The following is a 144,179-nucleotide window of genomic DNA, read 5'->3' on the forward strand; positions in this document are numbered from 1 at the left end:
AATGTTTTTTCAATGATTTGTATTGGTTCATTTATACATATAAACAGTTGTTACTATCTGTAAATTTACCAGCAGTTAGGTAGATAGATAGATAGATAGATAGATAGATAGATAGATAGATAGATAGATAGATAGATAGATTCAACAAAAATAAAATTATACCTCAGCACATAGATGTAAGAGAGCAATGTGTGATAGCTTTGATTAGATTAAGCACTAAGGATGAAAATAGGATATCTAAATTAGCAGCGTAGTCCGGGTGATGCATAACAGGTCGCACGCAATGCGGAATGAAGCATGCATCCTCAATCTTCCATTTATAGATTCTATATTCAGAAATTCAATTGTTCCAGAGGATGAAGCTTCATGTGAAGAACACACTGGTGATTGTTTTATTTCAATACCATTTAGACACAGATGAAAGTTCAATGATTATATAAAGTAGATGTTTTAGACACAACTTTAGCAGATAATTACAGGAAGCCCATCTTGTAACTAAGCAGATGAGAATAGTTTAATTCAAGTTTTAAATATCCTAGCAACCAAAGGTAGTATCTGCAATACCTATGATTTATTTAATCTCAATCCAATGTGAAGTTTAGTCACACATAAATCAGTGGACAATTAGCAAAGATAATGTGATATAATATTTTAATGAGCACAACTTGCTGTGAATTGGGTTTTTTGATTCAATAATTAGGGGAAATGTTGTTTGAGAATTTTCACAGAATGCACTCAGTGACCTTTATGTGCAGACAGTTTGAGAAGGTCATAATGCTTCAAATAATACAGTAATACATGTTTCCGAGAGATGTGCACACATTTATTGTAATATTTATTTAACAATAGACATTTTTATGTTTGTATAAATTAATCTATTTATTGTACTTATCGCTAGTTTAACAATAAAAAAAGAAGGATTCTCCGGCGCTGGAAGAGGGTAAGATACAAATATTTTACGTTAAATGAATCGTGTCTATTGACACTATACTGTGATTAGACATACCCTTATTTACCCATATAGGGATAGCTAACCATTAATAAAGGATTTCATTCAATAATGGAGGCTATCCAAAAAATAAAACATACAATTAATGAAATAGCTAAAAGCTATTTTATTCATTTTATGCTTTATTTTTTTGGGATTATTTGGATTTTATGCCTGGTATAATTTTACTGATGCTGTCTTTTTTAAATATTAGTCTTATATATTATAAATTTACTGCCTGTAAATAGCAAAATCATTTTATATATTTTAATATTATGTATATCCATAACAGAGATTGTTTTGTACTTTTAATGCCACTTATAAATTTAGAATAAATGTTATTTGAACCTAAGGGATATCCTCCATTATTGAATTAGGTCCTGGTCCTTAATGGTTCTAAGGTGTTAACCAATTGTATAATAGCTGTGATAATTACTTTGACCTTTCCCAATCTACACATTAGCTCTCCCTATATGGGTGAGTAAGGGTAGGTCTAATCACAGTATCGTGGCATACACACAACTCAATGATTCACTTAAAGTAAAATAATTATATCTAACATTTTTCCAGCATCGGAGAATCCTTCTTTATATATCTATCTACCCTTAAAGCCCTGGGAAACCCTGCAATTATAGTGTGACCTCTGGTGCCATTTATACCTATTTATATTATATAGATTAACAATATGTTATTAGTAGTTGTTTTATGATAGAAAAATTCATACATGCCTACCATCCCGGAATTCTTGGGAAGCTCACGATTTTTCGGGTAACCCCCCGCAACCCCAGAAGGGTAGGCACTTCTCCCACATTCTGCCCACTTCCTAGTGAAGTGGGCTGAATGGGGAGAATTTCAGTGGCGATCGTGGGTCCCTGTGTAGGGGGAGGGCTTAATGACGCAATTCACCATGAATTTAAATTAAATTTAAATTAGCATCAATCGCAGTAAGTAACCATGAAGGGGGCATGATTTAATGAGGCAACCTGTCAGGCCCCGCCCCCATCGCAACCCACCTGCCTCTCCTCCCCAGGCATCTCCTGGGGAAGAGACAACAAAGTTAGGCAAGTATGACACAAATTGAGTTACATTTGCTCAGTGTCACACTGGGACATGAAGGGCCCACTGAGGGAATGCAGTGGTAGGGGCCCATGCTTAAGGGCAGTGGTTATCCACCAAGGGGGTGTGGCCAGCCACTACATATGCTTGGCTAATGTTTGGCAAATGTTGATGTAGTTTCTATAGAAGGGAACCAAGCATCCATGCTGATCAGTGGTCCTTCTACACCAGGTAACAGACCATCTAATTGAGTAAAAATCCATCATTTGAGGTCTGGAACCTGGCACCTAAAGGAAGGCCCACAGGCAGTGGGGCCCACCAGGGATTTCCCCTGTACCCCTGTGGACCAGTCCAACACTGCATCTGCTTAATAGTGTGTTTCCAAGTGCTGGGGATTTCTTTGTATTAATATTATTATTAACATTTATTTATACAGTGCAGCACTTTACAGAGCCATAATGGTGTAATTATAGAGATAACACCAGTAGTGACCAGACTGCTCATATGAGAATTCACAACTACAAAATTTCTAACAATCACTAAACAGGACATTCTCATGTTGTCTCTGAGAATCCTGAGTCTCTCAGGACTCTCTGATGTTTAACAGTCATCCCAGTTTTTCCCAACTCCAGTCCTGAGAGAACCCTAAAAGTGCATATTTTACAGATCTCCTAGTTGGTGCACGGGTGTATTCATTACTGGCTGACAATTTTAAAAGATTCACAGGTGGAGCTAATTATTTCAAATGTGATACTCAGGGGATCTGTGAAACACGCACTGTTAATGGTCCGGGTGACCCCACCTCTACAGCTCCTGTTGACTCAGAAGATAACTGACTGTAGTCACACATTAGTTGCAATTTAAGGGATTGATTCTAAGAGGTAGGACCAATAACTTTTTAATTCTGGAACAAAGGTTCATAAATGGGAAACTCCCTTATGAGTGGAGATCTTTCCAAGCTTGCTCACCAATGCAAATTGTTCAACCAACTGAGTACCTTGACCAAGTTAGCTGGTGATTGCACCATGCATGTAGCCATCAACAGATCAAATTGGACTAGGATTGATGTATCAGGATGGAATACCATGAAGCCACCAGAGGAGTACTGCAACCAGGTCATGCAACTTAGCATTTGACTAGTATACAGTAATAGGGGCATCAATGTGTGTGGCCTAATTTCCTTCAGCTCATGTCACTGAGTTGTGCCATGATGTTGTCAGCTTTGGGATTTAGCACATATCTAAAATTAACCCCTCCCAAAAAAATACAAAAAATACAACATTTTCTCATTGCATTCAAAACTATATGTATACAATCTTCTTCACATTGACTCTCAGACCATGGAATGTAATTACTTAGATGTAAATAGAACCCACAAGTATTAGCAATTCAGGTATTTACATATGCAGAAACTAATTAGCAAATAGTAATATCAAGCAATCATTGGAGACTGCAGTGAGTATAAATATATACTGTAGGAGTGCATACTAGTATTAGACTTAGTGCCTATATTATACACATTTTATTGATTTACTTGTACTGAATCAAAATAAATATATTCAGAAATATATAGAAATCTGCACAAAATAATTTCGCAAATTAGAGAAAGATGTTGTAAACAAGCAGTAGATTATTTAAAAAAAAACATTTGGTTTAAAGTTCAAACTTGCATCCACTGCTTACCTACAATAGGTTCCTGAAAGAAAAACAAAAACATTTATTTGGCTTTAAATCTTTATGAATGTCAAAGTTCATTTAGAAATAATCACATTATTTTATACTGTACATATATTTGTTAATATAGGAGACATAACTGTGCTTACTTTAAGTGACCAATAAATGCTTGCATAAAGTGTATGTACAGTATGTGAGATGGATCAAATCAATTAATTTGTAGTAGCCTATAAATTTTATGACCCTTTTTATTAATAAGAATCAAAGCAAGATTGCCCAAGCAGTATAGTCATTTGTACTATTTATATAATGGTTACAGGAGTGGTGTGACTACACAGACCCTGTATTTAAGATGGAAATTAACTGGCAACTGCATCTTTTAGGGAATGAAGTGTCTTAGTCACAATGGCTGTTCCATTGTTTGACTGAATTGTGAGCGTATATAAGAGCCAGGAAGGAATTACCTGTTCACAAATTGGGCAGAGGACTATCTCTGTATCTGAGGAGGTGGAATCATAAGATAATAAAAGTAACAAGACCCTGGTATTCCAATTCCATGTAAGTATTATAAATTATTTGAGCTATTGTCTATTTTAATTATAGTTAATTCATAATAGTGAAAAGACCAAAAAATAGTAGATGAAAATACTAAAATGTAGATGATATGAATGACTGAGAAATGCCCACTGAAAGGCAATAAATGTTTGTTTGTTTATTTGCAATTTGCATGTGTGACATTGAGAGAGAAAACATATATGCTGCACATTAGTAAAAAGCTATAAGTAATATTAAGAAATACATAAAATCCATTTATAAAGATGACTTTTCTAACCAGTTTTTAAAAACAATAACATTTTAAATAACATTTTAGACTGCATTTTAGGCAGGGTAAATATATTTTAGATATACAGTACAATGTTTGAAGTAAAAAAAAAACTTAATAGTGACAACTTTATTCAGGCACACTCAACAACAACATAATGCCCTGTAGACATGTTTAATTTTGCATTTTACTGGTTATAGCCCAAATATTTTACAGATCACCTCACACAATTTTTAATATTTCTCTCTGAATTATTCCTGATTTTTAGCATTACATATCTGCAACATTTTTTATTTTATAACATATATATAAATATATATATATATATATATATATATATTATTACTAAATGCAAATACAGATTTTGTATATCCTAACCAAAAGCCTTGAGTCCCTTTGGAGAAAGGCACTATAAATATAAAATTATTATAATTATAATTATTCTGCATTACTGGTTACAGACCAAATATTTTACAGATCACCTCACACAATTTTTATTACTTCATTCAGAATTATTTCTGATTTTTAGCACTGCCTATCTGCAATATTTTATATATATATATATATCACTAAATGCAAATGCAGATTTTGTATATCCTGACTAAAAGCCTTGAGTCCTTTTGGAAAAAGGTGCTATAAAAATAAAATTATTATTATAATTATTTGTTAGAGCCCACATAATTTACAGATCACCTCACACAATTTTTATTAATTCTCTCTCAATTATTTCAGATTTTTAGCACTGCCTATCTGCAATATTGCAATATTTTTTATTTTATATATATATATATATATATATATTAAATGCAAATGTAGATTTTGTATATCTTGACTAAAAGCCTTGAGTCCCTTTGGAGAAAAATGCTATAAAAATAAAATTATTACTATTATTATTATTACATTAAATAATTTAGGGATTTGCATGATACCACTGTGAATATATTTGTTCAGTTAGAACTGTTTTTGCAATTAATATTGTGTGTCTTTAGTTTTCTGGTGGAATAATAAGTGGTTTATTGACTACTTACTGTATATTGATTGGTTTTTTTGGATAGTTTAAATAACCCTATATTACAGTACTATGAATTTAACAGTATAATGTAGTGGCAAAAGGAACATATATATGAAGATGTGTGTACATGTAGTAAGTGTTGATTATACAACTATGCTATGATTTAGACCTTGGCAATTGAACAAATGTGTCTACTAGGAAATTGCTTCTTTACAAATAGTATTAACTGTTCATACAAGTACTGGTGAAAAACAAATGAAAGTTATCACAGGATAAATTAGCATTTCCATCTGGAAAGCTAATAACCATTTTTCTAAGCAGTAATCTATACCTCTAACATTAAGAAGCTAAAAGCATCTTTCTGCATGTAGCATGATTTAATTCATTACAGAATTATACGATGATGAGATGCTATAAAATTTTAGTTATACTTCTACATTATTTATCATCGCATGGAATAGAATGGGACACTGACAACTCCATTCAGTTTTAAGAAAAAGGCAAGAGCAGAAAAGGATATAGGTGGTAACTGTCTAAAGACTTCAACCACTTCTTAAAATAAAAAAAGAGAAAAGTAAGCAAAAAGTATGGTAGACAAATTAACTAGATCAAATTTGATGAAAGTAACATGATAGGAAGGTGTATGAGCATCAGTATCACCTAGCATTTACAGTAGGTGAGGCCGGGTAGAATACATTAGTATTTGGAGAATTAAAGACGGGTAACTTAATTATTATGTTCTTTTTTTTTTTAAAAAGAGCAAGAAATAAACTGTCTAAACAAGCATTATATTTTCAATTACATAATATTAAAATATAGAGTCAACACCATGTATAGAGAATAAAAAAAAGCAAGAAACACACTGACTAGACAAATATTGTATTTACATTTACATAGTATTAACAAAATAGAATCAACACAGTTTAAAAAAAAAAAAAAAAAGAGCAATAAACAAACTGACTAAACAAACACTGTGGGCCTGATTCACTACGGATCGCAACTGCGATTGCAAATTCGATTATGCAAGCAGTTCAACTGCCATAGTATGCTAATCCATTGCGATCGCTATGCCATCTCAGCACTACACAAGGACGCACACTTTACCTTACACACATCCGTAATGTTTAGCAAGACTACGAATGCATCGGTACAATCGAGTACCATCGCAGCCTCACGCACACTTCCACAAGCTCTGACCTTACTCAGAAATTGCTAACTTCATCGCACGCTATGAGACCTCAGGCTGCTTAGGGCATCGCAGTGGCTAATTTATGTATGCCCCTGCAACAGTGTTCGAATGCACTGACATGCCTGCGTTCTGCTGACCACCCCCCTGTCACCATCCCCAAACGGCACTTCCTGTCAATCACTCTGCGATGGGTCTGCATAGTCATTGCAATCGCAGTCCCGATCGCAATGGCTGGTTCGCACACTGCGATGCATACATATGCACAGAACCAACAATCGGTCGATTGCGTGCGCAGTTGCGACCGGTAATGAATCAGGCCCTGTGTTTACAATTACATAATATTAACAAAATAGAATCAACATTGTATAGAAAAAAAACATAAAAAGTGCAAGAAAAAAACTGAAAAAAACATTGTATTTGCACCTATATAATATAAATAAAATAGCATTAACACTCTATATGGTTTTTATTTTAATGATATGTGGAGTATAAACCTATGCAAAGTAGGCTATAAATGTATTTGTTTCTATGCGAGGGGCTGTCATCATAAATTTGGGGCCTCTTATAACAGAGACACTTCATTCCGATCCTGTTATTGAAGTGACTATAATGCATAGCCCATTCTGGTGGATAGCATCAAAATAAGAATTTGAGACCATACTGTTGGCTAGCACAGACTGCCATTCTGGTACAAAATATATACAAAACAGAGCCCATTCTGATGATGGTATACATTTAATATGCCGGCGGACTGTATCCTGGGCGTCGATATTCCGACGCCGGAATCCTGACGCCTGGCATAATGCCGATGACGATATCCAGAATAAGGTCGGGATACCACCGTCGGCATCCCGACCCCCACCATCCCGAAGGTAAGAAGATGGGTAAGTATAATACATAGCCAGGGATGGGGGGGGTTAGGTTTAGGCACCCCTGGGGGTAGATTAGGGATAGGCACCCCCCGGGGAGGGTTAGGCTACGGGGAGGGGGGTTAGGCACCATTGGGGAAGGTTAGATTAGGCACCCCCGGGGAGGGTTAGGTTAAGGGAGCGGGAAGGGGGTGTTAGGGTTAGGCACCACCAAGGGAGGGTTAGGGGGGAGAGCGGGAGGGTTATGGTACTTACCACCCCTGTCGGGATTCTGGACGATCAGGCTTCCGGCGTCGGTATTTGAACCTCCAGGATATCATACCGATTCCCTGATGACTAATATACAAAACATTCTTAGATATCATGATTAGTATATGAAGCAGATCTCTTAGCAAGAGGTACAAATCGAACCTTAAATCTTATGCCTAGAGCAGCGGCTCCCAAACTCCGCCATTACAGTCCACGTTTTAAGGATATCCATGCTTGAGCACATGTGACTTAATTAGTACCTCATTAAATCTAATTTAACCATCTGGACTCAAGCATGGATAGCCTTAAAAACTGGACTGTAATGGCAGAGTTTGGGAACCTAGGGCTAGAGAAGTATTAAGTATTTAGCATGTCAAGCATTTATTAATAGTTTATTAACCACTTGCCTGACACTAATGCATGAGATGTGACCAAAGGGGTTGGGTACGGGATGCCAGCATTCGGGATCCTAGTGGTCAGAATCCTGACGCCGGCATCCTGATTAGATTATCATCCCGACGGCTCGAGGTATGTATACCTAACCTAACCCTTAACCCTACCCTAACCCTCCCACCCCGGTGCCTAAAGCTAACCTCCCCCTTAGTGCTTAAACCTAACCATCCCTCCCCGGTGCCTAACCCTAATCCTCCCCTTAGTGCCTAACCACTAGCCCTAACCCTCACCCCAACCCGGCTACTTACCTTTGGGATTCCGGTGGTCAGGATGTCGCCACCGGAATTCCGATATATGTCGGAATTCCAACATCAGCATTCTGAGCGCCGGAATGCCCACTGTCGAGTTATGGAATGTATTCTGACCAAAGCCAGGAGTGCACTACCTGACCAAGCCACATCTCATGTTTTAGTGCTGTCCTGCTGCGTCCCCCTTATGTAATGGAGAAAATCTGTTCTGCACATGTGCAGAATGGATTTCCTCCACCTGCTCCGGCCCACTGGGAGTGATGTTGCGGCCTGTGACTGACAGCATCACTCCCGAAATCACGACCCAGAATGCCGTGTGAATAGCACTCTGGGGTGCATGCTTCTAACATAAAAGTGCGAGGAGAGGAACATGGTTCCCCTCTGAGCACAAATATGCTGATCTCTGCATGTGCCGAGACCAGCCGTAGCAGGGAGAACTGATGACCATTCCCCCTGCCCCACGCTCAGCTGTGTTTTGCAATAAGGCGGGAGACAGGGCTAGGCCACGGAGGAAGGGGGTAAATGGGAGGGTAATCTTTTGGCTTTGGAGGGATAGGGGTAGGACATACCACCACATAAAAATATTTTATTGGCTGGGGGGGATATATTAAAATTGTACATATTTAGTGACATATGGGGAGGAGGGGGCTAAACTGGGGGACTCTGCCACAGGGATATTTTACCACTAGGGGGGTGGGGGTTGATAAAGCTGGAGATCATTTGCCACTAGGGGGCTATTTCTGATAGGGGGCAGGAAGTGATATTACAACGAGGCCCGATGGATACGGGGGTGGGGGGGTGTGCATAACACCCCCTTGGTATATTTTTTTAAATAAAATATTTATATATCATTATTGATTAAATACATTTAAAGAAAAATACAATTTCTGAGCATATATATGTGTGTGTGTGAATAATCAGCATAGGTGTATAGTCCTTGGGAGGTCTGGCACCTCATCCACATTAATAGATGAGATATAGGACCTTATTCAGAGTCAGTCACGAGCGCTGAGCGCTCGCAACCGACTCAATGTTGGTCCACAGGGCATGCGCACGACGGAGACTGCTCCGTCGAGCATATGTGCGAGCCCCCACTAACGACGGATCACCCGTCGTTAGCGGGCTCGAAGCAGACGGAGCGAGCTGTCGATGTTGATTGACAGCTCGCTCCGTTTGCTGGGCGAGCAGGGGGCGTGCCCGGCCAAACGGAGGCGTTCCTTTCGGAACACTTGCCGTTTTGGGGGCGTCCCCACTGACATCATCAGTGATGTCAGTGGGGAGCTTCCTGCTCAAACAGAGCTGGAAGCTCCCTGGGGCTTATGGTTGACGAGACCCTACCCTAGGGTCTCGTCGTAAGCCACGATGGTCGCGATGGTCTTCACCATCGCGACCATCTCCCTTAGCGGTCGTTAGAGCTGTGGGTGTTAACCCACAGCCTAACGACCGACATGGAGGTGACCGTTCAGGATGCAAGCGGCCGCCCTGTTTCTGAGCGACCGCTTGCATCCTACGACCGCCTCTGAATGAGGCCCATAGTATCTTGATTTGGACTGTTAGAAAGGGCCGATGCAAAACTGTTCCGGGTAAGTGTAAGATACATAGCTGTCAACATTTTATAATAACTCCAGGAACTCCTTGTTCCTAGACAAGCATTTTTGTGCACATTATACGGTATGCTGCACTAATTTAAATGGGACCCTGAAACCCATATCATAAATGTGTACTGAAATTTGTTATAATAAATTGCATAGCATTTATATGTATATTAATTGAAAAAACCCTGGGTATACTATATAAGGGCATTATTAATATTATCATATTTAAAGTGCTCCTCGCACTGAGCCAATTGCTCTTAGTAGCAAGATTAGCTTTCACTGTCCTGGAAGCAATGGAAAATATTACTTACACATGACTAGATTGTGGGTATAACTGTGCTTTGGTATGGCCACTAGAGATACATAATGGAGTTTTGAAGTAAAAGTGATAGCCGGTAAACCCCAAGACTGTGCCATGTTGTGTGTAAAATGTAATATACATTGTGTTCTCCATTTTCTTTTTGAGATGTAGTGTCAGATTGATCAGCCTTTGGCTGTGTGAAGGTGGAGATTGTGTGTTTCTTCATGTTTACAGTGGGTGGTTGGCATGTGATCTCTTTGATACCTGAATTTCCCTCCCTCCCTCTCTTTTTTGGTATGTAATTTTGTCGGCTTTGTGAGTGGATTGTGGGAAAGAACCACAATCCAGTAGCCATCTTGCTGCACTGCTGAGGTGTGCTAAATATTTAAACACTGGGATGGCAGATTTCACCCTACTGGGTTCAGCAGCTCCATCGGGTCAGGTGGGCTTTGTGTGTGTTATTTGTATGGGAGTCAGAGGCCTCTCATTTCTATGCCAAGGTTGTTATGGAAATTGCATATGCTGCTTCAAGTAGCTCCACTGATTAGCGGGCCATTCTTTCTTCTGCCACCAAATTTCAGTAATGGTAATGAACAATATTCAAATATATCATATCTCTCACTTAAAGTTGAACTTATGTTACGTTGTATTTATATTATGTGTACTTATTTTAGCAAACTATAAACTCTTTCCTATAATGGGTGTTTGGGAAGTCCCCCTGCATGTGAATATGTTGCAGACTTCAGACATGTGACAGTGCAGCTCTCAGCTTGCACTGCTTCAAGGAAGATGTTTAGATAAAATTTTAAAATGTCCTTAATGTTGTCCTTTTTGATGTTATTCTGGTCAGGTTTGTTTGAATTCAATAGTGAGTGACCTCTTGAGGTAATTCCTCTCAGGGGCATAACTAGACCTTTTGTGGACTCCGTAGCAAAATTTGCAAAGTGCCCCCCAGGCATACTTGCCTACTTTTGAAAAAGCATTTCAGGGAGATTGTGAAAGCAGCACCTATGAGTGCGCATTAAAGTGGGCGTGTACTGCTACATCTGACAGGCGTGACATAAAATTGATTTTCATCCACATGTAAATGAGCCCCAAAGCAGTTAGTAAGATCTACTTGTTGATGAAAACACACTTATACTTCTCAGAAAATACATGTAGCCATAGGGATCATTGTGCCTTATAACCAATGCAGGGAAATGATACTAATGATCCCATTTGAATCTATATATCTGTTTTTTATTTTATATAACAGTGTCATAATGGGGGTAAGGTGAAATGAGGGAGATTGGTAGACTCTTCAGGGAGACAGGGAGATTGCTGCTATTTCAGGGAGTCTCCCTGACAATGAGGGAGAGTTGGCAAGTATGCCCCCAGGAATTCGGTATGTAATGCCGGCTGTCGGGATGCCTCTTGTCAAAATACAGACAGTGGCATCCCGATGGTTGGTATCCCCCTTCTCCCCCTAACCTTCCCTTCTTGTAGCCTAACCCTAACCCTCCCCACCCCACACTCTAACCCTCCCTGTTAGTGCCTAAACTTAAGTCTCCCCCCTTTGTGTCTAAACCTAAGCCTCCCCCCTTAATGCATAGTACTAACTCCCCCCAGTGGTGCCTAACTCTAACCCTCCCCCTTAGGGGTGCCTAACCCTAACCTCCCCCAATACCTAACCCTAGTCCCGCTATGCTGCCTAAACCTAACACCCACCCCCCGCGGCTAACAGCTAAGATGCCCACGGACTTACCTCATTCAGGCTAGTGATCTTCTGGATTCCGCCAAGTCCCGTGGCGGGCTTCCCCGTCGGGATTTAGATTCATAACTACATCCCCCCCAACGCTCCACAAAAGTTCCTTATTGTTCTGCTGAACTTGGTCTGCGGGTCTGCTCCCACCGTACTCACTACTAGCAGCTGGATGTTTCACCATCCAGGACTCTCAGTCTCTCTCCCCCAACCAAACAGCATTATCCCCTCAGCTCCCCTTTGTCTCATGTGCTCTATCCTCCATCCAATACCTTATTGATCCTCCCCCCATCCTGCTAACCCTCTCTGTTCTTAAACCTCCTGCTGTTGTCCCTCCCTCCCCCCCCCCCTGCTAACTCATTCTCTTCTCCTTTAAACACCCCCCGCTCCTCGTCTGGCCCACAATCTGCTAGTCCAGCCTGCTTCTTCTCATCTGGCCCATCCCTTCTCTTCATCCAGCCTGCCCTGTCTCACCTGACCCACTTCCTCTCTCCTCATCTGGGCCGCCCCCTTTCCAAGACCAGTCTGCCTCCAAATAGCAGCAGCAGGCAAATGCGTGGGCGGACCTAAGAAAGAGGAGCTCGGTACACATATCCCAGCGCTACCCCTTAATCCAACTCTGCTGCGGTGCTCAGGCCTCCACTCCTCCTCCCATGGACGTCCCAGAAGGGCAGGCAGCACCGCAACAGCAGTTTCACTGGTGCAGACAGTGCTGCGTGACTGGGTGCAGAGGGAGCGGCGGGCCCTGGAGGCTGCATGGGCCCTATAGTAGCCACATCCCCTGCACCATGGAAGCTACGACTATGGTTCCTGTTTACCTTCACTTGTTTCATTGCTTTTACCAGTGTTGGTGAGTAAATCTGTCTTTGCAAACCTCCAATGAAACTGATGTTTCGGTTTTCAATTTGGTGGTTCATAGTTGATCGGAGGATCCAATTTTTCCCAGTATTCGGCTTAAAGATTAGCATTGTCTAGATAGACACTCAATAGGTCCACACGTGGAACCAGCCAATGAGCGGCCGCTACATGTAAAGCAGCTGCTGATTGGCTAGCGACCTGTGAGAAATAACAGATGATTTTGGTCATCTGTCATTTCGCGAGGTGTTAGTATATATAACAACATATACTTATACCTGTTCGGTATGGTTTGCGTAAGTCGTTTTTTTGTTTTGCCAAGACCCTGGATGCTACGGAGAGCAGCGCCAGGATGGAGGTGAGTAGGGGATATTTTTTCCAGGGAAATCCGTGGTTTCTACATGGGAGAAGTGGACCGACCAGCTAGTACAAGTATGTGTGAGTGGGTTAGGTGTATGGAATAAAGTTTTATGAGATACGGTATGTGTGTACTATGGTTTTTTAACTATTTATTTTACAGCGGGAGTACGGGTGCTGGCTGCCTGCTGGCACTTGTAGTTCCACAAGTGCCAAAGGGCAGGCATGCTGGCACCTGTAGTTCCACTGTAAAATACAATAGTTTTCTTCTGTTTTACACTTTATTACCCCGTACCCACAGCCCAGGGGTGCGGGGGAGAGCCCCGCACTTCAGACCAAGCCTTGGGTTTCGGGAGAGGGGAGACCCCTTCCTCTGAGATGCTCGGCCTGGTCTGACCGGCTTAGGGTGAGAATGCTTTGGCCATGGAGACCCAGTAATAGGGTCTCCTGGCTGTGGCATTACACCCCGGTCAGTTTGGGTCCGGTGCTGGTTTTCAGTATAGGGAGACCCCTACGCAATTTTTTAACCCTTATATTTAAAACCAGCACTGGCCCTGCAGCCTGGTGCTGGTTCCTAAATTACGGTGGAACACTACTCGTTTTGCTCCCCGTTATTGTCGGAACCAGTACTGGCTGACAAGTCCGGGGCTGGTTATGGCTTTTGGGGGGGACCCTACGTAATTTTTTTTTTTTTTTTAAAAACAACACTATTTTTAATATTTACAGGCAGAAACATACACAAATCACACTGATCTGTGTATGTTTCTGGCAAACTCGCAGCTCTGGCGGTGAGTGTTTAAAACTTCAGTACGGCAGAGAGTTTGCTATCATCTCACTCGAGATTGTCTTCTCAATTCTTTGTAAATTTGCAAGCTCTATATTTTAGGTGAAAAGTACTTCCGAGTTTGCCCAATGGTGATAAGATTCGAGATTGCAATCTCACCCGAGTTTTACGAGTGACAAGAGAGAACTCTCTCCCAAACTCACTAGAGTTTGCCTTTAGTAAATTTGTGAGATGAAAAAGAAGCCTAAACTCACCTGAGATTGTCATCTCGACCAATCTCAAATGTTAGTAATTTACCCCTAGCAATGAAAATATTGTATCAGCAAATCTTTTTACCCTTTAACTTCTCTACATAATGATGCTAACTGCACACTTTAATTACGTATTTATTAGAGATTTACGTGGATCCCCGTGTTTTGGTTTTGGATCTGGATTCATCATTGTGTTTTGGTTTTGCAAAACTACCCTCAAGTGTTTTGGTTTTGGATTCAGATAAAAATCAATAAAAATGTATATAAAATATAAATCAATAAAAAGCGATAAAAACAGCTAAAATGTCCGAATCCAAAACCGGAGTTTGGTTTTTAAATCCAAATTCCAAACCAACAACAGATCCGAACCAGGACTCAGGGCCTGATTCAGACCCACTCGCTAGATGGGTTCACAAGTATGCAAATCCCACGATCACACGGCAAGGCATTAGCACACCCACTATGTCTTGGCGTGCGATCACGGTGTGTCGCCCACCCGCCTGTCTTAAGACTCCCACTTTCCCATAGCGATACACGTCATCTCCAGGAAGTGTATGCAACAATCGGTATCATCGAGTAACATCGGATCCATACGCAGCACTTGTGGCTGGCCATACCCTACTGCAAGCACTGCGAGTGCTTCAGTGTTTAATTCAGCCATGTGATGTGTACTATGATGCTGCGCCTTAATTATGCACGCCTCTGAAACAGCGTTAAAATGCTCAGGCACGCCTTCGTTCGCACCACCACTCCCCCGTTTCCATCGACCAACCCATCACCACCCACAAATGGCTCGTCCTGCCACTCAAGCTAGCGAGATGTCTATGCATAAGGGGCGAACGCTTCGCGATCGCATGGACTGGTTCTCGCACGCACACTGCGATGCATATGCATGCGCAGATTGCAAGCATCGGCAGGCTACATGCGAACGCAGCCTAGCGACCGGGTCTGAATCGGGCTCTTAGCTCGCAGTGGAAGAAAATGTGCTCTAAACACTTTCTGTGGCAGAGGTTCCCAAACTCCACTATTACAGTCCAGGTTTTAAGTATATCCATGCCTGTGTCCAGATGGTTAAGTCAAATTGACTGAATATGCCATGCGGTTTGAGATGCTTGACTTGAGTGAGCTGCCAGATCCCGTGCGTTTCTGCTGGCATCGAGCATATTTTTTGCCAGAAAATGTGTCTTAGTTGCAGTGCAACGTACGAGAATGCACCAGGAGACTGAGATGATTAATTTAATAAGTGACACTTGTATATCTGTGTGTGACTGAGGGCCCGATTCAGCAAGGATCGCAGTTGCTAATACGCACGCAATCGGCTGCGTCTTAATTATGCACGCCTCTGAAACGGTGTTAGGATGCTCAGACACGCCTGCGTTTGCACCATCACATCCCCGTTTCCATCGACCATCCCCTGTCACCACTCACAAACGGCTCGTCCTGTCACTCATTCTAGCGAGGTGTATATGCGCTGCGTGCAAACGCTTCCCGATCGCATGGACTAGTCTTATACGCATGCGCACATTGCAAACATCGGCAGGCTACGTACGAATGCAGCCTAGCGAACGTGTCTGAATCAGGTCCTCAGTTCGAACCAGGTCACAAGAGTGAGAACGAACCTTAACCCTACTTGGAACCCCTAAATTCGAGTGTGTTTTGATTTCAGAAATCCGGACACACACATCTCTAGTATTTATGCATATTCATATTATCTGTACTTATCAGTGATGTGAGGTCAATGGCTGGGGAGGCACACATGGAAGTGGCTCTGAGTGCTGGGAGCCTGTCTCACCACTTACTCACTGTAACTCTCCCCTCACTACACTCAGCTTCAGTGACCATTGATTCTCCTACCTGCATCACTGTGTCTTCTCTTGCTGCTGCTGAGTTCCGATCTGTAAACACTGCAGTGCACTTCCTGGTCACATGACACACCAAGGTGTCCAGTAGTGCTCAAGGCACACCTCCCATATTCAGAGGCATGCCTCTATTAGCTCTCTTTCTGTGCAGCTTACTGCCTATGGTGTGGCCTCGCCCCCAGCTCTGAAAGCAGTGTCTGACTATACAGAAGCGAGGCTGAGCTGTTGATGCCTCATCTCTTGTCTCCCTGTAGTCCCAGAGAGCTCCACAAAGCTGGTGAGTGTTAACTATAAAAATGATTACAATAAACAAAGAAGATATGTATAAGTTATAATAAATATCTTTTTGTATTATTCTAATCATTTTTATATAAAATCTCAGGAATATGACAGGGGAGGCTCAGCCTCCTCTGCCTACCCTGACTTCACATTCCTGATACTTACGTTTCTTTTGTTAGTTTTGTTTTATCCCCTTGTACCAAGCTATAGAAACCTTGTGGCACCTTATAAATAAAAGATAATATTAATAACAATTAAAAAAAATAAAAAATAGGCAAAACATTGTTGCCCATTTTAAGTAGGCATGTCCCCTCTCAGCTACTGCAATCATGGGCAATATATACACTTTTCCCTGGTGTTCCAGTGCTGCCTCCGTGTCCAATGTTAGTGAACCTCCGGGGGAACCCTTCTCAATGCTCGGTGTGTGCCGCAGTTATAAGAGATGGGCCTGCCAACCCGAAGTGAGTGAGTGATCTGCCCTACTCCAGCTATGCTACCCTTTTGAGTACAAAATTACCAGCGCTGAATACTAAATAATAAAAAAAAAAAACTATTAATGAAAGTGGATGGTTAATTAAAAAAATCACATGTTTATTAACACATAACAAAATATATAAAAATCACCACAGGTGAACCAATTGACGGAATAGCAATGTGTTGTATACACTATGGGCCTGATTCAGACCCACTCGCGAGCGGCTGTCCGCTCGCAAGTGGGTCGATGTTCTGGACTGAGCATGCGCACGACGGAGGGAGCTCCGTCGTGCGCATGCGCCAGACGCGACGAGCGAAGGAAAGTCCTTCGCTCGTTGTGTCTGATCAAAGGGGGCGTGCTGTCAATGTTGATTGACAGCACGCCCCCTTTGGTAGGCGTGCCGGGGGCGTGCCTCCCTGACGGGGGCGTTCCCACGGGAACGCCTCCCGTCAGAAGCCGGCCCACTGACATCACTAGTGATGTCAGTGGGAGTGATTTTGGCTCTGATAGAGCCAAAATCACTCCGGAGCTTGCGGTTGAAAACCTCAACCGCAGGCTCCGGCTCGCAGTTTCGATGGTCGCAATGGTCACGGCCATCGCGGCCATCAAAATGCACGCTCGTATAGCCTGTGGGTGGTGACCCACAGCTATACGAGCGTCCAGGAGGACGCTCCATTTTCATGGAGGCCGGCCCTCATTCAGAGCGTGCGCTCTGCTCAGAGCGTACGGCTCTGAATGAGGGCCTATGACCTGGAGGTTTGCCGGTTTTATAATATTTTCATTTGATGTTTATTATTTAATTATTATGTGAGATATAATAGGATTGCCTAGAATTAACTAAGGTTTTTATATTATAAAGTGGATGGTTTTTTTCTTGTTTCTGTATATTCAATGTAATTGTACACAGGTGTTTACAATCTATTAGATTAGACCAGGTATATATACAAGCCACGGAGGCTCACTCAATCATATGCTCCTGAGGAAGCGCCATTTGTATATGCTGACCAAGCTCTGGAAGTTTGATATCTACCTTGTGGACATAGAACTATTTTCCTTGGAATTGGCAGGAACAACGGAGATCTGGACATTTTCACAAAGAACCCATTCATATGCAACTATAACGCTGCTAAGGGACTTATTATCTGTGAGGTGTAGTACACATTAACCCATTCTGTGCAAATTACGCTGCCCAGGGATTGTGTGACATCTATCCTATTTGGATCCGGTAAACCCATGTTGCCTAAAGGGAAGTTCTAGTCCACTTCAATACGGATATATTATTATCCAGGACTTTACTCCATGAGCTATAGGTCATAGTGTATACAACACATTGCTATTCCGTCAATTGGTTCACCTGTTGTGATTTTTTATATATTTTGTTATGTGTTAATAAACATGTGATTTTTTAATTAACCATCCACTTTCATTAATAGTTTTTTTTTTATTATTTAGTATTCAGCGCTGGTAATTTTGTACTATATTTGTTGATATTCCAAGAGGTTGACACCCTCTATACCAGCTGCTTCCCGTCAGCGCTTGTGGGTTTTTGTTTAATCCTTTTATGCTACCCTTTTGAGCCTGTCCCCATTACCTACGGCCGACTGCCAGGAGACCTCACCTCACCAGGGACCCCCGCACAACCTGAGGTTCATTATCAGTGCCAAGAGCGTCGGTCACAGAGGCCTCCGTCTGGTGTTCCCGGAGTCAGCCAACCTCCTGGTATTCCTCTTGCCGGGATCCTATCTTCTCTCACAGACACCACCGTACCGCTGACCACCCAGAGGGTTCTCTGGGATACTAGGACTGTTTTCCAGTGGCTTCCCCAACACCTATTGTATCTGACTTGGCTCTCCCCATGCTCCAGACAAATAGAAAATGGTGTACTCTGCTCCAGACACGCAGCAGCTGAGTGATTCTGAGCCTTCCTGCATGCCAACCTACAGCTGGCAAGGAGATGATTACTGGTTTTAGCCAACCATACACCAAACAGCATCTACACACTACTCAAAGACTTTGTAATTCTCCATCCCCCCTATCAGTAGGCCCCCCTCACCATCTCTCAGCTCATCTGTTTTTATGAACGTTCATTGCATGATTTTATAACACTAATCAAAGACCTTGGGAGCTGTCTGGACTGTTATTTAACTCTCCAATTTTTGGTCTGTAACCCAGTCTATTTGCCTTACTCAATGAATGTGGATTGCATGTTTACTTTACTATCATCACAACCTGTCTAAGTATGTACCAGTGACCTCTAGTGGTGTCTCTAGGAAAGCCAGGTGACATTCACAATTACAGTAAAATAGACTTTTGGAGCATACCCACGGTCAGATTTGTCAGATGTGTCAGATGAACAATTGAACGATTTGAATGATCTGAACGATTTGACTAATGATTTGAACTATGAACGATTTTTTACTGCATTAAAATGAATGGAATCGTCCAAATCTGACTGCAAACACATCAAATGTCAGATATCGTTATCTGACCATCGGGAACGCGCAGTGTTCATCGTTCATTGTTCAGACATGTCAGATATGTCATATTTTCCTTCAGATATGAATGATTGAACGATTTTTTAAAGCGTTATCATTCAGATCTGAAGAAAAATCTGATCGTGTGTATGAACCATTTCTTCTCTTTCAACTGCCTGTAATTTGACCGATATGACCTAAATACCATTTCTTTTCTGCCCAGAGCATACATTTTTCTCTAACAGTTGGCGCTTTTTCTTATTTTTAATACATTCTCTTCCTCCTTTTCACTAAATTACTCATGCTGAATATTATATACACTGGCTTCTATTGAGTTATGAGCCATTCCACAACGAAAACAAAAAAAGGAGGGTCACAAGAAATTACACAACATTTTCTTCATCAAGGGAGGTCAACCCCATCACTTTCCCAATCACTCCCTCAATTCTCATCACCATGTGAGATGGATCAGTCTTCAGCTCCGGCCGCTAGAGGGGACATTCACAATCTCCAAACCCTCATAATGGATCTTAAGGTTTCACTATGTTACCTCAATAAAGCTGCAGGTGACCTCAAGGCCAATATAGCGTACTTGGGCCCTGATTCAGAGCCGCTCGCTGCTGGTGGGCGCTCGCTCTGAATGTTTTTTTTTTTTTTTTTCTCCGGCTGCTCACAAAGCTGTGGGAGACCACCCACTTCTCTCAGCTGACACTTTAACCATAGAGCTCTTCACCCTAAGCCAAGGGATTCCAAACCATTTTGCTTCGTTGTCCTCAAACTCCTCTCTTTCAAAACAAAATATCTGATCACCATAGCCAGTAGGACTTAGAAACTTCAGATTTTCCAGGATCTGGCCCCATCCACTATTGCCAAAAGAAGAGATCTCTGTAAAGAGACTACAGCTCTTAAGAGAGAAAGGCTACAAATACAAATGGGGGTTTCCATTTTGTCTGATGGTGGACATTAAACAAAAACCCTACTCAGTGAGAACTGTAACTGAAGGGAAAGAGCTCCTCACCAAATTGAAATTTCATCCTGAGTCCACTGGTTCAAATGCTGGAGGGCCTATACGATACTCTCCATGCTGAGCTGGTCACCCACTAAAGCTTGATATCCTTTTTTTACACTGTTTATTGTTGTTGAACTTATATGCATTTTGTTTAAAGTACTCCTATTCTTGTTTTTCTCTCTAGGATGTAAGATTTAATGTTCTACCTAATAAGCAGACCACAATGTTAATGTTTTTTCATGATCTAGGTGTATATTATACTGTTCATTATACCTTTATCATCTGTACAGCTTGCACTTGCGCACTGTAATGCTGTTGTATGTTTATTTGTATTAGTGCTCTGGGTGGGAATTCTTGGTGCTCCCCCACCCCCCTACCCCATACACACATATTGAGATCATTATTCTTAGTTTTGTGTTTTGTGTATCCTCACTTGTACCTCGGTAGACATCCTGACTAATATATCCCTGCCACTGCGCTCCTTTTTTTTTTTCTTCTCCCTTTTGAGCACACTGGTAGTAGTTAGCCGCCATCTTTTTTGGTGACCCTTGCTGCTAAACCTTTTCCCTTCCCTCCCATTTTTTAATCTCGTCCCCTTTTAAGTTTACTTTGCTTATCCCCATGTTAGCAGAGACCCAATTGTTACCCCATCTACCTGTCACCCTACCTCATATGGCTTGAAAATATGCCTTGGAAGTGTTTCTCCATAAATGCTAAGGGCCTTAAAACCCCTCAGAAGTGTGCCCACCTCTTTCACACTCTAAAGTGTTTCCGTGGAGATTGTACAGTTTTGCAAAAGACTCAGGGCCTGATTCAGAGCCGGACACTCTGAATGAGCGCCCGCTCCGAAACAGGGCGTTTTGTTTTTTTTTGGTGCGTCCTCCTGGACGCTCGCATAGCTGTGGGTTACCACCCACAGCTTATGTGAGCATCCATGATGATGGTCGCGATGGCCAAGACCATCGCGACCATCGGGCTTGCGACGAGACCCTGCGGTAGGGTCTCGCTGCCGCAAGCCCTGGAGTGATTTTGGCTCTATCAGAGCCAAAATCGCTCCCACTGACATCACTAGTGATGTCAGTGGGGCCGGACTCAGACGGTAGGCGTTCCCATGGGAACGCCTCCATCTGGGCAGCCACCCCCGGCACGCCCACCAAAGGGGGCGTGCTGTCACTCACCATCGACAACAAGCCCCCTTTGGTGCGAGACCCCGAGCGACGGCTTCCCCGTCGCTCGTCGGGTCTCACGCATGCGCTCGATGGAGCAGCCTCCGTCGTGCGCATGCGCATTTGGGTACCATTGACCCGCTTGCGAGCGTCCTGCGCTCGCGAGTGGGTCTGAATGAGACCCTCACTTCAAATCCGGTGCCCATCCCTTATTATTATCAAAACATTTTTTCACTGCCTACTTCTCCAACAACGTGACCAAATAAAATGGTGTGACTATATGTCTCCGATACACATTGCCCTTTATATATTCCGATATTAAAACTGACTCAGAGGGGCGGTATATAATTCTTACAGGCTAGATAGGACATGAGGAAATCACAGTAGCTAGTATTCTCAAAATTGAGGTCAATCCCGTTTTTTTTAAAACAAATTTTTTCATGACTTTTGTATGTTTAGGAGGGGTAAGACTTTTGTGACTTCAATAAAGTGCTGTTTCTACCTATGGACAAATCTGGAAATTCTACGGGGGCCTGTTCCTGACTCTATAGCCATCTGTAACACATGGTCGAGACTGGTCTGTTTGATGAATGGCGATCCCTCAATCCCATAATCAGAGATTACACATTTTACTCCACCCCTCATGATATGTAGCCCCATATCGATATGTTCTTGTGTTGTGCTCCACTCTCCCAAATGGTATGTCACTCCTCCATTCTCCCCAACTTGTGGTCCAATCACTCCACTGGTAAGCCCTCTTTGAGGTTAAATGAGTTGCACCTGTAGCTTCCTCAGTATCAGGACATGGTTAAAGAAAGCCTGCAGGACTATTTTTTTTTCAATTCCTCTAATGACTTACCTTTCTCTACAGTAAGGGGGGCTCACAAGGCGCCGGTTAGTGGTCGTATGATTAATTTTGCCTCTAAACGTAAAAAATCTCAATATTGTATCTTTGAATCTTCATGAAGCACAATTAGATAAAGAACATAAGAGGACTATTTCGTGGAATCTTGCCCAGCTCTCTCTGAAGCATGCCGAACTGCAAACCCTTATGGCTGAACGGGATGAGAGGAACATTTGTTGGGCGAACCAAAACTTTTATGATAAAAAGGCATATACTATGCTAGCATTTAGACTTTGTACTAAACAGGTATCACATACTATTCCATTTATTAAAGATTCTTCCGGGAACATAGTCTATAACCCTAGACTTATAATTGACCAGTTCATCCTTTTTTATGACAATGCTCTCTACAATTTGAAAGCTCAGCCTGATGTGATCTCCCATATATAGGATATCTAGCACTACCTGGATACCTGTGCTCTCCCTACAGTTTCTGAGGAAACAGCCTAGGCCCTCGGGTAGACATCACTGATGAGGAAATTGCCCAGGTTCTTAAATCTCAGAAACCATCTAAGGCACCAGGCCCCAATAGATTCATGATAGCTTACTATACATCATTTATCCAGCAGCTAACCCCGCAGTTACTCCGCCTTTTATATTATTAATAATAATAATAATTTTATCTATATAGCGCTTTTCTCCTAAAGGACTCAAAGGCCCTCATTCAGAGCCGTTCGCTATTTGCGGTTGTTCGTTTAAAAACAAGGGGTGGCTATTCAAATGATCCGTACGCACATTGCAGTCTGTTCACACCTCTAAGTCTGAACGAACGAGCAAAACATACGCTCGTTTATTTGTTAAAAACGCCCCCTGGCCGCTCTCACCATACGTCATGTCCGCTATTTATTAGATTAATCGAGTACATCGACCAGCGTATGAACTGCTCGCTATTCTTGTGGTTGGTGTTTGCTACCACAAATTTGCGAGCAGTTCTGGCTCTAAAATAACCCAGTGACGTGGTCAATGACGCTGCTGTTTTAAATATACACACCCATAAAACGCCCGTTTTGACCTTTAAGCACGCCTGCGTTCGGATCTCCACTCCCCATTTTCAAGCACCTTCCCCTGTTACCACCCACATACGCATCATTCTGTCACTCAAAAGAGCAGGCACTCGCTATATAGCGTACAAACGATTTTCGGCCGCACTGACTGGTTCGCGCATGCGTACTAAAAAGCGTACGCATGCGCAGATGTGCAAACATCGCTCGGAACGAGCGTACTGCCGCTAATGAGCGGCTCTGAATGAGGGCCAAAGTGCTTTACATTTACAGTACAAAATACAAAATAAGCTTAAACAGGGACATTAGTGAAATGCTTGGGTGAATAGGTGAGTCTTGAGTCTATTTTGAAGGATTCTAGAGTGGAGGCCTCTCGAACTGTGCGGGGAACTGAGGACCTTATTCAGAGTCGGTCGTAAGGTAAAAGGGGCCGGATATGCAAATGAAGCGCTCGCAAGTTGCGTCATTAAGATGGGATCGTTAGCTGGACGAGCGAGGGGAGGATGCGGCCATTAGACTAAAAAAACGCCCCCTTCTCGTTCCCATTACACTTCATTTCCGGGCATATAAGGATTAATCGAGACCATCGGAGCTGGTCGTAGACCTTAAGGTTGACCATACCCTCTCTTAAGCACTACGATCAAATCAGTGTAAAAACCTCCCATGTCACATGTGCCATGACACTATTTAGTTAATTATGCACTCCCATAAAACGCCGTTTGCATAGTCAGGCACGCCTGCGTTCAGATCTCCACTCCCCCGTTCACAAGCACCTTCCCCTGTTACCACCCACAAACGCCTCATCCTGTCACTCAAACTAACGACCTGGCCAAGTTGAAGGAGAGAGCAATTTCTGATCATAACAGGTAGTTTGCGCACGCACATTGCGAATTTTACGCATGCGCAGTTTAGCGAACATCGGTGGCGTACGACTGTGCGGCCGCAACGACCGACTCTGAATGAGGTCCTGAGTTCCAAAAGTTTGGAGCCACAAAAAACTGAAAGCTTGACCCCCAGACTAATTCCGCGAGATTCTGTGTACTGTTAATAGTCCTTCATCAACGGATAGCAGTAATCGAGAGGGACAGTAAGGAATCAGAACATGCTTCAGGTACCCTGGGCCATTGTCATGTAGGGCTTTGTAAGTTAGTAAGCCGATCTTGAAAACAATTCGCCATCTGACAGGCAGCCAGTGAAGGGAGTAGAGAATGGGTGTTATGTGGCTGGAACGTGGCTGGTTGGTTAATAGCCTGGCAGCTGCGATTTGTACCATCTGCAAGCAGTGCAATTCTTTTGCTGGGAGACCGAGAATTTGATGGGTCCCCATTTCATCATGACTCCATTCTCTCTACAATTATAATTTGCTGAACCATGGTAAAGATCCCTCACATTGATACAACTACCATCCCATTTCATTGCTCAACGCCGACCTCAAACTGTTCTGCAAGATTTTAGCTAATAGGTTCAGTGGCGTGTTGCTCTCCCTAATACACCCAGACCAAGTAGGTTTTGTCCCTACATGCCAGGCCCCGCACAACACAAGGTGCACTATAGATTTGATGCATTACATCAATGTAAGAAAACTCTCTTCGGTGGTTTTAACCTTTAAATGCAGAAAAGGCATTTGATCGCCTTTCTTGGCTCTTTATGTACTCAACCCTGTCCTCAATTGGATTAAAAGGAAACTTTATGAAGACTCTTACAGCTCTATATTCCCACCCACCTCCATGGTTATGACAAAAGGTTTGCAATCCTCATTATTTGGATTGGGGTATGGGACAACAAAGGGATGTCCCTTATCCCTGCTCCTCTTCAAACTTTAGCAGCAAAAATCAGAGCGAACCCTAACATTAAGAGGGTCGAGGTGGGGACAATCCGTTACAAACTGTCTCTCTTTGCAGATGACATCCTCCTCACTCTGATCCAACCCTTACGATCTTTCTTACAATCAGAATATGAGTCTTATGGTGCACTCTCTGGAAACAAAATTTACAGCTCCATATCTTAAGCCCTAAACATTAATGTATCCTCACAAGTGCAGTTCATTCTTACATCTAAATTCAATTTTATTTGGCGCTCCAATGCTATTAAATACCTCAGGATCTCCATCACTAAATCTTATTCCCTTTTATATCAGATCAATTACTCCCCGATGTTTCAAGCACTTGCCCAGGACTTACTTAAATGTAAATACTTATATATTTCATGGTTGGGAGGATTAATACAATCAAAATGAATCTTCTTCCATGTCTACTGTATCTGTTCCAAACATTACTTATCCCTGTCCCGAATTCAGCTCTGGGATCCATGCAAACACTCTGTAATCGATTTAACTAGGAGGATAGTAAGCACTGAAATCGTAAATCCATTCTGGAAAAAGCCAGTATCTGAAGGGGGCCTGGGTCTTCCAATACTCAAGTCATAATATCAGCGGGACAACTCAACCACATAATCTCCTAGCATTCCAATCTGGGCCATAAACGATGGGTGGATCTGGAGAATGCTATGCTTCAAACTGGGACGGAATCCTCTGGCTACCTAAGTCGGTCACACCTGCCTCCGCCTATACGATACTATCAGTTCGGTTCACTCTGACTATTTGGGACAGACTTCATGAATGCAAAGACTTAGCTACCCACCCATCCCCTCTGTCACCTATATAGAACCATTTATTGTTTCCTCTGGGCAACTGCACCACATTATGGCCTCCTTGTGGCAGGGGATTCAGATTGATTGATTTTGACATGTACAAGGTAAATTTTCACTGCTCTCATTTCCAGATCTTCAGTCTTGCCACTCCGTTGCTTCATCATACCACTAACAGTATCTGCAAATTGTCCACTATCTTCTTCCCATACCCTATGGCCATTGGCCCTATTGGAACACCATTGCATCTTCTCCATTGGCTGTACAGGAAATATATAAATTTTATATCACTCCATTGTCATACCACCTTCTCCCGACTGTGAACTCCATGAATTGGCCTGGGAAACTGACATTTCAACTCCTATTTATGATGAGTGAAGGGGAAACCACTAGATCTAGAAACGTAAGTTTTCCATCAGTGTGGCAATAAGGGAAACATGCTAAAAAGTCTATAGTAGTTGGTACCTAGAGCCTGATTCAGACCCGCTCGCTAGCAAGTGGCCGCTCGTTGCAGACGTTGTTCGCTAATGTGCGCATGCGTGTAATTCTCAGTGCGCATGCGCAAATTAGTACAAGTGATCGGATTTTGCTCGCTCGCCCTGCAAAGACAGTGGAATGAGTGACAGGTGAGGCCATTTGTGGGTGGTAACAGGGGCAGGGCAGTCGTAACAGGGGAGTGGAGTTGCGGACGCAGGCGTGACAGAGTGTTTCCACGCCGTTTATGGGACATGCATATTTAATAGGCAGCGTCATAGTACACGTCACTTGCCTGTTTTTTACACTGAAGTCCTCACAGTGCTTGTGGTATGGTAAGGCAACCACAAGCGCTGCAAGCCCTTCCAAATGTCCTCGGTGTACCAATGTTTTAATACACTTCCTGGTGATGACATGCGCTAGTGGGCATCTCTAGATATGCTAATGTGTGTCTATAGACAAAAAGTGATTGCTCGCCAACACAAGGCTTATGCCTTTCCGAGCGAGCGCCTGCCATGCTGTCACTTAGTCGATTTTGCATAAACTGGGTGCGAGCGATCGCATCTAGCGAGCGGCTCTGAATGAGCTCTCTGGTGCCATCTACACAAGATGTTCCTGGCAGCATCAAGTCTGTTTTTGAAATATAATAAGAGTGCTATTATGGTCAGTGGCACTTCAGATGTAAATTTATAATTGCTGATAATTAATCAAATGAATTAAAATAAAAACAAAAATTTATTGGAAATAAAAATAAAAAAAGAAGAAAAAAAACGAAAAAATTTAATTATAAATTGAAATAAAATTAAGTTGAGGAAATAAAGATAGAACAGAAGAGAGTAGAAGGAAGAAAAGACATAAAAATTTATACTGTAATGGTTTATAGCTCTTTTGAGATGAATTGGTGGAGACCTTGTATTCAAATCTGGTGTATATGAATAAAAACACCTGTGGTCATCAGATACTATCTTTCCCTACCTCTGTCTTTCGAGTGAAGGTAGCAACTCAGGGCCTGATTCAGGACCGCTCGTAAGCGGCCGCTCGTTCGCTCTGAGCGATGTTCGCACAACTGCGCATGCGTATGGGTCGTAATGCGCATGCGCAAACCAGTCATTGCGATCGGAAATCGTGCGCTCACAAAACAGCGAGGGGCTGCTAATTTGATTGACAGAATGTACCGTTTGTGGGTGGTAACAGGGGAAGGTGCTTGAAAACGGGGGAGTAGAGATCCGAACGCAGGCGTGCTTAACAGTCAAAAGCGCGTTTAATGGGAGTGCATAATTAGTAAAGGAGCGTTATCGACCACGTCACTTGGTTGTCTTTTAGCCTGAACTACTCGCAGTGATAGCGGTAAGAAAAACCTACCACAAGCACTGCGAGCAGTTCAGATGCCTTTCGATGTACCCGTTTAATCTAATAAATACCAGAGATGACGTGTGATGCGAACGGCAAAGGGGCGTCTTTACAAAATAGCAAGCGCATTTTTCGTTTGCTCGCTCAGACATAGAGGCGTCAACAAACCGCAAAGAGTGAGCGCTCAATTTAAATAGCCGGCCCCTTTTTTGGAATGACCGTCTGCAAATAGCGTCCGGTTCTGAATCAGGCCCTCAGTCCCGTTTGCTGGGACCCAGCGGAGGTGTTCTCTATGCTGATTTTTCAGCGTTATTCTCCAGCGTGACTGGCCTGGCTGGCCGGTGATGATGACATCACTACTCGAGGGCTGCGGGCAGGTGGTTTGGCGTGCGGGCAGTGCCGCTTGATGTAAGTTTGTTCTGAATGGTCTCCACTGTCAGCCTCCAACGCGTTTCGTGCGGTAATTGCACTTTGTCAAGGATCCTTGACAAAGTGCGATTACCGCACGAAATGCGTTGGAGGCTGACAGTGGAGACCATTCAGAACAAACTTACATCAAGCGAAGTACATGGAGAGATCAGGGACTCCAGACAGGGAGCATGCTGTGGGCAGAGCATGCTTGTGGCTCCGCCCAAACCACGCCCCAAGTATGGAGTCACTGATTTCTTTATGTGTGTCAGACTCAGCAGGAGATCCGCCCCACCTCTAATCTCCTGCACCCAGTGAAAGTGAGGAGGGCACATAGGAGTAAAATAAGAAGGGGAGGAACCTGTGTATGTGTTTGAAGAGAGAGATGTGTGTGTGGGGGTGGGGGATTTGTGAGAGGAGGGAAGATCTGTGTGTGGGGGATCAGACTGATTGGGGAGAGCCGTATGTATTTGAGGGGAGGGGGTATTGTGTGAAGTGGGGAGCTGAATGAGGTTGGATCTCAGTAAGTGGGGAGAGCTGTGTGTTTGGGGGGGTCTGTGTGAGAAGGGGAGATCTGTGTGATGGGGAACCTGTGTGTTTGAGGGGAGGGATATTGTGTGAAGGGGGTGAGCTGAGTGAGGGGATCTCAGTGAGTGGGAGAGCTATGTGTGTGAAGTGGGGCTGAGGGAGGGTGGAGCGCTGTGTGTGTTTGAGGGGAGGAGAGCTGAGTGAGGAAGAAGAGCTGTGTGCGTGTGTTTGGGAGGGTCTGTGTGAGGCATGGGGGAGAGCTATGTGAGTGGGGAGATCTGATTGAGGGTGGGAGAGCTGTGTAAGGAATTTATATACTGTACCTATTTATATATTATATATGCCAATAAGGGGCACTACTGTGGCTTAAGGTGTATAAGAGACACTACTGTGGCATAATGTGTATAAGTGACACTATTGTGTGGCATAACATGAATAAGGGGCACAATTGTGTGGTATATTGTGATTAAGGGACACTACTGTGTGACATAACGTGAATTAAGGGGCACTACTGTGTGGCACAATGTGAATAAGGGACACTACTGTGGCATAATGTGTATAAGCAACACTACTGTGGCATAACATGAATAAGGGGCACTACTGTGGCATAACGTGCATTACATGTAACCTAATGTGAATAAGGGGCACTATTGTGTAGTATAATATGAATAATGGGCACTACTGTTGTGTGTCTTGAGTAAAAGCACTAATGTGTAGTGTAATTGGGGGCACTGTTGTGTAGCATGTAAATTTTGAGCACTATGGACCTCATTCAGAGTCGGTCGTAAGCGGCCGCTCGGTCGTACGCCTAACGACCGAGAAACTGAAAAAGGAAGCAATCGCACGGCCGATCGGTCGCAACCAAAGTGAAGCCCATACGTGAACAATGCACCTCCTCTAGCTAACGAGTGATAGCAGCAAGCGATCGAGTCAATTGTTGTCAGTCGCTGACTCGCTGTATGTTAATTTTCTTCTGATGGTTGCGGCCGCTTGAGTTGTATTGTTCAAATGTCATTTAGTTCATTCTGATGTTTTACTGGTAGTTCGTTTGTAAATAAAAAAGATTTTAAACCCGGATTTTGGAATAATAATGTTGTGTTGTTGTTAAATGCATGTTAAAATTAACAAAAAAACGCATACAATAAGCCATCCCCATGAAATGTATTTATTCTTATTATTCGCTAATGGTAACGCAGCTGAATCAAATACAAGCCAATTAGCAGTGTTATTAGCTTCAACAAACGATTATTAGCTGCTTGCATTGTGTGGCTCAAAATAGAAACATCAATCCTAACATCAATAACATTCGATAGTATCGATCGTACTCTGGGGCTTGCGAGAGTACGTACCCAACCTCAAGCTATACGAGCAGCCAGGCCTCGAACCTGTTCGCAGAGTGACGTTTTACTATTTCTGGCCTTCTATGTCGATCGTAGCAGGTAAATTATGTACGCCTCTAAAACGTCCTCAAAACGCTGAGGCACGCCTGCGTTTTCAGACCACCACCCCCGTCAACACCCACAAAGGGCCTTTCATGTCAATCAACTCTTGGAAGCCACTTCCTGCTCATAAGCCGTACGATTTACAGCATTTTGGATCGCAAAGCCTCGTACGCATATGCGCACAACTAACCGTGCGCATGCGTGGTTTGGAAACATCAGATGCGTTCGACCGAGCGGTCTCTTACGACCGACTCTGAATGAGGTTCTATATGTGGATTAATGTGAATTGGGTGCATTATATTACAGTTCATATAATGTAACATGGCTTATACAGTATAAATGTTATACCTGTATTACTGTTGTATATACCCGTGGTACCTGTTTCGTTCCTCAGCTCTCCTGGTATCTGCTAACTTTCCCTCTCTCCCCCTCTCTCTCCTTTTTTCCCCTCAGTCTGCCCCTTCCATATGTTTTTATTTTTTTTCTTATTTTATATTTTGTATTACACCTTTATTTGTGTTTTTATTAACTGTTTATACCGACTGTCCTTTGGGACCTAGCCTGTCATGTGGGCAACCCGCTATGTATCCTTGTTACATGGGTTTATTATTTTTTCTTTGTCGTCTGTATAAATTTGTTTAAAGGATATTGTAACGGGATTCGGTCAATATCCCGGCACATGGGATGCCGGCGCTTAGAATACTGTTATCCTGACCACCGGCATCCCGAAGGTAAGTAGTGAGGTTAGGGGGAGGGTTAGAGGTTAGGGTTAGGCACGATGGGGGGGGTGGTTAGGGTTAAGCACTAACAGGGAGGGTTAGGTTTAGGGTACGTGGAGGGAGGAGTAGGGGTAGGAGTAGGAGAAGGGTTGGGATACCTACAGACAGGTATTGATATCCTAACCCTGTTGGGATACCGGCATTGGGAAATTGACTGCTGGGATCCCGAGCACTGGCATCCCGTACCCAACCCATTGTAACTACCCATTGTATTGTAATTCTGTTTCTGGACGAATACAATAAAAAAAATTTGTCTTTAAAAAATTAATAATACTAATAATAAAAAACTATCTCCATGTGACCAATATCATAAACATACCTGTTCTGGAATTTGTGGAGGTATCAATAAGATTCTCTTTTTATTTATTTGATTTTTTGCCAATTTCCTATAACCTCTCAATGCCCATGTGGCTAAGGAACTGCATCACTGGCACGTTTCTTTGTGAACAGTGTTCCCAGGGACCACAATGTTTTTTGACAATATTTCTCTGTCAGGGATCACAGTTCTGTCACCCATAAATGTCTAGCCCAGTGGTTCCCAAACTGTGTGCCATGGCACCCTGGGGTGCCTCAGGATGGTGGTCCAGCACCAAATCAAATTATTTATGGTCAATGTAATGTAATTATGTGAACAAACAGAAGTGCAAACTTCAAGCAAAAAATATGGTAGTTGCTAAATCAGCTTAATGATATACTACATGTGCTTGTAAAGGGTGAGGTTTACACTGAACACAGAAAAAAGCTGGACCTTTCTCATGGCATCACCACTTAATTCACATAGAATATTTTTTCACTTCTCTATACGTTTGTATATTATTTATGTCATTTTAATTCTTTTACATTTCATTAACACTTATTGATTTATATTTACACATCTATCCTTTTACACTTCACTATCACCTTTTTTCCCCTTTTCGTGTGATGCCCTGGGGATGGTCCTTGGCTGGAATTTTTTGGGGTGCCTTGCTTCTCGGACGTGAACCCCTTAATGTTAGGGACGCTGGTATAGAGGAGCCTTGACGTCGGCCCAGCGCTTATTCATATATTTGCATATGTATGTAAACCAATACCTCTGCATTTCTATTATCATGTAGGATTCAAGTATTTTTTATTTATCTGCAGTGTGCTGGGGGGCAAATTCCTTTTTTCTGTGAGAAGTGCAAACTTGTCCAAAACTACATAACTGAACCTAAGGATGACAAGAAAGCACAATTTACTTCACTTTACTACATTTTTTCTGAATTTCTCAATAACAAACTGTTGGCTTAGTGGTGCCATGAAAAACACTCTAGGGCGCCGTGATTCAAAAAAGTTTGGGAACCACTGGTCTAGCCATTAGCTATTGACAGCAAAACCTGGAGGTACAAAAAGTCCTTCATTATGTAATGCACATTATGTTCCTTTACAGGCCACTCAATAAGAGTATTTAACATATGTAAGAGCATTCTCCGTAATTATCGTATTAAACATTTACTTGGGGACAGATTGACTATATTAAATGCAGCTCATTCTGTGACTGTGCCACGAGGTCTGAATAATAACAGTCACGATGTGGATCTTAAACCACAGCTTAATTAGTGACCAATCACTGCCTACTGAATATAAACAGTCACACTAATAAACTTTTGTTCATCAGTTCTAATGTCTCCGTATTTTTTAAATACATCTAATCAACCCTGAGGAATTTAGTGACCATAAGGAATACTAACCTACTGTATATACTTCTTACCTTTATTTACAGACTATTTATCTGTACTAACACATCTCATATAACAACTATTTATCTATAATTATGTAACTGACAAGAAATACACAGTTAGGTCCTGATTCAGAGGTTCATGCTGATACAACTGCGTCTTTTCCGAAACGCGACTGTGTCTTTATGCTAATGCCGCTGCCCATGGGATTCATATGGAGACCCCTACTCTCTAGTGCTAATCCACCGGTGTGTACTGTACTGTCAGGACTGTGGTGTTTTGTGTTTCTGACCATGATACTGGTGGCTCAGTGGTGGAACTCGGGATCTGGAGATTGGCAGGCTTAATATAGTTTCTTCGCATGTGCAGATGCAGAAGCAGATAGAGAGGAGGCAGCAGTGTATAGGACTCGAAGATTGAGCTCAGGTACTGGTACCTGGTGGTGACCAGGACTATGGAGGAACACAAGAAACATGTACTCAGAGGCTGACACTACTCAGGAGGTAGCACTGGATACGGAGAACTGAGAACTATATAAAAGTAGGGAGTTGGCTAAAACCCTAGCCAAGGGAGCGGAGTCTAAACACACCAGCGTTTTTCACCAGGCAACCCTGCAAGGGGAAATGGATTTCACTGCGTCTAATGAGCAGGTCGTGGCTCCCTGGAAGGGTCTCCCTATGACTTACACTAGAACTCTCCGAAGGTACTGAGACCAAGCCTCCAGGATCACGGACTAAACAATGAGAAAGGATAGCAATAGCCAATGTCAATGATCCGATGTTTCCGGTTGCAGCTGGTGATATTGAAACCGATGGTTCTGGTTATAGCTGATGAATAAGGAACCAATGGTTCTGGATACAGCTGATGAATGTGGAACTGATGGTTCTGGATACAACTAATGAATGTGGAACCGGTACGTTGGTAATCGGATAGGTACCGATGAGGTTAGACTTGAATAGGTACCATTTGGCTGAATATCGCATAGGGACCGATGGTACTGGTATCGGATAGGAACCAATGGTGCTGGTATCAGATAGGAGCTGATGATTCTGGTATCGGATAGGAACTGATGATACTGGTATCAGATAGGAGCTGATGATGCTGGTATCGCATAGGGGCCGATGATGCAAGTACTTCTACAGTGACTACAAGGAGAAGTCTGGAGCCTAGTAACGTAGCACAGGAGTGAGATGTGTTGTCCAAGGCACTGACTGCTAGTCAGTGCAATCCTTTTATCCCCCCTGGTCTGTGCTGATTGGCTGAGAGGATCAGGTGTCCGTTACGATGAGTCCGATTGGACGAAGGTCATTCCACACTGAATGGAGCACAGAGTCACATGATTGCTGCTGGCCCAGGGACTGGAGGATCAGCGGTCAGCTAACCATAGGTGTCATGCCGGCGCCCAGGCCCGGAGATGGCGGGAATGCCAGCAGGGTTACAGCAGCCAGGGGAAGATGGGGTACACTGCGGACAGCAGCGCAGAGCAGGAACCGGAGAGCTAGCCTGAATAGCTGACCTGTGCAGGCCAGTGCACCAGTGTGAAGGTGAGATCAGTAGCGCAGTAACACGATTCCTGACATGTACATTAAGATGCAGCATCATTGGACATTGCACCAGCCCCATGGTGCCACAATCATTCCAACTGTGGCAAAAGACACAGCCGCTGACCACGACACACCCACTTCTGGATAACCACACACCCTTCCTTACAGGGCCGGCACTACCACTAGGCAAGCTTAGGCAGCTGCCTAGAGGCTTCGGCCACTACAGGTCGCTTCTGAGTCTGCCCAACTACGGAGGGTGCAGGGGGTGTGGTTGCTATGGGGTCTGACGGATTAGCGATTTCATGCCCTGCACCCTCTATTTGCCGGGTGCCCGCTGAGATTGTGATACCAGCGGGCGCCCGGCTCCTTTTCTCCCCCCCCTGGCGCCAGCCAGAGAACGGAGCTCATTCCTGAGCTCCGGCTTCCGGGTCCCGCAGTGCACTATGGGACTGACGTCATGTCACTCCCATAGTTCCGAGGTGCGGGCGCTGGGGACGGATGGCAGCAGGCACTGGAGCAGGGTTTAAGGTAAGTATTTTTTTGTGTGTGTGTGTGTATGTGTGTGCGCGAGGGGGGCTTACTACAGGTGGCACTAAAGGGCCTTACTACTGGGGGCATCAAATGGGGGCACTATTGGGGGCACTACAACTATGGGCACAATAGGGGCCCTTACTACTGGGAGCGCTTCAAGGGGCATTACTACTGAGGCACTGCAGGGAGCATTACTACTGGGGGCACTGCAGGGAGCATTACTATTGGGGGCACTACAAGGGCATTACTACTGGGGGCACTGCAGGGAGCATTACTACTGGGGGCACTGCAGGGAGCATTACTATTGGGGGCACTACAAGGGCATTACTACTAGGGGCACTGCAGGGAGCATTACTACTGGGGGCACTACAAGGGCATTACTACTGTGGGCACTGCAGGGATCATTACTACTGGGGGCACTACGAGGACATTACAACTGGGGGCACTACAGAGGCCCTTACTACTGGGGGCACTGCAGGGGGAATCATCACTTTAATTTGGGTCATGTGGATATTATTAGGGCGCAGTGTATGTGTCTGTGAGCTGGGCGGAGGGTTTGGGGGAAAACAGGGGCGGAATTGTGAACCTCTGCCTAGGGCACCCTGGGCTCTATTTACTACAATCCGCATATTGAATGCGGATTGTAGTGTGATATTACCGAGTGAATTCGCATTGCGAATTCCGGCAATATCACAGGGATTTACTATAAATCCCTTGCAGGGACAGAGCTTGCGATAAAGCTCTGTCCCTGCAGATCCCATCCGCACTCTAGTCGCGGTATTTTCGGAAAAAATACCGCGACTAAGAGCCCGCGCATGCGCCGACCCACTGTCGCTACTACCCCCCCACCGACGCTAAGCCCCGCCCCCGGCGCTAAGCCCCGCCCCCCGCGATCGCGGACCCCGCGACCCCCCCCTCCCCCCCCGCGACCCCCCCCCCCTTCATTACACTTACCTGCACCTCCTGGCCTCCGGTGATCTTCTCCGGGCTTCCCGATCAGGTGATCTCCCATACTGCACTGGGACCCGATCACCTGATGACCGGGCCCCAGTGCACTGTGGGAGACCAGCTGACCGGAGAGGAGCCATCACCGGAGGCCCGATCACCGGTCCCTGGATTCAGGTAAGGAAAAAAAAAAATGTTTATTTTTTTTTCTTTTTTTTTACAGTAATCAGCTTGCGGTCTACTTAGACCACATAGCTGATTACTGGTACCGGCTCCCGCCTCTGCTCTCCCCGTTAGAGCAGAGTGGGAGCCTGGTAACCGGGGGAGACCCTGGATAACGCCACCTCCAGGTGGCGTTATTATCACAGGGCTTCCCCCGGTATTTTTTTACAATTTATTTTTAGTAACTTGCACACAGATCACATTTCCCATTACAATTATGGGAAATGCGATCTGCTTTACTAAAAATAAGTGATACTGGGGGTTGGAGTAGAATTTTACTAATTCTACTCCAATTGCCCTGTAATAACTACAGGTGAAACTAAAATAATGTGAAAAGGGTGTGACAACACCCTTTTTCACTTTATTTTAGTAAAAATAATGTTAATAAATAGAGCCCCCTGAAACCTTGCACCAGCCCTGACTCCTTACCACTCAGAAATGCCCACTGAAATTGCCTCTCTCTGCGTCAAACAATGTTCTGCAACTTTCAACGGTCTGCGCAGACTGGAGACATTGGCCGCTAGTGTCTGACATCACCACTGCGTCCACCTCTGTATCAGGACCTTAGTGCCATTTAGAAATTTGAGTATCTTAGATATGCTTATGATATTTATGTTATTAAGGTAAAAATTATATATTAGGTATTAGAACAAGCCAGGTCCAGCATATACCTTTTTAAACCCTTTCTACTATACTTCCTATCACTGCTCTGCTATTATATAAAAAAAATTGCTATTGTTATTAACAATTACACTGTACAACAAATTAATACATTTAATTTGTTTCCTTTCTAAAAATAGTCATACATTACTAATTTGAGGTCAAGAAAACTAAAATGATTTCAGATTACTTTTACTAGCTCTATTTTTTGAGCTAAACTACTTGCACTATATTGTATGTACATTAGTAATATAGTCAAAGTGAAAAGCTATTTTAAAATAATCTGATATTTTCTTGATAGAAAATAAATAACAGCTGTTTTAATTCAATCAATCACAAATAAGAACACAAAACGAAACAAACATACAGCATACGAAACAAACATACAGCATACGAAACAAACATACAGCATACGAAACAAACATACAGCATACGAAACAAACATACAGCATACGAAAGTGCTATCTAATATAGTGGCCTATTCATGGGGGTGCTTTCTCTTTGCTTGTCGCTTGTACTCCTCTTCTGGGGCATCTCTTGTCACTGTCCGACAGTCAGTGGCGTAACTAGAGGGGGTCGGGCAGGCTGCGTGCCCTGGGCGCCGTGGGACTGGCGGCACGGGGGGGGCGCCGCCGGCCACGGTCCGGCCCGCCCTAGTTAGCCACAAGTGTAGCGCCGATCCTGTGCTGCACACCTGAGCCCGTTCCCTCCCCCTGAGCGCTTGCCCAATAGCGCCAGGAGGCGGGCTCAGGCTGTGCATAACACACGCATCGCCGCCAGCGCTGGCGGCGATGCGTGTGTTAAACAGCAGCCAATGAGAGTCAGATAGACTCTCATTGACTGCAGCAGCTACCACTGCAAGAGCCGGACTTCCGTCCGGCTCCTGCAGTGGGTAATGGGACTGACGTCATGACGTCATGACGTCTGTCCCATAATGCTGAGCACGCCAGCCCGGGAGGACTGGCGGGCGGCGGCGGGAGCGGCGGCGTGGACCGGAGCAGCAGGTAAGTATGTTTTTATATATATACATATATTTTTTTTTTTAACCTATCTGCAGAACGGGGGAGGGGGGTGGCTACTACTGGGAGGACCTCTACTGGGGGTGGGGGCACCATTATTGGGATGACCTCTACTGGGGGGGGCTACTACAGGGGGCACTTAATCGGGAGGGGGAACCTCTACTGGGGCATACTACTTGGGGGGGAACTACCACTGGGTGCATTATAAAAGGGGCCTACTAGTAGAGGCACTGCACTCGGGGGACCACTACTGGGGGCAATAATAGGAAGGGCCACTACAGGGGGCACTGGATAGGGGGGATCACTACTGGGTGCCTGCATAAGGGGACCACTACTGGGAAAACTGAATGGGGGGGGACTACTGCTGGGGGCACTATATAAAGGGCACTGCATAGGGGGGGGGACTACTACTGGGGGCACCATATAAAGGGCACTGCATCAGGGGATACCGCTACTGGACACACTGCATTGTGGGGACTGCTACTGGGGGCACTGCATAAGGGGGAACATTACATGGGGCACTGCATTTGGGGGGACCACTACTGGGGATACTGTATAAGGGGCACTACTATGGGCCTGCATAAGAGGGACCACAATTCCATACTGGGGGTACTGTATAAGGGGTACTACTGGGGTTAAGGTGCATATGGATAGGAATGTTCAGTGTGAAAATAAAGGGGTGTGTCATGTTGACACAGCACATTTTTAAGTGACCACGCCCATTTTTTCACCGCGCGCGCACATCGGGAGGGGGGGCTCCCTTTTCAAATTTGCCCTGGGCTCCAAATAACCTAGTTACGCCACTGCCAACAGTAGTGATTCACCTACCCTGATATCTTTGTTGCATTGCTGAAATATCTTGGTGGAATCGCTCACTATGCTTGTCACTCAGTGCACCACAGTTATCTTGTGTGGGTAATCCCATGAATCGCATATATTTGAATAGGGGAGGGGACAAATAACTGATTCATTTAATTGGGTCATTAGGCCCCGCCCCCTCTGCGCGGAACGCAGGTTGCTGGTAAGATTCTCTCCATTCTGCCCACTTCACTAGGAATACCCCTACATCGTCATAAATGGGCTATATCTCGGAACTCAGAGCTAACTGAGAGTTTTAAATGTCATATTCATTCTTTGCATGCTGAAATCAATTAGAAGTAATTATTTTCACATCGGAAACATGTTCATTGTTGTGCAGTGTTATTATTAGCAGTGCTATTTTTCAGCTGGAACTCAGGAGCTCATTCAGACCCGCTCGCTAAGATGCGAACGCTCGTAGCTGGCCGATATTTGCAATCTGTGCATGTGTATGCATCGCAATGCGCATGCGCGAACGACTGCGAAAGATCGGGAAGCGTTCGCTCACCCAACATAGACAGTCCATCTGAATGAGTGACAGAAGAGGACGTTTGTGGGTGGTGACAGGGGCAGTCCACTAGAAAGGGGGGAGTGGAGGTGCGAACGCAGGTGTGACTGAGTGTTGCAACGCCGTTTCAGAGGCATGCATAATTAAAAGGCAGCATCATAGTACACGTCACTTGGTTGTATTTCACACTGAAGTGATCGCAGTGCTTGCGGCAGGATATAGTCAACCTCAAGCGCTGCGATCACAACCGATGGTTCTCGATGTACCAATGTTTTCATGCACTTCCAGGAGATGACATTGTTGTCTTATGCATGGCTGGTGGGCGTCTGCATACACGTAGTGATCGCACGCCAATACATAGTGGGCGTGCTAATGCCTTGCCGTGCGATCGCCTGCCTTGCTGGGTGTGCGCTGGATTTGCATATGCAGGGTGTGAGCGAGCGCATCTAGCAAGCGGGTCTGAATGAGCTCCTCAGTTCCTGAACCATCATTAACTATGATGTAATGTAATATATACATATATATATAGTATATATGTATATATAATATATAATTGTGTTTCTATAGCTCCACCCCCGTGACTTCACCCCCCAGTTCCTGAACCTATTTTTCCAGAAAAATAGCTCTGATTATTAGTGTTTTTCTTTAAACACTTTTTAAATCAAATATAATAAAAGCTAATTTTTAAGTATGAATATTTTGTGTTCGTCGACTTGAAATCACCTATTACAGTTTAAATTCAATTTCTCAGTGTATTTACAAAAAACTTTACTTTTTTTCTTTAGACCACTCAATGGGCCCTATCCTGAATCACACGATGCTGCCACTGCAACAGTGTCTGTTGCCGTAGGCACGTCTACACATTTATGCTATGATAGTATAAGCCCAGGGACAGATACAGGGGAGCGATTGCCCACCTTAAACACACAGTCACAGCCATGTACTGATGCTGCAGCAGAGCCGCTTCGGGCATGGTTGAGCTGTGGCTGGCCAGCCAGCCAGCCAACCACATACGTGCCTACAATTAGGTAAACTAAATGTTTTAACCTGACTATTTAAATACAATTTACCCATCCCTACTGCCGATTTACTTTTGAATCATAGCCTTCTTAAATACCACAATATATCATTCAGGATTAGGTAGACTATATAATTTAAAAATAAATATATTTTTTTGTTTATAATACTAATCACTATCTATTTAAACCTGTGTGTCAAATAAGCAGGCAGATGATGCAAACATTAGATCATTTACAATCATAATGGATAGGTGGCAAACTTATTTGCATATATTCAAATGAGCACTACACTGAAGGGCCCAAAAGAGTTGGGACTGAAATTGGAGGATGCAGGACTGGAAGTGGGAGGAGTAATTAAGCAGGCAGATAGTGCAAACATGAGAGCATTTACAAGCATAATGGTTAAGCAGAAAATTAATGTGCATATATGCAAATTATTTAGCAGTTTATCCATAATAATTGTTAATTATCTCCATTGTCTCTGATAGTTCCGCCACTGATTGCAGGAGATTCAGTGCAAAAGACAGCTCTATCTACTAATGTTTGATGAGCAACAGTGTCTAAAAGTAATGTCAGCATGGAGTTCTAAGGGAAAAACATTAGAAAAGGGCAACAATGGGCAGAATTGCATACTCCACGATCGTGACTTCTGTGTATTCAATTGAAGAGCACGGAAAGACGGGCACCCAACTACAGATCAATTGATTTCAAGATTACATTGCATTAATCGCTTATCACAGCTGACATTATATGCTGTGAATTCTGTGGTGCAAAGAGAACAAGCAATGAACTCCAAGCAATGGAGGAAGGTGATATGGTCAAATTATCATTCACCATATTCTTGAAAAACAGAGAAGTGCACGTTTGATGCCATCCTAAAGCTTTCTAAAGCCCTGAGTTCTTGTTTACAGCTGCACTGGGTTCTGGGGTTCTGTAATGTTGTGAGGTGCATTTTCCTGGCATATAGATGTGTCCTCATACATTCTTGATGCAGTTGTGCCAAACAGTTTCTCTTGGCATGCCAGATCCCATGCAAATCTTCTAGCGCTGTGCTATGATACTGCGGCCGCCGCTATTTTCCATGACAAGTCCCATTCATTTACATACAGGGCCCGATTCAGTATGGATCGCTATTTTGCTAATGCGCATGCAATGCCGTTGCTAATATAAGCGGTGATATGGAAATGCATTGCGATCACAGCCTAACATAAGTACGCTCACTTTCCCTTGTCTCACATTTGTAATACTAAGCAATATAGCGAAGCAATCTTTAACATCGAGTAACATCGGACCCATATGCACACTTGCACAAGCCCAGACCTTACTCATAAATTGTTACCAGCCACGCCCGCTATCAGTGCTATGGCTGCGTATGACCATGCAGTGGATAAGTTATGCACGCCCCTGCGATGCCGTTGAAACGCACTGTCACGCCTGCGTTCACCCGACCACCCCCAGTCACCACCCACAAACAGCACTTCCTGTCAATCACTCTGCTATGGGTCTGCGTAGCCGCTGCAATCTCAGTCTCGATCGCAATAGCTAGTTTGCGCATGCACACTGTGATACATACGCATGCGCAATACACAACAATCAGCCGATTGCGTGCGTATTAGCAACTGCGATCCTTGCTGAATCGGGCCCTCAGTCACACACAGATATACAAGTGTCACATATTAAATGAATCATCTCAGTCTCCTGGTGCATTCTCGTACATTGCACTGCGACTAAGACGCATTTTCTGGCAAAAAAGATGCTCGATGCCAGCAGAAACGCACGGGATCTGGCAGCTCACTCACGTCAGGCATCTCACACTGCATGGCATATTCAGTCAATTTGACTTAACCATCTGGACACAGGCATGGATATACAGGTTGAGTCTCCCATATCCAAAATGCTGGGGACCAGGGGTATTTTGGATAACGGAATATTCCGTATTTTGGAATATTTGCATACCATAATGAAATATCTTGGGAATGGGACCCCAATATACACACACAATGCATTTATGTGTTATATACACCTTATACACACAGCCTGCAGGTATTTTTATACAATATTTTCAACAATTTTGTGGCTCAGGCAAAGTTTGTGCACAGAAATGAAATTCATTAATATGTCATATACACCCTATACACACAGCCTGAAGGTTATTTTATACAATATTTTTAATAATTTGAGTTTTAGACAAAGTTTGTGTACATTGACCGATCAAAAATCAAAGGTTTCATTATCTCAGTCATGCCAAAATTATTCCGTATTTCGGAATATTTGGATATGGGAGACCCAACCTGAACTTAAAATCTGGACTGTAATAGTGGAGTTGGGAACCTCTGCCACAGAAAGTGTTTAGAGCACATTTTCTTCCACTGCGAGCTAAGGGCCCGATTCAGACCTGCTCGCTAGGCTGCATTCGCATGTAGCCTGCCGATGTTTGCAATCTACGTATGCATCGCAGTGCGCGTGTGAGAAGCAGTCCATGCGATCGTGAAGCATTCGTCCCTTATGCATAGACACCTCGCTAGCTTGAGTGACAGGACGAGCTATTTGTGGGTGGTGACGGGTTGGTCGATGGAAACGGGGGAGTGGTGGTGCGAATGCAGGCGTGCCTGAGCGTTTTAACACCGGTTCAGAGTCGTGCATAATTAAGACGCAGCGTCATAGTACACGTCACATGGTTGATTTAGACACTGAAGCACTCGCAGTGCTTGCGGTAGGGTATGGTCAGCCACAAGTGCTGCATACGCTTCCGATTATACTCGATGTTACCGATTGTTGCATACACTTCCTGGAGATGACGTGTATAAGTGAGCGTTTTAAGACAGGCTGGCGGATGTCTAAATACACACCACGATCGCACGCCAAGACATAGTGGGCGTGCTAATACCTTGCTGTGCGATCGTGGGATTTGCATACTTTTGCGCGTGCGAACACATCTAACGAGCTGGTCTGAATCGGGCCCTAAATTCTATTTAGAGCCAAAGGACAGTAGTGACATGGGTTATGCATCCTTCCAGTTATTGTAAACAGTTACCTTTGGTATGTTAATATGTTTATGCATTTTCTGTCATTACAAATAGTTTTCTACAGCTACTTATTCATACATCATATTAATTAAAAATGTCCATATTTAAAAGCAGAGAATAAAAACATAAAATGCACTATAGAAAGCTCAGATTAACACGGAATGTTACTAATTAGATGTACTGAAAGATAAAAGCTTATAGAACACCATGTAATTAGATGTAATTAATTACAGACTGCTATTGTAAGACATGTCAGAAAGTACTATCCATCTGTTTGTATCATTCTTTCTTCAGGATGCTGAGGCCTGAGGATTAGAAACTTCTGTATGTATAGTCTAGTGATAGATGACAATCAGTTGTTCTTCACGTTTGTGATTAGAAAAGTATGGTAGCAAAACAAAAGACCCCAAATGGAGTAAACCAATGGTATCTAATAAACATCTGGATCCAGAATTCTCCCGTTGGGCCTGAGTGAGAGTTGTATGCTAACCTGATAGTTTGCCTGCAACTCCGATGTTTGAAGATCTGCGTATGTGCACGGTCTGTACTGAGCATGTACTGAGCATGTGCAGATCTCCTTCTGCGAGCTCGCCATGCCAGGATGCCTAATTTTGCAGTCAGTGGCGTAACTATAAATTTTGCTCCCCCATGCCAAAAAAGTTTCAGACGCCCCCTCCCCCCCCCTTCCCTGCCCAAAGATCAAACACACCCAAAGACGACATTTAAGGTGTGTGGTTACATGATACAGTAATGTGCCTTACACATTATGACACACTAAGTAATGCCACTTATAACACAGTATACCACACCGGAATGCCCCTTACAACACATTATGCCACACAGCAATGACCCTTACACATGCCACACAATAATGCCACGTATAACACATAATGACATACAGTAATGCCCTTATAACAAATTTATGCCACACTGTAATGCCCCTATTTCACATTATTCCACACTGTAATGCCACATACAACACATTATGCCACACAGTAATGTCCCTAATAGCACATTGTGCACACAGTAATGCCAAATACACATTATGCCAAACAGTAATGCCCATTACATCCCACCCTGACAGATCTACTTCACCAACCCTCCTCTCTGCTCCTGCCAGTCTGTCACCTCAGCTCAAGACAGGTTGCACAGATTTTATGTCCGTGTAGAACCAGATTATTGGGAACATAGTTTATAACCTGTAAACTGCGTGTATCAAGTTAGTACCCCTTATAAAGTGCCCCCTATACTAGTGCCCCTTATGCAATGCCCCCTGTAATAGTGCCCCTTATGCAATGCCCCCTGTAATAGTGCCCATTATGCAGGGCCCCCTGTAGTTGTGCCCATTAAAGTAGTGCCCCCTGTAGTTGTGCCCCATATGCAATGCCCCCTATACTAGTGCCCTTATGCAATGTCCCCTGTAATAGTGCCCCTTATGCAATGCCCCCTGTAGTAGTGCCCATTATGCAGGGCCCCCTGTAGTTGTGCCCATTATGCAGGGCCCCCTGTAGTTGTGCCCAGTAAAGTAGTGCCCCCTGTAGTTGTGCCCCATATGCAATGCCCCCTGTAGCAAGTGCCCCTTATGCAATGCCCCCTGTAATAGTGCCCATTATGCAATGCCCCCTGTAGTAGTGCCAATTATGCAGGGCCCCCTGTAGTTGTGCCCATTAAAGTAGTGCCCCCTGTAGTTGTGCCCCTTTTAGTAATGCCCCCTGTAGTTGTGCCCTTTCTAGTAGTGCCTCTTTTAGTAGTGCCCCCTGTAGTTGTGCCCCTTCTAGTAGTGCCCTGGGTAGTTGTGCCCCTTCTAGAAGTGCCCTCTGTAGTTGTGCCCATTTTAGTAGTGCCCACTGTAGTTGTGGCCTCTCCTGTAGTTGTGGCCTCCCCAAACCTCTCTCCCTCCCCCCCCCTCCCTCACTTACCTGACTTTGCACGCTGTCATCCGCGTTGTCTCTCCCGCTGTCACGCTGACTGGATCTAAATAGATCCAGCAGACGCGGTCGCGCAGGTTCCCCAGGTCGCGGGTGACGTCACGACGTCACCCGCGCACTGCATTACTGGGAACGCTGGCCTCTGAAGTGATCGGAGGCTTCCTTAGCCTCCGATCATTTCAGAGGCCCGCGCTCATAGTTGCAGTGGCGTAACCACTGCCCCCGTCACCCCCAAGCTACCCGGCGCCTCCAAGCCACCGCGGGGGCTGCGGGGGCAGTAGTTACGCCACTGTTTGCAGTCACAGCTTACTGCAAATCATTTAACTCTGAATCAGACCTATTGTCATACTTACCGACATTTAAGGACTCCTTTCCGGGAGCAGCCAGAGAGGAGCCGCTTCTCTCAGGTTCAGGGTGCGGGGCCAAACTATCGGCGTCATTAGGCCTAGCCCCCTTTACAGGAAAACCCCGCGATTCGCGGATCATTGGGGAGGGGGCAGGGCTAAATGACGCGAATCGCGTCATTTAGCCTAGCCCCCACCCTACGGACCCGCAAATTTATCTGGAAATCTCCCCATCCTGCCCACTTGACTAGGAAGTGGACGTGCTGCGGGAGATCTGCCTACTCTTCCGGGGTTGCGGGCGGTTACCCGAAAAATTGTGAGCCTCCCACAAGTATCCCTAATGGTGCATGGATGTTGTGAGAGTGAACAGTTCACATACAGTATCATAACGGGTGTGGATTGAAAGATAGACAGTAAAAAGGTCGACAATGTTATGGATACCTAATGATCTATACACCCTAATTGTCGCTATTTAGCGTTATAAGTCGCACAAGAAATAATTGCTTTCCAGACTTTGATTGTGGTTCCAAAGCACAAAAAGATATTATTCACCAAAAAGTATATAGTTACACGCTATGATCTAAATACAATTAGCGCAAACAAATTATACAATCACAAGGTACAGTCGAATACATACGCATGCGCTCTGGATTCAGATTCACAGAGCCTGCTTATGTAACCTTACAGAGATAGGCAGTACAATAGAACAAGTTGGCATAATCCCATTGGTTCTTCTTCCTGGTTCTTCTGTTACGATACAGTTCATAGGTCAGTTTGTATTGTAATAGTTCAGCCTCCAACAGCTCTTTGTGTCCGTTTTCCCGCCGAAGAACAAGTCTAAACTGGCTAATAAACATTACATTACAGAGTACATTTCAATGCCTATCTCTCTATGATCCATAATTTGCAGACACATTTTGCGATCTCCCTGCCAATGGAACTGGAGATCTGCAAATAAACAGTGGTTTAGAATAGCACCAAACACGGTCTGCTTATCATGTACTAAACCTGAGATCTTACATACAGTCGCTTTATTACTTAATTAATAATGAATATAACCTTCAATATTAACCTTAATGCTAGGGAACCTTTCTATGTAAGTGTGCAATGTGTAAGTGTAAGGATATTAAGAAAAGACACTAGTTAGCGTTGTGCGTCTACGTGTTTGTGGAGTACACTGTGGTACATGTTTTGCATGATTGTTCATATTATATGTTTTAATAAATGTATGCATTTATATAATGAGGACTTTTAACATTGTTCTATTGCGTGGGAATCGCACGACGCTAAATAATAACATCGCCGTATGTACTGATATTGTGTGAGATTCGCTAAAATGGTGTTGGGCGGCCATTCACAAAATGGCGTCTTGTTGCCATTCGCAAAATGGCGTCGTGCAGATTTTAATTTTAACAGATTCTGTCTCAGCCAATCATCTGGCTTCGACAATGCCTAGATAGACACCAGATGTTAGACAGTCAACAGGTCCTCAGGGACAAAATGTCGACAGGGACAAAATGTAGACACACTAAAGGTCGACATGTAAGAAGGACGACAGGTACAAATGGTTGACGGGGTTAAAATGTCGACACAAAAATGGTCTACACATTATTTTTTTCTAACCCTAATCTTCACCCTAACCCTCCCCTTGCTGCCTAACCCTAACCGTTAGGGTAGGTGTCTGACCTTAATCGTCCCTTCTAGTGCCTAACCCTAGCCCTCTGGTAAGTGCCTAACCATAGGGGTAAGTGCCTAACCCTAACCCTAAATTTTTTTTAAACAATATGCGTCGACCACTTTTGGGGTCGAACTTTTGACCCTGTCGACCATTTGTACCTGTCGACCTCTTAAATGTCGACCTTTAGTGTGTAGACCTTTTAATCCTGTCGACATATTGACTGTGTAACAGCTGTTGGCTATCTAGACATTGTCAACCTTTTTACTGTCAATCTATAGACCGGATACCATGCATAACAGCCTGCCACACTAGATTCTCCAACAAGTAGTGTCTGTTAGACCATGAGATGAACTTCAGCTATACACAGTTGATAATGTGTGACCAATCACAGATCATCGTACATTACACAGGGCATGGATTGAGAGGAAACATTGCTATTACACAGCATGAGCCAGGAAACTCCAGTTATCACGCAAGTCACACAGGGGATTCTGGCACTAGTAATGGGTATCATAACACCAGTACATGGCTTACAGGGTGCTGTTTAGCTACAGGAGCCCAAATACCCTCAAAGCACTTGGTAACTGGAGAGATGTGTCCATCCCATCTACTTGTCAAAGTTTGCCTCCGCTCATTCCTTAATCAAGTGACCTATTTGTTTTTTTTCTAACCCTAATCTTCACCCTAACCTTAACCTTCCCCTTGGTGCCTAACCCTAACTCTCCCTCCTGGTGCCTAACCTTAACCGTCAGGGTAGGTGCCTGACCCTAACCGTCCCTTCTAGTGCCTAACCCTAACCATCGGAGTAAGTGCCTAACCCTAACCCTCTGGTAAGTGCCTAACCCTAAAAAAAAAATAATAATAATAATAATATGTCGACCATTTTTGTCGACCTTTTGACCCTGTCGACCATTTGTACCTGTCGACCTCTTACATGTCGACCTTTAGTGTGTAGACCTTTTGTCCCTGTCGACCTATTGACTAACGTCTGGTGTCTATCTAGACATTGTCAATCTTTTTACTGTTGATCTATAGACTGGATACCATGCATAACAGCCTGCCACACTAGATTCTCCAACAAGTAGTGTCAGTTACTGTAGGACAGGAGATGAACTACAGCTATACACATCTGATAATGTGTGACCAATCACAGATCATCGTACATTACACAGGGCATGGATTGGGAGGAAACATTGCTATTACACAGCATGAACCAGGAAACTCCAGTTACCATGCAAGTCACAGGATTTTGGCAGAAGTAATGGGTATCGTAACACTAGTACATGGCTTACAGGGTGCTGTTTAGCTACAGGAGCCCAAATACCCTCAGAGCACTGGGTAACTGGAGAGGTGTGTCCATCACATCTACTTGTCAAAGTTTGCCTCCGCTCATTCCTTAATCAAGTGACCTTGTTGGCGACTCTTTTGGGTATGACAATTCAATAACTAATTGAATTAATTTCTGCAGAAAAGGATAATGGCGAATACTGACATGAAGGGAGGAACATCAAATTGTTAAATGGAAAGTGAAAAGGATGAGGAAAGAACTTCAAAGTTGTTTAAAGGAGGGAGAGTCATTAGAGACAAATGGGGAAGATTTATCACAGTTAGAAGCTGATTGGTTGGTACTTAGGGCCTGATTCAGAGCCGCTCATAAGCGGCCGCTCGTTCGCACATCTGCGCATGCATATGGGTCGTAATGCGCATGCGCCAACCAGTCAGTGCGGCTGGAAATCGTGTGTTCGCAAAATAGCGAGTGCCTGCTAATTTGAGTGACAGGATGAGGCGTTTGTGGGTGGTAACAGGGGAAGGTGCTTGAAAACGGGGAGTGGAGATCCGAACGCAGGCGTGCCAAACGGTCAAAACGGGCGTTTTAAGGGTGTGCATAATTAAGAAAGCAGCGTCATCAACCACGTCACTTGGTTGTCTCTTAGCCTGAACTGTTCGCATGATTGCGGTAGGAAAATCCAACCACAAGCACTGCGAGCAGTTCAGACGCCTTTCGATGTACGCGATTAATCTGATAAATAGCGCAGATGACGTATTATGCGAACGGCCAGGGGGCGTCTTTACAAAATAGCGAGCGCATATTTAGTTCGCTCGCTCAGACATAGAGGCGTCAACAGACCACAAAGAGCGAGCACCCAATTTAAATATCCGGCCCCTTTTTCTGAACGAGCGAGCGCAAATAGCGTCTGGCTCTGAATCAGGCCCTTAATCTCTCTCTACTTTATCTACCTCCAAGCTTTGATAAATCTCATTTAAAGTATTAAAAGGGGGGGAGTGTGAGAAAAGGGGGAAATGTCATAAGAACTTATTAAAGTACAAGTTAAAGTGTGAGAAAGAAGGAGAGTGAGAGAAAAGGCGTTAGAAAAACAGAATGGGGAGACAGGGAGAGAGACCCCCCTTAAATCTCCAATGGCAGAATAGCTTTGTTGATCCTGTCCCTGAGAGAGCACCATGGGGTAGGTGACAATGCCCAGGCACCAGCTCTTAAAGTGGGAGTTTTGAGTTACCTGCACCCTAAAAGCTCTGCTTCTTTAGAGCATGCTCTGGGTCAAGGGGGCAAAGTCAATTCTTTTGCCACACCACTTTAGGAGCAGGCACTGGTCTACATCTGGTGAATTTGACCTTTCATCTATGGATGATACTGCTCCTACCTCACTGTCACCATCAACAGAAAAACACAGGACCAGAGAGAGATGGGAAGTGACAGCAAGTCTCAAAGGTAGTTTGAATTGCTCTGGATGGACCAACGTGTGATGCTTTGTACACACTGACATTCACTGCTTGTTACAGCAAAATGTTGACCAAAACTGTGGAGGACCAACATTCGTACAATCACTCATATACCAACATTTGTGTATTTACCAACCTCACGAACTATACCAGCTGGAATTGGTTACCTAAAGGTCTGTGCAATAATGATAGTAGTTTTTTGTCCACCTCCTGCTCCTGATTTTCAAAATTTTTTCATCTGATTAAGAATCACCTTGGATAGCATTAGATTTACCTCAATTTAAATTATCTTTCATTTGTTTCACTCCCTGATCCTGTCATCACTGATGGACTTTCAGAAGATCATGACAGTTGGGTGACCATGGTTCTGTGATTGCAATATGCTAATGATGATACTACATATTGGCACATGCCACAGGAGGTTTTTTCTTATTAATTAATTTTATTAAAACCATGACATGCCACTTGCAAAGCTCTCCAACTCGTTATATTATGACATACTGTATGTATCAATATGGGTCAAACATTTATAAAATTATCACATAATATAAACTAATAAACTATCTTGCACTTTTAGTTTAATAGAATTCAACACATAAATAATGCATCACATATATGTTACAATCATATTGCATTAAATAGCAACCAGTTGTATGATAAATAAATCCTAATTATTTAATCTATTATTTTTATTTGATTCTTTTCCTGCAATGATTTCAGCCGTATTTAAAAAAAACAAGTTACAAATATCAAGAAGCAAAATGTATTTTCTCCATCATACCTACTCTATACTAATAAAGCAGCAATCTAAACATCAGGGCCGGCTCTAGGGGTGTTCAACCTGAGCGGTCGAACCCAAAGAGGGCGCACCCTTCCCCAGCATCCCAATTTCAGCGGGACAATACTGTCCCGCTGTTCCACCCAGGGGCCGAGTAGGACCGTGGGTGGTCAAATCGGCGGGTTGGGACGCCCACCGCCGCAGTTGTGCCGGGACCCCGGAGTCTGAATGGATGCTGCGCGCATGCATGCGGCATTCATTCAGTGCCGTGAGAGGGCTGGGGGAAACCCAGCTAGTGATGCTCCCCCCAGCCTGACGTTATTTGGAGGCATGCTTGCGGGAACGCCCCTCAGATAACGTCACATAAGGAGGCGTGGCCTATAGCAATTAGGCCACATCCCCAATTTGAGGCAGCCGTGCGCAATAAGGAGCGCAGGTCACTCGGCCGGCACAGGGCGCTATTAACCCTGGAGCCGGCCCTGCTACACATATTCACTTATTTCAATATATTCTCTATTAGTATAATCAGACAAATAAGAGTGACTAAAATAAATCAAAGATTCTGCAAATAACACTTTGGGTCTGATTCAGAGTTCCATGCAATGCCGAAGTTCAGGGAGTTGCTACAGCACGTGTGCGAGATCCCTAAAAGCTCCTATGGTGAATGTGTTACACAGAGTGTACACACCAAGGTTTTTTTATTGAGACGTATGGTATCAGAAATGTATTGGAAAAAGTGCTGGGCATTCTTTGGTGGTGACTGGGAGGTGGCAAAACAGACACACGGAGATGGTCCATCTTATAAGCGTGTTATGGGAGTGTCGCGGGATGTTGCTGAAGTGTTTATGTAGACAGATGCCCATTCGTTCACTTTGTAGGCCATACTCAGACAGAAAATCTGTACCTGCCATAGGGCTAGCGCACGTTTCGATGGTGGTGTCATACAACTTGTGTTGCTCATTTATCATGACTACTTTCTTCATACCTAACCTCATCACACATGCTGCTCCACATTGATTACAAAACCTTTATTGCACCGGTGCAGGAAGTTTAATTATCAGCTACTGTCAGCTCCCTGAATCCCTACATGCCTGCGCCCTGCTAATCACTGCAGTGGCAGTGGTACCATTGAGCCCATGAACTAGCTCCTTCGTCTCATGGTGCATGCGTGCCGCTTTAGCATTTTTTACACATCATCATCATCTGGATGAAATCTTAATTACAATTACTCCATGTGTGTCTGGCTTGTGTTATTGGCCTTGTTTACGTCTCCTGGATACTCCTTGGGGTCATTCCAATTATGCGTGATGATCTCACGGTTGCCAGTCATCGCGGCAAAAGCAGCACTTTATGGAAGCCAGAACTCACACAAAAGTATGGGTCTGCCAGCAAAATTGAGCGAATTCGGGCTCAGAGCAGGCTGCAAGGGGTGCAAGATGTGGTGTAGTTGCCGGTGTTTTAAATTGGCAAAATATCTACCAAGAATAACATCACAGGGGACTTATCCCATTCACTTGCACCTGAATGGGCGTAACTGGATGGCAACAGGGCGATCAAGTGTTTTGAAGGCATATCCTGAGCGTACAGGTGCACATTGATAGTGATGACAGTTACTGCTACAAGAATATGGATAGAGGCTGTGCAGCTGCATAGCTGCATGTAACTCAGTATAAAGGCAATGTTTTCATTTAATCTGTACATACAATGCGACCACACTTGCATCCGACTTTGTATCAGACCAAGAGAACCTGGTGCAGAGTTGGAAGGGAATCAGGTGTACATTGCTGAAAAGACGCATAGTACGTTCGATCATATGCAGAATTGTACACATCTTCAGATATGTCTGCAACTGCAGCATATGCGGTTTGCTACTAGTCATCATCATCATCGTCAGTGAAGACTTGCACCTAGGCTACACTAAATGCAAAAGATACAACCCCAAACAAATGTATTTTGCCTATGTCCAAGTCTGCACAGGACACATTTGTGTGAACAAACACCCACTGCTTATGTGACAACGCTCCATCACAACCTAATTCTAGTATGCATTTTTGGTGCATGTGAAGTGTGAATAAATGGAAAATATGCACCACAAACATAGGTATAGATTCAACTCTGCATCAGCCCCAGGTAGTAAGAGAGACCAGTGATGCCAGAGCGAGCTAGGAGTGGTATCCTGAGTGTATGCTCAGGGCATATATATGAGATGACTGGTATGAGCAACGGTATGCGCTGTTACAGGCACCCAGGAAGTTTTAGAAAATCTGTAGGAATCTATAGGAAAATGTACAGCAGAGTGAGGTGAAGATGGTGTATGCATATCTCTCAACAGTCCTGATTTTTGCTGAACAGTCCCCATTTGATGGGACTGGCCTGCTGTATATGATCTGTTCATCATATACAGCAACTCATATATATGGTTTCAGACCTCTGTCCTGACATGACAGAGGTCTGAAACCATGTCCACTGTTAGATGTTTGGCAAGCTTAAGCTGGGTACACACTACACGATGTGCATCCAGCACAATAACACCGGCGATGGGACCCTGCATGCAGCAAGTGCATACACACTTGCCCATGCCGGATCTGACGGGGAAGAGCTACAGTACATGTCATGCTACATTCTGCAGCATGGCATCGTTAGCGACTTCCCCCGTCGGCCTTGCAGTAGGGCCGAGGGGCGATGTCGCTAGCGACCCGTGGGAGTGCGCATATCATAGGTACACATTAGACTATGTACCCGATATGTTGCTCCGATCAGCGGGATTGGACAACATATTGTCTAGTGCAGTGGTCTGCAACCTGTAGCTTGCGAGTTACCGGTAGCTTGCGGTCTTAATTTTGGTAGCTCATCTAGCTGCAGTACTGCCGAGTTAACTAGGAGGAAGTGACCTCTGCATCAACGCCATGGCTGGAGCCACAGGGAAGCACGTCAGGTAATTGTCAATGCCTCTACAGCAATCACCTGATGTGCGTCCCCGTGGTTCCACGGCGGAGCGAGTGACTCCCGCCCTGACGGAAAATCACACAGCAGCCCTGCCTATACCTTTTGCTCCTCTACTACACGTACCTCCTTGGAGCCGGTAATTAACAGTGAAATGTGCCTGTGCTTAAATTTTATTTACAAACTGCAACAATATCACTGTAATTATTAAATGCATTCTTATTTTCTATGAAACTTTTTTTTTTTTTTCATTACATTATCTTCAATTGTTCGATTTTTTTTTTTTCTACAATTTTAGTAGCTTTTCAGGTTTCATTTTTCTAAAGTAGCTCACACCTCAACGTTGGAGACCACTGGTCTAGTGTGTACCCAGCTTAAGGGTGTATGGGGAGAGCAGTGGGAGGTATGGGGTGGCTTAACACTACAGAAAAACAAGGTACTCCCACTGGGGGTGTAGCATACTTCCCTACTTTTGAAAAAGCATTTCAAGGAAATTGTGAAAACAACACCAATGAGCGTGCGTTAAAGTTTACGTGTACTGCTACATCTGAGGGGCGTGTCATAAACCTGACTTACATCCAATTGTAAACGAGCCTAAAAGCAGTCAGTAAGATCTATTTGTTGATGAAAATACAATGGTACTTTTCAGAAAATGCATGTAGCCATAGGAATCATTGTGCCTTATAACCAATACAGGGAAATTATACCAATGATCCTATTTGAATGTATATATCTCAGGTGTTTTTTTAAATATAGCAGTCTACATAAAGGGGGTAAGGTGCAATCAGGGAGATTACTATACTCTTCATGGAAACAGGGAGATTGCTACTATTTCAGGGAGTCTCCCTAACAATGATGGAGAGTTGGCAAGTATGGGGTGTAGCCGCACCTACTATAAAACAGTCACATCCCCAGAATGTGGCACGCATGACCTTAAATAAACACCTGAATGTTGAAACCTATGTGTATAAGTACATTATATCATACCTGCCGACTTTCTGGCTGCTCCTTCCGGGAGGGAGCAGCCAGATCGGCAGGATGGGGGGGCGTGGCCGGGACAAGGGGGACAGCACTTGTGGGCATGGCGGGGTCACGTGATTGCGTCAGATTGGCTCCGCCCCCACTACACAATGCCAATAAAATAGGCATTGTGAAGCAGGGGGCGGGGCCAAAATTAGGCAAATCGCGTCACCCCCCCGGCTGCGGGGTTTGCAGGGGTTATTGCGGGGGGGGCTAGGAGGGGTGGGCGGCAGCCGGGAGAATTGCCTGCCTTCCCAGGAGGTCGGGAGCGGCACACGATTTTCGGGAGGCTCCCAACCAAATCGGGAGGGTAGGCAAGTTTGCATTATGTATATAAAAGACTGTAAATAAACTACTATTTAATACAATTGAGCATCAATCTATAGATTGTAAGCTTGCGAGCAGGGCCTTCCTACCTATATATCTGTCTGTTATTATCCAGTTTTGTTCTATTAATGCTTACAATTGTAAAGCGCAACGGAATATGCTGCGCTATATAAGAAACTGTTAATAAATAAATAAATAAATCAATAGTAACATGAAGAGAACTAGACTTGCTGCATTTGCTTCACTTTTCATAAACAGCATGTATTTGATAATATTTGCCTAAAGAGCCTGAGGTGAGAGACTGAACTGCAGCTGGTTGGTTGTCCAAAATGTAGTTCTAGGTAGGAGAGAAGGCTAACACACTATCAGCACTCTCTAGGCAAATGAGTTGCAAATATTTATTTTCATTTTCCATTTACTTATATTTTTTGGTCAAGTTTGTTTTAAACAACATTAAAATTCAAGCTAGATCTGTACGGATCTGTAAGTTAAATGACCACAATTTGCATGAAAAAATTCCACATTTCCAGTTGTTTAGGTGTCAGACCGAATAACCACATGAAGGTGACACTCACCACTTTAAGCTTATTGAAGACCTCGTCAAATTTTAAGCATTCATAAGTATCACAGTCAAGTAATGACTAGCATGAGCCCTTATTTAAATTAACCATTCCTGGACTTTAATGGCTTTAAAAAGTGTATATAATTATTATTTTGCTTGGTTTCCAGATTTTTACAGAATCACGAGATGTTCCTGTCTCAGAAATACCTGCAGGTGGTGACATTCCTAGGAATTGTGTGCTTTGCCTATCTACTTCCATCTGAGAACACAGAAAAGTAATGGCTTTTATTTAGTTTACTATCAGCTTATAGGGGAAATTGTAATGGTTCATTTACTGATGTTGTCTCTAGGTGCAAAATTTAGCAGTAAACTCCTCAACTAATCAGCAGGTAGCTTTTATGTCTCCTGTGGAAGATCCCTGAAGGGAGGTCAGTGTGGGAGTTGCCATGATCGGTAGCATTGTGTTAGTATGATGATGTGATGCACTGTGGAATCACGTCAACAAGCCTCTAGACCACCCACTTCACTGGGGAAGTGGGTAGGATCTGTGAGGCTGGTCTACTCTCTCGGGAGTTCAAAAGAATTCCCCACAAAATCCAGGAGTCTTCTTACTCATTCTCCCCTTTATCCCTTCCCCTTTCTTCTCCCCTTATATATGCCTCTCTCTCTCTACTTACCCCTTCTCTCGTACCCTATGCTCTGATGTCACCCCTCCCTCTGCCAAACCCCCTGTTCAACCCTCTAATCCACATGATTCTCACCTACTCAAGCCTGTCATTCTAAGTTCACTCATTACCTTTAGAAATGCTACTATACTATTGAATGGCAATAGAGTAAATCATGCTCTTATGCCAATTTCCCACATTTCACATTCATACTCACCTCCTAAAGCTCTGCCCTAACCCACGCTAAGCAATCTTGCTTTAAATCTGTAATCTCCTCCCAATCATTGAATCCTTGCCACCTCTTTGCCACAACTTTATCCTTTGCTGCAACTCTCTTCTTTGATTTATCCCTCCTCCCTCTCTGCTTCTGACTTCACTACCTACTTTGCTTCCAAGATTGACACCATACGCATACCATTTCTGCCCTCCACTATCATCCACTTTTTTCCCCTATATCCCCTACTTTCCTTCCCAACTTGTGCTCCTCTACCCTCAGCACTGTGGAAGAAGTCCATGTCCTCCTCTCATCTCCCTCCCTTCAACTTGTCCCCAAACACTACATCCCATCTTCTTTGGTCCATTTCTCTTGAAGACTGCACCTACTTTGCACATTTCTTCAACCTGTCCCTATTTGAGCACTGTTTCCTTGGCCTTCACACAAGTCCTTGTCTCACACATCCTTAAGAAACACTAATTTTACCCGATTTCTCTCTAAATCGAAGCCCTATCTCTCTCCATCCCTATGTCTCCAATTTCCTTGAGAGAATTGTCTATCTCCAATTCACCACATTCCTCACTTCCTGCACCCTCAACAAGGTCACTAAAGACCTACTCATTGCCAAAGTCAGTGGTCACTTTTCATCCTCTTATATCTGCCTGCCATCTTTGACACTGTTGATCACCCCCACCTCCTTCAAACCCTCCATTCCTTCAGTCTCCATGATTCTGTATTCTAATGGTTCACTTTTAACTTCACTAATCATTCCTTTTGTGCCTCTTACTCTTCAAAAACATCCAAAGCTCCTTTAGACTTCAATATCACCTCTACACTGATGATACTCAAATGTACCTCTTCTCCCCCTGACCTCTCTCCCTTCATCCTCTCTAGTTTCTTCCTGCCTTTCTGCCATCTAGTCCTTGACATCCCAATGCTTTCTTAATCTAAACATGGCCAAGAGAAAACTCATTGTTTTTAATTCTTCCAGGGCCCCCATCACCCCCACTCTCTTTTTGTTGATATAAAGTCCACTGCCTGGGTGTCATTTTTGACACCTTTTCATTCACCCCTCATATTCAACATGTCTCTCATTTCTGCCACTTCCAGTTTCCAGTTTCACAACCTCTCTAAGATCGGGACTTTTTTGATATCACCAAGCACTCATCTCCTGCTTTAACTACTGTAACCTCATCCTTTCATCACCCCTGTTCTTGCCTTTAATATAATCAGTATCCCCCCCATGGTAACCTACTTCACTGACTCCCTATTCCCTTTAAAGTCCATTTCAAACTCCTCACTCTTGAATATAAAGCTTTTAATCACTCCTCCGCCTCCTGCATCTCCAACCTAATTCTGTCCAAATCCACTTCTGTCCTCTCTGCTCTTCAATTGATTGCTGCTTCTGGTCCACCCTGGTAACCTCCTCTCAAGCCTGCCTCTAAGGCCTCTCACACTCCCTCCCCCTCTTCTGGGACTCACTCCATCCCTAGACTTTCTACCAGTCTTGCTACAGTAGCTTTAAACACGCTCTCAAAAAATAGTCTTTCCATTAAAGTCTACCAGCCCTCCTAAATCTCTACTTACCTCTATGGCTCTTGGTGTCTTCCCATATTCACTCTCCAACTGTTCTCCATTCCCCTTAGAATGTAAGCTGTCATAGGCAGGATAACTGATACTGTATTCGCCTTTACCTTGTGTACAGGAAATATAGTGAATTGCCCTACCCTTGCCCCATGACCTTGCCCTACCTAATCTGTAATTTTATTACTGTATGTTGTTCCTTGACATGTCAATTTACACTATATTATACTTATTATTGTACTTGTATGTCAATCTCCATTGCTACTATGTATATTCCTTGTACGGTGCTGCAAAAACTTTGTCGTGCTTAAAACTTAAAAGTTAGTAATAATAATAACAATAATGTAGAGCAAGTTGAATTCTGCTATACACTCTAAATATCCTGTGCACAACAATTAGGTGATGTTTTTAATTACACTAATCAATGAAATTCTCAAATGTACATATCCGTATATATATAATTGTACATTTTGTGGACTGTGAGACGTAATAGGTACCTAAACCCATCCAAACACATGGAGAACATACAAAGTCAACTCAGATAGGGCCCTGGTGGGGATCTTACCCATGTTAACTAATGTGTCATTGTGCTGCCTCATGGAATGCGTTTTTAGTTTTCAACCCTATAGACAGTTTGGATCTGAAATCGGTTTGTAAATCTCATAACAAATTGCTCTTTAGAAAACCTCTCAATGAATGTACTAAGGGCAGAAATGTGGTCAAACCCCGAAAATGCTGTTTTCGAGGGTTTGACTGCATTTCTCCTATGTACTAAGATCCAGAATGCTATGCATTCCGGGGCTTCGAACCGGTGGGTAACGCCATTTTTAGATGGCATTACCCAATAGAAGCCTATAAGCTTCATTCCACGTCCTACGGTGAGAGGTATCAGATCAGATCCCTCCCAGTGTGCCCGGCGGCATGTGTCATTCTGTGCATGCGCAGAAGGACGCCAAAGGGACTTCTGGGTCATAAACCTCGAAGCACCTCTATTGCAAAGAACAACTCTTAACGGGTGAGCTGTCCTTTGCAATTTTCTAGGTACATACTGGCGTTATTATCGCCGCTATGTACCCGATAAGTGGCAGGATGTACAGCATCGCAAATGAGATGCTTAGTACATCCCACCCATACTGGTCTGTGAGATCATTATTATAATTTCTGTAGTACCAACATATTCTGTAGCTCTGTACAATAATGATTAATTAAACAAGTAATGTAAGTCCAGTCAGTGTAGAGAATATCTGATTTGTTAACCTGTTTCAAAATCTTCCTCTCTGTGATTCATTGCTTATGAAGCACACTCCACAAGTTGGTGACCATTCACTTTGCTATATTCTTTAATGAAAAATTAAAAAGTTCCATTGAAAAAAACAAAAAGTTTCTGAAATTCCATGCTACCACCTACTTCTCTTAACATTAGTTATAGTCTCTTGACAAATGTGCATTAGAACAGAGGCCCTGATTCAGAGCCGGACGCTCTGACAGAGTGCTCGCTCTGAATCAGGGCCGTCCCTCTGTTTTATTTTAGCAGCCTCCTGGCCACTCGCATAGCTGTGGGTGACCACCCACAGCTATAGCGAGCGGCCAAAATGAAGGTCGCGATGGCTGAGACCATCGCGACCATCGCGCTTGCGATGAGACCCTTGTGGTAGGGTCTCGTCTTCCGCAAGCCCTGGAGTGCTTTCGGCTCTATCAGAGCCGAGAGCACTCCCACTGACATCACTTGTGATGTCAGTGGGGCCGGCCCCAGACGGTAGGCGTTCCCATGGGAATGCCTCCGTCTGGCCAGCCACGCCCCCGGCACGCCCACCAAAGGGGGCGTGCTGTCACTCCCCATCGACAGCACGCCCCCTTTGTAGCTTGGCCGTCGCTATCCAGGTCTCGCGCATGCGCACAACAGAGCCGGCTCCCTTGTGCGCATGCGCACTGGGCCAACATCGACCAGCATTCCAGCGCTCAGTGCACGCAAGCGGGTCTGAATCAGGCCCAGAGTTCTGTCTTGAACATTATTAACCCTAGTTTCTTACTCTTCCAGAGTAGCAGTGATGCTTAGGTCCCTCTAGTCCTCTTATTGTTATCAGTATACAATTTTATGTTTTTCAGATTTCTATGCTTGGAGAATTTAAACTGGTTTTGGACTATCAGTGTACCAGGGACACCCATGTAATTGTCAGCTGACTGTTGCTGTCCCACATTCCTTGTGAATTCTAGAGTCAGCAATTAAAAAAATTACAATTTTGAATATACTGTTTATATAATATCAGTTCACTTTTATGTCACCTTTCGATTAAGTGCAGCTTTCATTATGCTACCAAGTTTGACTCGGGTGGAAAGTTAGCAGTATAAAGGAGGACTACATATTTAGAAAGTAAGCATCTCTCTCTAGAGACACTGAAAATCATTAAAATTCGGTAGAGTTTGTGTGTTCTATGTTTTCCAAGACCACTCCACTTGATATTTAACAGATAGGGGCTTGGATGTACTAAGCATCGCATCCGCAATGCTGTACAGTCCGCCACTTATCGGGTACATACCAGCAACAATATCTCCTGTTAAGAGCTGTCCTTTGCGATAGAGGAACTTCTGGGTTTATGACCCAGAAATCCCTCTGGCATCCTTCTGAACATGTGCAGAATGACGCACGCACAACCGGACACACTGAGAAGCATCCAATTGGATCCTACTCACTGCAGGACTCATTTCCTCAGTTGTTCATCCTACTCACTGCAGGGCGGAAAGAAGCCCAGAGGCTTCTATTGGGTAATGCCAACTAAAGATTCCGTTACCCACCGGGTCGAAGCTTAGAACATATGAGAAATGCAGTCACACCCCAATGGCATTTTCGGAGGTTTGACAGCCTTTCTGTCCTTAGCAAATCCCGCCCTATATCAGATGTAGAAAAGCACTTAATCCATACCTCTCAACTTTGTAAGGTTCAGGATTGGGACTGCCACATGCCGAAGGCGTGCACGCCCGAAAAGGGGGTGTGGCCTCATGATGAAGGGGCATGGCTTTGCAACATGCCCACTCTTTGTCACTCCAGAGGTATGACTAACTTCCACGGAGATGCTGTGTTGCCCTCAGAGCTTTCACCCACGAACAGTAAAGAGATGCCGTGTGCATGCAGAGCAGCTGTGAGATTAAATTCCCCCAACTTCCCCCACCGCAGTAGCGGCTCCAGGCACGGGCAAGCCGGTCCGTCGCCTGGAGCGCTACTGTTTCCGGAGGGCGCAGGAAACGCCCACCTCCCTCCCAGCGCTATGTTATATATTTAAGCTCAGGGGGGAGGGAGCGGAGGAGGGAAGGGGCTGCAACACAGGACGTCGTTGGGAGCAGCACAGCCTAGCGCCGGCCCTGCACCACCGCGAGACACTGCGGCCCGCGGGTGGGATGGCGGGACAGTATCTGAATAGTGGGACTGTCCTGCCAGAAGTGTGTCTAGGCAATACAATCTGCTTATTGCAGCCATGCGCAATATAATAATGTAAGCTATAGCTTCCTTCTAACTACATGACTCTCTGTTGTTTGTTTTAGAGAGAGATCAGTTGCAGAGACTCAGCTAATGCATGATACAGGAAAGATGATTGAAGAAATAACTCGACACAGATGGTTACAAAGTTTACTGGAGACCATTCACAACCCAGGCCGAAGAACACTTTCTTTGTTGAAGCACAATAAGTACATAATTATAGAAGCAATATGCAATATGAAAAGATCTGATATTATAAGGACAGAAATTAAAATTGTATGAAAATCTTATTACTTAAATTACTCATTACATTATAAGAAATAAATGTAATAGTCCTCATTTCCTCAGTTGTTCATTAAGATGGAGGTCCTGTCACACAGGAACCAAGCAGTGAGTGATGTATGTATTATTAAGAAAATAATTAAATAACTGGAAAATATACTAGATTAGTCCTCAAGTAATAAGTACATTTCTCCTATCTTTGTTTTGCGAGTAATTTGGTTTCAATGTTCTGATGATTACAAGCAAAATGAAGCTGCAAACTGTACAGTTATGATACGATTCTGATTGGCCAGTTTGATCTGCATGTACCATACCTGACTAGTAAACAAGTTTAAAGGATGACCACCTAGGAGGTGCAGGTGTCATGCGCACACTGCAATGTATCCGCTGGATCAGTACAATTTATACATATGCCTGGGCACATCGAATAGCAAAGCAAATATTAAAAGTGAAATAGCTGACATTGGAATTAAACACAACTCCTTTCCACTTTATTTCCCAAAGTTATCTAATATGAGGACAAATGATCTGGAATATGTCAGGAAGAATGATGCTGATTTAAAGAGACATTTAGGGGTATATTTACTAAAGTATAGGTTTTTAGAAGTGGAGATGTTGCTCAGAGCAACCAATCTGATTCTAGCTATTCTACTTGAAAGTGATAGATAAATGTTAAGTAGAATCTGATTAGTTGCTATGGGCAAAATCTCCACTTCTAAAAACCTGCACTTTAGTAAATATACCCCTTACTATCTTGAAGTTTGGAGGCTGAAACCGCAAACAGCATACAATGTGTGGCAGTTTAAAAAAACTCTAATTACTGTAGGCCAAACTAGATGGAAAACCTACTGCATACTGTAACATTTATGGCACTCCCACTGTCAGCATGCACTGTCCTGCCCATGACTGTTATTGCATGCTGGCTGTAGCTAGGGTTACCTCCCATCTGGGATTGCTCTGGACAGTCCGGAAATCAGGACATCTGTCTGGGTGGGCAGTGTCCGGAAATATGTGAAAAAAATAATTTACACTCACTGCTGACATCCCAATCTCCTATCCTACGAGCCCTCTCTGGTCTTGCCTGCAGTCCGCCTCCTATTCTCTTAGCGCTCCAGCCCACGACTTCCTGTCAGTATCAGGGGCTGCAGTGTGCTGTCATCTTTAGAATTGAACAGACTTGTCCCCTCATATCACAAGGTAAGTCAAGCCAAGGACATGAGGGAGCTGACTGTCTTGCTCAGACTTTGGTGGCATAAGGGGGGCCCTGTTATATAAAGCGGCATGACAGGCTGTGTCATATAAAGGGGCATAAGGAGCTCTGGCATATACAGGGACATAAGGGCACTAGCATATAAAGGTACATGAATGTCTCTGGCATATAAAGGTGCATGATGGCCTGTGTTATACAAAGGGGCATAAGGAGCATGATGGCATATGTCATACAAAGGGGCATAAGGAGCTATGGCATATAAAGGGGCATAATGGGTTCTGGCATATAAAGGGGCATGATGGACTGTGTCATATAAAAGGGCATAATGGGCTCTGGCATATAAAGGGGTTTGATGGGCTGTGTCATAAAAAAGGGTAAGAGTGTCACTGGCTTATAAAGACGGCTCTGATGACGCAAGTGTTTGCCCAATAATAAATGTTAAATAATGCCTTCTATTTCAAACAAAATAATAGTTGTGCACCTATTGATTAAAATTACTATTCATATAACGTAGGCAATATCAATATTTAGCAACAAATAGATTAGCATTTAACAGAACAAAGAGGGCACTACTATAATTTAGAATGAGAACATGGGTACTTTGTTGGTACTCCCTTACCTGATTCTTTGATTTTGGACCCCCCCCCCCCCCCCAGAGGTCCAGACCAATGCTGTGCAGCACAGACTGTTAGAGAAGGGGTGGGAGGTTTTTCTCTTCAGTTATTACTGGTAAGTGGTTTATGTTATTTCACTTGTCAGGACCATGTCTAAAAAAAATGTCACTTTAATGCTGCTTGACGTGATTTTACAAACTGCATGTTCATAAGTGCATAGTTTGTATAACATCAGTATGCCATTTTCAAATAAAGAGATTTCTATTTTCTGTGCAGTTTGGCCTTAAGCAACTGACAGACAAAAAAGTCACCAAAAACCGTAACCACACGTTAGTTCATTTCCTCATGTAATCAGAGTGATTAAAGAAATGCACCTCAATATTAAAAGAGGTTACACTATAAATTGTGGATGAGAAATAGAGGGCGACTCAATTTAGCACGATGCTGAATAGCCCAGGGAAGGAACTCCTGGAGCCATTCAATTGACCGCGCTGTTAAGTCCGACTAGATCCACTTAAGCCAGAGAATGCCGGTTACCGCGCCTTAAGCTGGGTGTTTTGTCTCGGTAATCGTCATTATTTAACTAAAGTGCAGGCTGCGAGGCTGTTAGCGCTGTGCTATGCTGGAAAACCGCATCCTCTGGAGGATGCAATTAGAAATCCTATAGTCAAACTTAACAGTGTGGTGAATTGAATAACTGTGGGAATCACTTTCTGAAGCTATTCAGCATTGCGCTGAATTGAATCGCCCCCTTTGATAGTTGAAATTATAGTCCGCTCCCTGACAGGCATTCCTTGTCTGATATTTCAGCCTTATTTTGTGTATATCTCCAAGGAACCTGTACATTTAGGTATCTCACAAAAGTGTAGCTGCAACTCCAACTGCTTTTAAACTTTAAAATTACAAGATGCACGCTAACCTCAGTAATTATATAAAGTTAAATGAGATGTCCATAGTTAGTGAAGGATATACACAACTTGCTTTATCCATTCCAACAGAACAATAAGGCTGACCTTAAAATAAGGATATTTAAAAAAAAAATCCACAAATATTGGTAAGCAGCTCATCAACCCCCCAAGAATCTTAACATTCTGGAAAATACAAGTTGATTTTGCATGTAGCGCACAAATACTGGGCGGCCTTATTTTTGCACTGAAATTTAGAATTGAGCTAGGTAGTAGTTGGACACAACATTCCCATCTCTAAGGGGTATCTTTACTAAAGTGCGGATTTTTAGAAGTGGAGATGTTGCCCATAGCAACCAATCAGATTCTACATTTATCTAGCACCTTCTAGAAGATAATAGCTAGAATCTGATTGGTTGCCATGGGCAACATCTCCACTTCTAAAAATCCACACAGTAGAAATTATACCTCTAAATCCATTCTGTTTGCTCATTATAAATGCGCCCCTGCAGTGTAACATGGGGCCTGATTCAGCATGGATCGCAATAGCAAAGCTGCATGCAGGCAGCTTTGCAACTGCGATCTGTGCAATAATGCAAATGCAGCAGGAGGTGTATTACACCCCCTGCTGCATTTGCGATCCCAGCACAGCGACAAAGGTTGTTACTCCAGATGCAACACTCCACCAAACGACGGCCAGCGACTCGCGTTCAACGATCGCGGGACCCTATAATAACCTGGCGAATATCGACCAGGTTGGCCTGCATGCACGGTCGATGGACGATATCTTTATCGTCCATACGTGCCCGCATATAGCAGGCCATTGGTGGGTTGGAGGCACTGAAAAATGCACAATATGAACGATAACGATATGTTCGATATCGTCATCGTTCATTACGTGCATTTTTATCATACCGTGTGTACGCATCTTGAAAATATTATTAAATTATTATGCAGAAACAATACATATGTCTGACTAAAATAAAACATGTAAAAGGTAAGTGACTAGTTAGAGGTGTTTATAGTTTTTTAATAATTTTTGGACATCAAGTCAACTAACCACTCTATGGCAAATGCATGGAGTTGAAACAATGACAGTAGTTAACAATAGTATAAAACTATTTAAAAAAGTATGGGGAAAAAAACGCATGTGCAGTCTATACAGCCCTGTTATAAGCAGAGGTTAAAGTGTGCCGGAACGGGGCGGAACTGCGTTCCATCACTTCTATTTGGAGATGGAACCACATCAGCCCAGCGCCGCAGAGAGGCTCCATTTGCCAGGCACTCCCTGAGATTTTGTTACCAGAGGGAGCCCGGCTCCTTCCGCGCAGCGCCAGCCGGAGTTCACTTCTGAGCTCCGGCTCTCGCAGTGTGCACTATGGGAGAGACGTCATGACGTCTCTCACATAGTTCCGAGGAGCAGCCTGTTGGACGGTCATGGACGCAGGAGCGGGACTTAAGGCAAGTATTGTGGGAGTTTTTATATGTAAGCGGCACTACTACACGGGGCATTATTATTGGAGGCAGTACTACAGGGGAGCATTACAACTGGGGGCATTACTATTGGGGTCACTACTACAGGGGGCATTGCATAGGGGGTGCTGCATAAGGGGCACCACTCCTGGGGACACTGCAAAAGAGGCACTACTACTGGGGGCACTGTATAAGGGGAACTACCACTGTGGGCACTGGATAAGTGGCCCTACCACTGTAGGCATTGCATAAGGGGCACTACCACTGTGGTCACTACATAAGGGGCATTACCACTGTGGGCACTACATAAGGGGCACTGCCACCACTGGGGGCACTGCATAAGGGGCACCACTTCTGGGGGCACTACCACTACTGGGGGAACTGCATAAGGGGCACCACCACTGGTGACATTGCATAAGCGCACCACTACAGTAGGCATTGCATAAGAGGCACTATTACTGTGGGCAATATGTGTATTAGGGCCACTACTACTGTGGGCATTGTGTGGGCATTGTGTAAAAGGGGCACTACTGTGTGTCATAACATGAATAAGGGACACTACTATGTGGTGTAATGTGAATCAGGGGCACTATGTATGGTGTAATGTGGATAAGATTGTGCTACTGTGTGGCGTAATTTGAATGGGAATACTATTGTGTGACCACACCCCTTTTTTCTGTTGCGCGCTGTCCCTTTACTGAAAAAGCACCGACGAGGGTGTGAGTTCCACCACTTCTCTAGGACCACTTTAAGCACTGGTTATAAGAGATGCTTATCAAAGCCATTATATTTCCATTAACACAATAAATATGTAAAACCATCCACCTTTTGGGAAGAGGGTCTAAGCGATTCATTTGCAGGCCTATATAAAATGTAAATGTAAAAATAATGCTGAACAGTCTTTGCGAACAAACCTGCAAAGGTCCAGTTGTTCCGTAGTTAAACTGAACAACGGGATTATACAAACCCCTTGCAGTGGGGTGGCTAACGGAGACCTTTCAAGCCAGCCTGATGATCACATTGGGCCCACATTCCAAGCAATATTAGAATGTACTGTTCGAAAGCCACCAAACTGGCCAATAAGATATGTCCATGATGTTTAGTTTAAGACTATGAAAGTAACATATTTAAGAGTCAGCCTTTTCCATGTCCTTTCCATACTTACTCCATAATGATGGTCTAACCCAGATTTCTGTGGGGATGGGTACGGGATGCCGGCGTTCGGGATCCTGGCGGTCAGAATCCCTATGCCGGCATCCCGACAGGGTTAGAATACCTACACTTAGTCAGTCGGTATACTAACCCTCCCCCTACCCTAACCCTAATCCTCCCTCCCTGGTACCTGACCCTAACCTCCCCCCTAGTGCCTAAACCTAACCTTCCCCTTCCCGCACCCTAAACCTAACCCTCTTCTCTTAGTGCCTAACCCTCCCCCTAGTGCCTAACCCTAACTCTAGCCCTCCCCCTAACCCCGGTACTTACCTTCGGGATTCCAGTGGTCGGGATGCCCGCGCCGGGATTCTGTCAGTTATCGGGATTCTGGCGCCAGCATTCTGACCTCTGGAATCCCCTCCGTTGGTATTTTAACTGCATCCCGATTCTGTGTGAGCATGAACCACTGCATTTGAATAAAAGACATGTATATCATTTATATAATAATTAGGTCTTTTTCTAATGGAATATGTGTAATAACGAACCAATTAAATTAATAAATTATTGTTCTAATTTTCAGCATCATTAAAATTACTGTTACAATTGTAAATACTATAGCTCTCGTGTCTTGCCTTCTAGAGAGAGATCAGTCGCCGAAGCTCAGCTAATGCATGACAAAGGAAAGACTATTGAAGAAATAACTCGCCAGAGGTGGCTACAAGGTTTACTAGGAGTGGTGCACAACACAGGCCGGAGAGAGGTTCCTCTAATGAGGAATGTACGCAGGGATCTACATGGAATCAGTAACGAAGAACAGCAAGGGTTCAGCATCACACGAAATAACAGGAACCTGCAATACAAGACTGCAATTGCTGCGTATAGTAAAAAGATGGTTGAATAAAAATGACTGGGAATTTAGAAACTAGTCTGTTCAGTACTGCTAATAGAGTTATTGTTTTACCTTTATACCATGTTAGTTTAAAGCTTGGTGTTTGCTGCGGCGTGATTTACAAACAAATCAATGATTCAATGATTTATATGATGGTTCTAATTTAAGAAAATTAGTTTAATTTAATATGCATCTGTCTTTGGTAAGTCTGGCATAGTTTAATTTTAACTCTCTCGTCAGTGAATGAAAATAAAATAAGAGTGTGCCATTTTGTAAAATTAAGACTGCCATGACAGCCTAGTTCAAAGGTGATACAGGAAATGGTTATCTTTATGACCTTGCACCTCTATGGAGGTACCTTTATAACTATTTGCACATTATTAGGAAGTATTCATGTCTGCAGCCATCTCCCTAGCACAATACTTTCTAACATAACCCAAATCACCTGAGAAACAATGGTTGGCTCCAGTGTTTCTCATTCCTTTGTCAATACAGGTTGAGTCTCCCATATCCAAATATTCTGAAATACGGAATATTTTTAGCATGACTGAGAAAGTGAAGCCTTTGCTTTCTGATGGTTCAATGTACAAGAACTTTGTTTAAAACACAAAATTGTTAAAATACAGTATAAAATAACCTCCAGGCTCTGTATATAAGATGTATATGAAACATAAATGAATTTCATGTATGTACACAAACTTTGTTTTATGCACAAAATAATTAAAAATATTGTATACAATTACCTGCAAGCTGTGTGTATAAGGTGCATATAACACATAAAAGCATTCTGTGTGTATATTTGGGTCCCTTTCCCAAGATATTTCATTATGGTATGCAAATATTCTAAAATACGGAATATTCCGATATCCAAAATACCCCTGGCCCGAAGCATTTTGGATATGGGAGACTCAACCTGTATACCAATAACCTTGGCTGGATTTAATAACTTGTGCTAATGGTAATTTTTAGCATTATTTAATTGAGCCCATGTTATTACAAATAATAAAAATAAGTGCGAAATATGGGTGTAGACGTTTGTCTTACAGACGAGGCACGTTGGACAGCATTCTCGCATGCGTTAATGAGGTAAATTAATCAGATTTGTGGGGCGTTTGAGTCTTGCATAAGCAGTTAACTGTCTTTAATATATCTGTTCAGCTGTAATCCTTTCTGTGTTTTTAATTACGTCGCATTAAACATTTGGCAGATAAGGTGGATGTCAAATGAAAATAATCAAATGTAAGAATTATTCAGTGCATACTCAGTGGTTGTATGGTTATATACAAAAGCTCTGTGAATCTGGGGATTAGCACAATGTATGTATTACTTTGTGTGTGTCAGGGTAAATATATGAAATAGCACAATACACATGCTACTTACATTTTATTTGTGAGAATAAACTGAAAGGGGTACGCAGCTGCCTGAGACAAAAGCAACAGGACAAAATAATACTACATCTAAAAATAACTGACATAAATAGGAATTGTTGGCATTAATTATGATTAAAAAAAAGTTGTTTTATATTTCAGACCTCACAAATTCCTAGTTTAATCATCTAGACATGATGTGGAAAAAAGTTACACCTCATGTTCTGGCCTAAAGACAAGTTGGCCATACCCAGTGACTCAGCTAAAAAGGGGAGTCTCATTTAGGTATTATAAGTAACTGTTCTGGTTTTCCCTCTTATTTCACTAGAAATCAATCACCAGGTTATTTTTCCTATTACTCAAACTTGTTACGCCCTAGATCAGTGTTGATTTTAAGAGGGTTATGCAATGTTTGCAACGTTTTTCAAAAGACCATTGAAAGTCAGGCTTTGCAGGTAATTAATTAGAAAGAGACAGAATTACAGTTAATAACAGAAATTAACCCCTACCCCAGCTTAAGGTAAACTCATTCCTCCAACTGTTTTCCCTTATTTAGCTCTCAAGAATTAGTACGTGTATGTGATATGGTGCATACACACGGTCAGATTATGTGTCAGATGTGAACAATAACGATTTTAAAAATCGTTCATATCTGAAAGAAAATCTGACATGTGAGCCTGCAACGGTGAACAATGCTCGTTCCCATGTGTCAGATAACGATATCTGGCATCATCTGTGTTAGGGATGTGCGCCGGACCATTTTTGCCGGATTTGGATTTGGTTCTAATTCGTCGTCCGGCTTTGGATATGGATTTGCCAAACTGCGGTGACTGGCTTTGGATTTGGATTTTTTACAAAAATTGGCAAAAACAGCTAGAATAACATAAATTGGGCTTTTTTCTTCTTCCTAGAGTGTTATTAACCTCAATAACATTACATTCCAGTCATTTACAGTCAATTTAGACCACCTCACAGTTTAAATGATAGTTTTCACCATTATTGGCCAAAGGTTGCAGTGAGCTGACTGGTCACCAAGCGTCAGAGCGGCGGCACAGACACCACAGTTTAAAGCACATCTATGAAACATTGCCACACAGCACTGGCAGAAATGAAATGGTCTTGGGCCCTCCCACCCACCCAGTGGGGTACGGCCAGCAGAGTCACAGTACTTTTTTACACAGTGGACTACCACCCACAGCTTTAGCGAGCGGCCAGGTGATAGTCACGATGGTCACGACCATCGCAGCTTGCGACGAGACCCTTGTGGTAGGGTCTCGATCCCGCAAGCCCCAGTGAGCTTTCGGCTTTAATACAGCCGGAAGCTCACCCACTGACATCACTCGTGATGTCAGTGAGTCCACCCCCAAACGGCAGGCGTTCCTTCGGGAACACCTCCGTTTGGCCAGCCACCCCCCCTGCTCGCCTCCAAAACAGGGCAAGCTGTCAATCACAATCGACAGCTGCCCCGCAATGGTGCGAGACCCGTAGCGATGGAGCGCCCGTCGATGGCCGGGTCTCGCGCATGCGCACAATGGAGCCGGCTCCAGCGTGCGCATGCGCAGTGGGGGACCATTGACCCGCTTGCGAGCACTGTGCGCTCGCGAGCGGGTCTGAATCAGGCCCATAGTGCCCCTGATTCACATTACACCATAAAGTAGTGTCTCTTATTTATGTTATGACACACATAGTAGTGCACATTTAAAACAATGCCCACAGTAGTGCCCCTTTTGCACAATGTCCACATTAGTGACCCTTATACACAAAGCCCACAGTAGTAACGCCCCTTATACAATGCCCACAGTAGTAGTGCCCCTTATACAATGCCCACAGCAGTGGTGTCCCTTACACAATGCCCTCAGTAGTAGTGCCCCCTATGCAGTGCCCTCAGTAGTATGCCTCCATTAGTAGTGCCCCTAGTTGTATGCCCCCAGTAGTAGTGTCCCTAGTAGTATGCCCCCAGTAGTAGTGCCCCTAGTAGTATGCCCCCAGTAGTATACTCCCAGTAGTAGTGTACCCAGTAGTAAGCCCCCAGTAGTATGTCCCCAGTAGTAGTGCCCCTAGTAGTATGCCCCCAATAGTAGTGTCCCTAGTAGTATGCCCCCAGTAGTAGTGTCCCTAGTAGTATGCCCCCAGTAGTTGTGTCCCATTACAAGTGCCCCTTGTAGTATGCCCCCATTACAAGTGCCCCCATTAGTTGTGCCCCTTGTAGTATGCCCCCATTAGAAGTGCCCCCAGTAGTTGTGCCCCTTGTAGTTTGTCCCCAGTAGTTTTGCCCCCATTAGTACTGCCCCCAGTAGCGCCGCCTTACCCAGAAAAAATAAAAAAACAACTTACCTGAATCCCCGCTCCTGCTGTGACCGCAGCCGCCCGCTCCTCTCTGCACTATGGGAGAGACATCATGACGTCTCTCCCATCACCCAGCCGGCTCCCTCCAGGGACGCAGCAGCCAATGAGAGTCTGTCTGACTGTCATTGGCTGCTATAACAAACACACAGCTGCGCTGGCAACTGTGTGTTTGTTTCTGTGTAGGGCAGACCGCTATCACTGTGTTCTGCCCTACACTAGTGGGGTCCTGACGTCAGATTCTCTCGCGAGAATCTGACATCAGGAGGCCGCCGTTCCACCTCGAAGGGGGATCCGAGTCAGGCGGGGAACACCCGAACAGCGTTCGAGTGAACTCGGATCCTCTATGTTCGGAGAGGTTCGAATTCCACAGAATCCGAACCGATCATTTCTAGTCTATGTTTGCAGCAAGATTTTGACAATTTCATTCATTTTAATACTGTCTGAAATCGTTCAATTGTTCAAATCGTTGGTAAAATCGTTCATCTGACAGATCTGACCGTGTGCATGCACCAATAGTTTATGTATGTGCTCCTGTTTTTAAAGTTATGGGAACACCCTATATTAGCAGATTCAATTAAGTGATACTTTGTGGGTCAAAAACATGCAGTAATAGAAAAGAAAGCAGATTCAATTCTTCAGAGGGAAATCCATACACTGTATTCTCATTCCTACCCCCCAAATTTAGCAAGGTGATTTTAAATTTGTTGTTATTAAAGGCCATATTTATTGAAATCCACATTTCTTCCACAATATAATCTTAATTTCTTATAGCTGCTTATTGCATTATAGGGTCACCTATAAGAACCCATCCCTGTGATGTAAAAGTAAGGTGAGCTCTAATGCGATCACTTTACTTTTAGGTTCAGAACCGGTAGAGCAACTGCGCATATCTCTGAAACCTGCTGCTGACCCCCCTTCTTATATTTAGGTGATAGTTAATTGTTGCAGTGAAAACAGTCATTGTCTGAGGATTTCCCACAAATTTGTATGATTAAATATGCCCCTAAGTGTTTTTATACTTTCTGCTAAACAGGACATTCTAGCTGTCAATTATAAAAAATAGTAGTGTAAATTCCAGTAGGAATCCAGTAGCAGAGGCTAAAAGATATTTGGCAGCAGAGGTGTAGCATGTGGCCAGGGTGCCCGGAGCACGAGCGTGCTACCGCGCACAAAAAAAAAAGAAGTGTGTGCTATAAAATACAACCGCCTCATACATACACATTAGGGGTGAGCGGGTTCGGATTTCTGAAATCCGAACCCCCCCGAAGCCCCCCCGATCCGAGTCCGATCCGAGTCAGGCTCGACTTTTCCCGCCTGACTCGGATCTGAAATCGAGGCAAAACGTCATCATCCCGCCTTCCGAGTCTCGCGGGTTTTGGATCCTATATAAGGTACCCGCGTCGGCGCCATTTTCTCACTCGGCTGTGGACAGTGAAGAGGGAGGGTGGGAGTTAGGGCTGGCTGGGCTGTGTAGTGTAGTGTAGTGTAGTGTAGTGTAGTGCTGCTGTTGTCCACTACTTCAAAGTCCATAGGGGCTGGCTGTGTTGTGCTGTGCTGCTGTTGTTAATAGGGGCTGTGTCCACTACTTCAAAGTCCATAGGGGCTGGCTGGACTGTGTTGTGCAGTCAGTTCTCCATAGGGGCTGTGTCCACTCCAAAGTCCTGTGCAGTGTCCCAGTCCTAAAGGGGTGCTGTAGTGTTGTCCAGGGGGTGCTCTGTCCATCAGGGGTGCTCCCCCCAAGTGCTAAAAAAATAATATATTTTCTGTGTTTGTGAATTGTGTGCGCAGTAGCCGCACGTGCATCAACAAAGTAGTGCCAAGCGTGAGCCTGTGTCATACGTAAAGGGCCGGCTGGCTTGACCGTTAAAGGGTGCTGTAACCCCCAAAGTACACTCCAGTCCAGACCAAAAAAAAAATAATTTTCTGTGTTTGTGAATTGTGTGCGCAGTAGCCGCACGTGCATCAACAAAGTAGTGCCAAGCGTGCGCCTGTGTCATAAGTAAAGGGCCGGCTGGCTTGAACGTTAAAGGGTGCTGTAACCCCCAAAGTACACTCCAGTCCAAACCAAAAAAAAAATTATTTTCTGTGTTTGTGAATTGTGTGCGCAGTAGCCGCACGTGCATCAACAAAGTAGTGCCAAGCGTGCGCCTGTGTCATAAGTAAAGGGCCAGCTAGCTTGACCGTTAAAGGGTGCTGTAACCCCCAAAGTACACTCCAGTCCAAACCAAAAAAAAAATTATTTTCTGTGTTTGTGAATTGTGTGCGCAGTAGCCGCACGTGCATCAACAAAGTAGTGCCAAGCGTGAGCCTGTGTCATAAGTAAAGGGCCGGCTGGCTTGACCGTTAAAGGGTGCTGTAACTCCCAAAGTACACTCCAGTCCAAACCAAAAAAAAAATTATTTTCTGTGTTTGTGAATTGTGTGCGCAGTAGCCGCACGTGCATCAACAAAGTAGTGCCAAGCGTGCGCCTGTGTCATAAGTAAAGGGCCGGCTGGCTTGACCGTTAAAGGGTGCTGTAACCCCCAAAGTACACTCCAGTCCAAACCAAAAACAAATTTATTTTCTGTGTTTGTGAATTGTGTGCGCAGTAGCCGCACGTGCATCAACAAAGTAGTGCCAAGCGTGCGCCTGTGTCATAAGTAAAGGGCCGGCTGGCTTGACCATTAAAGGGTGCTGTAACCCCCAAAGTACACTCCAGTCCAAACCAAAAAAAAAATTATTTTCTGTGTTTGTGAATTGTGTGCGCAGTAGCCGCACGTGCATCAACAAAGTAGTGCCAAGCGTGCGCCTGTGTCATAAGTAAAGGGCCGGCTGGCTTGACTGTTAAAGGGTGCTGTAACCCCCAAAGTACACTCCAAACCAAAAAAATATATATTTTCTGTGTTTGTGACTTGTGTGCACTGTGGCTGCACGTGCATCAACAAAGGAGCAGCGGAAAGCGTGCGCCTGTGTCCCATAAGTAAAGAGCCGGCTGGCTCATTTCTTAAAGGGTGGTGTAACCCACAAAGTGCACTACTCTCCAGCAAAAATAAAAAAATATTTTCTGTGTTTGTGTGCGCTTTAGCCGCACGTATATATCAATATAACATAAATGGAGGACCAAACTTTCTCCGATAAAAATAAAATAGGGAAAGACCAAGAACCACTTCCTCCTAGTGCTATTGCTGCTGCTGCTGGGAGTTGTTCATCATCCCAGAGAGGAAGTAGGAACATCACTACTTTTACTAAACAATTGACCCTCCAACAGTCCCTAGCGATGAGGATGAAGTACGACAGCAGTCATCCTGAAGCAAAACGTATAACTGAGGCCTTGACTGCTATGTTGGTGTTAGACGTGCGTCCGGTATCCGCCATTAGTGCAGTGGGATTTAGACAATTGATGGAGGTAGTGTGTCCCCGGTTCCAAATCCCGTCTAGATTCCACCTGCATCCTCAAAGCAGCAGCGACAAGCGTGCGTCTGTCTGTTAAAGGGTGGTGACACCCTCAAAGTGTGCTACACAAACAATAAAAATATTGTTCTTTTTTTTTGGTCTTTGTGAAATGTGTGGGCTGTAGCCGCACCTGCATCCTTAAAGCAGCAGCGACAAGCGTGCGTCTGTCCGTTAAAGGGTGGTGACACCCGCAAAGTGTGCTACACAAACAATTAAAATATTCTTCTTTTTTTTTCTGTCTTTGTGAATTGTGTGGGCTGTAGCCGCACTTGCATCCTCAAAGCAGCAGCGACAAGCGTGCGTCTGTCTGTTAAAGGGTGGTGTAACCCTCAAAGTGCTCCAAAAAATAAAAAACTATTTTTTTAATGTGTTTGTGACTTGTGTGCGATGTAGCCGCACGTGCATCAACATAGTAGCAGCGCCAAGCGTGCGCCTGTGTCATAAGTCAAGGGCTGGTTTGGACATCTGGTCCGGACTGAAGGACGTGCCAACAATTTCTGACAAGTCTACTGTCACTGCATATGATACTGTCCTCAAAGCAGCAGCGACAAGCGTGCGTCTGTCTGTTAAAGGGTGGTGACACCCTCAAAGTGTGCTACACAAACAATAAAAATATTGTTCTTTTTTTTTCTGTCTTTGTGAATTGTGTGGGCTGTAGCCGCACTTGCATCCTCAAAGCAGCAGCGACAAGCGTGCGTCTGTCTGTTAAAGGGTGGTGTAACTCTCAAAGTGCTCCAAAATATAAAAAACTATTTTTTTAATGTGTTTGTGACTTGTGTGCGATGTAGCCGCACTTGCATCCTCAAAGCAGCAGCGACAAGCGTGCGTCTGTCTGTTAATGGGTGGTGACACCCTCAAAGTGTGCTACACAAACAATAAAATATTCTTCTTTTTTCTGTCTTTGTGAATTGTGTGGGCTGTAGCCGCACCTGCATCCTTAAAGCAGCAGCGACAAGCGTGCGTCTGTCTGTTAAAGGGTGGTGACACCCTCAAAGTGTGCTACACAAACAAAAAAAATATTCTTTTTTCTGTCTTTGTGAATTGTGTGGGCTGTAGCCGCACCTGCATCCTTAAAGCAGCAGCGACAAGCGTGCGTCTGTCTGTTAAAGGGTGGTGACACCCTCAAAGTGTGCTACACAAACAAAAAAAAATATTCATTTTTCTGTCTTTGTGAATTGTGTGGGCTGTAGCCGCACCTGCATCCTTAAAGCAGCAGCGACAAGCGTGCGTCTGTCTGTTAAAGGGTGGTGACACCCTCAAAGTGTGCTACACAAACAATAAAAATATTGTTCTTTTTTTTTCGGTCTTTGTGAAATGTGTGGGCTGTAGCCGCACCTGCATCCTTAAAGCAGCAGCGACAAGCGTGCGTCTGTCTGTTAAAGGGTGGTGACACCCTCAAAGTGTGCTACACAAACAATAAAAATATTCTTCTTCTTTTTTCTGTCTTTGTGAATTGTGTGGGCTGTAGCCGCACTTGCATCCTCAAAGCAGCAGCGACAAGCGTGTGTCTGTCTGTTAAAGGGTGGTGTAACCCTCAAAGTGTGCTCCACAAACAATAAAAATATTCTTTTTTTTTTTTCTGTCTTTGTGAATTGTGTGGGCTGTAGCCGCACTTGCATCATCAAAGCAGCAGCGACAAGCGTGCGTCTGTCTGTTAAAGGATTACATCGGTGACAGCATCCAAGTAGGCATGTCAGACAGTCCGTACCTGTACTGGCAGGAAAAATAAGCAATTTGGAGGTCCCTGTACAAACTGGCTCTATTTTACCTGAGTTGCCCCCCCTCCAGTGTGTACTCCGAAAGAGTGTTTAGTGCAGCCGGGAACCTTGTCAGCGAAAGGCGTAGGAGGTTGCTTCCACAAAATGTGGAGAAGATGATGTTCATAAAATGAATTATCAACTCTTCCAGGGAGACCAGCCTCCAGAACGTACAGAGGGACCTGTGTTTCCAGCGGGGATGAATTAATACTCTGTGAGGATGAGGATGTACACACTGAAGAGGGTGAGGAATCGGTGGATGAGGATGACATCTTGCCTCCGTAGAGCCAGTTTGTGCAGGGACAGATTAATTGCCAGCTTGTTTTGTGGGGGCCCAAACGAACCAATCATTTCAGCCACAGTCGTGTGGCAGACCCTGGCGCTGAAATGATTGGTTTGTTAAAGTGTGCATGTCCTGTTTATACAACATAAGGGTGGGTGGGAGGGCCCAAGGACAATTCCATCTTGCACCTCTTTTTTTTCTTTGCATTATGTACAGTTTGGGGCCTAGTTTTTCAAACTGCCATCCTGTCTGCCACTGCAGTTTCACGCCTAGATGGGTCACGTATTGGGCCTCCCACTCGTGTCGCTTAGCATAGTCATCCAGCTACCTCGGTGCAACCTTTTGGACATAAAAACACTATTGTGAGGTGTGAGGTGTTCAGAATAGACTGGAAATGAGTGGAAATTAAGGTTATTGAGGTTAATAATAGCATAGGAGCAGAAAAACCTACAAATTCTGTGATTTTAGCTGTTTTTATGCTTTTTTTCAAAAAATACAGATCCAAAACACAAAACCCAGAACCCAAAACACGGAAGGGTGGTTTTGGCAAAACCAATCCAGATCCAAAACACGAAGAAAGATCCAGATCCAAAACCAAAACACAAAACACGAAAAGTGGCCGGTGCACACCCCTAATACATAGACACACACATACAGGCAGGGTCACATACATACATACGTATGCAGGCAGAGTCACACATTCATACATACACACACATACAGGCAGGGTCGCATACATATATTCCTACATACAGTAACACATGCAGGCAGGGTCACATACATACACACACATACAGGCAGGGTCACATACATACATACAAACACACATACAGGCAGGAAGGGTCACACATACATACATACATACACACACACATACTGGCAGGAAGGGTCACACATACATACACACATACAGTACATACGGGCAGGAAGGGTCACACATACACACATACAGTACATACAGGCAGGGTGGGTGATAGACATAACTACTGGGGTATAACCTCTCTTACCATAAAGTGGACCCTGCAGCTTCTTCCTCGACATGTAGCTGTAGCCCCGCCCCCTGCTGGGGTCAGATGAACATGTGCTGAGCTCCACCAATCAGGGCTCAGCACAAGCTTCTCTAGTGACGAGGAGTTTCTAACTAGAGCAGGAGGCAGGACAGGAGCTGCTGTTGCTGCTGTGGACCCGACACAGACTGTCAGCTGCTTGACAGCTGCTCCGGAGTCCGACTTCAGGTCACCCTCTGGTAAGTAAGGCGCATGGAGCTTGTGCTCTAGTGGAACCGTCCTCCCTACGCCCCTGTATGGCAGCAGGAATTACACAATCTTATATTATTATTATTATTATTATTATTATCCTTTCTTTAAATGGTGCCACAATGGCTATGCAGCACCTTACAAAGTATGTAAGCATAAACAGTGCAAACAAAACAGAAGGAAAAAAAAGTAAAGACTTACAGCACAGAACATTGCCAAACATGGGATACAAGCTCATACTTGTCTCATATGCAGTCACAGTACTCACAGAGGGCCTGATTCAGACGCTCGCAAGCGGGTCGATGGTGGCCCAGTGCGCATGCGCATGACGGAGCCGGCTCCGTCGTGCGCATGCGCGAGACCCAGATAGTGACGGGCAAGCCGTCGCTCCGGGTCTCGTACCAAAGGGGGCGTGCTGTCGATGTTGAGTGACAGCACGCCCCCTTTGGTGGGCGGGCCGGGGGCATAGCTGCCCAGACGGAGGCGTTCCCATGGGAACGCCTACCATCTGGGGCCGGCACGACTGACATCACAAGTGATGTCAGTGGGAGTGCTTTCAGCTCTGTTAGAGCCGAAAGCACTCTAGGGCTTGTGGCAATGAGAGCCTACCACAAGGGTCTCGTTGCAAGCCCGATGGTCTTGACCATCGCGACCATCATCATGGCCGCTCGCTATAGCTGTGGGTGGTCACCCACAGCAATGCGAGCGTCCAGGAGGCCGTTCAGAAAAAACGAATGCCCGGCCCTGATTCAGAGCGAGCGCTCTGTCAGAGCGTCCGGCTCTGAATCAGGCCCAGAGGTCGAATGTTGAGCCAAAAGTTTTAATATCAATGTGGGCAGTGAAGGAACTCTAGAGGGATGATGGCCCTGCTCGTGAGAGCTTACAGTCTAGAGAGAAGGGGCAGACAGACAGCGATGACATAGAGGGGAGAAACGGTGAGGCAGGAGAATGGAGAGGTGAGTCAGGCTGAAAGCTGGAAGCTTTAACAAAGAAGTGTGTTTTTAGATCTCATTTGAAGCGTTAGAGAGAAGTGGAGAGTCTAATTGTCACAAGCCGCTGTATTGCTAGGAGATGCAAACGCCGGGCTATCAATCACTGAACTCCTCCTACCTCCTTCCTGTCATTCCTGAACTAATCGGATTGGCTCCTGTGGCTTTTTCTATCTTGTCCGAAGGTTGCTCAGGTGCCGGTGATAGCATTTTCTCGTGTTTCCAGTTCTGGTGGTTAGTTCCTGTTTAGTCAAGTGTCCACTACCTCTGCCTGTCTTATATTTCTCCTGCTGTTTGTATCATCTAGGCGGTACGGACCGCACCTCTGCTTCCTGCCGCTTGTGTCATCTAGGTAGCACGGGCGCACCTCAGCGTCCTGTCACTTGTGTCAACCCGGCGACACAAGGCGCACACCAGCGTCACCAGTACGCGCAATCCAGCGTCCCTGCCGCTTGTGTCATCCAGGCAGCACAGGCCGCACACCAGCGTCCTCTCGCTTGTGTCAACTCAGCGGCACAAGGTGCACATCAGCGTTCCTGGTACACGAAATCCATTGTACTACCACTTGTGTCAACTCGGCGGCACAAGTCGCACTCCAGCGTCTCCAGTACTCTATCCAGCGTACTGCCACTTGTGTCAACCAGGCGGCACAAGTTGCAGTCCAGCGTTATCTTGCCAAGTTTCACCAGCCCACAAGGCTGTTGCTGGACTTTGTTCTTCATCAGCCTTCAAGGCTGCTACACGGCCCAGAGGTAGCATCACACCAAACTTCATCAGTCCTCAAGGCTGCTACACACCCAAGGGCCGCATCTTGATTAACATCACCAGCCCTAAAGGCTGCATCACGCCAAGCGCCATCAGCCCTCCAGGCTACTACACAGCCCAAAGGCCTCATCTCGCCAAGCGTCATCAAATTGTTGGAGAGAGGAGAGTCACTCCCAATTATTTTAAGAGAGAGGGAAAAATACCACCCAAAGAAGGGGCAAAGAGTCTATATATGAAGACAAATGAATAGCACATGAAAAGAAAGCATGAGACCAGGGAGACCATTATAACCAAAGTTGGAGAGAGTCCTCCCATACAAAAACACAAAGAAGCCAGTAAAGGAAAGGGTCACTGTAGGGGCTGCGTGGCTACACTACATAGGAAGTTGGAATCCTCGTAGCAGAGGAAAAGAAGCTGTGAACCCAAAGTGAGGGAGAATGAAGGCAGCAAAAGAGCCCCAAAGTCTGACCTGAAGTGCTGCAGAGGTGTAATGGAGCTTACACACGGTCAGATTTGTCAGATCTGTCAGATGAACGATTTTACCAAAGATTTGAACGATTTGAACAATTTTTGACTGCATTAAAATGAATGGAATCGTCCAAGTCTGACTGCAAACACATCAGATGTCAGATATCGTTATCTGACCATCGGGAATGCGCATCGTTCAAATCGTTCATCTGACAGATCTGACAGATATGTCAGATTTAACTTCAGATATGAACAATTGAACGATTTTTTAAATCGTTATCGTTCAGATCTGAAGAAAAATCTGACCGTGTGTATGCACCATTAGGCTGTGTGAGAGCTGTGATAAATAAAGAAATGAGGAGTGATGAAGAGATGCAGAACAGTAATAAAGAGATGCAGAGCTGAGATAAAGATATTGAGAACTGTGATAAAGGGGTCTATTCATCATCACTTCATTTATACAAAAGCAGGTTAAAGCAGAGAATAGCAAGTTCTAAGCTAAAAATAAAATCAATAAGCAATAGTATTGATAAAATAGCTAATATTGTATAAACCGTAATTACTTGACATCTGAGAGACTGCATCAGTTTCCATGCCACTACAACCCATAAATGATATCCCAATAGTAACTAAGGAGCTCATTCAGACCCGCTTGCTAGATGCGGCCGCTCGCTCCCAGCGTATGGAAATTCAGCTAAGTGACGACAAGCAAGCCCATTATGTCTTGGCGAGCGATCACCTTGTGTCTTTAGCCGCCCACTAGTGTACATCATCTCCAGGAAGTATATACAACCATCGGTACATCGGGTTTAATCAAATCTGTCCGCAGCGCTTGCGGTTAACTGTACCCTACCGCAAGCACTGCGAGCACTTCAGTGTAATATTCAACCAGGTGATGTGTACTTTAACACGGCCTGTTAATTATGCACGCCCCAGAAACGGCATGAAAACACTCAGGCACGCCTGCGCCCGCAACTCCACTCCCCCGTTACTACTACCCTGCCCCTGTTACCACCCACAAACTGCCTCTCCTGTCACTCATTCCACTGGGCTGTCTTTGCAGGGTGAGCGAGCACTTTCTGATCGCTCGTACTAGATGGTGCACTGCGAACTACACGCATGCGCACAACAGTGAACATCGTCTGCAACGAGCAGCCGCTTGCTAGTGAGCGGGTCTGAATCAGGTCCTAAGTACCATCATGCCCACTACAGGCCGTTGACTTGTGGTCTTATTTGAGTCTGCTCTGTCCTTATCACATTCAATACATGACAAAATCATGCCACCATCACTTATATAAAATCTCTCACACAACTCTTACCTCCTTATTGTAACACTTATACATGCACTCATTATCTCCTGTCTTCATTACTTTAAATCTCAGCTCAGTGATTTTCCCTCACTATCACTTAAGGCTCATACACACTTAATGATATGCTCCATGAGCGATATCGTTACGTGTTTGGCCTTGAACTGTCGGGCTCAATGTCGGGAACGACATTGAGAATACACACTGAACAATATTGTTAACGATATCGTTCAGTGACGTCACCCTGCCACATCCCCGAACTTGCAGTGCCTGACGATATCATCAGGTTGTCCTGCAAATTCGGCTGATGAAAGACATCATTAACGATCCGCGGGAGCGCGCATCATTAACGATATTATGCATGCACACTGGACAATATTGAATGCTATGAATGATAACGTTATCGTCCATATCGTTTAATTTATCATCTACTGTGTATGAGCCTTAGGGCCTGATTCAGAGCCGCTCGTAAGCGGCCGCTCGTTCACTCCGAGCGATGTTCGCATAACTGCGCATGCGTCAACCAGTCAGTGCGATCGGAAATCGAGCGCTCGCCAAATAGCGAGTGGCTGCTAATTTGAGTGACAGGATGAGGCGTTTGTGGGTGGTAACGGGAAGGTGCTTGAAAACGGGGAGTGGAGATCCGAACGCAGGCGTGCCAAACGGTCAAAACAGGCGTTTTAAGGGTGTGCATAATTAACAAAGCAGCGTCATCAACCACGTCACTTGGTTGTTTCTTAGCCTGAACTGTTCGCATGATTGCGGTAGGATAAACCTACCACAAGCACTGCGAGCAGTTCAGATGCCTTTCGATGTACTCGATTAATCTAATAAATAGCGGAGATGACGTAGGATGCGAGCGGCCAGGGGGCGTCTTTACAAAATAGCGAGCGCATGTTTCGTTCGCTCGCTCAGACATAGAGGCATCAACAGACCGCAAAGAGCGAGCGCTCAATTTAAATAGCCAGCCCCTTTTTCTGACCGAGCGAGCGCAAATAGCGTCCGGCTCTGAATCAGGCCCTTAAGTCCTCAGCACTGCAAATGGGAGAAAAAGGGAAAGTTCAATAGTCGCATTTTTTCCAACCACACCAGGCTGTGCGTTATCTGATCTGGTCAAAATAATGCGACCAGTCAGATAAACAGTGAGGGCGGCTGCAGGAAGAGAATCTTCCCCCAGCTGCTGCTCTCAGAGGGACCTTCTGGTCCCAATGCTTCCCTGCGCCTTCCCCCAGTGTCTGCCATGCTCACTGCTGATCGGTCAGCACAACAGGACCCCCCACCCAGCAGCTGCAGAGATTAGCAGCCGCTGGGGAAAAGTAAATTAACCGCCCAACACCCCCTAAAGTGCCCCTGGTGCCTGAAGCCACTGTAAGAAAGGGATACTGAGATGCTCCCGATGTTCCCAATGTTTTGTTGGTGGTGATCCGATGTTCTGATGTTTGAAAAAACGATTTATTTATTTTTACAAATATTTTTTTTTTCTTTTAGTAAAATAATTTTGGATAATTTTAAATACATATTCTTCACCTAATTCACTCATTAAAAAAACAACAATTTCTGAGCAGTTTTTAGAAAAAAAAATTGTCAGTAAAGTGGTTAATAGTTCAGGTGACTGGGAGTTGGCAGGGGCAGGGCTTGATAACATCAATGTTCTCCACACCACACCGGGTGACGCCATGCATTATAGCACATTACTAGACATATGGCACAAGATATCCTACACTATACATCATGTACTGTACTATTCACTTACTACTTAAATAATACAACAGTCAACAATACAACAGTCAATAGGTGTGGTAGGGAAAAAGGGTGTGGGAGTGAATCACATGCCTCATCCACACAATACACTACTTAAAATGTGAAAGCCTGAAAATAGGAAAAGTACACTAAAAGTATACTGACACCCATGGGCTCACGGGGACTATTGTATGAAAGAGGGGAGACCTCTCTTTCAAATTATCTAACCCCTCTGGAGTTATTATCTCATAATAAATAGAGAACACTCCTGCATTCTAGAAATTATCATGAAGACCAGCGGTGGACTAGGGGGGAGGTCTCCCCCATCCTGGCTTTAATAAACTCATGGGCAGTGGCGGATCAATAGGGAATGATAGATGCTTGGGTGTATCTATAATGAGTGCAGGGTGTGCAGTGCCCACACTGGGGGCCCCACACTCCACACTCTGAACCCATATATTGTGATACTTACCTGTCAGTAGTCTCCAGAGCGGCCATTTTCCCAGTGACTAACGCATGTGCAGTACTAATGACCTCGGGAATAATGCGCGGTTGCCATTGTTCTGGAGACCTGCTCATGCGCACTAGATTCTAGCAGCAAGCCAGAATTTACTTCGCTGCCAGAGAGGAGGGGGCCCGCACTGACCTGCACACGGGCCCTCTCCTCTCTTAAAACTACCCTGTACAGAAGGTAGATGCTTTGCATAGCACCCCTCCTGCGTTCTGACTGGTGGATGCGCAACTTCTGTGACAGAAGTTTGACTGAGTTCAGCACTGGTTCACCCTTTTACAACTTCTGTCTCCCTGTGCTAAGCATTTCCTGTACCACTCATAGCTCATAAAGCAAGCAGAAGGGGTTTCAGGGTACCGAGTGTGAAAACCTCACTCCCCACATGACAAAGGACGCACCACTACTTTTGGGTGGCGAGTTACATCTATTTAACAAATTCAATAAAGACAGAGGGAGGGTTTCCTTATGAGGATGCGCATCTGGAGCTGGTGCTAGTCAGTGGCTTCTGGGTGCTACAGGGAGAGGAAAACAATTTTGTTTCAAATGATTTGTTGAAGTACCATATTATTCTTACACATCTTGGAGCATGCAAAGTGGTTGCAGTTGCGTGCAGCCGTGGGAGCCTGTTTTGTGAGTATCTGTTCAACTAACTTGAGGGATCATGCGTGTGCATAGGGAAACCGGTGCCTCCCAAATACTCTATGCCGGCCACCGCAAACATCATCATTAGTATCGGCACTTGCACCAGCCCCACGCTAGGTGCAATAGATCTGTCAAAAACAAGTTTTCCTTCCTCGTAAACACAACTCAGAATCACATTGAGCTTTTGCTATGCGCCCATAACACTCCCACAAGTCAGAATGGTTCAGTGCTTTGCCACTGCTCAGTTCACACCCCAAAACACCCTATTTCTCAGAAAGACAGATGCAGCCAAGTTGCCCTGACTCAGAATAGGACAGGCATACGCAAAAAAATTGTAAAGTCACTTCTGTACATGCGCTGTATACTTACTGTTTACGTCCATGGAGAGAGATCAGTGCACATTTTATTATGAAAACATACATGTAGACTCTGGCTTTTTGCTGTTTTGGAAAGTTGGAATAATGCTAAAGCAAGAACTTGGTGACGGTTAAATTTGCTTTTAGTTCACCTTCTTACAATTTAAATAAAAAAACAACACAGTTTTTTATTTCAGTAATGTTTATTAAAGTTTTCCATATAAACCATACACAAATACATACATTACAAACACAAAAAGAAAAATAATCAAACCAAGCTCAAATTATAAAAATAAAAGACTAAAGAAGACAAGAAAAAAATAAATAAGATCCAATTATAACAAATAAGTCCCAGTACATAAACTTTGTTACAAATTTTCCACATACGTGTGTCTGCATAGAGTCTATTTTCATTCAATACTATTACACAAACGTTAATCTATTAAATTAGAACCTTCACAGCCCATCTAAAAAGTAGGCGACAATTCAGAGTCTACTTCCATAGCCCCTTTATACAATTCGGAGATAAGTAACTTGGTCCAGACTTTATTAAACGTATGTTCAGAATATCTGGCTATGTAAACGTATTTCCTGTGTGCCACAGTATCATTAACTAGAGAGAGACACTGACTGAATATTGGTCCTTTTTGGGCCATCCAAATTCAGGCTATACAAACTTTAGCCAAAGTACAATATTAAGTACATATTAAGAACATATGCCTCCTGTCAGAATACCAATGGTTAGTATCCCTTCCCCCTTCTCCCCCTAACCCTCCCTTCTTGTAGCCTAAACCTAACCCTCCGTACCCCGCACCCTAACCCTTTCCGTCAGTGCCTAAACCTAAGTCTCCCCCCTTCGTGCCTAAATCTAACCCTCCGCCCTTAGTGCCTAACCCTAACCCCCCCACCAGTGTTGCCTAACCCTACCCCCTAGGGGTGCCTAACCCTAACTCCGGCCCCCCCAAAACCTAACGCTAACCCTGCTATGCTACCTAAACTTACTGTAATCCCCCCCTTGCGGATAACACTAAGGGCGCCCCGGACTTACTTTGTCTTGACTGTCGTCCTTCTGTGTTCTGGTGTCGGGATTAAGATAGGCGTCGGTATTTCGACGCCTATCTTAAATCCCTTGTCGGGCTTCTCCTGTTGGGATTGAGACCAGCGTCATCGCGGCCGCCGGTCTCATAACTACATCCCATTAAGAACGTATTGTTCGGTATGCTTATCTAGCACATATGCTTCAATTATACCCAATAACCATAGTGTTGGTGTAAATATGCCTCTCGAAACATCTGTGGCCGATACCACCCTAATCACTCGACTCCAAAACATTGAAATCTGGGGACATTCCTATATCAAATGTAAAAAAGTACCTTCAGCAGTCCCACATTTTGGGCACTGCAATGTTGCCCTACCCCTGAATCTATATAAGTGTATTGGGGTAAGATTTACTCTATGTAATAGGAACAATTGTATTTGTTGGAAGCAAATAGAAATAGTTGAATCCCGAGGGCACTTTAAAGCCAAACTGCCTTCCTCTTCCCGTATGGTCCCAAATCTGCTTCGTATTTGAGTCTAAGGGCAAAATTTACTAAGCGGTGGGTTCTAAACCCAGGTGGTTTGGTGGCGGGTTTGTCGGCAGTTTCTAAATGACACCAACCACTGCCTAGTAATTTTAGCTCTCTATTCAAAATGTGTTGACAGTGGTTTTGCGGTGGTTTTGCATTGGTTTTGAAGTGGTTTTGGCCTTAGTAAATCTGCATAGGGCAAAACCATCACCAAAAACCCACCGCTTAGTAAATTTTGCCCTAAGAGCTAGTAATTCTTTCATATGTTGAGCTCTTAGTAAAAAATAATCCAAATTAGACAATATCCTGTTTGGGCCTATGGATGCTATGTATTTTTTAATAAGAGAATCCTTAAAGACTGGAGGGTCTTCAGGGAATTGAGTGGTGTGGACAGTGCATGCCGCATTTGGCATACCAAATTCTTGTTGCAATACAAGAACTTCAGAAGTGTATATTTGACCCATAGAAGTCACTCCCCACTCACTCCAAACCTCACAAATCTGTATAGCGGAGAGTTCGGACAAGGTTCTAGAATGCCAGAGCGACATATCTGGATCCAGTCCCTCCTCTCCCAACAGCTTCAATACAAATTCCCATACTCTAACCTCCTGATCAATCAGGGGAATACCACTCCTAGTTATCTTTCCACTTAAAAGTATCTGTAGTGGAGTAAGGAAATATCCCAACTGTGCAACTAATAATATCAGTAAAGCATTGGGGTCTGGATCTCTAAGCCACCACCATAAATGAGTCAATTGAGAGGCAATATAATATAATGGAAAATGTGGTAATGCAAATCCTCCCGTGCTCTAGGTCTAGTAAGTGTATTACATTTTATTTGGGCCATTTTATCTGCCCATATAAAAGATGAAACCAGACTAAAAATTTGCCGAAAAAGCGCAGAGGGGAGAAAAACTGTACAATTCTGAAAAACGTACAAAAATTTAGTGAGTATCACCATCTTTATCAAATTGACTCGATCTGTCAGTGTAAGAGGTAATTTACTCCAGCTTCTTACCCGTGTCTTTAAATATTCCAGCTGAGGTTTAACATTTAGGGAAATGTACTCATGAGATGTATTAGAGATCCAAATACCCAGATATTTAAATCTATCTACCAATTGTAAGGGAAGAGAAATTAAGGGAATCACCAGGCATAGACCCCTCACAGGGAGAATACATGACTTATCCCAGTTTATCAATAACCCGGAAAAACTGGCAAACTTATCAATTACATTGGCATAGAGATATGATAGTCCCTGATAAATAACAACAAATCATAGGCATATAATGACACTTTATCTATCCTAGAACCAGGGCCGGTTCTACCATTACGCATGGTACGCAGCTGAGTAGGGCGCCACATAGTGGAGGGCGCCTCAGCTGCGACCATGGGGGCCGCAGGCAGACTGTGTCTCTGTGACACAGCTACACAGCACGTGTAGCGCTGAACGGACGGAGATTTAGGTAAGTGTTTTTATTTTTATTACATGAGTGTCTACTCGGGGGGGGGGGTTTACTACTGGTGCACTGCATAGGGGGGGAAAACCTCCACTGGGGGCACAACAAGGGGGGAGAACTACTACAAAGGGGGGACTACGACAAGGGGGTGGCTACTACTGGGGCACTGCATATGGGGGAACCTCCACTGGGGGCACAACAAGGGGGGACTACTACAAAGGGGGGACTACTACAAGGGGATGGCTACTACTGGAGCACTGCATAGGGGGGGACCTCCACTGGGGCACAACAAGGGGGGGACTACTACAAGGGGTGACTACTACTAGGGGCACTACAAGGGGGGACCACTACAAGGGTGGGGACTACCACTGGGGGCACTACAAGGGGGGGACTACCACTGGGGAGCATTGCATCAAGGGACCACTACAGGGGGCACTATATAAAGGGCAATACTGGGGCACTGCATGGGGGGGAACCTCCACTGGGGGCACAACAAGGGGGGGACTACTACTAGTGGAACTACAAGGGGGGGACCACTACTGGGGGCACTATATAAAGGGCAATACTAGGGGTACTGCATAGGGGGAGAATTACAACTGGGGCCACTGTTTAAAGGGCACTGCATAGAGGGTACCACTACTGGGGGCACTGCATAGGGGGGAGTACTACTGGGGGCACTATATAAGGGGCTTACTACTGGGGGCATAAGGGGCACTGCACAGGGGTGAACACTACTGGAGGCACTATATAAGGGCCACTGCATAGGGGTACCACTACTGGGGGCACTGCATAGGGGGACTACTACTGGGGGCACTATATAAGGGGCTTACTACTGGGGGCACAGCACAGGGGGGACCACTATTGGGGGCACTGTAAAAGGGCCACTGCAAAGGGGGGGCGCCAAAAAATATATTCGCTTACCAAAAAATTTGGCCTAGAACCCATTACCAACCCCCGAATGCCTTGATGTAAACGTAACAAACATGCCAAGGGCTCAATTGCAATGACAAATAATGCAGGGGAAAGGGGACAACCTTGTCTCGATCCACATAATAGGGGGAAAGGAGAGGATATAAATACATTCACAGAAACCCAAACCACCGGAATCCACTGAATCCATTTAATAAACACAGGTCCTATTCCACAATGTTTCATGGTCTCACACAAAAATGGACATTCCACAGAAACGAATGCCTTTATAGCATCAAGGGAAACAACTACCAAGGATGTCTCCTCTTCATGAGAGACCTGCAAATGAGTAAACAGACGTCTAAGATTCACAGACTCGATTTACCCAGTATAAATCCTGTCTGATCCGGGTGAATAATCTGTAAAATCACCTGATTAAGCCTAGTTGCTTATATTTTGGCCAATATCTTTACATCTGTTGTAAGTAGAGAAATAGGACGATATGATCCAGGTAGCTTCGATCCTCTCCTGGTTTAGGAAAAACCACTATAAGAGCCTCTGACATTGATTGTGGAAGATTAAAATTTGTAAATAATTGATTATAAAGTTCCAATAATCGAGGCAAATAAAAAGGAGTTTAACAAATCTTCCCTGTATTTGCATAAGTTCTCTAGAGTCACTCTAGGGAGGGCTTCTCCCTATAAGAACTGCCCATTGTTCCCATAGAGTACGAAGCACTCAGCAGTACTTAGGATGCTGCCAGGTCTTAACCTCTAGACAGTAGGGGCTTATAAAAACAGCCTATGTTTGCAAGGTAAAACTGGTGTAGTAGTACAAAGGAAATATTAACCATGGAGCAGCCTGAAGAAGTTGACACAAACAAGATAGAATGCACAATAATAACAGGTAGCATGAATATCAGCAATACTAAGTAATGATATCACAGGGTAATTACCACAGAGCAGCGTGCACTGCGAACAATAACAGAATACGATTGCATATAAAGACAACTACATAAAATAGTGGCAATCACAAACAACAGATATATTGCAAGATGGTATAGCAATAAACTCAGATACACATGCAGCTGGCAGTATGGAACTGCAGCATAACATATAATGCAGAATGGAATAGCAAAATATTAACCAGCATGTTTTGCAGAGTATGATAGCAGCAAGAGATATGTACATATATTGCAGGATGGAAATAGCAAAAGTACACATCACCAATGGCTTGCAGAATGGATTAGCGGCACAATGAATATTCCAGGTATACTTGCAACAAGTAGAGGTAACGGAAGGCAGAGTCAGAAAAATGGAAGGTGTTGAAGATCTTAAGGGACTTGGGTAGCTTGAGACAGAAAGCCACTGCATTCACTTGTTTGATGATTTGGAAAGGTCCAATGTATGTGGGACCAAACTTCTGTGATGGTTGTCGAAGTTCCAGGTGGACAACCATACTTTGTTGCCTACTTTAAAAGTACACAAACTGCGAAGTCTATCTGCAAAGAATTATGAGTGGAATGAAGCCTTGTTGTGAGCAGAATGTACTTTCCTCCAGATAACATTGAGACGAGAAGTTATGTTTACATTGAAAGATAATTCGCCATGCATTACTGAAGAAAATTAATTTGCTCTAGGATAATATCCATAGATGCAAACAAATGGAGAAACCTTAGTGGATGAATGACATACATTGTTATAAGCAAACTCCGCCAGCGGTAAATGCTCCACCCAGTCGTTTTAAAGCTTAGAAATGTAACACCTCATATATTTTTCTAATGACTGATTTAACCATTCTGTCTGACCATTCGACTATGGGTGGCATCCAGACAACAAACTCAAGTCCAATTCCTAGTGCTGAACAAAAAGATTTCCAAAACTGGGCAATGAACTGGGTAGCCCTGTCAGACACAATGTCCATCGGCAAGCCAAGCAAATTAAAGATATACTTGATAAATAATAAAGCAAGTTCTTTGGCAGCTGCTTGGTCAGTGGGACAAAATGAGTAATCTTGCTGAAGCAGTCCACCACCACCCAAATGGTCTCACAACCGGAGGATCTGGGCAATTCAACAATAAAATCAATTGAAATATGTGACCATGGTTTGGTGGGAACAGCCAAAGGCATAAGTTGTCCAGTAGTGTTCGAGGACTTTTATTTTTGGCGCAAACTTCACACCCTTGAACAAATGATTTGACATCATGAGTAATGGTGGGCTACCAGACTGATTGGGACAACAACTCCAATGTTCTTGAATTACTAAGATATCCGGACACCTTAATGGCATAGAATTCTGACAAAATGGCACCCTTCAAACATTCAGGTACATACAAACGTCCTTCTGGAGTTTCTGCTGGAAGTTGTGCTTGCATAGCTTGAAGTTGAGTGGAAAGATCTTGGGTTAAGCCAGCATGAATAGATGTTGCAGGAATAATCGGCATTTTGGATATCACTGTCTTATGTTCACGAATGAAGCTGCGTGACAAGGCGTCTGCTTTGACATTTTTAGACCCAGGTCTATAAGTGATGACACAATTTAATCGAGTAAAGAATAGAGCCCAACATGCCTGTTTGGAGTTCAAGCTTTTAGCAGATTCAATGTAGAGCAGAATCTTGTGGTCAGTGATGACTGTAAGGGTATGTTTAGCCCCCCTCAGCCAGTGTCTCCAATCTTCAAGGGTCCATTTGACAGCCAACAGCTCTCAATTGCCTACATCAAAATTCATCTCTGCAGAAGAAAAGTTTTGGGATAGAAATGCACACGAATGTAGTTTATTATCCACAGGTTCATTTTGGGAGAGAATAGCTTCCACACCGACTTCTGAGCCATCTACCTCAGAAATTAAAGAGAATACAGCATTTGGATGGTTTAAGGCTTGGTTTAAGGTTTCAAAGGCATGTATAGCTTGCAGGGATCACTTGGCAGTATAAGCTCCTTTTTTCGTCAAAGTGGTGATTAGAATAGCTAGTACAGAAAAAACGGATGAGCCTCCTATAGTAATTCGCAAAGCCCAGAAACCTTTGGATAGCTTTCAGATTCATGGGCTGTACCCAGTTGATAATGGATTGAAGTTTACTCAGATCCATAGAAAGTCTTTTTGGGGTAATGATATAACCCAGTAAAGAGATTTCTTTCACTTCATTTTTCAAGTTTGGTATACAGCTGTTGTTCACGAAGTAGAACATCATTGATTAAGTCCTGAAAAACTGCAGGTGCATTAGAAAGGCCGAATGGCACGACCAAGTACTCATGTCCGGATTGAGTATTAAATGCCGTTTTTCACTCATCACCTTCCTTAATGCGGATGAGTTTGTAGGCACCTTGCAGATCAATTTTAGAGAAGATGGTGGCTTCTCTGAGTTGGTCGAATAACACAGAGATCAAAGGTAGTGAATAAGTGTTCTTTACTGTGTTCTTGTTTAAGCCCCTAAAATCAATGCAGGGTCTTAGACTGCCATCCTTTTTTCCTACAAAGAAAAACCCTGCACCTACTGGGGATTTAGAGTTCTAATGAACCCCTTGTTCAGATTCTCCTTTATGTACTCATCCATAACTTTGGTCTCTGGAATGGACAATGCAACCTTTCGGTAGATGAGTGTCACGCTTGGTGTCTGAGAGTTACCTGACTTAGCTGATGAACTGGATTCAGCAGAGAGCGGCATGACAGGAATCACAGATGAGGTACATAGCTCTATTGCAAGACTTATGTGGCAGTGAGAACTGCCTTTGATGATAAATGACAGGAACTTGGAACCAGTAGAAAACTTGGAGGAACTGGACTGGGACCGGCAGGAAGACTTGCTGAGTTGAACTGGTGAACTTGGAACTTGACTCTGGACTGGAGAGACGTGGATTGAACTGAAGAACTTGGGCTTTGACTCCGGACTGGAGTGACGTGGATTGAACTGAAGAACTTGGGATTTGACTCTGGACTGGAGTGATGTGGATTAAACTGAAGAACGTGGGCTTTGACTCCGGACTGGAGTAACGTGGATTGAACAGAATCCGGATTGGAACCGGAACGGGCAGAATCCGGGCAGGAACTGGAATGGGCTTGGAACTTTACTCTGGACTGGAATAATGTGACAATGGCTGAAGGGAAATCAGGTAATGCTGAGACGAGGGCTAAACAGGGTAATCTGGAAATGCTGTGACAAAGGCTGGAAGTCAGGAGCAGGCTGGATTGGGTAATTGGGAATAACAGGTTCAGGAAGGAATAGGTAGGTTTGGGAATTTAAGATTCAGGGAGGATTGGGTAGGTAGAGGGAGCAGGAGTTGATCCGCAGCAGGAAGCAAGGCAGGGTAACACAGTGCAGGTTTGCAGGTAGTCAGGGACCAACCAGGAGTAGGGCAGGCAGCGGAGCACAAGACTAAGGTCAGGAGCACAGGAACTCACTTATAGCTGATGCTGAAACACGAGTTGCACCGGCCAGGGAACTAGCAGGGTTTCTGGATGCTCCAGGTATTGCTGTAAGTAGGACTTCTGGATTTGCCAGGTATTGCTGTAGCAGGATTTCTGGATTGCCAGGTATTGCTGTAAGCAGGACTTCTGGATTTACCAGGTATTGCTGTAGCAGGACAATACTTCTACAGACTCTCTGCCATTGATGCCGGAGAACCATCGTGCCTCCGCTTCGATGGCAAAATCTGTGATGGTCATCCCTAACTGCACCAGTGTTTCCATTACCGGTATTCATCCCGAAAATTGGGAAAAAACACCCCTGTTAAGTTGATGCAGTCGCACACTGTAAAACAGAGATAAATATACATATATCAATAGAGCAAGGGTCCGCACTTACATAGATCCATGTACTGGGGTGCAGCCAAAGGTGTCACTAGAGGGATACGGGCTGCACCAGGTGACACCATCCGAGGGGGTGACACCAAAATAACAGAGCCGCTCTGCTATTTTGGTGTCACCTCCCCGGCTGGTTTCACCAAACAGCGCTGCAGCGGGGTGGTGGATGTCGTACATGCGAGCGTCATCCACACTGTGCTGAGGGAGACTGTTCGTGAGCCATGCCCCCTTTCAAGCACGCACAAGGGGTCAGTGAGTGAGGCACCGGGTGTCATCACACCCGGTGACTCCTCTGGGTGCAGCTCAAAATGTACTGTAGACAATCTACGTATCCTATCCATAAAAGAAATTTCAGGGTGCACTCACCACATTTAAGCAGCATAATTACTTTAATGATCAACATAATGACAAACATGAGTCCTGCTTTACAGTTCACTAAGGAACCATTTTCAAAGCACTTATGAGTAGGGGTGAGCGAGTTCGGATTTCTGAAATCTGAACCCCCCAGAGCCCCCCCCGATCCGAGGCCGATCTAAGTCAGGCTCGACTTTTCCCGCCTGACTCGGATCTGAAATCGAGGCAAAACGTGATCACCCTGCCTTCCGGGTCTCACGGGTTTTGGATTCTATATAAGGTACCCGCGTCGGCGCCATTTCCTCACTCGGCTGTGGACAGTGAAGAGGGAGGGTTGGAGTTAGGCTGGCTGGGCTGTGTAGTGTAGTGCAGTGTTGTGCTGTGCTGCGCTGTGCTGCTGTTGTCCATAGGGGCTGTGTCCACTCCTCCAAAGTCCATAGGGGCTGGCTGGACTGTGTTGTGCAGTCAGTTGTCCACAGGGGCTGCATCCACTCCAAAGTCCTGTGCAGTGTCCCAGTCCTAATGGGGTGCTGTAGTGTTGTCCAGGGAGTGCTCTGTCCATGAGGGGTGCTCCCCCCAAGTGCAAAAAAAATAAATATTTTTTCTGTGTTTGTGAATTGTGTGCGCAGTAGCCGCACGTGCATCAACAAAGTAGTGCCAAGCGTGCGCCTGTGTCATAAGTAAAGGGCCGGCTGGCTTGATCGTTAAATGGTGCTGTAACCCCCAAAGTGCACTCCAAACCAAATAAAAAAATATTTTCTGTGTTTGTGAATTGTGTGCACTGTGGCTGCACGTGCATCAACAAAGGAGCAGCGCCAAGCGTGCGCCTGTGTCATAGGTAAAGGGCCGGCTGGCTTGACCGTTAAAGGGTGCTGTAACCCCCAAAGTGCACTCCAAAAAAAATAAAAAAATATATTTTTTTGTATTTGTGAATTGTGTTCGCAGTAGCCGCATGTGCATCAACAAAGTAGCGCCAAGCATGTGCCTGTGTCATAGGTAAAGGGCCGGCTGGCTTGACCGTTAAAGAGTGCTGTAACCCCCAAAGTGCACTCCAAAAAATATAAAAATATATATTTTTCTGTGTTTGTGAATTGTGTGCACTGTGGCTGCATGTGCATCAACAAAGGAGCAGCGCCAAGCGTGCGCCTGTGTCCCATAAGTAAAGGGCCAGCTGGCTTGTCCGTTAAAGGGTGCTGTAACCCCCAAAGGGCACTCCAAACAAAATAAAAAAATATTTTCTGTGTTTGTGAATTGTGTGCACTGTGGCTGCACGTGTATCAACAAAGGAGCAGCGCCAAGCGTGCACCTGTGTCCCATAAGTAAAGGGCCGGCTGGCTCATTTCTTAAAGGGTGGTGAAACCCACAAAGTGCACTAGTCTCCAACAAAAATAAAAAATTATTTTCTGTGTTTGCGCCTTAGCCGCACTAAAATATCAATATAACATAAATGGAGGACCAAACGTTCTCCGATAAAAATAAAATAGGGAAAGATCAAGAACCACTTCCTCCTAGTGCTGTTGCTGCTGCTGGGAGTTGTTCATTATCCCAGAGAGGAAGTAGGAACACCACTACTTTTACTAAACAATTGACCCTCCAACAGTCCTTAGCGAGGAGGATGAAGTACGACAGCAGTCATCCTGAAGCAAAACGTATAACTGAGGCCTTGACTGCTATGTTGGTGTTAGACGTGCGTCCGGTATCCGCCATTAGTGCAGTGGGATTTAGACAATTGATGGAGGTAGTGTGTCCCCGGTTCCAAATCCCGTCTAGATTCCACCTGCATCCTCAAAGCAGCAGCGACAAGCGTGCGTCTGTCTGTTAAAGGATGGTGTAACCCTCAAAGTGCGCTCCACAAACAATAAAAATATTCTTCTTTCTGTCTTTGTGAATTGTGTGGGCTGTAGCCGCACTTGCATCCTCAAAGCAGCAGCACCAAGCGTGCGTCTGTCTGTTAAAGGGTGGTGTAACCCTCAAAGTGCGCTCCACAAACAATAAATAAATTCTTCTTTTTTTTCTGTCTTTGTGAATTGTGTGGGCTGTAGCCGCACCTGCATCCTCAAAGCAGCAGCGACAAGCGTGCGTCTGTCTGTTAAAGGGTGGTGTAACCCCCAAAGTGCGCTCCAACCAAAATAAAAATAATCTTTTTTTCTGTGTTTGTGTGTGAAATGTATGCGCAGTAGCCGCACCTGCATCCCCAAAGCAGCAGCAACAAGCATGCGTCTGTCTGTTAAAGGATTACATCGGTGACAGCATCCAAGTAGGCATGTCAGACAGTCCATACCTGTACTGGCAGGAAAAAGAGGCAATATGGAGGCCCCTGTACAAACTGGATCTATTTTACCTGAGTTGCCCCCCCTCCAGTGTGTACTCCGAAAGAGTGTTTAGTGCAGCCGGGAACCTTGTCAGCGAAAGGCGTAGGAGGTTGCTTCCACAAAATGTGGAGAAGATGATGTTCATAAAAATGAATTATCAACTCTTCCAGGGAGACCAGCCTCCAGAACAGAACGTACAGAAGGACCTGTGGTTGTGGATTCCAGTGGGGACGAATTAATACTCTGTGAGGATGAGGATGTACACAACACTGAAGAGGGTGAGGAATCGGTGGATGAGGAGGATGAGGACGACATCTTGCCTCCGTAGAGCCAGTTTGTGCAGGGACAGATTAATTGCCAGCTTGTTTTGTGGGGGCCCAAACGAACCAATCATTTCAGCCACAGTTGTGTGACAGACCCTGGCGCTGAAATGATTGGTTTGTTAAAGTGTGCATGTCCTGTTTATACAACATAAGGGTGGGTAGGAGGGCCCAAGGACAATTCCATCTTGCACCTCTTTTTTTTCTTTGCATTATGTACTGTTTGGGGCCTAGTTTTTCAAACTGCCATCCTGTCTGCCACTGCAGTGTCACTCCTAGATGGACCACGTGTTTGTGCCGCCCACTCGTGTCGCTTAGCATAGTCATCCAGCTACCTCGGTGCAACCTTTTGGACATAAAAACACTATTGTGAGGTGTGGGGTGTTCAGAATAGACTGGAAATTAAGGTTATTGAGGTTAATATTAGCATAGGAGCAGAAAAACCCACAAATTCTGTGATTTTAGCTGTTTTTATGCTTTTTTAAAAAAAAATACAGATCCAAAACACAAAACCACAGAACTCAAAACACGGAAGGGTGGTTTTGGCAAAACCAATCCAGATCCAAAACACGAAGAAAGATCCAGATCCAAAACCAAAACACGAAAAGTGGCCGATGCACACCCCTACTAATGAGTCAGTGCATGTGTGTGTGTGTGGGGAGGGGAGGGGGGAGTTTCAGCCTGATCAGCGGTCCACCAATCAGTGAGTCAGCATGAGATCAGCAGCACTGCACAACACCTTACAGCACGTGGCTAGTGCCCAGGGCTATAAAAGCACAGACCTGGTTTTCCCATCAGCGCCACTGTTAAAGGTAGCAGAGCCGGCAGCAGACATAGCAGAGGAGCCCGGCGGTGGGGTTGATAGGTCAGCAAAAGCACTCACCTCCGCTATGCGGTCATGCCAGAAAACATATTAATTACAGTCACATTAGAGTATTTAGAGGACTACCACTTCCAGTGGCAACTGGCACCAGCAGCTTAAAACAACCATCAAATAAAATATCTACAGCAGCAGCCAGTGACAGTCAGCAGCACCTCAGCGGCAGCCTCAGCCATCCCAGATGGTGGTCAGAATTTACAGAGAGTGAAGATGAGAAGCCGAAGAAAAAGGGAGAGAGCAGACTGGACTCAGACTTGGGGCAGGATGCATGACACATCACATTCTGAATGTGATGCATCCCACCACTCATTGCAAGCATTACAGAATTTACTAACTCATGCATTGAGTGATGTACATGCTGCGGGGGGGGGGGGGGGTAGGGGGTGCTGGGAGGTATCCAATTGGATACCCCTCATGGGGAATTGCGAATAGAAGCCCATAGGGTTCTATTGGGAAATGCCATCTAAAGATGGCGCTGCACACCGCAGCCAAGCCCTGGAATGTATCCTATTCTATATGTGGTAATCGGCAAAACCTCCAAATACGTGATTTTTGGAGGTTTGAGCGCAAAATCAGCATTGATGCATCCTGCCCTTAGGGACACCACCAGGATTAGCTCCTGCACCAGCATTACCAGACCACCATCACCTGACCAATGTGACCAGATCTAGAGCAAATGGCAGTATTACTGTGAGTGACCTCGGCCAGCTTCACCCCAGACCACCTAACACCACCACCACCAGTGACCACAGTGTCTTCAAGGGAGGACAGCAGCAGGAGCAAGTACAGGTCCCGTGCAGTCAGATCCAGAGGAGTGGATATTCACTGTTGAGAGCCTGGGGTCGGAGGAGCTGCCCAAATTACAGCAATTAAGAAAGTGAGTGTACTCATCTCAATCATATACGTTTGTAAATTACTGTCTGTCTCACTCTCACAGTCTCTGTCTACAAATTCTTATTTCTAAGTCCGCATTGTTTGTGTTTGCAGGGCACCTTGCAATTGCAATATGGCAGCATTAATACAATTAGCAGGGGAGGGGAGGGGGGGTTAGGAATTAGACTAAGTTTTGTAATTTGTAAATTAATATTATACAAATATCCACGGTCCACCATTGTGGACCACTATATTTTAATATGAGTAGATAATATGATGAAATGGGTGCAAGTCACTGGCAGCCTTGGTGTTTGTATACATTCGCAATATTATCCACTGTCCGTTGTGTCACTATATTTTAATGTGAGTTGGCAAGATTATGTAATTGGAGCCGATCACTGGCGTCCTTGGTGTTTGTGTGCATATATGTCTGTGTGGCAGTGCCATTGCCATGGTGGCTTTTTTTCTGATAGATTTTTATGTGGTTGGCCCATCATTACATTCAAGTCAATCTCAAAAATTCTTTGCAGCAAGTGTGGCCTGGCAATCAGTGGTACACCATTAGCAAAGAATGTTGTCTCGCAGTGGCAAACCATCCGCAGCAGCACACTGTGTCAAAGCAGATCAGCATCAACTGCATTAGCACCAGTAAGTAACTGTGTGTGTCTGGGTGTAAGATATCCCTATTGCCATTTTTTTAACTTGTTTCAGAGGCAGAGAATGGATATGACACTCATTGAATTTATTTATTTATTTTTTTGTTGCAGCTTGTGTGACCGCCACCATTTTAATGTGAGTTGGCAAGATTATGTAATTGGAGCCGATCACTGGCGTCCTTGGTGTTTGTGTGCATATATGTCTGTGTGGCAGTGCCATTGCCATGGTGGCTTTTTTTCTGATAGATTTTTATGTGGTTGGCCCATGATTATATTCAAGTCAATCTCAAAACTTCTTTGCAGCAAGTGTGGCCTGGCAATCAGTGGTACACCATTAGCAAAGAATGTTATCTCGCAGTGGCAAACCATCCGCAGCAGCACACTGTGTCAAAGCAGATCAGCATCAACTGCATTAGCACCAGTAAGTAACTGTGTGTGTCTGGGTGTAAGATATCCCTATTGCCATTTTTTTAACTTGTTTCAGAGGCAGAGAATGGATATGACACTCATTGAATTTATTTATTTATTTTTTTGTTGCAGCTTGTGTGACCGCCACCATTTTCGCACTGGGCAGCATCGTAGTAAGAATCGTAACACACCAACAAAGTAACACACCAACAACAGCAGCACACTTTGACAAAGAGGAACCGGCCAGTAGCCCAGCACTCGATAAGAGAAGAACCGCGCAGACTAAGCTCAGAGTGAGTGTGACAAAAACTGGGATGGGATCAGGAATACCATTAATATTAATATGTGCTTAAAGGTGACGCACTTACTCGTTTTCTCACCACCTCTCTGTTGGATATGCTTGATATACGGGACTCCTGTGGCGACATTGTGATAGAACGTGCTCACCGTATCGGCCCACTGCGAGACAACATGGAGGTTTGGCCTTGAGAGACCATCTTTCGCTGTCTGAATTTTCTCCACCGTGAGGCAATATGGCAAGCTTCCAGAAAGCCTCGCACGCTTACATGGGATGGTCGCAAGATCTTCATATTCCAGGACTATTCGGCAGAGGTCACAAGAGGCCGCAAAGCTTTTAATCAGGTGTGTGCTAACCTGGTTAAGGATAACCGCCGCTTTGCCCTGCTGTTCCCGGCTCGTCTACGTATATTTACTGGGGACTCCTCCGTGGACTTTTCTTCTGCAGAGGACGCTGCTGCATTTCTTCGTAAGGAGACTGAAGCAGCTGCTGACGATTCTTGCTCCCATATGGACTCTCAGGGCTGACATATAGGTTCTATAAGTTTCATTATCCTCTACCTTTTTATATTGCCTATTATCACGGAGGTTTAGATATCTCTATATAGATTGTTCTGGATTTTTTGATCTATGTATGTGATTATTTTTTGCTGTTTATTGATGTAATTGTTTCAATTACTTGAATTATTTATGCCTTATAATTTGTTGTTATATTATTGTCGCTAGCGGTGGCGACTGTCCTGACAATATGTTTGCACATTGTTCCACCCACATTGTTTATGTTGATGGCTGGTCTATGTTTATGCATATGGGTGGACTGCTCAGATTTAGCTGCAGCTTCCTGGAGCCTTATTCACTGCTCTCCTATTTGTGTTTACTGATATATTCCATATATACACCGGGAAGTCCTGATTTCTGGCCTGATGGCTTGCAAGGACTCATGTTCCTTGCCCTGGTTTGTTTTATTTAATTTATTTTTTTCTCCATGTATGTTTTTTTTTTCTCTCTTTTTTTTTTTCTCATTATTACTTTGTACCCCATTTCCCTATCCCAGCAGCGTCGCAGAGTCTCTAGAGCTTTTACTATTTCCAAGTGGTTAACTTATCAGCAATATGTCATGTTTCATAACCTGTAGCTGTATGGACCTTGGGTACATATTTATATATTTTCATGTATTATTTGCATTGTCCCTGGTCTTTTTCTATGCTTAAAATTGCATTATGACTAATCTCAAATTTTGTTCCTGGAATGTGGGGGGCATTAACTCCCCCATAAAATGTAAACGTCTCTTGGTATATATTCGTAAATTGCATATTGATGTGGTAATGTTGCAAGAAACTCATTTACTGCCTCCTGAAATTTTAAAACTTAACACCATTGGGATTTTCTGTATTAGCCTCGGCCTCTTATAACTCTTAAGCTGGCCACACACTAGACCAACTTTCATCCAACCATCCAACTAGATGATTGGTTGGAATGAAAATCTGGTAAGGAATGGGAGTAAATGATGACCAGCAATTTGCTCCTAAATGCCAGAAAACAGATGAAAATGGTCGTCAGACAAGTTTGTTAAATGTTTGATCTAAACAATTTGTTCAAACAACAGTTTTTGTCCATTTTCCAGCATTTGGGAACAAATTGCTGATTGTCATTTGCTTTCATACCTTACCAGATTTTCAGTCCTACCAATCAAGTAGTTGGCTGGTTGGACAGATAATCTTTAGATGTGTGGCCAGCTTAAGAAACGTGGTGTGGTTACCCTGATTAGGAAACAATTGGCCCCACAAATTCACTTCTCCTACTCACACCCATCAGGGAGATATACAATCACTGACGTCAGTATAGCAGGTGAGAGGTTTGCAATATGTAATTTGTACGCTCCCAATCAGTAATCCAGACGGTTTTTTCAGGTTCTATTGGGTAAATTATGCCCTTATATGGACTCCTCACTTATTTTTAGTGGAGACTTTAACATGGTTTTCTCCCCTTACATGGATAGACAGCAGCCTCCTTCCAGACACCGTGCTGACCCGTCCCTAGGCCTCCCTTCCCTGGCATTGGAATTACGCCTGATAGACGTGTGGCGAGTACTCTACCCTACAGATAGAGAATTCACTTGTTTGTCCGCTGCCCATGCCACACTGTCCCGTATAGACTACACATTACTTTCAGACTCTTTGCTTTGCAGAGTGGATGATGCAGGTATAGAGCCCATCGGATTATCCGATCATGCACTGATTTGGTTTACGTTGACTCCTTTGGTAGATACGGGATCCTATAAACCTTGGAGATTTCCGTCTTACCTAGCCAACTCAGTTACATTTCGTAATATGCTGGAAGCAAAATGGTGTGAATATGCAACGAATAATGCCGAACATATAGATAACCCGGCTTTATACTGGCAAACCGCCAAATCTGTTCTTAGGGGAGAAATAATCACCTACATGTCTAAATATATGAAATATTATTCCAAATTGTACTTAAAGGCCCAGGCAGAACTGACCGAATCATTCAGAGTATTCAATCTTGATTCTAACCCCACCACTTGTGAGGCTTACACACAGGCTAGGGCGCACTTCAGTGGGGTTCTGGATCAGGCTGCTGCTCGCCAGACCTTTCGGAATCGCTGCCACTTTTATAAACATGGCAATAAGTCAGGGAGGCTGCTGTCTAATCTGCTGCGTACCCATTCCACCCCCTCTTCTATTACCTCACTCATGACACCTTCTGGCACTGTGTCGAGAAAGGTGAAGGACATTGTTAATTCCTTTGGGGCATTTTATACTGATTTATATTCTGATCCTGTCATAGATCATGCTCAGAAGCAGGACTTCTGGGATAAACTGGTCTTGCCGGCCCTCTCTCCTGAGCAAGCAGAATCCCTTACTGTTCCCATCAGCCAGGATGAGGTTTCCAATGGTATTAAGGGTTTAAAGGCACTTAAAGCTCCCGGTCCAGACAGATACTCAGGGGAATTCTTTAAAATCCTTTCCTCCCATGTATGCTCTCCCTTGGTATCATTTTATAATGCTATGCTTTCTGAAGCCTCTATACCTTTACATTTTAACTCTGCTATACTTAGGGTCCTGCCCAAGCCCGGTAGAGATGTCACACTGCCTGCTTCCTATAGGCCTATATCCTTGCTATATGTGGACTATAAACTATTCATGAAAATTATCTCTAATAGGATGAATGTTTTATTACCTGATGTTACTGGTTCAGATCAGACCGGATTTATCTGGGGTCGCCACTCCACTGTAAATATTCGCAAAGTGGTTTCTGTGCTGCAGTCGACTGTGGTCTCGTCTTGCCCACAGGTTATTATTTCCATGGATGCGGAGAAAGCATTTGACTTAGTCACATGGGATCACCTGTACTATACTTTGATGAATTTTGGTTTTCCTCCTAAATTTATTTCCTTATTGAAAGCTTTAAACACTGCCCCTTCCACCCAGGTATCCAGCAATGGCATCCTATCTGCTCCCTTCTATGTACAAAGAGGCACTCGTCAGGGTTGTCCTATGTCTCCCCTTTTATTTGCGATAGCCCCGGAACCCTTGGCTGTAGCGCTACGTCAGTCACATAGCTTTACAGTTATACGTATTGGTTCGGCCGAGCTTAAATTGTCACTATTTGCAGACGACATGCTCCTGTTTGTTTCCAACCACGTTTCGTCTATACCAAGTATTATTTCTCTGTTAGCCCAGTTTGGATCATTTGCAGGGTATAAAATCAATTTACACAAATCAGAATTGATGCCTCTTGTGAATATCACGGCAGCGGATTTGAGGGATCCTGCCGATCAACATTTTCGTGTTACAGCCTCCCATTTCAAATACTTAGGTATTAATATTCCTGTGTTACCTCCTCCCTATATCGTCTTAATTATACTCCTATTATTGCCCAACTGACTAAATTGCTGGATACCTGGAAGATGCTACCCCTGTCCCTACTTGGTAGAATCGCATTACTTAAAAATTTAGCTTTTCCTAAGTTATTTTACTCCATACAAATGCTCCCGATTAGCATGTCACTAGCAGACATAAAAACTTGCACCAAGCTCTTTACCAAATTTCTGTGGAGAGATGGCAGACCCCGGTTGGCAGTGAACAAGCTACTACTTCCTAGGTCTCATGGAGGGCTGGGGCTCCCCGATATTCTCACATTTACTAGGGCGGTGCATTTTAGATATGTTGGTGATTGGTTGTTGAACAGGGAAACATATACCCATGCGCCTACTGACGTAGCTATGTTTTCACCTTACTCAGCTGCTGCTTTGTTGCATATGCCTAGAAAATCTATCCCAACTCACATATTAGGGGGTACACCCCTATAAGACTAAGTATCTTACTACAGATCTGGTTGGGAGTTCGCATGACAAGGTATGGAAACATACATTTCTATCATGGTATTTAGTAAGACAGTTATCTTGAATGAAAAGGAAATTCTTATGTATTGCAATTCCTTTTGATCAATTGTAAACCTGTATGTTCATATATATAGTATGTATGCTCAGGGGACATGCTCTGTACATCACCCTGATATTGACCACGTATTCTCTCTTCATTGATTCTTCTGCAATGCTGCCTTTCTTTCTTCCTCCACCCCCCCCCCCCTCCTTTTTTCTAATATTTGTATTTTTTGCTGTTATTTTTGTGTTTTTATCCAGATATCCATATGTATTGTTTTACTTTTCTTTGGATATTATAATATTGTTCATGGGCTATTTTTGTACTGTTATACATTTATTATTCATACTGGGACTATATTTCTACTTCCCTAATGTATGTTTAGCGTCTGAATCCACACACCAGTTTGCTTTTCCCATGTTACCTTTGTATAACTATTCCACATTGTTATTTACTGTTATTGATATCTGCCTGTAACATTTTCAATTTTTTCTGTCACTTGATTTTTGAAAATCCAAAATAAACAGATTTTCAAAAAAATATATATTAATATGTGCTAGTAGTATGAAACCATAGGAGGTTAACAATAGGCACCAGCGGAATGTGAATATGGAGATTAGGCCACAACAGTGTTCCTTAAATAGGCTTGCAGGTTTACTGTAGTACTACAGAGATACAGATAGTAATGGCAGTAACAGCAGTATAAGCGGTGACAGCGGAAATAAGTGGCAGACCATCCATTCATGTAATACAGCGGTATAATAGGTAATCGTAGGTACTCACACCTGGAACTAAGTGCTACACATCCGTGTAGCACTGCAACGCTCAGCACAGTAAAGATGGTGCGGCTCCTCATGTGCAGTAACACCCTTGGCATCCATCTTGGTAAAGGCCACTGGGCTGCTTCAGTAAAGGAGCAGGCAGGAGATAGCGCTGGAGCACACTCCTTCCAAACAATTAACAAAAATAGTGTCCTATGCTAAAATTGACATAGGCTTCATCTATATAATTAATTTAACCAGTGTCGGCTCCTACCTCTATGTCCTGGGGGTCTGCGTTTGCCTCCGGGTGCCAAGTATTTGGAGGGACGACAATGGTACACAGAGAGGGAGGAGGGTAGTCTCCAGGGAGCCAGGTCTCAAGTGCCGCGCACTGCCTTTCAAGATAGAGAGTTCCGTGATTCATGGTTAAGTGTTAAAGGACTACAAGATTGTATGGCATACTGCAAAGTTTGTAACAAGTACTTTAAAATCAATATAAGTGGCAAATCTGTCCTTAGAAATCATGGAACGACCCATGGTCATATTAACAACATGGAAGACATGTCCAGGTGCCAATCTGCTGGCATACACATACTCACCTATACAGGACCAAGGGGCCCATTTATCAAAGATTGCGATATTAATGCCCATGATCTTATTGCAGAATGTGATCATATCAGCCAAATGGATCACAGAGCACACGCAGGACAGGAGCCCTTCCCTAAGATGTGCTTGGAGTGAAGGACACGCATACTCTGCAGCTATTGCCGGGGGGGGGGGGTTCCAGTTAACTTTTGCAATGTGTAGCCCATACGCTGCAGCAGCACAACGCTATCTTTCGCAGTCGGGAGATTGGTAAATCCTGCAGCATCGCTGCTGATGGAAATGGAGAGGCACCAGCAAATATCAGAAATTTCTGTTGCAGTCCTTCCATAATACATTGCCAGGATAGTGATTATTTGTGGATATCCTCCGAAAATGGGTATTTTTCGGGGGAATATGCCGCAAATGGTTAATGGTGGAGCAAGACTTGCCATTTGTTGAGGTAGAGGCTTTTGTAAAGTGTCTAAACAGTTTACCCAAGAAAGAAGTAATAGAAAAGGTAAGCTAGGAAAGTAAAAGGAAACTCGCTGTAGCCTATGGGGCTAGACATCGCATAACTAGCCAGGAGAGGATTCCATAGGAACACTCCCCCGGCAATGACCACAGGGTGTACCATCTTAAAAAACCTTGTTATACTCTATCAATCTTTTTTTTTAGTTTGTGCCTTATGCTCTTGGATTAATCACAGAGGGCCTGATTCACTACGAATCGCAACTACGATTATGCACGCAGTCTGACTGTGATGATATACTAATCCATTGCGATCACTATGCCGTTGCACCCACCTTACCTTACACACATCCGTAATGTTTAGCAAGACTGCAAAACCATTAGTTCCATTGAGTACAATCAGAGCCTCGCGTACACTAGCACAAGCTATGACCTTACTCAGGTATTGCTAACCTCATCACATGCTGTGAGTACTTGAGCTGCATATGGCATAATTTATGCACGCCCCTGCAACGACATTCAAACGCCATGGCATCCCCGCGGTTCGCCAACCACCCCCCGTTAACTCCCACAAACGGCACTTCCTGTCAATCACTCTGCGATGGGTCTACGTAGTCGCTGTGATCGCAGTCCCAACCTCAGTGGCTAGTTTGCACACTGCGATTCATATGCATGCGCAGAATGCAATAATCGGCCGATTGCGTGAGTTATCGCAGTTGCGATCCTTGCTGAATCAGGCCCAGAGTACAATTTGATGTTTCAGGCAAATTAACTAATGTTTCAAGAGGCTGCAAAGAGAAACTGAAAGTCTGATCAAAACTTAACAGTCAATTTTATGCAGCATGATAACCCTTAACTGGGTAGGCGGGTAAAAATCACGTACGTAGGTGGGGTGCACACCCTCCCAAAAAAAACTGTTGCACGTGATACATTTGAGATCAGCTGTACATCTTCTATAGACTCACTAGACCTTTAGCAACAAGAAATAAAATGTTAGAATAATCAATTTTGTGAAATAAAGTCTTTATACTAAAGTCTAAGAAATTAAAACATTTTTTAAATTATAAATAACTCAACATAACTAGTTCTTGTTCATATGACATCTTACTGTAAGGGAGCTGTGAAGCAAAAATCTCAACATATGATATCGAATTATAATGACAATCAGAAAATTGCAATATCAAAAAAAGGATAATGTAACAATCAATTTCAGAATCTTCCAGACGGCCATCAATCTGCGTGTTGACAAAATTGTTTTGGTCGTCTTGGCATGCTGTGTCCTACACAATTTTCTGAGAATCAAAATAACCAGCCAACAGAGGATGGTCCCCATGGGGATGAGGAGCTTCGGTGGGAGTGGGTCTGGAGTGTGGGTGTAGTGGGTTCTCCAACGCATTTTGACATGGCTTCTGCCTTCTTCAAGGAGGTAAATTTACCACGGCCTACTCTCACCAAAGCTCCTCATCCCCACGGGGACCTCTGGTTGGCCTCAGCCGTCCCATCCTCACCGCCACCGCACTTGCTGGTGCAAGCGCCTCCACCCCTACCATACCTACCGCAGAAGTGTAACACATCGAGCCCGTCCTAGGCAGTCCATCTACCTGCCAGAAGGGTGACTCACACCGCACCCCCGGCTCTCACAGTGGGACCGACCCCCCCACCCCAGTGACCCAGCAAGCAGCTTACCCCCACTGCTGCATCCACAACCACCAGCATCACCCGGTCGCTGACCGTGGCACATTAAGAGATCATCATGAACAACAGCTATTGATCTTCAACACCACAGCATCTCCACTTAGCCAATAAGAACTGAAGCAAAGCAACACCACTACGGCCTTACCGAGTTCAGGCCACACCTACCGGTAGGTATAAGACTTTGAGACTCTTGAGTCACACGCGGGACGCCGCCAGGTGATTACACCCACCCACCATACCAATTATCTATTCCCTCTCCCCCCTCCCACCCACCGAGACGTCCAAGACTGTCGACCATAGTGTCCAGCAGGGGTAAGATGCTGGTCAATTGAACCGCACGGAAAGGAGCCCCCTAAAAGGGTCAACCAACCTCCCCAGTCTCTCCCCCTCTCTCACCCACCCAGGACTACATAGGAGAAGCACTGTGACTACTCCAATAAAACAGTTTACTCCCACCCTGTGTCCGCCTCTCTCATTCCTTTGGTCCACCCACCCCCACTTATCCACACCATACATACAAGCAACCACATACACATTACAACACCCCCCAATCATCATTGCACCCACAGGGCGAGCGCATCTTCCGTACCCCATCGTCTATATCCAATTACACTCAGGACCCGGTACGCCTGCGATCAGGAAGTGCAGCACCCCACTCACTCATCAACCACACCTTTCAGCCCATTCACACCCCAAATCTGCCCACACAGCAGAGCGCAGTCCTACCCAACCATTACCATTCAGCCAGAGGAGACACTCCAATTGCACTCTGTGTCACCACCTGTCATTCTGGAAACAACATGGACTGTACGGGCTAAAGAGGTCAGGGAGCAATACCTGCCCTATATTAATGGAGTGGGGGCAGTGCCATGGCAGGAGGATTGTCTCCAATGAACAAATGTGGACAATTTGGAACAGGTCAAAGGACTTTATTAACAAACATTTGGCATGGCGTGTATGCACTGTGTCTGTACTTACCACATCCCAAGACGACGATCCGCCCAATACCTTTGCGTCTTCTTCCGGCTCTCTTGGCACATTCTCAATCATTAGACACTGTGAAGCTCTTTGTGGTTCTTGGTCGTGAATGAAACGGAGCAGGTCAAAGTACCATAACGTGAGGTTACCATGGGCGCCGAAGGGGGGGGGAGCAGGTACAGTTTACCCGGGCCCGGGCTTGCTAGAGGGGCCCGGCGGGGCCTGGGTCAGGTGTCGCCCCCCCCTCCCTCACAGCAGCTCAGCACACAGCTTGTGCTGGGCTGCTGTGTGAGATTGCTCACGGCTGCTGCAGCAGCCGGAGCAGTCTCCTATGGCTGTGGGGGGGGGGCGATCACACTGATCGCGCCACCCCCTGCTTAGCACCGGGCTGGGGGGCTTACAGCGCCCTTCTCCTACGCGGCGCTGAAAAAGTCATAATTATTTCCTTTTTTTTCCAAGTGGGCGTGGCCACGCATCCCGTGATTAGGCCACGCCCCTCCATTACCCGGGCTCGGCCAGGGTCTCAACGGCCCTGGCTGTTACATACATCACTGGCCCCTGCTCCTGAAGCCCGCGTGTCCTGTTGTTTTTTTATACTCTTTCAGGTAGACTGCCCGCAGATTTTGAATTTTGGCCTTCACCCATTTGGGACACTCATTGTGATAGGGCTTGCTGTATGTCACAAGCTCCGTGATGGCTGCAGCTTTTTTTTTCCTTGTTGCTGTACCCTTTTAGTTTTATTTTCCATAAACACACATGCCTTTGTTATAATTCCAGGAATCCAGGCACGAATACTCTTCTCTCGCACTAGTCAAGCCTGTGTAGAAAAAGGAAATAAAAACTGATTATATACACCAATTTTTAAAAATGTTTTCATGTTTTTACTGTAATGTTTTGTACTGTTTTAATGCTTTTAAATTATTTGTTTTACTGTTTCTATTTTTAAAAATGTTTATCTATTTATTGATTATGGGCCTGATTCAGAGCCGTTCGCTATTTGTGGTCGTTCGTTCAAAAACAAGGGGTGGCTATTCAAATGATCCGTTCGCAAATTGCAGTTTGTTCACACCTCTAAGTCTGAACGAGCGAGCAAAACATACGCTCGTTTATTTGATAAAAACGCCCCCTGGCCGCTCGCACCATACGTCATGTCCGCTATTTATTAGATTAATCGAGTACATCGTACAGCGTATGAACTGCTCGCTATTCTTGTGGTTGGTTTTTTCAACCGCTATTTTGCGAGCAGTTCTGAGTTAAAAACAAACAAGTGACGTGGTCAATGACGCTGCTGTATTAATTATGCACTCCCTTAAAACGCCCGTTTTGACCTTTAAGCACGCCTGCGTGCGAATTCCACTCCCCCGTTTTCAAGCACCTTCCCCTGTTACCACCCACATACGCCTCATTCTGTCACTCAAAATAGCAGGCACTCGCTATATAGCGTACAAACAATTTTCGGCCGCACTGACTGGTTCGCGCATGCGTACTAAAAACCGTACGCATGCGCAGATGTGCGAACATCGCTCGTAACAAGCGTACTGGCGCTAGCGAGCGGCTCTGAATGAGGGCCAATGTTTTTAAAAGACATTAAAAAATCATTTTACAGTGTTTAAAATTTACCTTTGCATTTTAATACCACATTTAACCTCAAAATTGGTGGGCGTAAAAAAAAAAAACCATTGGTGGGACAATGTTATAACAATGGTCGACCAGTCACGTAATAATCACAATGATAATACAGCGGATTATTAACATTGGTGGCACAGTGGGATAATAACATTGGTGGTGCAGTGGGTACATTGGCGGTGCAGTGGGTTAATAACATTGGTAGTATAGTGGGTAACATTGGTGGTACAGTGGGTTAATAACATTGGTGGTATAGTGGGTAACATTGGTGATACAGTGGTTTAAAAACATCGATGGTGCAGTGGAATAGATTGGGGTGCAGTGGAATACATTGGCACTATGTATACTCACTAGAATCAACAATCCAAATCTCCCCAGACGATCCACGCTGCTGCTGTCTCCGTCGTCTGGCATAAAATGGAGGAGGGGAGTGGCCAGGATCAGTGACGACAAATCGTCCATCGCATCGTTCATCGTGCATACACACGAAACAATGTGTGCCAAATCGTGAAAGATAGGTCGATATCTTTCTGAAGGTTCAAGAGATCAGCGACCATGATCAACGACAGTGGGAGCTCGCTTCGGCATCGTTATCATCCCCACACACGGCACTTTTTAAACGATTGGTCATGCCAATCGATCGAAAACGGCCAAATTGTGTAAAAAATTGTACCGTGTGTGGGGGACTTGGGTCTTGAGGACATAAATGTTGAAACCAATATGTTTATATAATATCATTATCAATAGCATCAATGTACCTAGCTTTTGCCTGTTTTAGGTAGATTTTTCAATCATACCCTGTTCAATTTTTATACCATGTTAATATATTAGAGATGTGTGCCGATCCCCGTGTTTTGGTTTTGGATCTGGATCTCCCCTGGTTTTGGATTTGAATCTGGTTTTGGATCTTTTTCCTTGGTGTTTTGTTTTTCGGTTTTGGTGTGGGATTTTTTCTTAAAATATCATAAAAACAGCTAAAATCACATAAAATGGGCCTGTTTTTGTTCCTACAGTATTATTAACCTCAATAACATTTATTTCCAGTCATTTCCAATCAATTTTGACCACCTCACAATATTATTTTTTTCATCTAGTTAAGGCCAAAAGGTTGCATCCAGCCAGCTGGCTGACTAAGCTAAGCGACACAGTGGGCGGCACTAATTGTGTCAATTCAGCTTCCAAGTTCCAACACGGATACAGTGTGTTATACAGTGTGGGTTGGATACACCAATAGTGCACTTACTGTGACAGCAGTGTCGGCAGTGCGGGGTGCTGGCGGTGTCTTCAATGTGAGAGTGCCAGTGGTGTTCTCAATGCGGAAGTACTGTCAGTGTTGGCAGAGTGGGGGCCCTGGTAGTGTCCTGAGTGCATAGTGCCAACAATGTTGGCAGAGCGGGGGTGCCAGCAGTTTCCTCAGTGCAGGAGTGCTGACAGTGTCGGCTGTGCAGGGATGCCCTCGGTGTGAGAGTAGCATCAGTGCTGGGTCGTTGATGGAGTCTTCAATACGTGGGGCAGTAGTGCGGGGGTGCTGGTAGTGTCCTTAGAGCAGGGTGCCGGTGGTGTCGGCAAAGCAGGGGTACCAGCAGTGTCCTCAGTTCATGTGTCCTGGCAGTGCAAAGGTACCGGTGGTGTCCTCAGTGTGGGAGTGCCGGCAGTGTCGTTAGTGTGGGGTCGCTGACGGTGTCCTCAGTACATGGAATGGCAGTGCTGCGGTGCTGGCAGTGTCCTCAGTGAAGGGTACCGGCAGTGTCAGCAGTGCAGGGGTGCCAGCGGTGTCTTTAGTGCAGGTTTGCTGGCTGTGCCGGCAGTGCGGGGGTTGCTGACGGTGTCCTCAGTACATGGAATGGCAGTGCTGCAATGCTGGCAGTGTCCTCAGTGAAGGGTACCGACGGTGTCGGCAGTGCGAGGGTGGCAGCTGTGTTTTAGTGCAGGTTTGCTGGCTGTGTCGGCAGTGCGGGGGTTGCTGACGGTGTCCTCAGTACATGGAATGGCAGTGTGGGAGTGCTGCCAGTGTCCTCAATGAAGGGTACCGGCGGTGTTGGCAGAGCGGGGGTGCCAGCTGTGTCCTCAGTGTAGGTTTGTGGACTGTGTCAGCAGTGCAGGGGTGTTCTCAATGCAGGGTGCCGGCAGTGTCGGCAGCATGGTGGAGCCAGTGGTGTCAGCAGCGGGGCTGCTGGTGGTGTCAGCAGTGGGGGTGCCAACAGCTGGTGTGTCGGCAGCGGGGGTTCCTGCTGCAGGAACCAGCGCCATCTTCTTTTCCCCTTCATTCAATGGGCTTAATGCTGATTAGCTGAGAGCTGTGACAGGCGGCTCTGTCAGCCAATCAGCGCTTTGCCCATTGAAGGCAAAGGGATTTTTAAAAATGGCCACTTGAGGCAAAACCTCGAGATCCGACAGAGGATCGCGAGATTTTGCCTCGATTAGGGATCCGGGGCAGGAGGAGAGATCCGAGGGGCGCCTTGGGTTGCCCCGGATCCCCGAAGTTCGGGTGGGTCCAGTTCTCAGGGAACCGGACCCACTCATCTCTATAATATATATTGTTGAACTTTTATGTTTATGATCTGTTATTTATGTTTCCTAGCTACTGTTGTATTTTGCTGTTGGGATTGGATTGGGAGGGAGGAAATTAGTCCAACGATAATGTAGAACACCTACAGCAGCAAGCATTTTGTTTTAAATAGAGTTTGTGCTTATTGCTAAATTCTAAACATTTTCTACAAATATTTCTATATCTTGTTTTATTACATTTTCTACAACACTGTGATGACTGAACTGTTTAGTTAAATTTGCAGGGAGCAACTGACATAGGCGGGGCTGCCATCAGAAATGGTGGGGCCCGGGACTGACAAACTTGGCAGGGCCCCACCCAGGGGCTGGCTGGCAACTTTTAGCCTGGGGGGCAAACACAAGTAAGTGGCCCTGGCTTTTCTACCAGCACATTGTGGAGCTTGACCCCAATAGGGTTACGCCATCTCCAGATGGCGTTACCCAATAGTAGCCTATGGGCTACTATTTTGAAAATTCTTCTGGAGAGGGGTGCTCCGAATTCTTCTCTGTTGGCCCCTGAGAGCCGCGCATACACAGTGTACACCGAGGACCTGAACCAGAAATCAGTGTGATAGCTGTGATAGCGTAGCTCTTCCCCAGGGCAGGCTCTTATCGGAGCCCGTCTCCTGGAAAGAGGATTTTAGAAAATTTTAATCAAATTATTAATTTACACATTGCAAATTTGGGCGTAAAATATTTATCACATCCACATTTAAATTGCAGATTGTGAGAAATAAGCCCGTTAGTAACAGACAGTTGTGATTACCTGTCATGCTTAGGTTCAGTTTTATGGCACGAATGCAGTTGGTCCTCTGTCCAGCCACCTGATTGCAGCCACCAGCCATGCGGTAATAGGGCAGAGGCAAACATGCTGGGAGGGGACATAGGCACAGATGGGGAGGGGGCAAAGGTACAGATGGAAAGGGGGAAGAGGTGCAGATGGGGAGGGAGTACAGGCATACTGTATATGGAGAGGGGGATGAAGCTCAAACTTTTCAGACAGTAAAAAAGACTGCAGTGGAAAAGTGACAGTGGAGGAGACTGCAGGAGAAAAGGAAATAGTGGGAGAGACTGCAGGAGAAAATAAAATAGTGGGAGAGACTGCAGGAGAAAAGGAAATAGTGGGAGAGACAGCAGGAGAAAAGGAAATAGTGGGAGAGATGGAAACAGTGAGGGAGACTACAGTGCAGGGGATAAGGGGACCGTGGGAGAGACTGCAGGGGAAAGGGGACAGTGGGAGAGACTGCAGGGGAAAGGGGACAGTGGGAGAGACTGCAGGGCACAATGGACAGTGAGAGATACTGCAGGGGATAAGGGGACAGTCGGAGGGATTGCAAAGGGGTCCTTGGCAGAGACTGCAGTGGAGAAGGGGACAGTGGGAGAGACCTCTGTGGTGTGCACTGCAGTTATAGTAGGGTCAGCCTTCTTCTGTGTGGTGCCAGTAGAAGCAGGGAGGAAAGAGAAGCGAGCTGGGGGTGGGGCTACTGCAGAGCCAAAGAAGGTAAGCTGTTCTGGTGGGGGAGCTTGAGGGGGGAAACTGTGTTAGTATGCCGGCCCCTTCTCATGCTAGCTGCACTGTGCCACAGCCTGACACTGAAAGCCAGGAGGCAGGCCGAGGAACCTTCCCGGCTGTCACTGCTAACATCGACCCCTCACGCACAATTATAGTAGGTCTGACCTTACTCAGATATTGCAAGTCTCGTCACACACAGTAAGTATTCAAACTGCGTATGCTGTCGCAATGGCTCATTTATGCACGCCTATGTAAGTGTTCAAACGGGCAGGCACGCCTGCGTTTCTCCGACCACCTCCCCAGTCACCACCCCCAAATGCTGACCTGACATCACTCACTCTAGGATGGCTTTACGTAGTCTGTGTGATCGCAATGCGAGCGCAATGCTGTTGTCGTGTATGCGCAGTACGCAACAATCAGCCATCTGCATACGCTGTTGCAGTTGCGATCCATGCTGAATTAGGCCCTAAATTCAGCATTCTGCCAGAGGTGGTTTGTGTATGGGTGCCAGACAACTATAAAACACATGCTACTCTTCAAATGATGGCACTACCGAGACATTTCATAGAACCCATTTCCTCACAGACCAAGGAAACAATTCACTTAATGCAACACCAACCACCCTCTGTGCAGCCATTTAACATCAGATACACCGAACACACTTCAGGGCTGTCTGGTAGAGTGCAGGAAGTCTATTTTCAAGAAGGATTAGAAAGAAGACAAAGCTTCAGCTGACTACATTTACCGTACTGCGGGAGAACTACAAGTCCCAGAAAGCCCTGCCATTCACCAAATACATGCTTCTGGGGCTCTTTATGGTACCAAAATTTGCATAACCACTAGATGTTTGCTCGTCTTTATGCATTACAGTCACTCTGCTGCATGTGCAAGGTGAATGATTGACAGCTTTATTGCATACATGCCTACCCTCTCGGTTTTCGCGGGAGGCTCCCGATTTTTCGGGTAACCCCCCGCACCCCCGGAAGGGTAGGCATTTCTCCCGCATTCTGCCCAATTCCTAGTGAAGTGGGCAGAATTAGGAGAATACCCGCGGCAATCGCGGGTCTCCGTGAAGGGGGCGTGGCTTAAGCTGTGATTCTGCATGAATCACAGCATTTGGCCCCGCCCCCTATGTAAATTGTACACAAACGTGGCAATTTTACCACGAGGGGGCGGGGCTTAATGACGCGAATTGTCAAGCCCCGTCCCCGTCGGCCCCCTGCTGCATCTCTTACCCGGGCTTCTCCCGGGAAGAGAATGTTAAAGGTAGGCAACCCTGCTTTATTGCAAGATGTTATGCAGCAGGTCTCTTTGGAGTATGAGAGCTGAGGAGCCAGGGGTCACTGCATGCAGCCAGTTATTAACTGTACCTTGCGGTCCAGGAGGAGATGCAGCGGGAGTCCAGGTCTCCACGATCCCCACCTGGGCTGTAGTTTGTAAAAAAACAGCCCGGCCTCCATCTTCTCTGCTAATTGGCCAGGGTTTGCGGCTCTCACAGTGTCGGTGCAGTGCGGAGGTAGATCACGTCTGGGTGAGACCTTCTCGGCTCACAGGGCATGTATTGGTTGCTGCTGGCTCCTGTCTCAGCTGCTTCCTCATCAGGTGGTGCGGTGACGGGGGGGGGGTGAGTGAGTGAAGCAGCTGACTCCGGGAAGGAGCTTACAGCCTGCGGCCCTAGTGCCACACAATTGTACTGGCCCGGAGGGCATCTGGCACCCTACCCCCCGGCCCAGCCCGCCACTGGCCCCACCCCCCCAGGTTATTAGAACCAGTCTCTGCCCAGCTTTTTTTTTTTCCCACTCTACTACCTCCGCTTCCCCGGTTATTAAATCCAGTCTCTGCCCAGCTTTATTTCCCCACCCCACTCCCCTTATTAGATCCAGTCTCTGCCCAGTTTTATTTCCCTACCCCACTCCCCTTATTAGATCCAGTCTCTGCCCAGCTTTATTTACCCACCCCACTCCTACTCCCCTTATTAGATCCAGTCTCTGCCCAGCTTTATTCACCCACCCCACTCCTACTCCCCTTATTAGATCCAGTCTCTGCCCAGCTTTATTCACCCACCCCACTCCTACTCCCCTTATTAGATCCAGTCTCTGCCCAGCTTTATTTACCCACCCCACTCCTACTCCCCTTATTAGATCCAGTCTCTGCCCAGCTTTATTTACCCACCCCACTCCTACTCCCCTTATTAGATCCAGTCTCTGCCCAGCTTTATTCACCCACCCCACTCCTACTCCCCTTATTAGATCCAGTCTCTGCCCAGCTTTATTCACCCACCCCACTCCTACTCCCCTTATTAGATCCAGTCTCTGCCCAGCTTTTTTTTCCCCAACCCACTCCCCCTACCCGTTATTAAATCCAGTCTCTAACCAGCTTTTTTTCCCCACACTCCACTTCCCCCCTCCTGTTATAAATCCAGTCTCTGCCCAGTTTTCTTTTCCCCCACTCCACGCCCCCCCCCCTCCGTTATTAGATCCAGTCTCTGCCCGCTGTGCACAGCTTTTTTTTCACTTACCTTATTTCCTTGAAGAAGTCTTCGGCTTCTTCTCTGGCTCTTCCCCAGCACTGCAGACGCTGTTCCAGCTACTTTCGATCTGCGGCTCCTCCTACCTCAGACTCTCCCTCCAGCGGCGCAGTGCGACGTAATGACGTCACGCGCGCCGACTTCAAAGCAGCAAATTTTATTGACCATAGGGGGCAGGCGGGTCTATCATGCAGGTTGGTGGAGGGGCGGCCTGAGCGGGCCCGCTGCCTCCTCCATTTATGCTCACCTTCTGAAGAAACAGTCAGTATATTTTCACAGAGAAACATGTAAAGGATGGAGGCTTCTTTTTGATATACCACCGTGTTACTGATCACTGAGTCTTCTGGAATGCACTAATAGACCCTGGTGCTAAAAAGAACAAGCATGATTTAAACCTACTTGTAAGGACGGCTCACTGACCTACAGTGCTGCCTGAGGATTTTAAGCTGCAGCCACAGTGAGTGTAAACAGTGGCATAAATTCAACCTAGACACCCGGAGGCAAGTTATCATTTGGTGCCCCCCTGTTACAGCCGCTGACACTGTAATGTAGTAATTTGCATGCAGACAGGCTATAGAAAGACAAATGCAGCAGCTGATGGTCTGACATGAAGCTCTCCACTAGTGTATGGTGGCTTCTCAGGTGCCGGGAAGAGGTGCCATGTATTGGGCGGACATGACGGTACACTCCGGGTACATGGTTACAGCCCTAAGTGTGGTGAATATGTTGTGGACAATGGAGGAGGTGCCCCTTCAGAGCTGGAGCCCGGCGGCAAGCGCCTCCATTGTCTCCCATAGTTCTGCCCCTGAGTGTAAAGGTCGTGCACCAGTTCCAGCGTAACCTGTGAAGCAGCCGGAGCAGAGGATAAAGACCGGACCAGTATTCCCCTATGTGATATGTCGGGAGGAGGCAGGGTAAATATACCGGGACACTTAATGCTCACAATCGTGCTGCTGACTATTTGGTCTTATACAGTATTGGAAAGCTTTTCTGCCAACACGCTCTAACATTCCAACTCATCTGGATGTGGGTCTAATACTTTTAGTGCTAATCACACAGACTCTGCCTATATGTGGAAGGGGAAATAAAAACTCCCTTTATTTCAGCTAAAGCAAATCATATGCTTATATATAGAGGAACTTTTATCTATGTATCCCTAAACGGAGCCTACAGTATTTCTGTTGATAAATTGTTTCATCATTTCCTCTATTGGAGGTTGATACATTTAGGTGGTGTGTCTTTTTGAAGCATAAATTGGCTTTTTATTATATAATATTTTATGTATTAATTTTGTGTAATAAAATATTCTTTGTTTTTATTTATGTGTCTGTTTAACAATATATAAGCTCTCCCATTTCTATGAAATGTTTACATATCTAGCATCCTTTTTTTATTTATGGGGACCGGGTCGGCGTCCCGTAGCAGCGGCGCCGGCGGCTGGGCCCCTTTTCTTCTGTTCACAGGGTTAGTTCGGGCTGCAGGCTGTACAGGGTCGGCAGGCCCCGGCGAGCCCCCCCCACTTCAGCCAGGGTCCGGGCCCGGGATCCAGTCCCGGCAGTCACCCCCTGATGGCGGCCCTGGACATAGGAGGCTAAGGGGGAAATGTACTAAGCCTTGGAGAGAGATAAAGTAGAGAGAGATAAAGCACCAACCAATCAGCTCCTAATTGTAATTTTTCAAACAGTCTGTAAAATGACAGTTAGGAGCTGATTGGTTGGTACTTTATCTTTCTCCACATACCCCCCTTAGTATGAAGCTGTACTTTGTATGTATATATTCTCTAGGGGGGCAATTCAATTGTTGATTTGTTCAGGCGCGAACAGCAACCGGCATTTCTGCTCGCCCCCTCCTGAGAAGGCAAGCAGAAATGTGCTAAAAGTCTGTGGTTTAACTAGGACTTTAAACGGGCTTAGCTGCAATACACAGCAAAAGCCTGTGTAATTGGGCACGACAAGCATGATAATTACTGGGCGCCCTAAACAACTGAACTGCTGTATTGGGCACCTAATAATTATCACGGTGCCCAAAACAAACAAATTGCCCCCTAGGAGTCAACTCATGGTGGTTCTCAAACTTTGTCCTCCCTCCGGTACCCTAAGGCCGGGTGCACAGCAGAATGATGTTTATCCCAGCTCACCCGACACCCAACGGAAGGGTATATCGGGCGGCCGTACACACTGAACAATCAGGTGTACAACAGCGCGATATACCCTTCCATCCTGCATTCACATGGTTGAGAGTACACACTAAGAAAGGTACACACTGGCAGAAATATTGGGCGATCAATTGATGTGTAAAATATCTTGTGCGCGTCGGCCAGTGTGTACCAGCGATATGTTTGTGAACGACATTGTCGTGTGCTGCACAGCCGATGCCCAATATATCTGCAGATATATTGGGGCATCATCCATGTGTACAGACTGTCAGCCGTCCGCCCGTACACTTGCAGCGGGGGTCTCGGGGAGGGGGTTGCACCACGCCCTGCGGCCAGATGATGGTTGTTCAGTGTGTATGAACAACCAACATCTGCAGATATATCTGTAAGCTTAAGCAATATGGATGATATATTGTTCCGATCCGCGTTGGAATGATATATCTTCCAATACATCACCTGATGTGTACCTGGCCTAAGTTAACTGTCCATGCTTGTGCAGCTATTAGAATTGTATTTAAAAGTACTTAGAAAGTACTAAACTGTTATGCTAATACAAATGCGTTTACCAAGCACTGACATGTATGTTAAACTAACCGGTAACAGAATTGTTTTCACACAGTGAGAGTGACGCTTTACTGCCAGTGCCATAGTCAGTGATCGCGATGAGCAAAAAATTTGTGGGTCCCAGGGACCCCTCGCTTTATAAAATTGGGGTCCTTCTCCACTGTTTCTGGGTCCCATCACATATTATGGGGAGGTGAAAGCAGACAGCAGCTGGGACAGTGCTGGGGGCAGGTAGCAGTTGGGATAGAGATGGGGGGAAAAGCAAGGAGAAGTTGGGGTAGAGCTAGGGGTAGAGAGGGAGTAAGGTCATGCAGTGCTGGGGGTAGGGAGGGGGTAAGTGCAGACAGCAGTTTCGACAGTGCTGGGGGGCAAGGATAGATAACAGCTGACAGTATTGGGGTGCAAGGAGGGGGCCAGGGTTAGGCAGTACTGGAGTAGAGAGGGGGCAAGGAGGAGATTGGGGCAGGCAGTATTGGGGACAGGGAGGGGGCAAGTGTAGATAGCAGCTGGGGCAGTACTGTGGGCAAGGAGGAGGTTAGGGGCAGGCAGTGCTGGGGTAGAGAGGGGGCAAGGATAGATAGCAACCGTGACAATACTGGGGACAAGAAGTTAGGGCTGGGTATAGAGAGTCTAAGTGTAGATAGCTGGAGCATAGCAGTACTGGGGGCAAGGAGGAGGCAGTGCTGGGGGTAGAGAGGGGATAAGGGTAGACAGCAGCTGGGGCAATACTGGGGGCAAGGAGGAGATTAGGGGCAGGCAGTGGGAAGGGTAGATAGCAGCTGAAAGTATTAGTTGCAGCTAGCCCTCCCGACCCCCCCATGGTAAAATAAAATCTGCACAGCTCTTAAATGTTATTCCGGTTCAGACTGACCGGCTGCTGGCACAGATCACTGCAGTAGGCACCGAAGTAGGGAATGCTGTTTAGTCCCGGACAGGCCCTCCTCCGAGCTTCTTGGCCCTCTGTGATGTCTCAGTGTTGCACGACCCCAGAACTTGCAGGGAGCTGGGTGCTTGATCTTGTTGCAGTTCAACCTGACCTCCTGTGTATGGGAGGCAGTCAGCCAGGTTCCCCCTGACATCCTCTATGGGCGCCCCAAGCGAGACTCCATGGTCACGTCCAGCAGCAGGCCCCCTGAGCACCTGGGACCGGGCACATGTGCAGAATAAAGTCAGTGAGGGCACCGGTTTAGTGCTGACCATCAAGCATGGGGATCACTCCCCCAGCACTCGTCCCTTCCGCCACTAGTGAGTTGTTGGAGGGAGGGCATCTGTCACTGCAGATGCTCCTTCTGCCCTCATCCCTCTCCCATGCTCATGGCTGCAGCAGTCAGTAAGTTCCAGTTCGCAGGACTTCAACGAAGGCCGGAGTCATCAGCTGCGACATGCTCCCTGCAGATCACACACAGTCACTCGCCGCCACTGCCCTCGGCAGCGCGGTCACTCTCTTCCGCGCAGCAACCTGGTGGGTCACTACTCCCTCCTGGCACGGTCACTCTGCTCCCTGCTGCCGGCTGTGCTGCAGCTCCCCGCAACACAGCTATTCTCTTGTCCACTGAAGGCAGTGCTATTGCTGTGCTCCTGTAGCGTGGTCACTCTCCTCCCCAATGCTGACTGTACTGCAGGGATGACCAGACATTCAGAGAAGGGAGAAACCACAGTCAATAATTGAATGTGGCTTGGCGAGAAATCCCCCCCGTGGTCCGCGCCAGACGTGCAGCGTCTTGCCCACTCCTGTAACTACCAATAGTTACAGGTTCAACTCCAAACAGATTGCAGAGAAGTCCAGCCCTGGAAGCATATTCCCCTCTGCCTCTCATCGCTGCCCGACCCTGTCAGTCACTTCATTGGTGGCAAGGGATTGGCTGCAGCGGAGTGCGTCCCCGGGAACCCACCCATTTTTGAATATTGAGTCCCCAGTCCTCAAAAGTGGGTAAAATACGCACTATAGCACGTATTTGCGATCACTGCATAGTATTCTTATGTGTTGTTCAACTTGTGCTATCTTCCAAGAGAATATACAGGCATGAATTGCATTTGCAACTGCTCTGCAAGCCCATTAAAAAAAAAAAAAAGTAATTTGTACCAAAATCTATTTGTTTTGTCTATTGGTATTTGTTTTTAAAAATCACTTAATTGTGGGATTTTAAGAGAGTGCGTATCTTCCATACTTGACTACTTTTGAAAAAACATTTCAGGGAGATTGTGAAAGCAACACCTATGAGTGCGGCGTTAAAGTGGACCTGTCTTGCTACATCTGAGAGGCGTGTCATAAACCTGACAAAAAGCCCCCATACATCAGCAATTGATTGCAGCAATTCTGCCATTTGCAATCGATTGTGTATATAAAAAAAAAATCTCTCTTTTTCAATCAATTGCAGAATTGCCACAACCGATTGAAAAAGGGAAAGATTTTTATACACAATCGATTGCAAATTGCAGAATTGCTGATGTATGGGGGCCTTTACATCCATATGTAAAAGAACCCCAAAGCAGTTAGTAAGATCTACCTGTTGATGAAAACACAGTAAAACTTTTCAGAAAATGCATGTAGCCATAGGGATCATTGGGGGAGATGTACGAAGCCCAGAAGCGGTATCAGCCCACGTTATGTGCGCTGATACCGCTTCTCCCCGATGTATGATCGGGGGTCTGGGCGGTTCGGCGCTGCTATCTACAAGATAGCAGCGCCGACGTCAGGGCTATGTATGAACGGTCATAACGTATGACCGTTCGGCCGGCTGTAGCTGTCGTTATCGACAGCTACAACCTGGCGCTGCCCTATCTCCACAGCAGGGACAGCGCTGTCCCTGCTGTCGGCTCCAGGCTGCACGCGGGGATCTCGCGATACTTGCGAGATCCCGCGCATGCTCAGTGGAGCCGGCCGGAAAGAGACACAGCGCATCAGCACTAGGTAGCGCCGGAGAGGGGAGTAAAGAGGCGAAGCGGGAAGCGTTATAGCGGCACGGTAAGTGTCGCTATAATACATCTACCACATTGTGCCTTAAGTTTATAGCCAATGCAGGGAAATTACACAAATGATCACATTTGAATGTATATATCTGTTTTGTTTTTTTAAATAACAGCTTCATAATGGGGGTAAGGTGCAATCAGGGAGATTACTATACTCTTCAGGGAGACTGCTACTATTTCAGGGAGTCTCCCTGACAGTGATGGAGAGTTGGCATGTATGGTTCTCTAATGCATTCTATAATATGGCCATTTAGTATGGGGGAGGGGGTGGAGAGTGGAGACTGGAATCGAAAGAGGAAAAGAATGGAGAGGGGAGGGGTGGAGTAGGTGAACAGTAGTCAAGCAGCAGCAGGAATCTAGTCACTCTAGATTTTTTTTTTTTTGCACACTGATCACTGCACAAAGGAAATCATACAGGGACATTCATTTTGTAAGATTTGACATTATAAAGCATCTTTTAAGGTGTTTTACTTGTATTAAAAAAAAAACTGGGTCAGTGACTAACGGGCTGTTGTTTACATAAAAGCTGTTGTTTTACATAAAATGATGCAGAAACTGCAGTCTGTGCAAAACGTTATGTATTGTCGTTATGTATTGTAGTTATGTATTGTAGTTATGTACTAAAAGCACAATGCAGGAGATTGCACAGAAATTGCCGGCAAAATGCAAATTAGCACTGCACATCGCAGTCCCCATTATTCTCAATCAGGACTACGATCTGACCCCTATGTACTAAACTCCCAAAAAAAATAAAAATAATAATAATTAAGCTTTTTGGAGTTTAGCCCCGGTACTTTACATAGATAATAATCGAGGGTGGTCCGCGATTATTAGTACATAGACCCCTAAAACTAGGAAGTTTGAGAATTTGACCAGGAACAAAACAGGACGGAACAGGGAAATCCAAAACACTACCCTGCACTGCTCTAGACGTAAGGTAACAACAACCAAGCAGAATTACTCCAAGCTTCCTGAGAATGAGGAATACTGTATGTGGCTATGCAATAAGCAGCTAAGGACGGGAGTGCAATAAAGCACGACACACAGGCATACATTCTGTCAATAGGGAAATGCTAGCGGACGGATGCATCAAGACTCATGCAGGGTAACATGCAGCTACAGTGACATAGGAAGAACGGGCGGTTTTGGTAGTACACAATAACATAAAATTGTTATTTCTCATGTATATTATAGTGTTGTTAGTTGGGGTGATAATGTTAAAGTAGTTCTACATTAGCATATAGTTCCCCATGCAATGACCACACAATAGTGATTAATGTCCTTGCTGCAGCATCCCTGCCATTGTTGTACAGTGTACAGCATCCCTGTGTCGTGTGGGGGATGGGAGGAAGCAGCAGATGGCTCTGCTATGGCTGCACACACAGTGCACAGCACATATGGTGATGAATGCATTCACAATAGTAGGCGCAGCTCAAAACGCAAATAAATAATCCAGGAAGGAGCAGGATACAGCACTTCATATGCTAATCACGGCGACATTCCCACCACACTCATCAAACTCATGTACACGTTTACTATAGACTCATTGTTTCTCCACGAATACATGACATTACATTGTTTCCAAATGCTGACCATATTTACTATATTGTATTATTTAATTTTCACATTCTCATCAATCAATTTCAAACAGAATGGCAAAGGTCATACATTTACCCAAAACAAATATGGCAGAAACAGCGTCACCTCAACGTTCAGTTTATCGCGATACCAGAATGGGCGTGACCATATGACTGTCTTTTCCTAGCTTTGCAGTGATTGGTTGGCCGTTGATCACGTTGCTGGTAGTTTGTAAGAGAGGTAGCGCCGCCCAGCCGCCTATGAGCCATTTTGTGTCTGGTGAGGAGAAGAAGAGGACCTCCAGACTGGAGTCGCGAACGAGCTTCGGATCCCGTGCCCCATTTGAAACTGGTAAATAACTGTCCCTTGTAGCTTGCTGGCTGCTGTCTTGTCGCGGGTTCCGTAAGGCGGATCTGTTCCTTGCTCCTTGCTATTACCGATCTGCGCCGATCTCTTTATTAGACAAAGACGCCGCCATTTTGTCTCCCTCATGGGAGCGGGAAAAGGCATGTGTGTAATGGCTACTGGCCCGGGCGGTGCGAGCTGCAATATACCACACACTATCCCCCTCTATATGTAGTCTGGCTGGTCCATGCATGGCTAATTCGTTGCTAACTTATACCTCGTCTTTTATTGAATACCTACATATATGCAAGCGCTCTATCATAATTTACCGTGGTTAACGCCACATAGAGATACGTGACCCGTTCCATTAGGTACGGAATTATCAGGAGCAGAGCATTTTGTACCTAATGGATCAGGTCATGTTGGAGGGTAGGGAGAAAATATTTTACATAAAATTTATTTTTTATTTTTTTTCCCCATTTGAAAGTCTCAACCTAGTATGCTGTAAAGATAACCATGTTTGGCTATTCTGCCAATTGAAATAATATGCTGCAGTGTAACTAGTATACCAGATTGTGTGTTGTTGATCCCTAACTAGTGCTAGATAGATTTTCTTTCCTGGACCCACATGGATAATGCTGCTATAGAGGTATAATAATAATGTTTCCAGCAGATCTGGCTTTTATGAATGGTGCATGTGTATCCATAGAGAGCTGTGTAAAACTAATTTGTATATACAGAACTATTCTATTGCTTTCTGAAACGAATAATCTGTTGCAGTTAAGCTGGCCATTCACTGCGATATGCGCACACTGTGCGATCGCGTGGCCGACCGCCCGCTATGCCGGCTCCCCACCCGCAGAGTGCTGCATGGGATCACACATCGCTTCCCCAGATCAACGGAACTTGCAGTAAGCTCTGGGGGTGCGATGTACGACCCCACGGGCGCGTGCTCTGTCTGATATCATGCCCATACACGGTACGACAAAGCACCCAAATTGTACCAATACGTCGGATCGGCTGATTTATCACACAGTGTATGGGCACATTTACATTGACTTGAACAAATAGGTCTTGCAAACAGCCTCATTTATAAGCAGTTTGTACAGCTTGTGCAACCTGATTACAGTGATGTCTGTAAAGCTGGGTACACACTGACAGATACATTGGCCGATCAATTGATCGGCCAATGTATCTGCTGCCCGTCGGGCAGTACATACCCGTGATATGTTGGTGAACGTCGGCGTTCACCGACATATCGCATTGGCTGTGCTGCACAACCGATGGACAGATATGTCTGCAGACATATCTGTCCATCGGCAGGTGTGTGTACGGGCTGCAGACCGCCCGTACACAGCGGCAGCTGCAAGGAGGGGGGCGGGACATCATTGACCATCATCTGCAATATCTGTCAGGTGTAATTGTATAATTACATGGTCACAAGCCAACTGATATGGCAATCGATCTATGGTGGTCGTTTTTCATATCGTGTAATTACTTCAAACTGGTTTACTGAGTTATATAAAGGACTCTTAATAAATAAACTGCCCTCAAGGTTACCATTTGGACAGAAAGGAGCAGTGTGTTCTGCCCAAATTATTTTCATTTAGAAACGATTAGCACTTTGAGGTTAGAAACCTTTTAAAAAATTTCCTGGCCGCCTTAAGGAGTACTCACTTTGGGGATCTTCTCAAATCTAAAGAGGACTAATGGACTTATTGCCCTAAGCAACCAATTAGATTCTAGGGCGGCAATTCAATTGTTTTTGGGCTTCCGTCTAAAGTGATGGGAGCTGTTACGTGTCCAGCCCCACGCTAGTCAAGACAGCCGCATTTCTGTGCCCGAAAATGCATGGTTTTAGCCACGTAAAGCGGCTTCTCCAATGCAAAATGCCAAGGCCTAAAAGCCAGACACACTGCAGTTAAGGTGCCCAAAAGCCGGACTTTATAAATATTAGTGATAATTAAAATGTTCAGGCATACATCCACTAAAAGACATCAAAATGACTGCACAATTGCGTCATTTTAATCATGCAGTCGTTTGTCAGTCTGTGATGTGCCTACACTGAACGAGCAGTCGTTCAGTGTAGGCACATCATTCATTTCCTAACCTGATGAACCTGACGTTATCGTCAGCTTGTATAACATTTTTGCTCGATAAAATGTCTAAGCGACCGCGTGCATTGCTGGTCGTTTTGGACATTTTAGTGAGCGGTCTGCAAACTATTAATGAACGTGGATGTATGCCTTAACTGTCGTTTACCTATTGCATCCTTTAAAATGAGAGCTAGACGCTGGTTGCTATGGCTAACAATTCCATTTGTCCTCTTTAGAAGGTTTGATACATCTACCCCTGAGAACAAGTGTTCCTTATTGCTACCATTACTTTTGATGTTATCTCCAGAAACAAGACAATTACTTTCTGGTAATCCAATCACAATTCAATGAACATTCAAGTGTGGTAAAATACTTCAGTCTCCAGTCATCAATGTATTAGATGTCTAGGATAAACCTGGGGGGTGAAGCAGAGCAACTCTCTTCTCAGCGTTGCCCTCATCGGAAGGAGGAATCTTGCAACCACCACGACCCACCTTGTCAGAGCTGCCTCTGCCAGAATGAAAATGCCATCCTCGACACCACGCTGTACTGGAGGCAAATGTTGCAGCCTCCCCTTCTCCTACCCGGTGCCATCCCAACAATAAGTGAAGGGCTGGACGGGGAGGGTGCATGATGGGCTGCTACATACCTGCTGTGATCGTGTTCGGTCCTTATACACCACAACTTGACTGCGTCAAAATGGAGACCAGCAAATAAAGTAATTTAGGGGAGAACAGTTTGTACAGTATAGGAAAACTTGCAATGCCAGCATTACAGTAACTGGTTGACTTGCATTGCCAGCAGTTGCATTCCCCCCTCCCATGGAATGTAGAATTTTTCAAGTATGCAAAAATGTTAAACTTGTTTCAGCCACCTGTAATATAAAAATTCAGCTGAGAAAAGCTGCAGTGGTACTTTTAGCAATAGAATTTCTGCCAATGAGGTATCCTAAACCATAGGAAGTTTGCTTATTGTTTGTGGAAAATGCCCATCTGTGGCTGGTACTCAATGAAAATTCTGCTGTTGCACAGATATGAAATGTATGTTCCTCTTTTTTTTTTTTTTTTTCCCAATGTATGTGTTTAACATGTGACAATTTTTTTTTTTCTAAACTGTAATGGTTTATTTCTGAGAATGCAGTTTTGAAATCCTCTGCTTGTCAAACAATGGTGAAATCAATATTTTAAATATCTTTATCTTGTAGCCATGCATCGTGACTCCTGTCCACTGGACTGCAAAGTCTATGTTGGAAACTTGGGTAACAATGGCAACAAGACAGAATTGGAACGGGCATTCGGCTACTATGGACCTCTTCGTAGTGTGTGGGTTGCCAGGAACCCCCCTGGCTTTGCATTTGTAGAATTTGAAGATCCTAGAGATGCAGCAGATGCAGTTAGAGAATTAGATGGACGGTAACTTATTTTATTCTTTCATAATGGTGCAGTTTCTCATTTCAGTAAATGGTTCATCATTATTGAGATTTTCTTTCCTAACTGGCTAATGTTCCAAAAATGTCCTCCAGAATTTTTATTTTTTCGGAGATAACAGAACATGAAAATCTTAAACTAGGTACACACTATAAGATATATCGTACCAAAACGGATCGTTCAGTGTGTATGCCAGATTGTGTGCGCACGATGGTTGTTCATCAGATGGGATGATGTGGCAAACAACCAGATGCTGTTACATGGCTCATCACGCCATCCCACACTGGATCGTGTAGTGTACGGTGCACACAGCTGGGTCACACATTGTATAGTGTTTGCCCAGCTTTAGGTGTGAATTTACTGAGTCCCCTCATGAGCATATAATTAATTGGGCTGGCTGTACCTAGTGTCTATATACTTGGCAACAGTTTGCTAATGTAGATGTTTAAATCCATATATGGACTTCTTTGGTCCATCTAATTGCATACAAATAAGAAGTCTGGTTTGAAACCACTTTGGCTGCAGTTTTGACTTCTGAAATATGGCAGGACTTCAATTAGTCCCAGTGTTTTTGGATTTATTCTTTGACTTGTTGAATAATTTTTATAAAAAATGTTTTCTCTAGAACTTTGTGTGGATGTCGAGTTAGAGTAGAATTATCTAATGGTGAGAAACGAAGTAGGAATCGTGGACCTCCTCCATCTTGGAACAGACGACCTAGGGATGATTATCGTAGGAGAAGTCCTCCACCTAGGCGCAGGTATGATGCAACTATTTGGTGTTATTTAGTCTTCAACTAAGTATTGTTTGTTTGCTAGTTTAGTGTTTAAGTGTTCTATCACTTCAATTAACTAGTTGCTTAAATTTAAAACTCCTGTATTTGTTCTGCATAAATAAATAAAATGTAGTGCAGACATTATGCTGTTCTGATCACCATTGCCTTTTGCATGTTAGTTCACTGTAAGGCCCTTGTCATAGAAGATCAATATTACATATACATGCTCAGACAGGGGACTGACAGAAGTGATTTGTTATGTATTGAATAAACAAGCAAACCCACCAAGTATCTGAGAGAAGAGAAAAAAAAGTTAGACCTGCTGACTACAGCATTTTATCTGCACAATACATGATTTTGGTGTGCATACCTCTTTATTTTTGGCATTAAGTTTTCACTAATCTCCTCCACTTTAAAATCTTGGGTTTCTGCTTACTTTTTAACATAAGGTACTTAAGTGAAGTGTAATATTGCCTGATTATATTCTCAGCAGGTGTGCACCAATTAGTGAGTGGGGCATAGTAAAAGCAGCACACCTCTATTATGACTTCATCTCTTTGTGTTAATTGGATATTTAATGACCTAAGAGATGACTAATTTTACACCATATTTCTGCTTATTAAATCGAAGATATTGGTGTGCAGCTTTTATTCTGTCTTAGTCCAGGCCCACTAACGGTTCCCATGCTTACTCATATTTATTTTGTTTACATATATTTCAATACGTAGTCTTTATTCCACTGAATAGCTGAAAGATAACATTGAGCTTTGCTGCTCACAGTGCAGTGACTCCATTCCTTGTACCCAATCAAGGAATTTAAGAATTTAGAAAATAGATGGTTATACTGATGGCTTGTTTTTGTTTGTTTTTTGTTTGTATTTATTTCTTTTGTGTGTGCCTTTGGTCCATCTAATAAAAATGAAACCCGTTACAGAGTCACCATCATGTCTCTTCTCACCACCCTCTGGGTCTACATTAGTCAACTAGCCTTATCAGCGTCATGTGACCAGCGCGCCCCATTCAGCTTGGCTGGTGTCGTATCACATGACCCAGGCATGGCCAGTCATCAGGTTGCACCGCCCTTTGGTTCCCGAGCATGCTGTCCACTCAGCCTTCTTCCTCTCCAACCTTAACCAAAACTCGGCAGCAGCCCACCTTCAGAGCCCACACATTACCGGCCAATCCGCACGGCTGTTAACTTTGTCAAAATGTCTTCACAACAACTGCAGCGCCAGCCTACGGCTAAGCAAAAAAAGCAGGAAAAACCACAACATCCCCCTTCGCAAACCATCTAAATTCAACGCAACACCTGGCAAAACCTTTTCAACAAATTCTACTTGGCCACCTGTCCGGCATCCTCACCATTTCTAGCTTGTTGAAACCCAAAAAACTAGTAAGTTTTCTCCTGCTTATACAGAGTTTTCTGCTGGTTTAAATAAGACTTTAAGCAGCTTTTATAAGGTCATCTATTTATTTATTTTTTCTATTTTAATCAATAAGGCTGGCTGTGCATAAACTCAAAGGTAAATGACATTGCTTGAAATTCTAGAAACTTTTGGGTGATAGAGAAATCTCTTTGTGTGAGCCTGGGCCATGTATGAGCTATACAGAACAGGTTTGTGTATGCCTATTCTGGCTCATTTACTTAACTAATCTGTGAACTTTTAATGCTGGGATTTATATTTATACTAACCCATCATAAATTTAGTTAACTAAGTATGGGACAATTTAATTTGCTTAAGGAATGTTCCCCTTACCAAATTAGGCAAGCTAAATTTTGTTATTTTAGTTTCCTAAATTTCCAAGTCATATTTTTTTTTTTATTGCTATGGCCCCCTGGTTTGCATGATTTTGATTTCTTGAAGCCAGTCTGGGTTCACAAGTGGTGTTCAGGGTAAACAGTCAAAAGCTGGTAGGCTGCCGAGTAGGGGCACTTTAGCGGATGTGAGTTCCTGCTTTGGTTCAATATCCATTTCCAGTCTCTTCCCAATCTTTCTAGGTGGTAGCGATGGTTTATATCTTACGTAGGTATAAATTGGGTCCTTCATTGAGCAGATTTGGGATAATCCCTGAGTGGTCTGCTGTCAAGGCTGAAATTCCTTTTTGTTTTTTTCTTTTGTATTAGATCACCAAGGAGAAGGAGCTTTTCACGTAGCCGTAGTAGGTAAGGTTCTTTCTGTATTGCGTCTGACAAAATGTCTGTCTGAGTTAGTTCATAGGTTCAAATCTTTGTTTAATTCGATTGAAATGTCCTTTGCTTATCCCTGCGCTTCAACATTGGTTCAAAGTTTTATCCTGTGTTTGGGAGGATTGTTGTGAGAAAAAGCTCTCAATGTTCTCTGGAGATATTTCTGTAACATTCTATTCTGATTTGTAGATGGAGTACATAAAATATAGCTGACTTCTGTTGCTTTATTTTATGTGTTTAAAAATGTAGGCAATTTGGTTGAATAAAGGCTAATTTATTAGTCTAGCTATTTGATGTTAGTAATTATTTGGTTATCTAAATAAATCCTCATATCAATTAAAATGTGGTCTTTAAGTTGCATGGGAACCTGTTGCAAGTGGTTCTGGTATTAAAGTGGTGTGCCTTTGAGGCATTTTGTACTTATTTCCAGGTTTCAAAAGTGCCGCTTATTGGTGTCAGAATGCTGGGAATTAGAGAGGCTTTTGTTTGTGTTTTTCTGCACTTTAGTTAGGATCCCCTAGATCAGAGAGGTGACTTTAAATATTTTGTTTTGCCTTCAGGTCCCTTTCTAGAGATCGTCGGAGAGAAAGATCCCTGTCCAGAGAGAGGAATCATAAACCATCACGTTCATTTTCTAGATCAAGAAGGTATTTGATAAACCACAACTACAAAAAAAACTAATTTTGAAACTGATGGATCAGCTTTTTTTTTATTGGGCTTAGGGGCATATCCAAGTAAGCATTGGGTTTAACACGTGGGGAAAAGCTCCGGGTTTCATGCATGGAGCTATTCAATTTAGCATCTTCTCTGCGCGGTGACATTTTGGCTTTAGTGCTGTAACCCATAGGTTCCATGTAAAATGCTTTAATCTACGGTTTTCCCTGCGCATTAAATCTCGAGTGCATTTTAGAAAGGGCTTTTCGTTGAAGCTCCTGAGTGCACCCTCTGGTAATTGGGTATGTAGTCAGGAAGCCAACGGTCAAAACGCCGACCGCCGGCTTCCCGACTATCATACCCCGGCAAGGGACTAATGATAGGTGTCAAAATCCAGACTCCTCTATCATACCTACGTCGGGATACCGAACGAAGGTAAGCCGGGCAGTGGGTGTGGACAGCTATTCTTGGGTTAGCTTAGGTACTCCTGGGGGGGTTTAGGATTAAGCTTCCCCCTGGGAGGGTTGGGGGAAGGAGGAAATTATGCACCCTCGGGGGGTGGAGGATAGGGTCAGCCCCCCCCCCTGGGAGGGTTCGGTTTAGGGAGCAGGGTTTAGGCACTTTACGAGGGGAGGTTAGGGTTAGGCAATAGGGGGGGGTTGGGCACACCTAAAGGAGGGTTGGGGGGAGAGGGTTAAAAATGGTAGAAATACTTACCCTGTCGGGATTTTCTAGTGCTGGTCTTCCAGTAACTCATACCGATTCTGGTAATTAATGTGCAGGCTTTGCCAGTTAATTGAATTGGTTAGTGCCGACAATTAGTGACTAATTAGATATGCCTCTTAATTACACATAGAACAAAGTAGACAAACTAGAATAAAGTAATTTTCTGTTAGTTTGTCATTTTTCTGTGTAACCAGTTCTTGCATTCCTTATTTTTCCAGCCGCTCAAGGTCAAACGAGAGAAAATAGTACTGCTGTCTTCAACAGTGTACAGATGACATTGAAACGGATTTTTTTTTCTTTCGTTTTGTCATAATGCTTTTTAAACTTTTTTTTTTTTATTCAGTGTTTTTCTTGTATTTTGTCTTGTAAGAAGTGATGGAAAATGTTCTGTTATGGTTCTGTACATCTAAACTGGCAAATAAAGAAACTGCTAACTTTATAAATATATTTTTTTTCTATTTCATTGTATTGATTCAGGCATGACCAAACCCTTGAAGGGCAATTAAGCTTTAATCTTTGTATGTGAAAACATTGGCACTGTGTACAAACCAAATCCTCTGCCTTCTATAAAACCTAAGCAAGCTTTTGTAGGATGCAGAGGGTTTTTCTACTACAAATCTGGCTTGTAATTCTTACAGCTTGCTGCAAATGTAAGACATTATTATTTATTTAAGTGTTTTTGTTAAGATTATGGACTTTTGATCCCTGCCATGAAATATACAGTATTTTTATTGCATATATGTGCTGTTGGAAGTAATGGTTTTGAAGATTAACTATTGGCCTATAACACCTCTCCTTATGGCCTTTCTTCCATTTCCCAGTGGTGAGTCACATAGCATTCCAGTTCTCAAGCTCTCAAATTAAAATAAAAAATGAACACTATGGAGGAGACCTTTTTTAAAAACTGTATTTTCCTCAATTGACGTGTGGTGTATACAAATGTATGGTAAAATATACCTGTCAGACTTGGTGGTACACATTGCCATGGTACATGCTATATAAACAAATGATTAGTTTCCTTTTGTATTGAAATGCTGTTAACCCCAAGACATAAGATTTAGTGACCTGCTGAGTGCCATACACCAACACTACTGAGATCTGAATATATATTGACAGCTCACATTTGTTACACCCAACAATCAACTGTACGTGCATTTTGTGCTTTCACTTGGTTTTCTTTTCTCCATAGAATAAGGTTTTATTGCACCTTGCATATTTCCATGTTACTTGGAACTTTACAACATTGAAAGGCTATGTAACATTGTTAATGTACAGTTGCGTTTTTTGTGTAAAATTTTAATCCTGTGATTTATTTTTTGTGGGATTAAAGTTTGGTTAAAAAAAAATTAGTGTAGCATTTCTTCTCAATTGTAATTCTTCTAGGAGTTTTGATATTTTAGAGTAACCTGTTTGGTTTATTTTTTATTTGATAATATATAGGAGCACTGGAATAGAATGAAGGATGCACCTGATATGACCAAATGTCATAAATAAATAAATCTGTATTTACACTTGTGTATCAAACAATCTACAGAAATCGGGAGACTGCTACAATAAAGTAGTGGGTACTCCCATTACTAGCTTTGCCTGCAAGAATTGTTTTTAAATTTAAAAAAAGAGAAAAAATCCTGTGGTTAATCACTGTCCTTGAAGGCTAGCTGTTCCACCTGACAAACTGTTCCTGTGTTCCAATCTCCATATAGTAGAGCACTATGATCCAGGCCAAATGTACATCACCTATACTGATTTTCTTAAAATATCAATGGCATTTTTAGCACCTCCTGCATGGTAATGTGATTGCTATATTGTGTATACTGGGATAAATACATGCAGTAACAGTGAACAGATTGTTTAAAGTATATTCCTTTTTGAACAATTCACCTCCTTGAAATCCAGATGTTTCTTTCTGTATAAATAGGTAGGGGAGCATAATTTTTCCTACACTGCTTTTGTAGACCTCAAACTGTCATGTCACAAATAATTTTAAAACTGATATGGGCATTTCCACTCTTGGAAACTTTTATATTCTACAAGTCACCTTTTACAAGTCGTTATTTGAATGCATATTGACAACACCTATTTGTTTTTCTAGCAGGCTATTGAGCACATGCCATACCTACATCATTAACATTTTTAAACTTCCAATTGTCGTCTTCCCATACAGAAGGCATACAGTGGTTTAAAAAAAATAAACATCTTTGGTGGGAAATCTTTTTTGTTTAGTCCACATATAACCTTTGGTGACCTGAATGGCAAAGTTTTAAACAATTATTCCAAATGTGAAACACATTAATTGACAGGATAGTTCTTAGCATAATCACAAGGATAGGCTCTAATAAGTCTCAGTTGTAGTTATGTTTATTGTAGCAGGTATGCTGCCTGTAGTGGTCCAATTTATCAAGGCATTACTGTAAAAGACAAGAGATGTCCATTTTTGCAGCCCCATTTTTTTTTTTTTTTTCTTTCTAACATTAAAAAGTATTAACATTCTGGTAGTTCAATTTAAACAAAATACTTTTTACCACACCACTTGCAGGTTGGCAGTGTGTAAATGTGATTCATTTCATTAAGGGTGTGTACACAGTGCTTTATCATTGTCTTTGGTATGCTCAGCTAAAGCAGCAGCTTGCTGTATCCAGCTACCGTGTTTCCCCGATAATAAGACCTACCCTTATTTTTGAAAAACGGTCCAAAATAAGCCCTACCCCGAAAAGAAGCCCTAACAAAAAAAAAAAAAGGTAAAGAATTGTAAAGCAGGACTGAGGGCATGATGGGGATAAAAGCAGGACTTGAGGGCATGATGCTATCAATGTTAATTAAAATAAGCCCTACCCCGAAAATAAGCCCTATGGTGTTTTTTTGACCCAAATAAGAAAATAAAGACTGTGTCTTATTATCGCGGAAACACTGTATATAGAATTTCAAATGGCATTAAAATGTACAGCTCTGGCCCCAAACTTTATGCATTCTTGTTGGCAAATTATGGATGTAGAAGCTCAGTGTAATTCATTTTATTTCTGTAACGCACACATTCTGCAGCGCTTTACAGAGCATATTTGGCCATTGACATCAGTCTGCAGGGCTTGACAAGGAGCCATCCTAAAAGCTTGAGCCAGACTATTGTTTTCAACCAAAATATGTCAAAACTTGTATAGACCACCACACATGCTGATCCAGAAACTGTTGCATGGATGTCTCACTCACCGAATTTATAAGGTGTCACACCACCAGTTCAATAAGCTATGTTCCTCCAAGTTGTTTTTAAGTGCAATTTATAGTCTATCCCACTCTTAGACTGTAGTTACTGGCATCTCCCAGTTTAATTTCAGGCAATTCAGGGGTAAGTATATACACACACAAATATCGAATACTATGGCAACAAGTACATTACCACCCATATCCTCAGCAGGGATCCGACTCATACATAAACTTCTCTATGCTGTCATCATAATGCATTTTCTGGTGCAGTAGTCCTGCTTCCACCACCACATGCCATATTAAGAGGGATTTAAGTTACTTGCATGTCCCTGTCCCCGTCCCCCCCCCTCTCTCCGCAAACCACCTTCCATTATTGGCCTCATTCACAACCTCAGCCCTGTGTCAGTCCAGGCAAATGGATGCTGTTGATTAATGCCAAGTCATGCTGCAGTGCTTATACGGAAATGACAGCAGAACAAAGAGGGCAGAGGCACCCAAGCCCAACTTCTATGACTCCGCAGCGTACAGGAAGTGGTGCGACACAAACCTCCAGTTAAAGCAAACTAGTGTACAACGCTAGTTGCTACTAGCTGCAAAACAATGCCTGTTAATGGCTGCTGAGGATTCCTTCCCACCACTGGAAAATCCAGTCACCAGGTTGGATATTTAGTAGCAATGGTGACTGGGTTTTTGTCATGCCCCGTCTTGCTGTATCTTACAGACTGTCACTACATACATGAAATCCTTTCCATTCCATAGTTGGTTACATCAGCACACTTATGGTGTGTACACATGGTATGAAAAAAAAAAAATAATGAACATTCTCGTTCAGTTCGACCATGTTTTGGTGCCTTCCAACCTGCAAACGACCAGTGATGCACGGGCACGTATGAACGATATCGTCCATTAGCCGTGCATGCAGGTCAAGCTGGTTGATATACCAGGTCGCTGGCCCGTTGGTGTGCTGGATGATCGATATCGATCATCCAGCACACCGGGAAGGTGCACAGGGAGATCAGTCAGTGTTATCGCTGATTGATCGTACTGTGTGTGCGCACCATAACACAATGGGAATGGACATATTCCATTGAATTAGAAAGTCTGTGTTGCTGTGGGTGTATAACTTTGTTTAAAGTGGAAAAAATGTATCCCAGGTATATCTAGACTTGTAAGTTTATTCCTATCAATGTCACCATATCAAAGAAGTATAAAATGATCTTTTGCCCAGGACTGGATTGGCTCCAAGGTCATACTAGCTAGTATAAAATACCATGTGACTAGAAAAGCGCAGACATCCCTTGGTGGCCAACAATACTGCCTGCCATCCACTATAGTTTTAATAGAAGAATTGCACAGAAATTTCCATGTTTTATGTTGTGCTTCAAAGTATTATGAGAAGGTGAAAATGACAGCACTGAATGGAGGCAGGGGTTGTAGTAATTGTATTTCTTCTTCTTCATGGCAGTTTCTGTTGATTTCTGTAGTACAAATGTCACAGGTTCCCAACATCTCTCATGCCTACTTTAATGTCTGGTAAAACAAAATATATTTTTAGGTCAGGGTTAGGCCAGTGGTCCCAAACTGTGCACCTGGGGTGCCTCAGGATGGTGGTCCAGCACCAAATCAAATTATTTATGGTTAATGTAATGTAAATATGTGGACAATCAGAAGTGAAGTCAGGATCTTCACCTCTGCTGGGTTTCAGCTGTCGGGATTTGAACCGCCGGCCATACCTGTCCCGGGGGGGACCACATTCATTGAGGTGGCATTTCACCCTGGGATATTCTTCTGTACCTATGATTCCCAAAGCCAATATGTTTTACACTACTTGGGACACTTTCATGAAATTATGTGTTCTAAGAAATATAACACATTCTTCTACTATTGTACTTTTGTCGATATGTTTTTGACAAATGGCTGGTAGTTAATATATGTAAAATGCAGATTTCTGCTATTGAGGCATTATTAAATAACAATTTTTAATTATTAATATTGTTAATTGGATAGGTGCTGCATAAGTCTGCAGTGCCATACATGGAGCAGTATCATATAGGTAACATAATAAAAGGCAATCATCAGCATTAAAGCTGGAGTATAAAAGAGAAGTGGCTGATATAAGAGAGCGTGAAAAGGAATGAGGATGTAGGTGTAATTTCGGGGACGACTAGTAGACCTGAATGAACAGGTGAGCTTTTAGGACGCATTGGAGTCTGGTAAGTAACGTTATTGGATGTGAGTTCCATAGTTGTGAAGTCTGTGAAGTGCAATGGTTAGGTTAGGTAGCAGTCATTGTCAGAACAGTGAGGGCAGGAAGTAGTGGGGAGAAAGGGGTGAAGAAGAGACTGTATTTACAGACTGTTTGAAAAATGAGAGAAGCTGATTGGGTGGTGCTTTATCTCTCTCCACTATGTCTATCCAAGGCTTAGTGCGGCAAAACCAAGCAGTCTCTCTCTCATCTCAGATCAAAGCTTACATTTTTTTCAGATCAAATATATATATAAAGTCCTAGTTTAAGGATTTGTTTGCTGCTTAAAAGAACAGCAGTTGGTGTACTTATATAAATAACAGCAGCTATATAATATCAGTTTTGAGTGTAAAAGACAATTTAACCAATAAAAAAAAAATGTAACATACACAAATACTAAAAATTTCTCCTTCAGCCACTAGGGGACACTGGAGTATTTACAATACTGTATAGATGAGTGATGAGTGGAGCCTAGCACTATAAATTTCTCTAAAGGTGTAACTGGCTCCTCCTCATCCTCTACTGTATACCCCACCCGACCTTAGTTTTCGAATTGTGCCCAAGAACAGCCGGGTGCTGTCTGCAGCCCTTTTAACTAATTATTTTAAATAATTTTATTTAACTTTTTCATTATTTCTTTCTGACCACAGTTTGCCTGCAACGTGGGATGCCGCCAGACTCTAAGACCAGCCGCTATGGCTAGTGCCCGGGTCAGAGGGATTACACGCCACAGCGAATGCGCTCATGTCCCCGTTCAGCAGCCTCTGACAAGTCTCCACAGCGCACGCGCTCGTGTCTGGGTCCCTGGTCAACAGCCTCTGACGACCAGCCACTGCCCTCAATGGCCAGTGTCCGGGCCACGTCCAGAGGGGGGACCCGCCAGAGCTCACCTGGCTAGTGAAACAAAAAGAATGAGAACAGCGCTGAGATGTACCTGAAAACTTTTTAAAATGATCAATAATAAATGAATAAATTTAATAAAAAAATTAAACTAACATTAACTCTCGGGGTCTATAAACTATTCTACCAGTACTCAGCTTAAAAGGAACATCACAGACCTCCTAGTCTGTTTAAAATAGCTAAAGCCCTGCGTTTCCCGACTGATATGCAACACGCTACAGATATCATAAAGTATGATTCCAGTAATATAGGGGTTGTCTATACCAGCACTCTCAATAACCAGCGCCCGATTATCACTTGATATAAGCATTGTGGTGATTCAAATAAACTATGATTTTGAACTACATTGTGTATAATTGTATCACTGATCAACATTGGTTATTTTTTATCATACAGTATATTGTATTTTTTATGTGTTTCATTGGCCAATGATGTTTGATATATTGTATTTTATGTATATTTGCAATTAAATAGATTTATTGTCCACTGACAGCTCATTCTATTAGTTTAATTTTTTATTAAATTTATTAATTTATTATTGATAATTTGAAAAAGTTTTCAGGTACATCTCAGCGCTGTTCTCATTCTTTCTCCGTCACCCCTCTGGTTCCGCGACGCCTGTACTGATCTGGGGATCTCGGCGGGTGTTCCGGGGGTCAACGCTATCCAGGGCCCCTGGAGAGGACCCAGACATCAGGGGAAAGGTAAGGCGGGTCGCCGCTCTTGGTGACCAGCGCGTAATGGCAGTTGATACCTCCGTTCTTGGGGGACAGACCTGGTGTGGGTGTGGATGCAGGCTCCGGTCATCGCGCTCCACTTGACCACCAGGGACATATTGGTGCGGGTAACCAGCATCCCATGGGTTAATAACCGGCCAGGGGGGACAGCTTCCCTGTTTAAGCGGCTCCTCCCCTCAGCTCAGCGCACCTTTCCACTGCGGTCTGGCTTCCCTGAGCTGCTCTCCTGGACACGCCCCTTCTGAGGTCCCCCGGCGGCCATTCTCAGTCTCAGTTCTCCCAGGACAGCGCGTGGTTCGGTCCCCTTGCATACCTATCCTGAAGGTCAGCGTATATAGCGCTATTTCCTACCAGACACTGCGTATGTGTAGTTGAGTATAGTTCCGCTTTGCAGCGTCTTTCCTGCATTGTATGTGACTTGTGCTAGCACTATCTGCGTCTTCTTTTTCTATCTGGCTATAGATTTTCTCTCACTCTGCCTAATACAGGTGTTGTTAGGGTGGTTCATACCTGACCTCATATATATATATATATATATATATATATATATATATATATATATACAGTCAGGTGCATAAATATTGGGACATTGACAGAATTTTCAGATTTTGGCCTCTATTCACCACCACAATGGCTTTGAAATGAAACAAACAAGATGTGCTTTAACTGCAGACTTTCACATTTAATTTGAGGGTAATTACATCCAAATCAGGTGAACGCTGTAGGACCGAGAGAGCTCAGCAACACCAAAAGACCCGGAAGACCACGAAAAACAACTGTGGTGGATGACAGAAGAATTATTTCCCTGGTGAAGAAAAACCCCTTCACAACAGTTGGCCAAATCAAGAACACTCTCCAGGAGGTAGGTGTATATGTGTCAAAGTCAACAATCAAGAGAAGACTTTACAAGAGTGAATATAGAGGGTTCACCACAAGATGTAAACCATTGGTTTATAGAGGGGCATTACTATGGCCAATTTAAAATTGATGACAGGCAATTGATGTTCCATACTGCGCATTGCGTTGTGTTGCCTAGCAACTTATTGTTGTGGTTTAACTAAAATAACATTGATCTACGTGTGCAGATGCTGTATAGTACAGCCCTATCCCATGTGACCTTGTATGATGTCACAGAAGTTTGTTGCCATATTATTGGTTCTCCAACATGAGGTTTGGAGTTGGCTTGTGCTAGTGGGCGTGGCCACACGGGCGTGCGTGTCAGCGCAGCATATGCAGTTTCACATTGATCGATTGGCCTTCCACCTGGTAAGCATTATGTGTGTTATATATGTTGTCTGTTGTGGTGATTGTTATTACACTTTCCTTATGGCTTGAATAATATATTGCTATGGATGCACCTTCACAAAGGTCTCATATGGGGACCGAAACGTCGGACTTTACAGCTATATGATACTGGTGGTATGTGAATAAACAGGATTTTATTTTGCTAATAATGGTGAGTGCCCTCTCTACTTCTTTTTTCTACATATGTATGGACCCTGGATTCTCCATGTGGTTACATTGAGGTGCACCCCTTCGGGTTGACGTTTGCTGCAGTGAGTGCGGGCTATACTGGATTTATATATATATATATATATATATATATAGGTAATACAATATTTGTGAGGTCTGTCACATACTTTGTGTACTGCACTGTGCAACTGTGCCATATTTTTAGGCAACAGGTTCTGGCAGTTTACCTAAGCATAAGACAGGACCAGTATATTGTTAGTATTTATACATACTCGTGGTTGCTTTTTACTCAGTACCATATTGTGCGTCATTTTACTCTGCAGACACGTCTGACACGGGCAATGAACACATTCCTGTACCTATGCCGCAATCTTGCAGATTATGTACTGCAGTTTTTAGTGAGGAGGATGTAGTTCGGGATGGGTTATGTATGACATTTTATAACCTGCCAGGTTCCTCGAACCCCCCGACATCAGTGCAGGAGCCCCCTTGGGCGATTTTTTCATATATGCTGGCCTCTATTGTGGACTGCCTGGCGGTCCCGGCTGTTTTTCCTCCTATGGGGATACCACAGCAGTTCGTCCCTCCTTCACAGGGACTGCCACTGGTTATGCAGACCCCTCCTGTACCACAGCAGGCGGTCGGTCATTCCCTCTATGGAATTACCACAGGGTGGACCTCCACCATGGGTGGATGTTTTCTCTAACTTAGTACAGAGTCTGGCAATGACCTCTGCGGCTCTTCAGACCATGTTGCAGAGTGAGAAGCCTGTTAGACCAGCTAAGCATCCTGTGTTGTCATCTCAATCCACACAGCTGTCAGCATCTGAGATGTCATCTGATGACGGAGAGGTGTCTGATGCCTCTAACCCCAACTCCTCTTGGCAAGAGGCGAAGCCTAAGTCAAGGATTAATATTCCTGCCTTGGTGCATGCGGTCAGATCCACATTGGTTATAGAGGATGACGAACCAGCCCCTAAATCCAAACACCCTCTGTGTTAACAAATTAAAGGTGTCTTCGGCGGTATTCCCTCTATCAGATCGCCTGGTAAGAGGTATCAACCGCAGAAATGTTTGATCTCATGTTACCCATATCCTGAGGCTCATTGTAAGAAGTGGGAATCACCCCCTGCAGTAGATTCACAGGTTACATGGTTAATTAAAAGTGCAACGTTACCGATGACTTCCATTTCTTCCTTAAAGGATCCTACTGATGGGAAGGTGGAAACTTGCCTATAGTCTATATACTCTCTTTCAGGAGCTGTTGCCCAGCCGTCCATGCTATCTCCGGGGAAGCTAAGGCTATAGAGCAGCGTTGTTTATGTGCGGTCAGAGCTGCCGGTCAGATCTGTCGTACTGCGGACCAGGCAGCGCTGAGTAGTGCCAGTTTGCAGTTATATGTTATTTCTGCACTGTATGTGACTAATGCTAGCGCTGCCTGTCTGTTTTCTATTCTACTGTCAGCATACAGCATATCTTTCCCTTTTTTTTTCTGACTTTGCCCTAACATACAGGTGTATTCAGGGGTTTTCCTGTACCTCACATATATAGAACTAAGTATTACTGATGTTTGTCACACAGTTGGTCATTGCACTGTGCCATATTTGGGCTGCGTGCTCCTGCAGCTTACCCAAGCATAAGACAGGACCAGTATATTGCATTCCTACTAGTATCCTACATACACGGTGGTTGCATTATACCCATTGCCATATTGTGTGCTATATTACTCTGCAGCTATGTCTAGCAAAGGCAAGAGAAACAAACCGGCATCTGCACTGTCGAAGTCGAATAATTGCATGCGACCGCAATTCAACTGTTATCGGACGATTTGGTCATTCGCTGTCCTATTTATGTTGGTACAATCCACGACGCACCATTGCGTACACATGCACCCAGTGTGCGCACGTATCCACACGTTCGCACAACACTTAATAGCAAATAATATACAACACTCACACTGACAAACACAATATTCATGAAACAGCTTCTGTATACATGTCTGAGAAAAGTAATTAAAAAAAATACACCAGGATACTGTGAGTGTTTTACATATAAACTGAGAAGCCCCGCATACAGACCAGTATGGCTGTGGCAATTGAAATATAACCCAGACACTGATATGCACAACTGAATTTGTCTGAAGAGTTAGAAACAATGGTCAGAGGTTTACTTAAAAGTACTGACAAGTGTTTTCTAAATAGGCAGAGGAAAACCTTTGAATTAGCTATCAGACGAATTGGCAATGGCAGACAGCTAGGAGTCTCCACCCTGCTTGAAAGTGAACCTCGCTGCTTGTAACACCTTGCACTGTAGTTTTAAAATATGTTAGAAAGGGATAATATATATATATATATATATATATATATATTAATCCATCATAAATACACCGAATTGCATAACACACACACATAGACTTAAGCTGGCCACACACTAGACCAACTTACATCCAACCAGCCAACTTGTTGATTGGTTGGAATGAAAATCTGGTAAGGAATGAAAGCAAATTACAATTAGCAATTTGCTCCCAAATGCCGGCAAAATGAACAAAAACTGTTGTTTGAACAAATTGTTTAGATCAAACATTTAACAAACTTGTCTGATGACCATTTTCATCTGTTTTCTGGCATTTAGGAGCAAATTGCTGATCATCATTTACTCCCATTCCTTACCAGATTTTCATTCCAACCAATCAACAAGTTGGCTGGTTGGATCTAAGTTGGTCTAGTGTGTGGCCAGCTTTACATGCATAGACACCGCACATTACGCACAGTTGCGCTGTTTATCATAAGCACTCTACACATAAACGCACCACGCATATTAGCAACTTTACGCAATATTCTCTTAAACTTATACATACACAAGTTTCCTAAAAGGTTCCTTAGTATAAAGGCTAATATTACAAGGTTTATTCGTTATTGTACAATGTTATAAAACGC

The 144,179-nt window shown here is 44.3% G+C and overlaps 2 protein-coding genes across 4 annotated transcripts; both read left to right on the top strand.

Moving 5' to 3' along the window:
• Positions 1-4,207: 4,207 nt before the first annotated feature.
• LOC148508205 (uncharacterized) lies at positions 4,208-69,129 on the top strand. The gene is made up of 4 exons (XM_088444927.1): positions 4,208-4,276; positions 55,755-55,862; positions 61,588-61,731; positions 67,798-69,129. The coding sequence occupies exons 2-4, from the start codon at positions 55,774-55,776 to the stop codon at positions 68,057-68,059; spliced, it is 495 nt and encodes a 164-aa protein (XP_088301053.1). The 5' UTR covers positions 4,208-4,276; positions 55,755-55,773; the 3' UTR covers positions 68,060-69,129.
• A 55,586-nt stretch (positions 69,130-124,715) lies between these two features.
• Positions 124,716-133,138, top strand: SRSF3 (serine and arginine rich splicing factor 3). Of its 3 annotated transcripts, none has more exons than XR_015869616.1 (6): positions 124,716-124,831; positions 128,126-128,333; positions 128,974-129,108; positions 130,058-130,516; positions 131,249-131,287; positions 131,872-131,921. XR_015869616.1 is itself a non-coding variant. In XM_088444966.1 (6 exons), exons 1-6 carry the CDS (start codon positions 124,741-124,743, stop codon positions 132,935-132,937), a joined length of 588 nt encoding a protein of 195 aa, XP_088301092.1. In that variant the 5' UTR covers positions 124,721-124,740; the 3' UTR covers positions 132,938-133,138. The 3 variants fall into 3 exon arrangements, 2 of the variants coding, with proteins under 2 accessions (XP_088301093.1, XP_088301092.1); XM_088444966.1 differs by lacking the exon at positions 130,058-130,516 and adding an exon at positions 132,910-133,138 and having other exon boundaries at positions 124,721-124,831; positions 131,872-131,958; XM_088444967.1 differs by lacking the exons at positions 130,058-130,516; positions 131,249-131,287 and adding an exon at positions 132,910-133,138 and having other exon boundaries at positions 124,720-124,831; positions 131,872-131,958.
• The last annotated feature ends 11,041 nt before the right edge of the window (positions 133,139-144,179 follow it).

This window comes from Taudactylus pleione, unplaced genomic scaffold (genome assembly GCF_031769625.1).
Source record: "Taudactylus pleione unplaced genomic scaffold, aTauple2 ptg000374l, whole genome shotgun sequence".
Taxonomy (NCBI): domain Eukaryota; kingdom Metazoa; phylum Chordata; class Amphibia; order Anura; family Myobatrachidae; genus Taudactylus; species Taudactylus pleione.

Excerpts from the sequence above, each read along its gene's own strand:
- LOC148508205 (XM_088444927.1), top strand. The coding sequence starts at position 55,774 with ATGTTCCTGTCTCAGAAATACCTGCAGGTGGTGACATTCCTAGGAATT. Across the intron at positions 55,863-61,587 it reads CCATCTGAGAACACAGAAAA|AGAGAGATCAGTTGCAGAGA; the intron begins GTAATGGCTTTT and ends TGTTTGTTTTAG. Across the intron at positions 61,732-67,797 it reads TCTTTGTTGAAGCACAATAA|AGAGAGATCAGTCGCCGAAG; the intron begins GTACATAATTAT and ends CTTGCCTTCTAG.
- SRSF3 (XM_088444966.1), top strand. The coding sequence starts at position 124,741 with ATGAGCCATTTTGTGTCTGGTGAGGAGAAGAAGAGGACCTCCAGACTG. Across the intron at positions 128,334-128,973 it reads GTTAGAGAATTAGATGGACG|AACTTTGTGTGGATGTCGAG; the intron begins GTAACTTATTTT and ends TGTTTTCTCTAG. Across the intron at positions 131,959-132,909 it reads TCATTTTCTAGATCAAGAAG|CCGCTCAAGGTCAAACGAGA; the intron begins GTATTTGATAAA and ends TTATTTTTCCAG.